Source organism: Podarcis erhardii (genome assembly GCF_964252035.2).
Source record: "Podarcis erhardii genome assembly, chromosome: 15".
Classification (NCBI taxonomy): domain Eukaryota; kingdom Metazoa; phylum Chordata; class Lepidosauria; order Squamata; family Lacertidae; genus Podarcis; species Podarcis erhardii.
Genome location: NC_138505.1, coordinates 4,258,375 through 4,401,060, shown reverse-complemented (window position 1 = coordinate 4,401,060; position 142,686 = coordinate 4,258,375). Strand labels below are relative to the sequence as shown.

Sequence of the window (142,686 nt, the reverse complement as noted above, 5' to 3'; positions counted from 1 at the left end):
CCTGGTGAGAACTAACTCCCAATGAATCAGTGATTATTATTATTAAAATGTTGTTCCAAGTCTTCTTTCTCTCCCAGTCTTCGCCTGGGAGGTTTTGCCTGCTGTTGAGCTTCTGTCGCCACCAGAGGGTGTAGTTGCTACAGAGCTGCTCCACCCTTGAATTTGGTGACTCTGATATTCTCATTTCCTCCCCGTCCTAACGGATTTCTGCAAAAGCGTGCATGGGTCCTAGCAAGATAAAGACTTGAGAGCATGTGGAGTTTTGAAACGGGGCCTCCTTGGACCGGGAGACCGGCAAAGATTCTGGTCATTCCCCCCCCCTCCCCAAACCGGCACCCAGTTCCACGCAGCTTGGCTGGCTAGCGCGAGCGACCTGAGAGCGCCTTTTGCTTTAAAAACAATCCCAGTGCGCTGCGCTTTCTTTTCCACAACCTTCCTCTGTATCGGCGGATCCGTTGCCGGGTGATCAGAGGAGGAATTGTGCGTTTGTGTGTTTGTTGCGGAACATTGTGATCCTGCCTAACGGACGTGGGTGGCGTGGGAAGCTTTGAGGTCTCATCCAGCTCTGGTCCTCAGCTTGGGCAAAAACAGCATTTATGGGCACCCTTGAAATAAAATTAATGGAGCATTCTGCCTGCCACCGAGGGCCACATTTTCTCCAGACTAGTCTCTTGGGGGCCACATGCTGGCATTGCAAGGGCCAGAATTGTCCTTGAGTGAAGCTGGAGCCAGCCCTGTTCCTGACCCAGATTTGGAGCCCACCGAGGCATTTATAAGTGAAGTGGAATTTATAAAGGAATTTATAAGTCTACTAGCAACTGTTAGGGACGCGGGTGGCTCTGTGGGTTAAACCACAGAGCCTAGGACTTGCCGATCAGAAGGTTGGCGGTTCGAATCCCCATGATGGTGTGAGCTCCCGTTGCTCGGTCCCTGCTCCTGCCAACCTAGCAGTTCGAAAGCACGTCAAAGTGCAAGTAGATAAACAGGTACCGCTCCGGCGGGAAGGTAAACGGCGTTTCCGTGCGCTGCTCTGGTTCGCCAGAAGCGGCTTAGTCCTGCTGGTCTCATGACCCGGAAGTTGTACGCCGGCTCCCTCGGCCAGTAAAGTGAGATGAGCGCCGCAACCCCAGAGTCAGCCACGACTGGACCTAATGGTCAGGGGTCCCTTTACCTTTAGCAACTGTTAACTGGGTTGGCTGAATAGAAATCCAGTCTCCAGGGGCAGTGTACCGCTCCCCTGAGACCAGATGCCAAGGGCAAGCAGGGAATGGCCAATTCCAGCTCCAAGTGCCCTGGATGTGGGCATTCAGAGGTAGACTGCTCCATAGCGTGGAGGCTCCCTTTAGGCCAACTAGATTGGGGAAGAGCCCGGGGTCCCTGTTTCCACTTTAGGGGCCTCCCCTGCTGGAGAGGAGAAGAGTCCTGTTGAATCAGGCTGTGGGCTGGTCTGCCTGGTCCAGTATCTCTGGTCAGCTGAAGACTTCTAGGAAGTCTGCAAGTGAGGCATGAAAGCAACAGTTTCTCTGAGCCGGTTGCCCCTGGTGCTTGGAGACAGACTGCCTCCATATGTAGAGTCTCTGAGCAATCTCCACCCTAAACCAAAATTTCCCCAGCGGTTTTCCCACAGGCCTGCGGTCAACCCACTTTGGGCTAGGTGGGTCTGATCCACAAGGGTAGGTAAAGGTAAAGGGACCCCTGACCATTGGGTCCAGTCGTGGCCGACTCTGGGGTTGCGGCGCTCATCTCGCTTTATTGGCCAAGGGAGCCGGCGTACAGCTACCAGGTCATGTGGCCAGCAGGACTAAGCTGCTTCTGGCGAACCAGAGCAGCGCACGGAAACGCCGTTTACCTTCCCGCCGGAGTGGTACCTATTTATCTACTTGCACTTTGACGTGCTTTCGAACTGCTCGGTTGGCAGGAGCAGGGATCGAGCAACGGGAGCTCACCCCGTCGCGGGGATTCAAACCGCTGACCTTCTGATCAGCAAGTCCTAGGCTCTGTAGTTTAACCCACAGCGCCACCTGCATCCGCAAGGGGCACAACTGCAAATCCTTCTCAACAGCAGAACGTACCCCCCTCTCTTTCTCTCTCTCTCATATTTCCCTTTCCCTTCAGGGTTTCGGGGAGCGAGCCGGGCTCTCCCCACACCACAGCCGCCTCCTCTCCCTCCTCCTACCAGAACGAGGCTTCTTCCCGCGCTGTCCTGGGCCCCGTGCCCCTCACCAAAATCGCCCGTGCCGACACCCTCCGCGACCAAGAGGACGAAATCTTCAAGCTCTGAGCGACACCACTTCCCTCCTTCCGCTGTCCGTGGGGCTCCGGTGACCGCAAGAGACCCTCCCCGTCCCTTTCCCCCCACCCCACTGGACCCACCGGGAAGGGGACTCTCCCGCTGCAAACAGCCAAGGAGCCGGGAATTGTTTTTGGAGGACGGACGACCCCCGTAGATGGGCGCTTCGGAAGGGGCCTCCGCGGCGTCAGCATCATCGACGACCCATTCCTGCCTCTTGGATTTTGAACAGACTCCTTGTGTGTCTTTGTCTCTGCGTATCTTCATTTCCTCCCTTCTCCTCCCATCATATTTATCACCTTAAGTGCTTTCTTGCCTGTCCTCAAAATCCAAGGATAACCTTCCCTTAATACCCCCCCTGTGGTATATATGGAGTGGCTAGCTGAACGGAAGCAAAGGGGGCGCTGTTGTGCTGGGGGAAACCTCTCCCTTGTTTTCCGGCGGTCAGTTTAGGGCTGGGGTGGCCGCCGTGGGATCCCCGGTGTGGCTGGCCATTGGGCAAGGGCTTGTTGGGTCTGTGCTCGACTTAACGGTGGGATCCCTGAGCCGTTCCAGCACACACACCCCTTCCACTTCCGGGACTCCATCTCCTCACCCCGCAGACTTCCGTTCCTCCTGTTGTACTGCCTCCCCTGTGATTAAAACAACTGGCAGTTTTTGCTGACTTCCAAGTTTGTCTCTGTGCCTGTCTGACTCTGTTTTTTGTCTGTGGCGGTCGCTGGCAACCTGGGAGCTGCACAGCATGCCCACGAGCAACACGCTGGGATTTTGTCCTTGGGGTTTTGCCTCTCCCCATAAATGAAATAAAAATAAAAATAAATTTTATTTATACCCCGCCCTCCCCGGCCAGAGCCAGGCTCAGGGCGGCTAACACCAATAAAATCACAGTAAGAACATAATAGGGGGGAAAGAGAGAGGGGGGGAAACCAATTTAAAATGCAGCCTCATTTTAAAGTAGCTGATAATTCATAAGGGGAGGGAAACATGGGTCAGACTGAATCCAAACCAAAGGCCAGGCGGAACAGCTCTGTCTTGCAGGCCCTGCAGAAAGATGTCAAGTCCCGCAGGGCCCTAGTCTCTTGTGACAGAGCGTTCCACCACGTCGGAGCCAGTGCTGAAAAGGCCCTGGCCCTAGTTGAAACCAATCTAATCTCCTTGAGGCTCAGGACCTCCAAAGTGTTGTTATTTGTGGACCTTAAGGTCCTCTGCGGGGCATACCAGGAGAGGCGGTCCCATAGGTACGTGGGTCCTAGTGTCCCATTGCTCCCCCCCCAATCTGGGGATGCAGTGGAGCAGGCTGTCTTTGGAAGAGGCCGCCTGCCGCACCTCAGCATGAGTCAATGCTCTGGGCTAGATTTCTTTCCCTCTTCAGTGGGGGGCACATAGAGGCCAAGGGGGGAGGATGTGCCATCCAGAGGGGCTTTTTTACAACAACAACTCTCATACTTTAAAAATAAAACCTTCAATATACAATATCCCAGGAGTGGGAGAGAGCATTCTTCAGGCTGGGATGTGTGCTGGGATTCCATGGACAGGGGCAGTCTACCTGATGTGCTGAGGCCCACATTGCCTCTGTGGGGGAATGGGTTAGCTAAACCCAGCTTTGAATGAATGAATGAATGAATGAATGAATATTTGCGTCAGCCATTGCCCGTAGCAATAACAATACGATATGCAAAGAATATAAATAAAAAGTCAATTATATAAACTTTACATTTCAGGGTATTGAATCAATAGTCAAATATTATTTGAAAGATGCAATATCTACTCTCAAGGCACTCATTGAAAGTGGCAAGGTGCCCATTCCGATGGCAATTACTCGACTTGTTCAGGCTTTGGCTAAGAAGGGAGATGTGGAGAGTATAGCCACTGTTGAGAAGATGATGGCAGACCTCGGTGGCTCTCTTAAATTGTCGCGTATGCTTTACATCAATAACACAGTGTTGGCTCACATCAAGAACAATAACCCTGATGTTGCTGTGGAATACATTGAGACCATGTTTACCTCTGGAGCACTGCTTGCTGACTCCCCAAGTACAAGCATCTCATTTGTATATAGAAAGTTGTTGGAAGACAAACTGGAGCCAGCTTTGGAAAAATTTAGTGCCATGGCTGAACGGTTGGCCCATCAGTTTGGAATTTATCGGCCTGCGACAGACCTTTTCCTTCGGTATATAAATGCGGGAAGAGCAGACGATGCCAGGCATCTTCTAGAGAGATGCAGTGCAATAGGTGAAAAAAAAAAAGATTCTGGTGGCTTTCCTTGCAAAGACAACCCAGCAAGCAGGACAGGTTCAGAAAATCAAGACATTGTTGGAGCTAATTCCTGACTTCCCAGATAGGAGGGTGGTTTGCTCTTACCTTATGAAATTCCATGCATTAGATGAGCATGTGGCTTCAGCAAAAGCTCTGTATGATGAAATGAAAGCTGAGAAATTGCACCCGGATGAGTTATTTCTGTTTGGCAGTTCTCCTTAAGAATGCGGGAGAGCCTGTTCCTTTCACTGAACCTCCTGAGAGCTTCCAGTTCTACACGGAAAAACTTAGGACAGAACGACAGGGACATTCTTCATCAGATGAAGATTAACCTTTTAATACTTCAGTTTCTGCTAGTAATATTGTGACTGTGAAATACTGTTTTTAAATGTATTATTGTCAGGGGCAAAAATAAAATTGAAAGTCGGAAAAAAAAAGAATCAATAGTCAAATAGTGGATCTTATTCTGATTGCTCCAGCTAAAAACCTTGTAGCCTTTGCTGTCACCTGCTCATCTTGATCTGCCAAGAGAAAGGACACTGTGGCAGTGGTTGGGTGACCTGGAATGGACAATAAAAGAGGGCTGATAATCTTATTCCTCAAGTCTTTATAAAGAGTGCAAGCCAGAAGGGCACGCGCCACCGATTCGGGGCTGCCATCTTCACAGGGACATGAGCGTTTTTCATGTGGAATCTGTTGGAATCGTCTCTCAAGCACAGCTGAGGGCAAAATGTTAAATCTTGCGAGAGTAAAAGCACATCTATATTTTAGAATTGCTAGGTTATGCAGCTAGGGTGCCAGAGAGTCAAAATGGGAAGGTGGAAAATAGTCATACCCTGGGCAAAATTTCCTTATTGTGGCCAAGTTGTTCTGACGCTCAATATCATTTAAAGGTAAAGGTACCCCTGACCATTAGGGACATGGCTGGTGCTGTGGTCTAAACCACAGAGCCTAGGGCTTGCCGATCAGAAGGTTGGTGGTTCGAATCCCCGTGATGGGGTGAGGTCCCGTTGCTTGGTCCCTGCTCCTGCCAACCTAGCAGTTCGAAAGCACGTCAAAGTGCAAGTAGATAAATAGGTACCGCTCTGGCAGGAAGGTAAACGACGTTTCTGTGCGCTGCTCCAGTTCGCCAGAAGCGGCTTAGTCATGCTGGCCACATGACCCGGAAGCTGTATGCCGGTTCCCTTGGCCAATAAAGCGAGATGAGCGCCACAACCCCAGAGTCGTCCGTGACTGGACTTAATGGTCAGGGGTCCCTTTACCTTTACCTTTACCCCTAACCATTAGGTCCAGTGGTGGACAACTCTGGGGTTGCACGCTCATCTTGCTCTATAGACTGAGGGAGCCGGCATTTGTCTGCAGACAGCTTCCGGGTCATGTGGCCAGCAGGACTAAGCCGCTTCTGGCGAACCAGAGCAGCACATGGAAACGCCATTTACCTTCCCGCCGGAACGGTACCTATTTATCTACTTGCACTTTGTCGTGCTTTTGAACTGCTAGGTTGGCAGGAGCAGGGACTGAGCAACGGGAGCTCACCCTGTCGCGGGGATTCGAACCGCCAACCTTCTGATCGGCAAGACCTAGGCTCTGTGGTTTAGACCACAGCGTCACCCGCGTCCCTTCAATATCATTTAGGCGCTGACAAATTAGACTGTTTGCTTTACTAAAACCCAAAGTGAGTAGCTGTTGTGGTGATAAACCACAAGAGTAAAGTTTTGGATAGACAATTTTAACCCAGGCTAGCCAAACCCAGCTTGACCTGATCTAGTAGGGTCCTTCACCACTTCAACTCTTTCTCCCACCCACAGGAAACATCCGTAAAGTGGAATCTGGGATTCCTCTGGCAATTCCTCCTTTCCTTTTTAATGATTTAGCCTGCAAGGGTTATTATAGCTTAATCAAGCCTCTGTGTTCAAGCACAATCTATCTTTGAATAGCAAATGTTGCTGCTGGTGGTGGAGGGGAAAAACAAGGGAAGTCTGTTTCCTTCCTGTCTTTCTTGTGGGATTCCCGGAAGCAGCTGGCGGGCTGCTGTGTGAAACAGGAAAACTGGTCTGCATGGCTTCTCCATTTGGCAGGACCCGGTGCAGTTCTTGTACACTTAAATCCTTGTGTAAGCACTGATTTGCTTGTTAAAGCTAGATGGAACCTCCATGGCTGTGTTCAGTCTACCTCCAAATGCCAGCTGCTTGCAAATCTAAAAAAAGTTAAGATTCTAGGCCTCATGCTCCTGAGTAAAAAGGATGAGAGAGAAAAGAGGCTTTTCTACCTTTTTCGTAATGCTGGGAGAGCCCGCCTAACGGAGCTGAATGTGGACGGATTTAGGACAGTCGAAAGAAAGCGTTTCTTGACATGGGAGGATAGTGAAACTATGGAACTGGGTGCCGCGGGAGGCAGTGAGGGCCAGCAACTTGAGTGGCTTTAAAAGAGCATCAGACGACGAAAAGGCGGTTGGAGGATGGATGGCAGCTAACAGATTGAGGTTGAATCCTGACAAGACAGAAGTACTATTCTTGGGGGACAGGGGGCGGGCGGGTGGGGGGGACTCCCTGGTCCTGAATGGGGTAGCTGTGCCCCAGAAGGACCAGGTGCACGGCCTGGAGTAGTTTTGGACTCACAGCTGTCCATGGAGGCGCAGATTAATTCTGTGTCCAGGGCAGCTGTTTACCAGCTCCATCTGGTACGCAGGATGAGACCCTCCCTGTCCGCAGACTATATTGCAAGAGTGATGCATGCTCTGGTTATCTCCCGCTTGGACTACTGCAATGCGCTCTACGTGGGGCTACCTTTGAAGGTGACTCGGAAACTGCAGTTAATCCAGAATGCGGCAGCTAGACTGGTGACTGGGAGTGGCGGCCGAGACCACATAACACCAGTCCTGAAAGACCTACATTGGCTCCCAGTATGTTTCTCAGCACAAATGTTGGTGCTGACCTTTAAAGCCCTAAATGGCCTCGGTCCAGTATATCTGAAGGAGCGTCTCCACCCCCATCATTCTGCCCGGACACTGAGATCCAGCGCCGAGGGCCTTCTGGTGGTTCCCTCCCTGCGAGAAGAGAGGTTACAGGGAACCAGGCAGAGGGCCTTCTTGGTGGTGGCGCCCGCCCTGTGGAACATCCTCCCACCAGATGTCAAAGAGAACAACAACTACCAGACTTTAGACGACATCCGAAGGCAGCCCTGTTTAGGGAAGCTTTTAATGTTTGAGGCATTACTGTATTTTAATATTTGGTTGGAAGCTGCCCAGAGTGGCTGGGGAAGCCCAGCCAGATGGGCGGGGAATGAATGAATGAATGAATGAATGAATGAATGAATGAATAAAAATTATGTATAGTTACCACTATATGGGCCACTGTGAGAATAGGATGCTTAAACAGCTACAGGGCTGTTTGGGTGTTCTTATGGAACCTCCAGATTCAGATGCAGTCTATCCAAATCTGGCATAGGCAAACTCAGCCCTCCAGATGTTTTGGGACTACAACTCCCATCATTCCTGACCACTGGTCCTGTTAGCTAGGGATAATAATAATAATAATAATAAATTTTATTTATATCCCGCCCTCCCCAGCCGAAGCCGGGCTCAGGGCGGCTAACAACACTAAAACAGTACAACATTATAAAACATTATAAAAATGGATTAAAATGAATTAAAATCAAAATTGATGGCAACCATAAACTAAAGTTTTGTAAATGATGGGAGTTGTAGTCCCAAAAACATCTGGAGGGCCGATTCCTTTGTTAGCAGGGGTAGTTGATTACCTCCCAAGGTGAGCTAATCCCAGCAGGACAGCTTACTCTATGGTTTTAACTGCTTCATGCAGGTCTCTCATGGTCTTCTCATGAGCATCTCTGCCCAAAGGTAACAAGTCAGTCAGTGGAGCCAGGATGGTGGGCTCCACAGTCCTTGTCAGCATTCAAGCTGAGCCTACTCTCACCTGCCCCGTATTAAAAAAAATAGTTGGCAACAAGCAACATTGGATAGGGAGTGGGCTGGGAAGGCGAGAAATTTGCTCTGGTTCATATTGCAATTGCACTTCTTGAAGCAAATTGTGACTATTATTCCAAATTCACACTTTTCTTAATTTCGTGGTGGGGTTCTCCAAGGAGGAGGGGTGGGGAACCTGGAGAGGAAAAAGGAGAATGTTGCTGCTGCTGTTTATTACCTGTCCTTTACCCCAAGGTGCCAGGGAGGATTGCAACGTTTAAATGCAATATTAACAGTTGAAAACAACTTACAATCGCAGAAATAGCGCGGGTCCTAAAAAAACCCCCAGACCTCTCCGGTCTCAAATAATGCAAAAGGTAGGCAAAGCGATGTACAGAAACGCCTTATATTGCAAAAACGGCTTGCAAAAATGTGTTTGCGAGACAGAATCCTGTGCATTGGGATAAACGCATGCCAAAAATGATAGAGAACTTCCACGAGGACTTTCCTTTTTTTAAAAAAATAATAATAATAATAATTGCAAGCGGCTGTTTAAATCTGAGGAGCCGAAGAAGGACCAATGAGAAAGCTACTGAAACAAAAACAGGCCGTTTCTCAACCTCCCTATCCTAGATGGCAGGACTGGGCCAGGTGGGTCTGCAAGGGGGCTCACGGTTTTGGCTGCCCCTTCTTCTTCTGCCCCGCCATGGCTGCCTGTCTTAAGGAAATGGGAACACCGTGCATTTGAAAAGAAAGCTTTATTTGTTTGGTTTTCAGTCTGTGCAATCCCTGAGTCGAAATCCCTGAGATCTGGAGCAAAACGCTTCCCAGATGGTCAAGGGAAGAAAGAGAGAGCAACCCGGGTTTTTTGGCTGCAAGCTGGTCTTCCTCTGGGGCAGCTGTCCAGGGTGCTGATCTTGCAGCGAGGAGTGGACTGTCGCCTGCAACTCACCAAGGCCGCAATACACTTAAAGCTCTGTGCCTGCCGCTTTAAACAGCCGTGGCTCCCCCCCCCCGAGAAATCCTGGGAACTATAGTTTGCTAAGGGTGCTAAGGGTTGTTAGGAGACCTCCCAACCCCGTCATAGAGCTACGATTCCCAGAGCGGTTTAGCAAACGATCCCTTTTCCTAGGGAACGCTTTCCCATCAACTGGCGCTTGAGCTCTATGGTTCCCATCAACCTCCTCAGATACCATCATGATCAACAGCCAGAGGGGGTGATAGAGACGTTGAAAGGATCTGTTACTTCAGAGGAGAAGCAAAAAATAATAGTTTAAAAATGGTGGCAAGGTCTCTCCCACCCCCCCACCCCCCGCACCAAACAGAACAAAGTAAACATCTGCAAACAGCATTTAAAGAATATAAAACACATTTCTTCTCATTGATGATGGACCAGGAAGGTTTGGGATGGAGCTGTAATAAGTCCGGTGTACGCAGCCAGAGGTGGTTTTGCAGTTTACTGCCCATCACTCTCCCCTCCAGATTTTTCGAAATTCGGTTTTCGTTCCCAAGTTTCTAGTCCTTGCCGGCTGCAGAGATGAGCTGCAGAGCATGCAGGCTTCCGAAGACATAGGAAGGGAGGCTGGGAGGGGCTGAGTTTCTGATAGGGCCACCCCGCAAACAAGGTCTGTGGGTGCAACCGGCCTGCCAAAGAGATCACAAGAAGCACCCCTCATCTCGTTTTCTCACCGCAGGGCGAAACCATTTATTCTTCTCCAGCTGGCCTGATCCAACAGGGCTCGTCTCATGGACCTGACGGAACCTCCAGGCCCAGAAGCAGTCTACCTGGACCCCTAGCTTCTTACAGGCATTTGACCACCATGAGAGTGGATGAGTCCTGTTACGTACTGAAGTTCTCACCCTGGGCCAGCAGGGGGATACTGTAGATAGTTATGCAAATGAAGGATCGAAAGTGACGTTCAGTGATTGGATAGTTTTAGAAGGTTGTTACAGTAACGTCGTAGTGGAGCTCTATATAAGCAGGCTGACTGAGCCCTTCAGTTCAGTTCTATCCTGGCCTGTGAATAAACAAGAGCTGTTTGAAGAGTCGCTGTGTTGTCGGATATGTTCACCCACAACTTAACAAGTCCCCTCTCGCTTGATCCAGCAGGGCTCTCTTCTTATGGAGCCCCCAGGTCCAGAGGCAGTCTATCTGAATCCCTAGGTCCTTGAAGGATTTGGCCAATGTTAAATTTCGTTTCTCCCCCTCCCCACCCCTCGTGTGCGTTCCTTCCCACCTATTTCCTCCTCCTTCTCCTCGGTGGGTCTCACAACTTCCCCTCGTCGATGAGACGGTTCATCCCCTCGCAGATCTTCTTCAGGCGTGGCTGGTAGGGTTCCCCAGGGCTGTACAGCTTGGCCAGGAGCTCTGTGTCGGCGAAGTGGTCGAAGACGTGGCGGATGCGCCCGTGAGACTTGGGCGTCAGGTGCTTCTCGACCAGCCGGAGTAGCAGGTCCCGGCAATCTCTCAACAGCTCGGCCAGGACGGCCTTCTCGAAGGTGAACTCCACCTCGTGGAAGCTGATGGCCGTCATGGCTCCTTGGTGGAGCTTCCTCTTGAACTCCTCCGCCAGGCCCAGTTCCTCGGGGCTGAAGCGGTTGTTGCGGTACAGGACGGAGATCTTGACCGCCACCTTGATGAGGTTCTTGATGACCTTTTGGGACTCGGTCCGGTTCTGCGTGTACTCCTTGGAGATCCGGTAGAGTTCGTCCAGGATCTCGCTGCTGGTGTCGTCAATGAACATATTGGCCATGGATTTGCTGGCCATCCGGCTGAGAATCTTCTTCTCGGCCTGCATGGCCAAGTTGCGGGAGCTGAACGCCTCCATCGTGGCTGCCTGGAAAAGGCAACAGAGAGGTTTTATAAGGCTGTCTAGACTCGCCCCAGGATAACCCCCCTCTCCCCAGGCCACTGTTAAGGATAATTACTTAATTTCCCGAAATGGGAATATTTACTTACGTTAAATTACTGTGTACTTTTAACATGGGGTTTCCCCCATCTCATGTGATATGCTGACTGTGAGTCACATGAGAACAGCATTCCGTTTCTGTTGTGACTGTTATTCCACTAACTGTCGTTTTTAACTGGCTTCTGTTTGTGTGTGAGAGGTAGAATGGCTGCTGAGAGAGACTTCTCAGGACAGTGTTGGGTCTATATGATCTGTCTGAACATTCTCCGTGTCGAACCAGAATTCGGAGGTGAGGAATATAAGAGTTATGTATGGGATAACCAGCTTGATATAACCAACATGCTTAAGTCTTAATTAATGCATGAAGGGGTTAAAACCATAGAGTAAGCTGTCCTGCCAGGCTTAGCTCACCTTGGGAGGTAATCAAGACATTGTTCCCTTCCAATCTACCTGACAAGCCCAGTGAGCTGGTTGCTCCAAGCTCAGACCGCATGGCTCTTACAAGCCATTCTTGTGTTCCTATACCAATAATTTAAGAACTTTCACCACTGTAATGAAGCCATGTTTTACTGCCTGTGCATTGTTTTCTGAATGCTGTATGGAAAAAGCACATGGATATGACCTTTAGAGAGTTTGTAAGTAAACCATTTTTAACTTACCAAACATGTTGCCTTTTTCTATGCTAGGGGAATATGCTATTCTGGAGCTCATTCATGAAAGCATATTTTAAAAGCCTCACAACCTATGTATCCACACTTATTTTGTGATTTTAAATCTCTGGAAGGGTTCTCTTACCAAAGAGTACTTACCCCAAACCTGGATCTTGGCTTCCATGGAATTCTGCTTTTATATAACTATTTTTCCCCCCTTGCCACCAACAAAATCAAGGGTGGGCATGCAGCCCCTGGGGTAATTTCATGGGGGTGGGGATAGCACTGAGGGAGAGGAGCAAAGCAGGAAAAGTGGGTGGTGGGTGACAGAAAGAGAGACAGAGACAGACAGACAGACAGACAAACAAACAGGGAGAAGTCTATAATACCGCCTACCAGTGGCTCTGACCTTGCCCACTGTCAGCATGCAGCCCCAGACAGATATTCCTTTTTGCTGCAGCAGCAAAAATAAATAAATTCCAATGCAATTCTAGGCTGCATCGACAGAAGTCTAGTGTCCAGATCAAGGGGAGTGATAATACTGCTATATTCTGCCTTGGTCAGATCCTACATGGAATTATGCGCCCAGTTCTGGGCACCACAATTTAAGAAGGATGTTGACAAGCTGGAGCATGTGCAGAGGAGGGCGACCAAGATGGTTAAGGATCTGAGATCCAAGCCTTATGAGGAATGGTTGAGGGAGCCGGGTGTGTTTGTCCTGGGGGGAAAGGAGACTGAGAGGAGATGTGATAGCCATCTTCAAATATCTGAAGGGCCGTGTCACGTGGAAGATTGAGCAAGCTTGTTTTTCTGCTGCTCTGGAAGAGAGGACCCAAATAAACGGCTTCAAGGTACAAGAAACAAGATTCCAGTGAAGCACTAGGAAGAACTTTTGGAGAGTAAGAGCTGATCGAGAGTGGTGGACTTTCCTTCCTTGGAGGTTTGCAAGCAAAGGTTGGATGGATGCTTTAGCTGAGATTCCTGCATTGCAGGGAGTTGGTCTAGACCAGTGTTTCCCAACCTTGGGCCTCCAGCTGTTTTTGAACTACAATTCCCACTATCCCTCACCACTGGTCTTGCTAGCTAAAGATGATGGGAGTTGTAGTCCAAAAACAGCTGGAGGCCCAAGGTTGGGAAACACTGGTCTAGATGACTGCCATGGTCCCTTCCAACTCTACAATTCTATGATTCTAGCTGTGATTCCTGCATTGCAGGGGGTTGGTTTAGATGACTCTTGAGTTCCCTTCTCACCCTACAATTCCATGATTCTATTAATGTGGCCCTCGACAGAAATATATATGTATATATATAATATCTATCTATCTGTCTATCTATCTATCTATCTATCTATCTATCTATCTATCTATCATCTATCTATCTTATCTATCTATCTATCTATCTATCTATCTATCTATCTATCTATCTATCATCTATCTATCTATCTATCTATCATCTATCTATCTTATCTATCTATCTATCTATCTATCTATCTATCTATCTATCTATCTATCTACAGTATCTATCTATCTATCTATCTATCTATCATCTATCTATCTATCTATCTATCTATCTATCTATCTATCTATCATCTATCTATCTAATCTATCTATCTATATCTATCTATCCTATCTATCTATCTATCTATCTATCTATCTATCTATCTATCTACACACACACACACACACACACACACACACAGTCATACCTCAGGTTACAGCCTCCTCAGGTTGTGTTTTTTTGGGTTACGCACCCGCCAAAACCCGGAAGTACCGGAACAGGTTACGTCTGGTTTTCGGCGGTCGCACATGCGCAGAAGTGCCGAATTGCAACCCGTGCGTGTGCAGACACGCCGCTGCGGGTTGCGAACATGCATCCCACACGGATCACGTTTGCAACCCGAACGCCCACTGTATATTCCGCACTCCTGCAATAAAGGAAAGGTGTATGCTTGTGTTTCTGTGAGAGGGGTGGGTTTGGAGAGAAAATATATTCTCATCCATCTATGGGACACTGGAAACAGCCAACATCTGCGGAACTGACCGCAGGAAGGTATCTTTGCGTGCTCAGATAAGGAACAAGGCGGTTGATGCTGGGCGTGAATGACGGACCCAAAATGCCGGCTGGGTTCAGAAGAAGAAGCTAAATCTGAGAGTCTCGGAGTGATGTGGCAAACCGGGGCAGTTCTGCATTTCTGCACACGACGTGCCTGTGGTTTTTGTTCGCTGTGAGGAAGTGGGCCTTAGATAAATCCTGCTTTAAGACGCCGCTGCTTTGGCAGAAACACAGACGGACACAGCTACCCCTCTGGGAACCGAACCTACCTTGACTCTTTTTAAAAAATTTAATTGCAATGATTTAATATCTGCTTGGCCTCTCCGTACCTCCTCAATCGGGTGAGATGTTCTGGGATGCCCAGCAAAGAACGTGGGGTTGTGGGAGTCTTCGTGCACCAACACCGCGACGGAACAGGCCTCTCCTTCCGCCTCTGTGAACCAGTGCACCGCCAAATCTCCAAATGTGGCTTGCAGTGCAAAGCTGATTTTTTCTGTCTCCTCTTCTTTTTAAAACCAGCGTCCGAGAGGGATCTGCCAGGCACCGTTAAAGCCCTGCCTTCTCACGATGCTTCGGAATATATTTTTAAAAGTCAGCGTTTCCTTCCCTTCTCTTCTCCTCGCCACCCCCACAGATGCACTGGGGTTTCCTGTTTTTATCCTTCTGTCACAAGCCAACAAGCTCAGCTCCTTCCTGAAGTCTGTTTCAGAGTTTCAAGGTGGCGGCTGAGCGGCACACAATGGAGCCCTCCTGACCTTTCACTCTGACCCTCTGCCCAATTACCGTATTTTTCACCCTATAAGACGCACCAGACCACAAGACGCACCTAGTTTTTGGAGGAGGAAAACAAGAAAAAAAATATTCTGAATCTCAGAAGCCAGAACAGCAAGAGGGATCGCTGCACAGTGAAAACAGCAATCCCTCTTGCTGATCTGGCTTCTGTGATAGCTGTGCAGCCTGGATTCGCACCATAAGACGCACACACATTTACCCTTACTTTTTAGGAGGGAAAAAGTGAGTCTTATAGAGCAAAAAATACGGTACTTTCTTTTTTTGGGATGAACATCTTGAGTGAGAGAATCATCAGCCCCGGGAAAAGGTGGAGTCGAGGTCCCTGTTTGCAAGGAAAACTTTTTGGTGGCTGGCATGACGAGAGCCTCCTGTCTTTAGTAGCGGGGAAATGTAGTCCCTTAAAATCTGCTCACGCCACACCCTGCAGTGCTTCTTGGATCCTTGAAGGGAGGACTGCGCTGCTCAGTGGTTAGAGCACCTGCTTTGCATGCAGAAGCTCAATCACCAGTGATATCTCTAAATGGGTCATTGGTTGGACTTTGTAGAATTGTAGAGCACCCAAGATAGATGGCCGTCCAGTGGCAGCTTCCGACACTGCTGTTTAAATCAGCTGCTTATATCAGGCCAATGAAGACTGGAACCTTATTTTATTTTTGAAGGAAAGCAGCAGAACTCAATGGTTAAAGTCCAGTGGTACCTCTACTTACATTCACCTCCGGTTACGTATCCTTCGGGATACATAAGCGGCAAACCTGGTGGTTCCCTCACTGCGAGAAGCCAAGTTACAGGGAACCAGGCAGAGGGCCTTCTCGGTGGTGGCACCTGCCCTGTGGAACGCCCTCCCACCAGATGGCAAAGAGATAAACAACTACCTGATATTCAGAAGACATCTGAAGGCAGCCCTGTTCAGGAAAGTTTTTAATATTTAATGCTGTACTGTTTTTAACACTTGATTGGGAGCCGCCCAGAGTGGCTTGGGAAACCCAGCCAGATGGGCGGGGTATAAATAATAAATAATAAATTATTATTATTATTATTATTATTATTATTATTATTATTGCTCTGCTTTGCAGGCAGGCGGTCCCAAAAGGCATATCCAGGTAAGAGGCCCCTGTCTAAAACCCTGGAGACCACCTGCCAGTAAGTGTGGGGAACACTCAGCTAGATGAACCCCACCAGCCTGACTCTGACTCTGACTCTGGCATCACACTCTCTTCTTCCTGTGTTCCAGATCCTTGTGTGGTTTGCAAAGGAAAAAAAAAAAAGACAAGTAGCAAAAAAGATTCTTGCAGCTACATCCTTGCCTCTTGCATATCCTGTCCCCTTTTAACAATTCCTCTGTTCCAGGAGGGAGGATGCTAATTAGCTGGCTGACTAGCCGCAGTTTAGCCTTGCCACTTAATGGCTTCCTGGCTCTGTGTAATAATGAATGAGTGTGTCTTAATTGCAGGGGACTGAAATAGACATCCTTGACGGTGTGTGGACCCAGGCTCAAGCCCTCAGAAGGCATACCTGGGAGGAGAGCCATTTCCTCTAGGTGTGCCATCCCCCCACTGTATCCTGGCCGGGTCTGGGTAGCTGAGCAGCAGGCAGAAATCCAACAGGTGCAGCCCTCGTACGTTCCTCTCGTTCTGTGAGGGCTGGGTCACTCAGCTAGAGTCACAGCAAGGCGACATAAAATGAGGGTCGCCATTCCCGGCTGTCTCCTCAACAGCGTACTCAGGTTAGTGGCAACAGAAGCAGAAACAGGCAAAACTGCGAGGCGAAACTGTTTTTCCACACTTCCACCATCTCAGCGAAAAGAAGAAAAGCGGAACTTGAAAGGCGTCGATGGGGAAACGCGAGCGAAGCTTTTGAAATTGGGAACAGCGTGGGGAGAGAAGGGGTTGGGGAGGGACTTTCCTGTCTCACAAGCGTGGAATTTAGGGTTTTTTGCGAGCGAATTTGGTTGGCGGGAGGCCCTAAAAGGCAACTTGTGGTTGACCTGTGGAACTTCCTTCCACATGACGGGGTGGCAACTGCCTTTCAAAGAAAGGGTTGCACAGATTCTTGGAGAGGCTTCGTCTGTCTAGAGGGATAGGCTACCTTTTTGAACATTTGATAGCAGGCACAAATTGTGGCAGGGAGCTTTCTCAGGGAGACACCTGGCTGTCCACAGTGTCAGGAAGCTGGGTGCAAAGCAAGATGGAACTATTTGGGTCTGATACGGCAAAGCGGTTCTTATAGGGCTGAGGCAAGCTGTCCTCACGTTGGAAAACTGTGGCCTACTCCCTTTGCCAAAGGTCCAAAAAATGGGGGAAAAAGCCTATCTGTGCCTCACCCATGCATCACCTTTGTGCAGCTGCATTTTCAAGTCTTGAGGACTAGCACCTTGCTGTACACTTTCCAAAGAAAGTAAGGCACTCAACCATGCACCCAGAACCACTCTCTCCATTGGGATAGCATTGTGGCCAAATGTCCACAGCCCTGGAAGATCCCCTTTGGCAAACGCTTTCTACATTCTGCCCACACGTCGTCTCAGCTTAAAGAACGATAACAACAACAACAACAACAACAACAACAACAACAACAACAACAACAACAAATTTTATTTATATCCTGCCCTCCCCAGCCAAAGCCGGGCTCAGGGCGGTTAACAACAATAAAACAGTACAAAACAGTACAAAAGTACAACACAACACAACACTCTAAAATCATTCATTATAAAATTAATTCAAATCAAGCCACTGGCAACCATTGGGCCAGAGCTCCGCGAAGATTGCTGAGGGAGGGAGTCAGGCTGTGCCCTGACCAAAGGCCTGGTGGAACAGCTCTGTCTTGCAGACCCTGCGGAAAGATGTCAAGTCCCGCAGGGCCCAAGTCCACCAGATCGGAGCCACAGCCGAAAAGGCCCTGACTCTAGTTGAGGCCAGCCTAACCTCTCTGTGGCCTGAGACCTTCAAGATGTTTTTGTTTGAAGACTGTAAGTTCCTCTGTGGGACATACCAGGAGAGGCGGTCCCGTAGGTACAAGGGTCCTAGGCCGTATAGGGCTTTAAAGGTTAAAACCAGACCTTAAACCTGATCCTGTAATCCACCGGGAGCCAGACTAGCTTCCCAGCAGTGCTGAGTTTCAACATTGCAGGGGGTTGGACTAGTGAACCCTTGGCGTCCCAACTCTACGATTCTGTCGCGCTTTTCATGGGCCTTTGGCGCATTAATTCCCATGTGCCCAGCCTCAAATGCCTGAGGTCTATTTACTCAGCATGGGGTGCCGATGCACTCTGCCCATGCCTAGGGGCACTGCGGTTCTCTCGGAAGACTTAGCCTGCCCTAAGCAAAAGCCCTGACTTAGAAGCTTAGCTTCTGGGGCTGAAGTTTTCCCTGATCTTAACCTGCGGACACACTTCCCAGTTTTTTGTTCTCTCGCCGCCCCGGTGACTCAACCCCGCTGACTTGTTGTGGCTCGCCCGGGAGCAGCACGAATGCTCAGCGTTTGTTGAAAACAGAAAAGAGACCGGCGGGCGTCTCCTTGCTCAAACAGACCTGCCTTCTCTGCCCCTTGCTCTGAAGCACCTCTGTTACTAAGCCCTCCCGGCAAAGCGCGCATCACTCACCGTGGGACCACGATGCTCTGCAGGTCATGCGAGCGGCCCCTCACCAGGCTTCGAGGAGCGAAAGGAGAAGCAGCCCGGACCCAGCAGGCAGGAGCGAGGCTGTCGGGTGGCCTCGGGGAGACTTCCTCGAGTGACAGGCCCGCCCTGCGTCAGCTGACGGATCTTGGCTTCATTCTTCAGAGGCGGAAAGCACAGCTGCCTCTTGAAAGGTGCCCAGGGAGCAGAGCGACTGGCCGGCCGCCTCAACCGTCTGCATATTTTGTGACCTGCGCCTCTGCTCTGTTAGCATCTGTAGCCTGGAGGCTTCCCCACCCTCTCCTGCTGGGAGGTTCGGCTCTAGACTTGACCAGACAAGGCCTAACCTGCATACCTGAGCGTTCGTGTGTGTTTCTCTGCATCACCGGTGCGCACGGGGATGCTGGTGCAGTGCTTTGGCGGCAGCGACATCTGATTAGGCAGAGCATTTGGTGCATTTATTTACTGTATTTTTCCGTGTATAATACTATCCCCCCCCCATTTTTTTAAAGTTTAAAATTGGGGCTTCGTCTTATACAGTGGTACCTCTGGATGTGAACGGGATCCATTCCGGAGCCCCGTTCGCATCCTGAAGCGAACACAACCCATGTCTCTGTGTGTGCGTGTCGCGATTTGCCACTTCTGCGCATGCGCATGACGTCATTTTGAGCATCTGCGCATGCGCGAGCGGCGAAACCCAGAAGTAACGCGCCCCGCTACTTCCGGGTCGCCGTGGAGAACAACCCAAAAATGCTTAACCTGAAGCTACTTCATCCCGATATATGACTGTACACGGAATGTTGCAATTAAATATATAAATAAATTTATTTCTTAATTGTGGGCTCAAAAAGTAGGGGTCGTCTTATACATGGGGGCATCTTATACACGAAAAAATATGGTATTTCATCACGTAGCGCAGCGGTTCTCAACTTGTGGGTCCCCAGATGTTGTTGGACGACAACTCCCATCATCCCTGACCACTGGTCATGCTGGCTAGGATTGATGGGAGTTGTAGTCCAACAACATCTGGGGACCCACAGTAGCGGAAAGAAGGAGACAATAAAACTGTGGGTCGGAAACAGCTAAAAACAAACACTCGAAAGCGTTTGCACGGATAAACTGAAAGCAGGCAAAATGCAGACATCAACAGGGTTGCGTTGTCTGAAGAAAAATGCTTTTAGCGGGTGCTGAAAAGGGGCCTGCCGGATGTGTCAATGGGCAGGGAGTTCCGAAGTGCTTTTATACGGCGCCCCGCCATATATTTCCCTGTTTTACGGCGTCTCATAAGGAAAAGGAAAGAGGAGGAAAGGGAGCAGGATCTCTGCCCTCAGGTAGTTGACAATCTATGCTGGACGTTGGAATGCGGCAGAGGGGAGGGGACAGGAAGAGGTGAAGGCCGAACATGGGCCAAGGGACAAGTCTCTGCCCGCAAGCTGCTTACACAATCTCAGTTTGACGGTAAGAAAGGGGTGGGTGAGAGAAAGGGTAGCACTTCAAGGGCTGAGCATGAATGAATAATATCTCTCTCTCTCTCTCTCTCTCTCTCTCTCTCTCTCTCTCTCAGAGTTTGGTTGCAGGAGGTTAACCAGGTTGGTGAAGATAATGCCCAATGACAGTAAGGAGGAGGCAGAAATCATATTCAGGCCCAGAAGCGCTATAGATTTACAGCACGATGATAGCCCTTTAAACAGCCAGGGCTTCCCCCAAAGCATTCTGGGAACTGTAGTTTGTTAAGGGCCCTATTTTATTTCCCAGGCCTACATTTCCCAGAGTTCCCTGGGAAGAGAGACTGGTTGTTGGAGCACTCTGGGAATTGTAGCTCTGTGAGGGGAATGTGTGTGTATGTGGGAGGGGGTTTACTAACAACTCTCAGCTGCGCTCTTAACAAACTACAATTCCCAGGATTCTTTGGGAATGACTGTTAATGTGGTGTGACCTCAGTTTGGAGTTAAGGCTGGAACTATTTCTACTTTCCAAAACAATGCAGAAATGCAACCAGCCTTTGAAATTTGCATTTTGAATTTTGCAGCGTAGTTACCCCAGCTAAGTAATGAGTTTTGCACTTTGAATTTTGCAACCAGCGAGGTCTCCAGGGGTAAAGAGGGAACTTAAATCCTTAAGTATGAATGAACCTTGTGTACAGAAATGCATTACGTCAGGGGAAATTGTGTTGGGTTCGGCCAAACCCTACATCCCAATGCGATTTGGGTCAGCCCAGGATTTGGCCAGAGCAGGTTGAGCTAGGCTAGGTTGGCCCAGGGTCACATCAGGGCTGCTCCAAAGTGCTGGATCCGGCCCCAAATTGGATTTTGTGTGTGTGTGTGTGTGTGTGTGTGTGTGTGTGATTGTGTGCACAGCCCTAGTTTTTAAGCAGTGTCTGGAGGACCGTTGGTCAAGGGTGTTGCAGTCTGCAGTCGCAACGATTTCTCTACTTCTTCATTTATTCATCGCCTCCTAAACCACCATCTCAAGGCAGTTTGCATATACCATAATTAAAAACCAGAAAAACAACAACAGGAAATGCATTTCAAGCACGACCGAAACCTTAACAAATGTGTCCCACCTTGTCTGGCTGGCGTGGGGTTTGATTCAGTAGCTGTTTCGCTTCACAGAAGCAGAAGCAGCGTGATTGATTGATTTAACGTTTTACTCTCTCCGAAGACGTCTTGTCCTCCCCTCCCGGAAATTGAAAGTTTCCGTCATGGACGAGTGAAAGGAGGGTGGCTGATTATTTTTCTGAGCACCGAGAATTGCAGATAAATCTTTTAAAGGGGATGGAAACGCTTTTTCCCACGCTGTGCTGAAGAGGAGACCTGTTGAACGGCGGCGGATGCTCGCCCCCAAATCACGGGGCAATTATACCCCCTTTCTTCTTCTGGCTGATCTTTGCTGATTGGGCAGAGAGCTTTGGGGTTTCTAAATAAGACTCCTTCTAATGTTTGACGTGCAAATGTGAGGCGGTGGTTGCGACTGCATAGAGGAAGCACCCAGCAAAACCGCAAGAAGCCGAGAGGAAGCCACGAGTGAGGGGCAGATAAGGGGAAGTTTTGCTGAGCGGAGACTTCATAAAGCGGCAGGCTATTTTGGTGGGGGCTGTGTTTGTTTAATCAGTCCATCGGAACTGCAGAAAATACAAAATATAGAAGGTGGGGCGTCTCAGCACAGGAGAGATCCATTGGCTGCTGTGCGAAACAATAATAATAATTAATAATAATTTTTTAATTTATATCCCGCCCTCCCCAGCCGAAGCCGAGCTCAGAGCGGCTAACAACAATAAAAGTAACACAGCATTCTAAAGCCAATTCATTCTAAAATCAATTCAGAATCAAATTGATGGCAACCATTGGGCTAGAGTTCTGTGAGGATTACAGAAGAAGTGAGGGGGTCAGACTGTGCCTTGGGCAAAGGCCTGGTGGAACAGCTCTGTCTTGCAAAAGATGTCAAGTCCCGCAGGGCCCTAGTCTCTTGGGACAGAGCGTTCCACCAGATTGGAGCCAGTACTGAAAAGGCCCTGACTCTAGTCGAGGCCAGCCTAACTTCCCTGTGGCCCGGGATCTCCAAGATGTTTTTGTTTGAAGACGGTAAGGTCCTCCGTGGGACGTACCAGGAGAGGCGCTCCCGGAGGTACAAGGGTCCTAGGCCGTATAGGGCTTGAAAGGTTAAAACCAGCACCTTGAACCTGATCCTGTACTCCACCGGGAGCCAGTGCAGCTGGCAGAGCACTGGGTGAATGTGATCCCGTGGCGAGGACCCCGTAAGGAGTCTCACCGTGGCATTCTGCAGCCGCTGGAGTTTCTGGATCAGTCTCAAGGGCAGCCCCGCGTAGAGTGAGTTACAAAGCAAAGACAGACCCCAGATTTCAGAAATGCGATGCGGAGTGTTCCACAAAACTGTTGAGTCAGATGCGGAAGTCATTTGACCCCCCCAAAAGCTCCCATCAGCCCTATTGGCTAGTGGTCAGGGGTAATGATAGGGACTGGGAGTTCAACAGCAGATGGAAGGCCGCAGGCTCCTCCAGGCCATTGTTAAAGGCTCTGCAGAGCCGAAAATGGAGGCCGCCTGCAGAAGAGGTTCCCCGTCGCACCCCTGCATGAACAACCCCTGCCCTCTCCTTTTTTCTGTTCAGATTCTGCTGCGCCCATTTGCACGGCTGGGTCCATGTGTTGCTGCAGATTGGTGCACCCTCAGGGGAGGGTGCCTGTCGCACCCCTGGCTGGCTGGCTGGCCCTTCTTGGCTTTCCACCCCGTGTACAAACAGGGAAGGGAAATGTGCCTCCTCCTCAGTGTGCACATCTATATATTATCATAGATCTAGGGTATTGGAGTTTGTTAGCGAATGTTAGAAATGAATAATCTTTGGGACAGGAAGCTGCAGAACTGCGCCAGACAGGAAATTCCTGGGTTAGCTTATGCAAACCAGAGTGGCCAGGCTAGCTAACTGCAGAGCCATTGAGAAATAATGGGGAGTCAGGTGCTGGGCCGTTGGCAATGCAAAAAGGCCCCCCCCCCATCTAAAGGCAGCCCTGTTTAGGGAAGTTTTTAATGAATGATGTTTTAATGTATTTTTAATCTTTTGTTGGAAGCCGCCCAGAGTGGCTGGGGAAACCCAGCCAGATGGGCAGGGTGTAAATAATAATAATAATAATAATAATAATAATAATAATAATAATAATAATTACAGTGGTACCTCGGGTTAAGTACTTAATTCGTTCCGGAGGTCCGTACTTAACCTGAAACTGTTCTTAACCTGAAGCACCACTTTAGCTAATGGGGCCTCCTGCTGCTGCTGTGCCGCCGGAGCACAATTTCTGTTCTCATCCTGAAGCAAAGTTCTTAACCTGAAGCACTATTTCTGGGTTAGCGGAGTCTGTAACCTGAAGCGTATGTAACCTGAAGCATATGTTACCTGAGCTACCACTGTATTATTATTATTATTATTATTATTATTATTATTATTATTATTTATATTGCTCCCGGGATGTCACAGGAAAATGTGTCCCTTTTGAAATCTAAAGGTGTTCTGGGAACAAGAAGGAGGAAGAAGCTAGAACCATCATGACTACTGGCTGAAGGAAACTGAACCGAGAGACTAGGGGGCATTTTGGGTCTCACAATCTCACCCTGAACAAAGCGCTTTCTTCAGGGGCGAGATCTTGCACAGCACCCACAAATGTGTTCTTTCGGGGCGCCGTGCATCTTTGGGGGACCATGATCTCATGCTGGTCCCAGTTTTTCTCACACGTCCCATTTCCAACCCCTGCGTTCTGGTCAGAGGGGATGCTATCCCTGGTCTGAGAGAAATGCTGCCGGCCCGTGTAGACAACCCAGGGCTAGATGGGCCAGTGGGGTGACTCAGTTTAAGGCAGCTTCCTATGTTCACGTAAGATGGCTGAGGGTGACAGGAACCGTCGAGTTTCAGGGCAGGATAAGCGGAAGCAAAGAGAGAAAGATACAAAGCAATAGCCTCATTCAACCACCTGGGGGAAAAACACGACCAAAAGAGTCAGGTTGAAACCCACCTAGCCTGTCCGGCAGCAACAAAGGCGCCTCGAAGGCAATATTGAAACTCTCAAAAGTTTCACTGGAATGCAGTTTGCCTTCACAGTCATCCTGGAATTCCTTTCACAGAAGAAGCTGTGGCATTAAGTCAGCTGCGGCAGTCACATCAAAGAGTCCTGTGGCGCCCTGGAGGCTGGCGCAATTTATTATGGAGCAAGTGCTTGAAACCGTTTCATCAGAGGTAGGAAGAAGGGACCCTGAACTGATGGCACCTCGAGATACAGTGGTACCTCGAGATACAGAGATACCCGAGATACAGTGGTACCTCGGGTTACATACGCTTCAGGTTACAGACTCCACTAACCCAGAAATAGTACCTCAGGTTAAGAACTTTGCTTCAGGATGAGAACAGAAATCGTGCTCCGGCAGCAGGAGGCCCCATTAGCTGAAGTGGTGCTTCAGGTTAAGAACAGTTTCAGGTTAAGAACAGACCTCCGGAACGAGTTAAGTTCTTAACCCGAGGTACCACTGTATATCTTTTTTCAAATAATTTTTCAAATTGGTTTTACACAATTTTATACATTTTAACTTTAACCGTTTCAAACCTTAAAGTAAAAGGTTCTTTTGAACCTTCAGACCTCCTCTCCCTCCCTCCGCGGGTTCCATATTTAAGATTAAATTTTCTGCCTCTTTTACCATTTATCCATCTGTTGTATATCCATAGTTACCGTGGTGAATTCCACATTACAAGTGTCATTGCATCCCTGCCAATGATTTTAACTGTTTACAGTGGTATTTTAAAGAAATTAAGAATTTACTCCTGCTTTTTAAAAATACTCGATCTTCCTGGTTTCGGATCTTCCCCGTCAGCTTCGCCATCTCTGCGAATTCCATCAGTTTTGTCTGCCATTCTTTTGTTGTTAAGCAGCATAAAATACAGTATAAAAACATGAATAACATGAATAAAATTCAAAGTTCAGAAATCAATTTAGGGGAAATCCATCTAATAAGCATTAGATAATCCCCAGGGCTAGCTGGCTGAATTAGTCTTACTTAGGCCAGCGAGGAGGCCAGGGGAGAGTTAGCTGTGGGGTCTCAGAGCGGGTAGTCTTCATAAAAGGGGAGAGGAAGGGAAGGGAAATAAAAGATCAAGCTGAATTCAAATTAAAGGCCAGGCAGAATTGCTCTGTCTTACAAGCCCAACAGAAGGAGGTTAAATCCTGCAGAGCCCTAGTCTCATGGGACAGAGCATTCCACCAGCTCGGAGCCATCACTGAGAAGGTCCTGGCCCTGGTGGAGGATAGTCTGACTTCCTTAGGGCCCAGGACCTCTAAACTATGGTTATTCATGGACCTTAAGGTCCTCTGCGGGGCAGACCAGGAGAGGCGGTCCCGTAAATACGAGGGCCCTAAGCCACAAAGGGCTTTAAAGGTCAAGACCAGCACCTTGAACCCGACCCTATACTCCACCGGGAGCCAATGCAACTGGTAAAGCACTGGGTGAATATGCTCCCATGGCAGGGACCCCGTGAGGAGCCTCGCTGAAGCATTCTGCACCCGCTGGAGTTTGTGGGACAGTTTCAAGGGCAGCCCCGCATAGAGCGAATTACAGTAGTACAGTAGATGTGCGGCTCTCCTTATTCAGACTCAGAGAATGGAGGGTTGCTGGGCATAAATGGAGGAGAGAGAGCAGAGGAAGAAGGGAGATGTGCAAAGGAACAGCCAAGGGCAACTGAGCAAAGGTGAGGCATTGGCAGCTGCAGGTGTCTTTCCGCAGGGCCTGTAAGGCAGAGTTGTTCCACCTGGCCTTTGGCTTGGAGCCAATTTGATTCCCTCCCTCCCTCTCTTTCTTCTTTTCCTTCTCCTCCTGCGATGAGGCTACATTTTAATAATGTTCCATTATTTTAATGTATTTTATTTTTGTTTTTAAGTTGTAATCATTCATCTTGTTTTTATTATTGGTTGTAAGCCGCTCTGAGCCCGGCCTTGGCTGGGGAGGCGGGGTGTAAATAAAAAAATATTATTATTATTATTATTATTATTATTATTATTATTATTATTATTAAAAGATGAGCACCTGAGACCATCTTTGCTTTGGATGCTCATCATTCCTGACTTCCTGCCCAGAAAAGAAAGCAAATCATATCCAGGTTTGTCATCTCAGTTTTCCGCTTGGAGCTTCCCTTTAGGATGGGGAATGTGGACGGTTCTCAGTTGGGTCCGTATTGTGAGTGACGCTGAAACTCTGCCTTCTCTTCAGAACATGAGGTCACCTGGAGCGTCCAAGGAGGCAGCAGAAGGGAATCTCAGAGAGGAAGAGGTTAAACCCGGATAACGTATGTTCCTGTTGGAGTTATGACAGTAATAGTAACAGTTCCATCCATGGGTGGCAATTGCTGCAGCAGAGAGGGGCTGATACTGGACATCTTGGAGGAAGCTTTGAAATCTGAAATGAGAGATTTTCACAGATAATTTCACAAATATGTGGATTCCTAAAGAAATAAGAGTTTGAATTAACGTTGTTTAATTGCTGTAGCCTGGCCTGGGACATTAGGGTGAATGAGGCATAATAAATTCAATAAGGATTTTGAAATAGGAAATGCTAAAAGATTCTTCCCTCCTCCCCGCCATTTTGACAAAGTCTCCTCTTTCTGCTCCCTGTCCCTTCCTGTCCCCTCTGATGAAATCCAACCTTCTTCTTCCATAAGAACATGAGAAGAGCCAGCTGGATCAGGCCCAAGACATCTCTTCCAGCCTGTGGTTTCCAGCGACTAATGTTCAGAAGCATTGCTGGCCCCAGTTGTGTAGGGAAAGCATAACATTGGTGACTGGTAGCCATCAATAGCCCTCTCCTCCTCCTCCTCCTCCTCCTCCTTTTAAAATTTTTCTAATCCTCTTTGAAAGCCATCCCAGTTGCTGTCTGTGCTGGTCCTGGGGGCTAACCGTGAGGCGAGGTCCGAGTCCATTTTGAGGTCGAGGTCGAGGTTGCAGTATGGAGGCTGTCCGTCAAAGTTGAAGCTGGGTCCAAGGCAGGGAGTCGGGTGGGGTCAGGAACTCTGGCAGAAGAGCAGGAACAGACTACCAACAATGTTGCTCCCGCAACCTGGGTCTGGGGCTGGCTGGCTTTTATCTGCCCCGAGGCATAGGGCGGCCCCAAACCTCAGGTGACTGGCCTCTCCTGGCCTGGAGGCGAGCAGTCCTCCTGCGGGAACTTAGTTCCCTCCGCCTCTCTGCCCTCAGCCTCTGCAGCTCAGGAGAGGCTGGAGGGTTACCGGACCCAGAGGCAACCTCAGCTACCTCTGAAGGGGCTGAGAGTGGAGCACCTGCAGGCAATGGGTCCTCCATCACCTCAGGAGCCAGAGCAGACTCGGCTGGTGCCTGCACCTAAGGACCCAGCACAGGTGAGGACCCTTCAGGCTCAGGCCTCAGCCCCGGCTCAGCTGGTTCTGGAGGCGGGGAATCCTGTGCAGGCTGGGATTCTTCAGGTTCAGCCTCTAGTCTGAATCCCAGGCCATCACATTGTCCTTCACTGCCTCCCATGGGAAAGACTTGCCCAGTTTGACTCTGTTCTGTGTGAATAAGTCCTTTCTGTCCAAATTTTCCAACATTCAGCTTCATTGGCTGTCCAGGAATTCTAGTGTTATGAGAGAGGAAGAAAAACCTTTCTCTGTTCAACTTCCTCATGCCCTGTCTGGTTTCATAAACTCCTATCATCATGACTGGGACGCGGGTGGCGCTGTGGGTAAAACCTCAGTGCCTAGGACTTGCTGATCGTAAGGTCGGCGGTTCTAATCCCCGCGGTGGGGTGAGCTCCCATCGTTTGGTCCCAGCTCCTGCCAACCTAGCAGTTCAAAAGCACTTCAAAGTGCAAGTAGATAAATAGGGACCGCTTTATGGCGGGAAGGTAAACGGCGTTTCCGTGTGCTGCGCTGGTGCTGGCTCGCCAGATGCAGCTTCGTCACGCTGGCCACGTGACCCAGAAGTGTCTTCGGACAGCGCTAGCTCCCGGCCTCTTGAGCGAGATGAGCACACAACCCCAGAGTCGGTCACGATTGGCCCTGACGGGCAGGGGTACCTTTACCTTTATCATCATGACTCTTACTCGCTTTCCCCCAAAACTAAAAACTCTCGAACACTGCAAACTCTCTTCATAGCTCCACCCCCCTGATAATTTTCCCTGCCCTTTTCCACTCTCCGATACATTATTTGAAGTGAGGCTAAAGGACCTTCCTTTCTAGCCTTATCTGATACTAGGAGCATCAGGGACACTGCAAGAGTTAAACGACAGCGGAGAAAAAGTTTTTTTGTGTGTGTGTGTGTGAAGCAATTGCTTGGACACAAAGGCACAGACCAGCTCATGCTTGTAGTCTGCCCACCCCTTTTTTAGCGTGCCAGCTTTTTATACATTTGCAGAATACAATACCACCTGATTTCTTCTAAAACCACCTGATTTCTGGGAAACCGAAAGGAATATAGTTAGATCCTATTACCATGTAACATATTGGCCTCCCTCCTTTCCGCAATCTCCCTTCTCCCTTCTATGGCTCCACCATACCAGGCAGCGCGAGTGCCTGAGTCTCCTTATCTCTTTACAACCTTGAATAATAAACATTTAAGCCTGTTCCATCAATGCCAGCCTTGTTCTCCTGACGGACCTCTCCTTTCTCAGAAAGGCCATTTTGGGGGGGTTTCTTATGGCCCTACAAGGCAACCCGATCTGTACCCAGCATTACATTCAGAAGACAGGGAGCTCCTTTTAATGCATGTGACCATCTAGCAGAGGGTCGTCCCTAGAGCAGGAATGGGGAACGCTTTGAATCTGAACTACAAATCTCAGCAGCTGCAGGAAGCAGAGGAGACGAGGGCTGTAGTTTGGCAATGTCTGGAGGGCCAGAGGTTCCCCACCTCTCTTCACCAGAAAGAAGGATTCCCTTTCCAGGGTTTCAGGGGAGCACCTGGCTCTGCCAGACCTGCCTCATGCAGGAAAGGGTCAGTGTGGCTGGAACAAGGCAGCCCTGCATAGAGTGAGCCTCAAAAATCCAGTTCAGATGCTACATGGGCAGCAGGTGTGACCATGGCCAGAGCAGCTTTCTCCAGAAAGACAGGGAACGGGGACACTAGGCAAGGTTTTGCAAAACCACTCAGGACCACGGCTGCTGACTATCTGTTTTTCCTGCGCTGGCTCCATAATAATAATAATAATAATAATAATAATAATAATAATAAATTATTTGTACCCCGCCCATCTGGCTGGGTTTCGCCAGCCACTTTGGGCGGCTTCTAACAAAGATTAAAAATACATTAAAATGTCACACATTAAAAATACAACTCTAGGTTTAAATTTGTGCAGATTTTCTGTTGAGCCCTAAACAATCCCAGTAGCACAACTCCTTGGATGTAGAGATTTGAGTTTCTCTTCCCAAAGCTGCTTCTTGTCTCTCAATTGACAGCTAATTGAGTCAAACCAAATTTCAAAATTATTTTGTTCCATAATCAAACAGTTCCTTCCTTCTCTCCTCTAAGAAGCAATTCAGTTAAAGACAACTTACCAAGTGATGGAGAAGCCAAGTGACAGGAGAGAGGAGATGTTTCAAGGCACTGGTGGAAAAGCCTTTTATACAGTTTCTCTCTGGACCTTTCGGGCAACAGTTTCGGATGGCGTCACTAATTTGGCTAAGTATACTCCACCTCAGTCCAGTCTAGACTTTACCAGAATGCTCCTGGCCACCCTCCCAGACCATGTAACCCAATTCTAAGATGTTATCTTTCATGTCAGGCGACGTCATGGCTCAGGAAACTGCTTTGCTTTTGGCTCAGCTTCATCTTGGAAGTTCTTTGTGTTCCTCTTTATGGGATTTGGGGTTCCTCCTTCTCCTCATGGCCTGTGACTGGACTGGCCAAGAGGGAGGGAGGGAGGGAGGGAGGGAGCAGTCTGAGGAGGACAATGAATGGAAGGCACCTGCCTCTCCAGCCGCATCTTCCTCACGTTGCCTTCCTCCCACCCGAGGCCCACCAACAATCACCCGTCCTGGGCACCAGGGAGACACGCTCCGCCACTGCTCTCGAGGCTTCGTAAACTCACAGCGGTAGTCTCGTAATCTGGGGGACCGGGTTTGCGTCTCCGCTCCTCCACATGCACCTGCTGGGTGACCTTGGGCCAGTCACACTTCTTTGAAGTCTCTCAGCCCCAGTCACCTGACAGAGTGCTTGTTGTGGGGAGGAAGGGAAAGGAGAATGTTAGCCGCTTAGAGACTCCTTAAAGGGAGTGAAAGGTGGGATATCAAATCCAAACTTTTCTCTTCTTCTTCTTCACAGGAACTGCCATGATGGCCACAGCATAAGTATCTACCTTCCTTTTGGGTCATATTATCACTTGAATGGGACGTGGGTGGTGCTATGGGTTAAAGCACAGAGCCTAGGGCTTGCTGATCAGAAGGTCGGTGGTTTGAATCCCCGCAACAGGGTGAGCTCCCGTTGCTCGGTCCCAGCTCCTGCCAACCTAGCAGTTTGAAAGCACATCAAAGTGCAAGCAGAAAAATAGGTACCACTCCAGCGGGAAGGTAAACAGCTTTTCTGTGCACTGCTCTGGCTCGCCAGAAGTGGCTTAGTGATGCTGGCCACATGACCTGGAAGTTGTACGCCGGGTCCCTCGGCCAGTAAAGCGAGATGAGCACCACAACTCCAGAGTCGGCCATGACTGGACCTTATGGTCAGGGGTCCCTTTACCTTTACCTATCCCTTGAATAGATCAGAACCTTAGTTCAAAGTTCATTGTGCCTCTATCATTGAGGTTCAGCTCAGGGGCGTCTTGCCCATAGAGGCAAGTGGCGCAGGGTGCCAGGGCACCAAGTTCTGGAGGGCGCCAGGGAAGAGGCAGAGGCTAGAAGTGGCCCCTCCCAGCATCGGCTTGCCGCCCTTGCCCGCCTCACTGAAGCAGCGCCATGCCCAGAACCTCTGCCTCTTCCCCACCGGAGGAGTTGCCCTCCAGCCGCTGCCCGCATCCTCCAGCCCCGCAAAGCTGCCGACAGTGCTGTAAAAAGGTTGGCAACTCTGAGAAAGGGGGGTGGGGTGTGCCGAAGGGATCTTTGTCCAAACAGGACAAATAGCTAAACCTGGCTTTACAAATGTGAGCCTGAGGAGTCAGGTAGTCTTGAATGAGATGAATCACATGCCTCACAGAATCCACGTAATGTAATCTACTGTGGTTGGAAGTGCCTGGCATTCATGAATCTCTTTGTAAGTGTGAACTTAAGTTGATGGGCTCCTGCTGCTTTGAACCAAAGGCCTTTGCAAAAGCAGGAAGGCCAAAGCCTTATTGCGCTGTTGGAGAAAATGTCTTGAGGGCTTTAAGTGGGAAGGTGGAATGTTCTGGAGCAGGCGGTTTGCCTTCAGGAGAGTCGGTGGAGAACATTCCTTACTTGGAGCCAATTAACTCCCTTTCATTTCAGGTAATTAAAAGGCTACAGACAGCCACCCTGTTGCAATTAGGAATTAGGACTAGAAGTTATGGCTTCTAACATGTCGTCATCATCAGGCCCAACAACAGCAGCACAACATTTTAGCACTTGTACCATTGCTTCTGTATGGAAGAAACAAATCTGGATAAAACAATCGGACAAGAAATGTACAGGGTAACCTTCGACAAATTAAAAGGCATCCTATTTATCAAAACCATTTCAAATCCAAAACAGAATGGGATAAAGGTACCCGCTTAAAAGGCTGTTTAGAAAAGGAGTGTTTGCACTAAAATGGCATATAGTTTCCCCCTTACAGAACTACAATTCCCAGCACCCTTATCAATCTAGAGTTATTTCGGGGGTGAAATCTGCTTGAAAGGTATAGTGTGCCTGTAACTGTCATGACTTCCCCTCCAAATGTGGCGCTTCAGACGCATGAAGGATTTTGGGACGAATCCCATTGAAAGGAGCACAAATTACATCCCAGAGGAAGCTGAGCCAAAATAAATCAAAGCAGCTGCTGGTGCCAAGGAGGAGCCTGGCATGAAAGATAACATCTCTGAAAACATTACATCAAGAGGTGTCTTAACGGCTAGGAATATTCTGGCCAAATTCTAGACCGAGCTGTGGTTGGGTATACTTAGCCAGATTACTACCCCCCGGCCAAACTATTAGCTTCCAGGGCCAAGAGGAACCATAGAGAAGGGGTCACCTCCTGGCTGGGCCCCTTGGACTCCTTTGCGCCCAGAAGGAATTTCACTCAAATTTGAGCTTGCACTTCTCATTAGACTCTGAGAAACGTGCAACTGGCTACACAAATGTAGCATATGTCCATAACCAACAGTCTGCTTGGACTGCTGCAATGCGCTCTACGTGGGGCTACCTTTGAAGGTGACCCAGAAACTACAGCTAATCGAGAATGCGGCAGCTAGACTGGTGACGGCTGCCGAGACCACATAACACTGGTCTTGAAAGACCTATATTAGCTCCCAGTACGTTTCCAAGCACAATTCAAAGTGTTGGTGCTGACCTTTAAAGCCCTAAACAGCCTCGGTCCAGTATACCTGAAGGAGCGTCTCCACCCCCATTGTTCTGCCTGGACACTGAAGTCCAGCACCGAGGGCCTTCTGGCGGTTCCCTCATTGCGAGAAGCAAAGCTATAGGGAACCAGGCAGAGTCAGGCTGGGTAGGTAAGGGGCTCAGGGTACAGCCTTCACAGTGGGAAAGGGCAGAGAGCGTAGAGCACTCTGGAGAGAAGCATTGGAGTCGAGGCCTTTGAGGAAGAGTTGCAGGACTCCATTGGAAGAGAATTGCAAGAGAACTCTTGCCTTGCGGACTTTGGTGCAGCAAGGCTTCGTAAGCAAAGAAACCGTCTGGGCTCAGAGAGGGAAAGCTGGTTGTAACATATTGTAAATAAATATGTGTGTGAAAGAAAGAAAGAAAGAAAGAAAGAAAGAAGGAAGGAAGGAAGGAAGGAAGGAAGGAAGGAAGGAAGGAAGGAAGGAAGGAAGATACAGCTGGGCACTTTTGTGGGTGGAAACAGATGAGGGTGAAGAATTGGGATCTCTTGTTCCCAACAGAGCAGAACTTGCAGGCTGGCTGTGTGTGTGTGTGTGTGTGTGTGTGTCCTGTTCTGGATCTGGTTGGCCTATGTTTGAAAGATCAGGTGTGCAGCATGGGAGCTCCATGGGGCCCATTCCCCCCCTTCTTCTGGGGCGCTCCATTCATGGCTGCTGTCCTGGGTTGCTTTGCAAAGCTTTGGCCCGTGTGGTGTAGTGGTTAAGAGCTGTAGTCTCGTAATCTGGTGAACGGGGTTCGCGTCTCGCCTCCTCCACCTGCAGCTGCTGGGTGACCTTGGGCCAGTCACACTTCTCTGAAGTCTCTCAGCCCCACTCACCTCACAGAGTGTTTGTTGTGGGGGAGGAAGGGAAAATAGATTGTTAGCTGCTTTGAGACTCCTTCAGGTAGTGCTAAAGCGGGATATCAAATCCAAACTCTTCTTCTTGGCTGGTGCTCCCGCTCAGAGCTCTGGTTCCCAGCACCCTTAGCAATCTGGAGGGCCAGTGTCTTTTGAGGGAGAAAATGTGATTCACCTGCAATTGCAATATCCAGTGTGTTCCTCCTAAAGGAGGATTGAGTCAAGAATATGCCCCAAATTCCTTTAAAAGGAATGCGAAGAACATTACCCAAGGTGAAGCCGAGTTAACAGAAAGCAAAGTGGTGCCTTGAGAGAAGGAGGAGGCGGACAGGACAGCTAATTTATTGGAACACATGACATTGCAGTCGGATGGAGTCTCAGTGGCGAGGAACGTTCAGCCCAAAAAGTGGAGGTGGCCCATACTTAGCCAAATTAGTGGTGCTGCACCAAAGTATTTGCTCCGATTGCAGAGAGAAACGGTATAAAAGGGCTCAGCGCGTAGGGCTTTTCCACCAGCGCTTTTGAAGATCTCCTCTCTTCGGCTGCTCAGCTTCTTCAGCTTTTGGTAAGTAAATTGATTCGTGATGCGGGTACTGCTGTGGTCTAAACCACAGAGCCTATGGCTTGCCGATCGGGAGGTTGGTAGTTCGAACCCCTGTGACGGGCTGAGCTCCCGTTGCTCGTTCCCTGCTCCTGCCAACCTAGCAGTTCGAAAGCACATCAAAGTGCAAGTAGATAAATAGGTACCGCTCTGGCAGGAAGGTCAATGGCGTTTCCGGGCGCTGCTCTGGTTCACCAGAAGCGGCTTAGTCATGCTGGCCACATGACCCGGAAAAACTGTCTGCGGACAGACGCCGGCTCCCTCGGTCGGTAAAGCGAGATGAGTGCCGCAACCCCAGAGTCATCCTCAACTGGACTCAACAGTCAGGGGTCCTTTTACCTTTAAATCGATTCATAGACCAGGGAAGGTAGGAAGTGATTGACCATGGGCAGTGCTTTTTTCCTGGGGGGAAGCAGGGGGACGCATACCCCTAAACATTTTGTGAATCTAAAGGGAGAAGAATTTTTTAGTTTCTTCTCTAACACGGTGAATCGTCACTTCCATTGCTGCCCCCGATGGTGGCCTTATTTCCTGTCACAGTGTTTCCTGAGTCTCAGACGGAATGAGAGTACCCTAAATATTTTTTACGATAGAAGCACAGACCTTGGGGCAGATATTTATTGGGGGTTTTCTTTTCAACATGCCTTCCTACTTAGTTCCACATAGAAATCAGATTTGGGAAGAGGTCTTCAAAGCTTTACATGTAATTCCCTGTGCCGCTGGCAGTGTTTTGGGTTCAGACAGAAATTTCACTTCCAAGAGGGCTTTTGACAAGTGGAGCTGGCACTTTGGTGAATGGAGTCTGATGAGAGTGAAGAATGAGGATCTCTTCCTCCTAAGAGATCAAAGCAGGTGTATGGCATGAGAGCATCCCTGGATCCCTTTTCCAGCCTTCTTCCAGTCACACTTGCCCTTTTTGGGGTGAGGCCGGTCTGGCAGAGAGAGATGCTCATCTCAAACTCTGAGAAGGGAATCCCATTCCTGGCTGAGCCCCGTGCCCTTGAGGTGTTTCCAGACTAAAACTCCCATCTCCCCTGGCATTTGGCCAGGCTGGCTGCCGGGGCTGCTGGGAGTTGTAGTTCCATAAGTTACGGAAGGCCAATGCCTCCCATCCATGCTGTTGGGTCAAGGCTCTTCTTGATGGTCTAACGGAAGAGGAAGCTTCTTGCAAGCCCAGCCTGAGAAGAACGCTGGATTTCAGCACAGACGGGGAGAGAAGGAGAAAAGGCACAGAGAGCTGGCCTCAGGGGTTTTTATACCAATAATAATAATAATAATAATAATAATAATACTTTTAAGTAACTACCTGTCCTTGCTTAAAATAATGCCCAACAGTCAAATACTTCTTCATCCGTTTGGCAATCTGAAGGCTAATGACTGATTTCCCTTTGTTCCCACATATTTGTGAACATATGTCTTGAAAATGATTTATTTCAGATTCCCCAACTTTCCTCCAAGATGTCCAGTGCCAACATTGGAGCAAGTCTTATGATTCCCATGCCACAACCCAGGATACTACGCCCTGGTTCGTCAACTCCATTTTTTACAGGTTTTCGGGCCCAGTTCTACTTCCCAATGTAAGAGGTTTTCGAGAGTGGACCCAACACCCTCAGATGTTTGTGGACTCTGCTTCATTGGAGATTTTTAAGCAGAGGCTGGATGGCTTTTCCGGGGTTGGACTGGAATTACCTTTGGGTAATTCCAACTCTACAATTCTATGATTCTACAATTCTATGATTCTGCAATTCTATGATTCTGCACCACAACAAATTGAAAATGTGTTTCTTAGGAGAAAGTGTGTATAAAAATGAATATATTAGTGAAAAACACACACAAGAATCACGCAAGATTTTAGCTAAGGTTTCTGTTATGTAATCAAGCCATCAATTCTATCACGTGGGGGCCCACCTTATCTAAATTATATAATTCGGTATTTGAACTATTGGTATTAATGTATTACAAATTGGTATTGTTGTAACAAACCTATTAATAGATTGTAATTGAAAACTAATAAAAATTATTATCAAAAAAGAAGAAGTAATACATACAGAAGTTTCTTGACTTTTGGTGATCTTGGCCGGACCATCGGCCTCTGGGTTGATTTCTGTTCCTTGTGCCTAAGGATTCACTTCTGGAATACTACAAGGGCTACTCATGTTTTGAGAAAAAATCCTATCCCTGACTTTACAAACCCTGCTGTAAAGAGTCCAAAATACTTATCCTAAAAGAAGGGCCCCAGTCTGAAAAGTGGAGTGGCAAACCTGGATAGAGGTTGTAATCTCAGGGGCCAAAAAGTCAGAGGTGCTCCTGCCTGGGACGTGTCCTGGTCCTCAGGTGGGTTTTGAAGCAGCCGGGTCCTGGCAAAGTGATGTCTTTGCCCCCAGAAGTGCTCAATGTCTTAGAGAACTGCCAAGGTGACTGCAGATCCCAGAAGAAGGTTGCAAGAGAGGTCATATTGCGCATTGAGGCTGCTGCTCAGGTGCAGAACAGACACAGGGAGCCCACCTGTCAAGCTCGCTGCTGCCCCCAAACCCACTCCCATCAACAAAACACATCTGTGATGCTGCACTGAAGCTTTAACAGTGGACTTCCTGTGAGTTTAATGGACTTCCTGGGCCTTGGTCTTTAGGGATATATCTGAAGGGGGGCGGGACACGGGTCATTCACACATCACAGGACACGGGTTTGGGGTGAGGCTTTGGGGATTTTGGCGACGGTGGACCAAGTTCCAGGAAGGCAGAAGACAAGACGCATCTGTGATGCTGCACTGTAGCTTTAATAGAGGAGGAGAAAGGAGGGAACCTTCTCTGTGGTCAGCAGTTGAAGCGGGAGAAGAAAAATAAATAGATCCCAGATCTGAGTAAAGAGCACATTCACTATTGAGGTGGTACAGATTGTGAGAAAACAAAATATCTCTAAAGAGAGGTGGTCAAGCACAAGGAAGGAAGGAAGGAAGGAAGGAAGGAAGGAAGGAAGGAAGGAAGGAAGGAAGGAAGGAAGACTGGTGGTTGGTTCTCCCCTTTTTTAAAAAAATATTTTCCACTATCAAACAGCTCTTACTGCCAGAATGTTTTTCCTGATGTTTAGTTGGAATCTCCTTTGTTGTAACTGGAATCAAATAATTGCAACAGTGAGGGAGGCTGTTTGTCCTATTTAGCTCTTTAATATCCTGAAATTAAAGAGAGCAATTGGACTATAATTCAGGGTTTGACCAAGGATTTTGGCATGAAGTAGTGAATGTTCTCCATCAACTCAGCAGAGCTGAAGGAACACAACCTGTTCTACAATATGCTGCCTTCTCTGCTTCAACCCTCAAGGCTTTTAAACACCTGAGTAAGGAATTTATGTTCCAGATTCTGCAGATGCCTTTGGCTCACAGCCTCAGTGTGCTTCCTGGGGACTCCAAAACTCACATAGAGCAATTCCAACCACAATAGATATTATCATTTTGATTCGGCAAGGCATTTAATTCATCTCAGTCAGGGAGACCCATACCCTCAGCCCCACCTTGATAAACCCAGATTTATCTAATCCACTTTTTTGGATTTTCTGCCACCCCCACCAGTTTCATTCCTTAGGAATGAGCTGAACCCCATTGCTAGAGACAAGATGAATTTTGAACTCTGGTTCTGCTCTATTAAATGGATAAAGGTAAAAGGTAAAGGGACTCCTGACCATTAGGTCCAGTCGTGACCGACTCTGGGGTTGCAGCACTCATCTTGCTTTATTGGCCGAGGGAGCTGGCGTACAGCTTCCGGGTTATGTGGCCAGCAGGACTAAGCCGCTTCTGGCGAACCAGAGCAGGGCACGGAAATGCCGTTTACCTTCTCGCCGGAGCGGTACCTAGTTATCTACTTGCTCTTTGACGTGCTTTCGAACTGCTACGTTGGCAGGAGCAGGGACCGAGCAACGGGAGCTCACCCCGTCACAGGGATTCGAACTGCCGACCTTCTGATTGGCAATCCCTAGGCTCTGTGGTTTAACCCACAGCGCCACCCGCGTCCCAGTATTAAATGGATAGCATGTACCAAAAAGATGGATACCTTTAACTGTGGCTTTCATGGCAATCCCTGAGAGTTTCTGAACTCTCTCTCTCTCTTTAATATGTAAACTTTAGTAAACAAGAAAATATCTTAAAATACACACAAAATAAACACACTGTACAAACATTCTATAAGAAAAAAGAACCTAATTACATATAGAATAAAAAATAGTAAAAGAAAAGAAACTTCCGACTAAACCCATTGTACTATTTTGCATTCAATTTTTTTTACACAGTTTCTTATTCATATTTTTCTATATCTTAGTTTAAACTTTTTCTAACACTTCCTCATATGCCAAGACTCATTTGATACTCACAGTGCTACATTTCCTTAATGATATACAGTGCCCAGAGTTCTGCGAAGGGGAAAAGGTGCTTCAGATGTGTTTTAAAGATGAAGTCCGCACATAGCAGCCATCATTTATGCTCCAAATATGATGTTTTGGATGCATGAAGGATCCTGGAGACACCCCAAATTTCATTAAAAGGAACATGAAGAACAGCTTCACCCAAGGTGAAGCTCAGCCAAAATAAAGCAAAACAGTGACCTCAGCCAAGGAGAAACCTGACATGCAAGGCAAGATTTTGGAACACAGAATGGGATAGATGGTGGAGGAACATTCTGGCAAAATCTAGAGTAAACTTAGGTGGGTGTATAGTTAGCTAAATGAGTGACGCCACGCCAAACTGTTTGCCTGAACTCTCGGGAGAAACTGTATAAAAGGGCTCGCCACGTACGACTTTTCCACCGGCGCCTTTTCCTCTCATCTGCCGCTTCCTCTCATCTGACTTTTCCTCTCATCTGCCGCTTAGATTCTCCCACTCTTGGTAAGTTCTGTGCAGGTGATTCCTTAATTTGACTTATTGTAACTGGATGTACATCTCTGGATTTTATTTTATCAGGTTTTAATTGACTTGCTGGATCTGTAATTGAATTGGTAATAGCTTTTAGTCAAACACAATCAATCAATGACTGGTAAGTTGTCTTCAACTGAATGACTTCTTAGAGCAGGGAAGGAACTGATTGTTTGACTACGGAGCAGAGACTGAGTTGGGATCTGTTCTGGGAAGAGACACTCAAATCACAAGATCCAGTGGGTTGTGCCCCTGGCATTTTTTAGGGCCCAACAGAAAAATCTACACAAATTTTGACTTTGGGGCATTTAGAAATCTGAAGCAGAGTGCGCTGAGAGCGAAGAATGAGGATCTCTTCCTCCTAAGAGATCAGAACTGGGAAGGGGAGATGTCTAGCTTCGGATTTGTTTGGACTGTGTTTCAAAGAGCAGGTGTGCAGTATTCAAGGATGCCTGGAACATGTCTTCTGCCTCTGGGATGCTTAGATTGTGGCCGTGGTCCTGAGTGGTTTTGCAAAGCCACTTCCGACATCAGGAGGAGGTGGTGTTGGGGGCTCACGCCCCCAACACTCGCACGGTGGCTGGCTTTCAGCCCTGCGTGACCAGGGGAATCCTCGGGCCGCGTCAGCCCTGGAGCCAGCCAATCAGCTGGCTCTGGGGGCGTGGCCTGGGTCATTTAAGGCTGGCGCAGCCCCAGGATCTCCCCTTTTCGGCCACACAGCTGATTCGGTTTCCCACGCACCCACCCTTTAGGTCTTCATTCTGACCTTGCTATGCACTTCGGTTGGTCGCCGTTGAGGGGCCTGGTAGGAATTTTTTCCACTTGGCGAATTGGCACCGGCCACTTGGTTTTTCGCCTACCTCGTAGCAAATCATCACAACGTCTTTGGTTCTGGCGGTTAGGCATTGGTAGGGGTATTATTATGTAGATGTGTTGGGGGGGAGGAGCGCCATCCAGTGGCGTCGCGTGGGTTGTCAGCACCCGGGGCAAGGCAAGTAATTTGCGCCCCCTAAGCCGTGGATTTGCGCCCCCTAACCCTACCCCTAACCCTAACCCCCAGATGCTGCGCCCGGTGCGGCCGGCCCCCCCTGCACCCCCCACGCTACGCCACTGGCGCCATCACCTCCCCCAAATATTTAAGGGTAGTCCGGTAAAGGATTCCGGGGGGGCGTTTATTCATCCGAAACCTATGGAGGCCAGGGCCTAAAGCGCGCCCCCAAGCGGTGACCCCGGGGGAGTTCCTAGTTGATGTGCATGCAGGACTCCTCCTGCTGGTGTTAACCCTTTCCGGTTTTCATGCTGACAGGCTGAAGCCGGATAGTCTGATAGGACCAATGCCTAAGCCAATACCACTCTTACCTGTAACCAATAAAGTTGTGGCCAATTTTTGCCCATTAACCTAAAATAATGGTGTCCTGTGTCTTTATTGCAAATGGTGGGAATCGCCAGGCAAAACCTTGCCTAGTGTCCCTGTTCCCTGTCTTTCTGGAGAAAGCTGCTCTGGCCATGGTCACACCTGCTGCCCATGTAGCATCTGAACTGGATTTTTGAGGCTCACTCTATGCAGGGCTGCCTTGTTCCAGCCACACTGACCCTTTCCTGCCTGAGGCAGGTCTGGCAGAGCCAGGTGCTCCCCTGAAACCCTGGAAAGGGAATCCTTCTTTCTGGTGAAGAGAGGTGGGGAACCTCTGGCCCTCCAGACATTGCCAAACTACAGCCCTCATCTCCTCTGCTTCCTGCAGCTGCTGAGATTTGTAGTTCAGATTCAAAGCGTTCCCCATTCCTGCTCGAGGGACGACCCTCCGCTAGATGAACCCATGGTCAGATGCATTAAAAGGAGCTCCCTGTCTTCTGAATGTAATGCTGGGTACAGATCTGGTCTCTTAACCTCAAAAAATATATTGGAGAGTGAAAAAGGGCAGCCCTAATGATCAAGGGATTGCAGCAGCAACTCTCATATAAAGAAAGTTTGCAGGGTTTGGGGGTCTTTTTAGTTGAGAAGAAAAATGAAGAAAGGTCAAAATGGTGGGGAGGGGAGGTAGAATCTTTCAGCATTTCCTATTTCAAAATCCTTATTGAATTCCTTATGCCTCATTCAGCCTAATGTCCCAGGCCAGGCTACAGCAATTATACAACGTTAATTCAAACTCTTCTTTCTTTAGGAATCCACATATTTCTGACAGTATCTATGAAAATGTCTCGTTTCAGATTTCAAAGTTTCCTCCAAGATGTCCATTGTCATCTGGGAACTGGAGATGCAATCGGCAGACATGGATCAACCTGTTATTATGACTTTCACCATTCCATCAGGAATATTCAATACACTGTTTCCTCGGGTTTCGTGCACCATTAGTTACGGAGATCAGTAATTAGACTGAAACTGTTCTTAACCTGAAGCACCACTTTAGCTAATGGGGCCTCCAGCTGCTGCCGCACTGCCGGAGCGCAATTTCTGTTCTCATCCTGAAGCCAAGTTCTCAACCTGAAGCACTATTTCTGGTTACAGATAGGTAGCCGTGTTGGTCTGCCATAGTCAAAACAAAACAAAACAAAAAATTCCTTCCAGTAGCACCTTAAAGACCAACTAAGTTAGTTCTTGGTATGAGCTTTCGTGTGCATGCACACTTCTTCAGATACACAGTGTATCTGAAGAAGTGTGCATGCACACGAAAGCTCATACCAAGAACTAACTTAGTTGGTCTTTAAGGTGCTACTGGAAGGAATTTTTTTTGTTTTCACTATTTCTGGGTTAGCGGAGTCTGTAACCTGAAGCCTATGTAACCCGAGGTACCACTGTATCCGGGTTTAACCTCATCCTCTCTGAGGATTCCCTTCTGCTGCCTCCTTGGACGCTCCAGGTGACCTCATGTTCTGAAGAGAAGGCAGAGTTGGCAGAGTTGGTAGATGAAGGGAATGCAGTGGATGTAGTCTACTTTGATTTCAGCAAGGCATTTGACAAGGTGCCCCATGATATTCTTGTAAAGAAGCTGGTAAAATGCGGACTTGACTATGCTATCACTCAGTGGATTTGTAACTGGCTGACTGACCGAACCCAAAGGGTGCTCATCAATGGTTCCTCTTCATCCTGGAGAAGAGTGACTAGTGGGGTGCCACAGGCTTCTGTCTTGGGCCCGGTCTTATTCAACATCTTTATCAACGACTTGGATGATGGACTCAAGGGCATCCTGATCAAATTTGCAGATGACACCAAACTGGGAGGGGTGGCTAACACCCCAGAGGACAGGATCACACTTCAAAACGACCTTGACAGATTAGAGAACTGGGCCAAAACAAACAAGATGAATTTTAACAGGGAGAAATGTAATTTATTGCACTTGGGCAAAAAAAATGAGAGGCACAAATACAAGATGGGTGACACCTGGCTTGAGAGCAGTACATGTGAAAAGGATCTAGGAGTCTTGGTTGACCACAAACTTGACATGAGCCAACAGTGTGACGTGGCAGCTAAAAAAGCCAATGCAATTCTGGGCTGCATCAATAGGAGTATAGCATCTAGATCAAGGGAAGTAATAGTGTCAATGTATTCTGCTCTGGTCAGACCTCACCTGGAGTACTGTGTCCAGTTCTGGGCACCACAGTTCAAGAAGGACACTGACAAACTGGAACGTGTCCAGAGGAGGGCAACCAAAATGGTCCAAGGCCTGGAAACGATGCCTTATGAGGAACGGCTAAAGGAGCTGGGCATGTTTAGCCTGGAGAAGAGGAGGTTAAGGGGTGATATGATAGCCATGTTCAAATATATAAAAGGATGTCACATAGAGGAGGGAGAAAGGTTGTTTTCTGCTGCTCCAGAGAAGCGGACGCGGAGCAATGGTTCCAAACTACAAGAAAAAAGATTCCACCTAAACATTAGGAGGAACTTCCTGACAGTGAGAGCTGTTCGACAGTGGAATTTGCTGCCAAGGAGTGTGGTGGAGTCTCCTTCTTTGGAGGTCTTTAAGCAGAGGCTTGACCACCATATGTCAGGAGTGCTCTGATGGTGTTTCCTGCTTGGCAGGGGGTTGGACTCGATGACCCTTGTGGTCTCTTCCAACTCTATGATTCTATGATTCTATGAGTTTCAGTGTCAGGGCATATGATTCTATGAGTTTCTTTTCAGGGCAGGAAGTCGGGAATGATGAGCATCCGGGATCCAAAGCGAATATGGTCTCAGGTGCTCATCTTTTCTGACACCTGCAGCTGCCAATGCCTCACCTTTGCTCAGTTGCCCTTGACTGATCCTTTGCACATCTCCCTTCTTCCTCTGCTGTCTCTCCTCCATTTATGCCCAGCAACCCTCCGTTCTCTGAATAAGGAGAGCCTCAGGATCTGCACATCTTCCAATGAGTTCCTAACTGGGAACTTTTTAGCCATGTGGGCCAGGACAAAAGGAAAGTCCTTCCTTCCTTCCTTCCTTCCTTCCTTCCTTCCTTCCTTCCTTCCTTCCTTCCTTGTGCTTGACCACCTCTCTTTAGAGATATTTTGTTTTCTCACAATCTGTACCACCTCTATAGTGAATGTGCTCTTTACTCAGAATGGGATCTATTTATTTTTCTTCTCCCGCTTCAACTGCTGACCACAGAGAAGGTTCCCTCCTTTCTTCTCCTCTATTAAAGCTTCATTGCAACATCACAGATGCGTCTTGTCTTCTGCCTTCCTGGATATTGGTCCACCGTCACCAAAACCCCCAAAGCCTCACCCCAAACCCGTGTCCTGTGATGTGTGAATGACCCGTGTCCTGACCCCTCATCAGTGATATCCCTAAAGACCAACAGCCAGGAAGTCCATTAAACACCCAGGAAGTCCACTGTTAAAGCTCCAGTGCAGCATCACAGATGCATCTTGTTGATGGGAGTGGGTTTGGGGGCGGCAGCGAGCTTGACAGGTGGGCTCCCTGTGTCTGTTCTGCACCTGAGCAGCAGCCTCAATGCGCAATATGGCCTCTCTTGCAACCTTCTTCTGGGATCTGCAGTCACCTTGGCAGTTCTCTAAGACATTGAGCACTTCTGGGGGCAAAGACATCACTTTGCCAGGACCCGGCTGCTTCAAAACCCACCTGAGGACCAGGACACGTCCCAGGCAGGAGCACCTCTGACTTTTTGGCCCCTGAGATCACAACCTCTATCCAGGTTTGCCACATCACTTTTCAGACTGGGGCCCTTCTTTTAGGATAAATATTTTGGACTCTTTACAGCAGGGTTTGTAAAGTCAGGGATAGGATTTTTTCTCAAAACATGAGTAGCCCTTGTAGTATTCCAGAAGTGAATCCTTAGCCACAAGGAACAGAAATCAACACAGAGGCCGATGGTCCGGCCAAGATCACCAAAAGTCAAGAAACTTCTGTATGTATTACTTCTTCTTTTTTGATAATAATTTTTATTAGTTTTCAATTACAATCCATTAATAGGTTTGTTACAACAATACCAATTTGTAATACATTAATACCAATAGTTCAAATACCGAATTATATAATTTAGATAAGGTGGGCCCCCACGTGATAGAATTGATGGCTTGATTACATAACAGAAACCTTAGCTAAAATCTTGCGTGATTCTTGTGTGTGTTTTTCACTAATATACTCATTTTTATACACACTTTCTCCTAAGAAACACATTTTCAATTTGTTGTGGTGCAGAATCATAGAATTACAGAATCATAGAATTGCAGAATCATAGAATTGTAGAGTCGGAATTACCCAAAGGTAATTCCAGTCCAACCCCGGAAAAGCCATCCAGCCTCTGCTTAAAAATCTCCAATGAAGCAGAGTCCACAAACGTCTGAGGGTGTTGGGTCCACTCTCGAAAACCTCTTACATTGGGAAGTAGAACTGGGCCCGAAAACCTGTAAAAAATGGAGTTGACGAACCAGGGCGTAGTATCCTGGGTTGTGGCATGGGAATCATAAGACTTGCTCCAATGTTGGCACTGGACATCTTGGAGGAAAGTTGGGGAATCTGAAATAAATCATTTTCAAGACATATGTTCACAAATATGTGGGAACAAAGGGAAATCAGTCATTAGCCTTCAGATTGCCAAACAGATGAAAATGTATTTGACTGTTGGGCATTATTTTAAGCAAGGACAGGTAGTAACTTAAAAGTATTATTATTATTATTATTGGTATAAAAATCCCTGAGGCCCGTTCTCTGTGCATGCTCTCCATCTTTCCCTGCTGAAATCCAGCGTTCTTCTCAGGCTGGGCTTGCAAGAAGCTTCCTCTTCCTTTAGAGCATCAAGAAGAGTGTTGACCCAACAGCAGGGAGGGGAAGCACTGGCCTTCCGTAACTTATGGAACTACAACTCCCAGCAGCCCCGGCAGCCAGCCTGGCCAAATGCCAGGGGAGATGGGAGTTTTAGTTTGGCAACTCCTCAAGGGCACGGGATTCAGCCAGGAATGGGATTCCCTTCCCAGAGTTTTAGGTGAGTCCCTCCCAGAGTTTGAGGTGAGCATCTCTCTCTGCCAGACCTGCCTCACCCCAAAAAGGCCAAGGCTGGAAAAAGGGATCTAGGGATGCTCTCGTGCCATTCACCTGCTCTTGCACACAGAATCCTAGCAGATCCAGGACAGGGAATCTCCCCCTTCCCTGCTCCGATCTCTTAGGAGGAAGAGATCCTCATTCTTCACCCTCATCAGACTCCCTTCACCAAAGTGCCAGCTCCAATTTTCAAAAGCCCTCTTAAGTGGGATTTCTGTCTGAGCCCAAAACACTGCCAGCAGCACAGGGAATTACATGTAAAGCTTTGAAGGCCTCTTCCCCAATCTGATTTCTATGTGGAACTAAGTAGGAAGGCATGTTGAGAAGAAAACCCCCAATAAATATCTGCCCCATGGTCTGTGCTTCTATTGTAAAAAATATTTAGGGTACTCTCATTCCGTCTGAGACTCAGGAAACACTGTGACAGGAAATAAGGCCACCATCGGGGGCAGCAATGGAAGTGACGATTCACCGTGTTAGAGAAGAAACTAAAAAATTCTTCTCCCTTTAGATTCACAAAATGTTTAGGGGTATGCGTCCCCCTGCTTCCCCCCAGGAAAAAAGCACTGCCCATGGTCAATCACTTCCTACCTTCCCTGGTCTATGAATCGATTTAAAGGTAAAAGGACCCCTGACTGTTGAGTCCAGTTGAGGATGACTCTGGGGTTGCGGCACTCATCTCGCTTTACCGACCGAGGGAGCCGGCGTCTGTCCGCAGACAGTTTTTCCGGGTCATGTGGCCAGCATGACTAAGCCGCTTCTGGTGAACCAGAGCAGCGCCCGGAAACGCCATTGACCTTCCTGCCAGAGCGGTACCTATTTATCTACTTGCACTTTGATGTGCTTTCGAACTGCTAGGTTGGCAGGAGCAGGGAACGAGCAACGGGAGCTCAGCCCGTCACAGGGGTTCGAACTACCAACCTCCCGATCGGCAAGCCATAGGCTCTGTGGTTTAGACCACAGCAGTACCCGCATCACGAATCAATTTACTTACCAAAAGCTGAAGAAGCTGAGCAGCCGAAGAGAGGAGATCTTCAAAAGCGCTGGTGGAAAAGCCCTACGCGCTGAGCCCTTTTATACCGTTTCTCTCTGCAATCGGAGCAAATACTTTGGTGCAGCACCACTAATTTGGCTAAGTATGGGCCACCTCCACTTTTTGGGCTGAACGTTCCTCGCCACTGAGACTCCATCCGACTGCAATGTCATGTGTTCCAATAAATTAGCTGTCCTGTCCGCCTCCTCCTTCTCTCAAGGCACCACTTTGCTTTCTGTTAACTCGGCTTCACCTTGGGTAATGTTCTTCGCATTCCTTTTAAAGGAATTTGGGGCATATTCTTGACTCAATCCTCCTTTAGGACCTATGGCTTGGCACCTACAAACACACTGGATGTTGCAATCGCAGGTGAAGCACATTTTCTCCCTCAAAGGACACTGGCCCTCCAGATTGCTAAGGGTGCTGGGAAGCAGAGCTCTGAGTGGGAGCACCGGCCAAGAAGAAGAAGAAGAGTTTGGAATTGATATTCCGCTTTAGCACTACGCGAAGGAGTCTCAAAGCGGCTAACAATCTCCTTTCCCTTCCTCCCCCACAACAAGCACTCTGTGAGGTGAGTGGGGCTGAGAGACTTCAGAGAAGTGTGACTAGCCCAAGGTCACCCAGCAGCTGCATGTGGAGGAGGGGAGATGCAAACCCGGTTCACCAGATTACAAGTCTACTGCTCTTAACCACTACACCACACTGGCCAAAGCTTTGCAAAGCAAGTCACACCAGCAGCCATGAATGGAGCACCCCAGAAGGGGAGGGGAATGGGCCCAAGGTGCTCCCATGCTGCACACCTGATCTTTCAAACATAGGCCAACCAGATCCAGAACAGGCCACACACACACACACAGCCAGCCTGCAAGTTCTGCTCTGTTGGGAGCAAGAGATCCCAATTCTTCACCCTCATCTGTTTCCACCCACAAAAGTGCCCAGCTGTATCTTCCTTCCTTCCTTCCTTCCTTCCTTCCTTCCTTCCTTCCTTCCTTCCTTCCTTCCTTCTTTCTTTCTTTCTTTCTTTCACACACGTATTTATTTACAATATGTTACAACCAGCTTTCCCTCTCTGAGCCTGGACGGTTTCTTTGCTTACGAAGCCCTTGCTGCGCCAAAGTCTGCAAGGCAAGAGTTCTCTTGCCATTCTCTTCCAATGGAGTCCTGCAACTCTTCCTCAAAGGCCTCAGCTCCAATGCTTCTCTCCAGAGTGCTCTACGCTCTCTGCCCTTGAATGCTGTACCCTGAGCCCCTTACCTTCCCAGCCTGACTGTGCCACTTCAGGCCAGCAACACTGCCAAGGCAGTCACAAAGTGCCTTGCAGCTGCATCGCGAGGAATCAGCTCTTGAATGGCTTTCTTAACGCGCACGGGTTTCCCCTGTGTACGTTTCCTTCAGCTCCTCTTTTGATCTTCAAAAGAGTCCCATGGGGTAGTCCACGTATCAAAGGGGCCTCCTGGCTTTGCAGGGGAGGGAAGACGCTGCAGTCCCTGACACAAACAAGAAATAATAATAATAATTTATTATTTGTACCCCACCCATCTGGCTGGGTTTCCCCAGGCACTCTGGGCGGCTTCCACAAAGACCAAAAATACACCAAGATGTCACACATTAAAAACTTCCCTGAACAGGGCTGCCTTCAGGTGTCTTCTGAATGTCAGGTAGTTGTTTATCTCTTTGACATCTGATGGGAGGGCGTTCCACAGGGCGGGAGCCACCCCCAAGAAGGCCCTCTGCCTGGTTCCTTGTAGCTTTGCTTCTCGCAATGAGGGAACGGCCAGAAGGCCCTCGGAGCTGGACCTCAGTGTCTGGGCAGAACGATGGGGGAGGAGACGCTCCTTCAGGTATACTGGACTGAGGCCGTTTAGGGCTTTTAAGGTCAGCACCAACACTTTGAATTGTGCTTGGAAACGTACTGGGAGCCAATGTAGGTCTTTCAAGACCGGTGTTATGTGGTCTCGGCAGCCGTCACCAGTCACCAGTCTAGCTGCCACATTCTGGATTAGTTGTAGCTTCCGGGTCACCTTCCAAGGTAGCCCCACGTAGAGCGCATTGCAGTAGTCCAAGAGGACTGTTGGTTCTGTACATATGATACATTAGTGTAACCAGCTGCACGTTTCTCAGAGTCTAATGAGAAGTGCAAGCTCAAATTTGAGTGAAATTCCTTCTGAGCACAAAGGAGTCCAAGGGGCACAGCTAGGAGGTGACCCCTTCTCTATGGTTCCTCTTGGCCCTGGAAGCTAATAGTTTGGCCGGGCGGTAGTAATCTGGCTAAGTATACCCAACCACAGCTTGGTCTAGAATTTGGCCAGAATATTCCTAGCCATTAAGACACCTCTTACCTCTTGATGTAATGTTTATTATTAATTATTATTTATTAATTATTAATGATGTAATGTTTATTATTATTAATGTTATCTTTCATGCCAGGCTCCTCCTTGGCAGAAGCAGCTGCTTTGATTTATTTTGGCTCAGCTTCCTCTGGGATGTAATTTGTGTTCCTTTCAATGGGATTCATCCCAAAATCCTTCATGCTTCCGAAGCGCCACATTTGGAGGGGAAGTCATCACAGTTACAGGAACACTGTACCTTTCAAGCAGATTTCACCCCCGAAAGAACTCTAGATTGATAAGGGTGCTGGGAATTGTAGTTCCATGAGGGGAAACTACATGCCGTTTTAGTGCAAACACTCCTTTTCTAAGCAGCCTTTTAAGCGGGTACCTTTATCCCATTCTTTTTTGGATTTGAAATGGTTTAGATAAATAGGATGCCTTTTAATTTGTCGAAGGTTGAAGTCCAACAGATACCCTGTACATTTCTTGTCCGATTGTTTTATCCAGATTTGTTTCTTCCATACAGAAGCAATGGTACAAGTGCTAAAATGTTGTGCTGCTGTTGTTGGGCCTGATGATGACGACATGTTAGAAGCCATAACTTCTAGTCCTAATTCCTAATTGCAACAGGGTGGCTGTCTGTAGCCTTTTAATTACCTGAAATGAAAGGGAGTTAATTGGCTCCAAGTAAGGAATGTTCTCCACCGACTCTCCTGAAGGCAAACCGCCTGCTCCAGAACATTCCACCTTCGCACTTAAAGCCCTCAAGACATTTTCTCCAACAGCGCAATAAGGCTTTGGCCTTCCTGCTTTTGCAAAGGCCTTTGGTTCAAAGCAGCAGGAGCCCATCAACTTAAGTTCACACTTACAAAGAGATTCATGAATGCCAGGCACTTCCAACCACAGTAGATTACACTACGTGGATTCTGTGAGGCATGTGATTCATCTCATTCAAGACTACCTGACTCCTCAGCCTCACATTTATAAAGCCAGGTTTAGCTATTTGTCCTGTTTGGATTTTCTGCCACCACCTCTCCAACTCACTCTGAATGCTTTCCAAACCTCCTAGAAGTTGGTAAAGAAGTCTTCGGCATGAGTTGAACCAGTCTTACATATATCCGGTGCGTGGTGCAAAGATCCCTCTGGCACGGCCCCTTTCCCAGAGTTGCCAACCTTTTTACGGTGCTTCTGGCAGCTTTGTGGGGCTGGAGGATGTGGGCAGCGGCTGGAGGGCAACTCCTCTGGTGGGGAAGAGGCAGAGGATCTGGACATGGCGCTGCTTCAGTGAGGCAGGCGAGGGCTGCGAGCTGATGCTGGGAGGGGCCACTTCTAGCCTCTGCCTCTTCCCTGGCGCCCTCCAGAACTTGGTGCCCTGGCACCCTGCGCCACTTGCCTCTATGGGCAAGACGCCCCTGAGCTGAACCTCAATGATAGAGGCACAATGAACGTTGAACTAAGATTCTGATCTATTCAAGGGATAGGTAAAGGTAAAGGGACCCCTGACCATTAGATCCAGTTGTGGCAGACTCTGGGGTTGCGGCGCTCATCTCGCTTTACTGGCTGACGGAGCCGGCGTACAGCTTCCGGGTCATGTGGCCAGCATGATTAAGCCGCTTCTGGCAAACCAGAGCAGTGCATGGAAACGCCGTTTACCTTCCTGCCAGAGTGGTACCTATTCATCTACTTGCACTTTGACGTGCTTTCGAACTGCTAGGTTGGCAGGAGAGGGACCGAGCAATGGGAGCTCACCCTGTGGCGGGGATTCAATCAGCCGACCTTCTGATTAGCAAGCCCCTGCTTGGCAGGGGGTTTGACTCGATGGCCCTTGTGGTCTCTTCCAACCCTATGATTCTATGATTCTATAAGCCCTAGGCTCTGTGGTTTAACCCACAGCGCAACCCGCGTCCCATTCAAGGGATAATATGTTCCAAAAGGAAGGTGGATACTTATGCTGTGGCCATCATGGCAGTTCCTGTGAGTTTACGAAGCCTCGAGAGCAGTGGCGGAGCGTGTCTCCCTGGTGCCCAGGACGGGTGATTGTTGGTGGGCCTCGGGTGGGAGGAAGGCAACGTGAGGAAGATGCGGCAGGAGAGGCAGGTGCCTTCCATTCATTGTCCTCCTCAGACTGCTCCCTCCCTCCCTCCCTCCCTCCCTCTTGGCCAGTCCAGTCACAGGCCATGAGGAGAAGGAGGAACCCCAAATCCCATAAAGAGGAACACAAAGAACTTCCAAGATGAAGCTGAGCCAAAAGCAAAGCAGTTTCTTGAGCCAAGATGTCGCCTGACATGAAAGATAACATCTTACAATTGGGTTACATGGTCTGGGAGGGTGGCCAGGAGCATTCTGGTAAAGTCTAGACTGGACTGAGGTGGAGTATACTTAGCCAAATTAGTGACGCCATCCGAAACTGTTGCCCAAAAAGTCCAGAGGGAAACCGTATAAAAGGCTTTTCCACCAGTGCCTTGAAACATCTCCTCTCTTCTGTCACTTGGCTTCTCCATCACTTGGTAAGTTGTCTTTAACTGAATTGCTTCTTAGAGGAGAGAAGGAAGGAAGTGTTTGATTATGGAACAAAATAATTTTGAAATTTAGTTTGACTCAATTAGCTGTCAATTGAGAGACAAGAAGCAGTTTTGGGAAGAAGAACTCAAATCTCTACATCCTAGGAGTTGTGCTACTGGGATTATTTAGGGCTCAACAGATAATCAGCACAAATTTTAACCTAGAGTTGTATTGGGGCTTTTAGAAATGTGAAACTGGGTACTTTCATGGCTGGAGGTCCAGCTCCAAGGGCCTTCTGGTGGTTCCCTCATTGCGAGAAGCAAAGCTACAGGGAACCAGGCAGAGGGCCTTCTCGGTAGTGGCACCCGCCCTGTGGAACACCCTCCCATCAGATGTCAAAGAGAGAAACAACTACCTAACATTTAGAAGACATCTGAAGGCAGCCCTGTTCAGGGAAGTTTTTAATGTGTGACATTTTAATCTATTTTTAATCTTTGTTGGAAGCCGCCCAGCCAGATGGGCGGGGTACAAATAATAAATTCTTCTTCTTCCTATTATTATTATGGAGCCAGCTCAGGAAAAAACAGATAGTCAGCAGCCGTGGTCCTGAGTGGTTTTGCAAAACCTTGCCTAGTGTCCCTGTTCCCTGTCTTTCTGGAGAAAGCTGCTCTGGTCATGGTCACACCTGCTGCCCATGTAGCATCTGAACTGGATTTTTGAGGCTCACTCTATGCAGGGCTGCCTTGTTCCAGCCACACTGACCCTTTCCTGCATGAGGCAGGTCTGGCAGAGCCAGGTGCTCCCCTGAAACCCTGGAAAGGGAATCCTTCTTTCTGGTGAAGAGAGGTGGGGAACCTCTGGCCCTCCAGACATTGCCAAACTACAGCCCTCGTCTCCTCTGCTTCCTGCAGCTGCTGAGATTTGTAGTTCAGATTCAAAGCGTTCCCCATTCCTGCTCGAGGGACAACACTCTGCTAGATGAACCCATGGTCAGGTGCATTAAAAGGAGCTCCCTGTCTTCTGAATGTAATGCTGGGTACAGATCGGGTCGCCTGACCTCAAAAAACATATTGGAGAGTGGAAAAGGGCAGCCCTAATGATCAAGGGATTGCAGAATGTTTGCAGTTTTGGGGAATCTTTAGTTGAGAAGGAAAGCGAAGAAGGGTCAAAATGGTGGGGAGGGGAGGTAGAATCTTTTAGCATTTCAAATTTCAAAATCCTTATTGAATTTATTATGCCTCATTCACCCTAATGTCCCAGGTAAGGCTACAGCAATTAAACAACGTTAATTCAAACTCTTATTCCCTTAAGAATCCACATATTTGTGAAAGTATCTATGAAAATGTCTCATTTCAGATTAAAAAGCTTCCTCCAAGATGTCCAGTATCAGCCCCTTTCTTCTGCAGCAATTGCCACCCATGGATGGAACTATTACTGTTTGTCTTGATATTGCTATTTATGTCATAACTCCAACAGGAAGATACGTTATGCAGGTTTAACCTCTTCCTCTCTGAGGATTCCCTTCTGCTGCCTCCTTGGACGCTCCAGGTGACCTCATGTTCTGAAGAGAAGGCAGAGTTTCAGTGTCACTCACAATACGGACCCAACTGAGAATCCTCCACATTCCCCATCCTAAAGGGAAGCTCCAAGCAGAAAACTGAGATGACAAACCTGGATATGATTTGCTTTCTTTTCAGGGCAGGAAGTTGGGAATGATGAGCATCTGGGATCCAAAGCAAAGATGGTCTCAGGTGCTCATCTTTTCTGACACCTGCAGCTGCCAATGCCTCACCTTTGCTCAGTTGCCCTTGACTGTTCCTTTGCACATCTCCCTTCTTCCTCTGCTCTCTCTCCTCCATTTATGCCCAGCAACCCTCCGTTCTCTGAATAAGGAGAGCCTCAGGATCTGCACATCTTCCAATGAGTTCCTAACTGGGAACTTTTTAGCCATGTGGGCCAGGACAAAAGGAAAGTCTGGGGAGAACCAACCACCCATCTTCCTTCCTTCCTTCCTTCCTTCCTTCCTTCCTTCCTTCCTTCCTTCCGCTTGACCACCTCTCTTTAGAGATATTTTGTTTTCTCACAATCTGTATCACCTCAATAGTGAATGTGCTCATTACTCGGAATGGGATCTATTTATTTTTCTTCTCCTGCAGAGAAGGTTCCCTCCTTTCTTCTCCTCTATTAAAGCTTCAGTGCAGCATCACAGATGTGTCTTGTCTTCTGCCTTCCTGGATATTGGTCCACTGTCGCCAAAACCCCCAAAGCCTTACCCCAAACCCGTGTCCTGTGATGTGTGAATGACCCGTGTCCTGACCCCCCATCAGTGATATCCCCAAAGATAAACTCCCAGGAAGTCCATGCCAAGCAGGCAGCGCTTGAGATGAAGGAGGAATTCCCAGCCACTCTTTGTGCCATTCCAGGCTCTGTAGTCCTGATGAGTTCAACCCAAGGAGTACTTTTAACCTCAACTAGGAATCAGGCAGAAGGTCATTTCAATTTGTATTTATGTAGCCTTATTAGACTTTACCGATTGGTGGGCTCTGCGTTGCTCCCAGACGGGAGGAAGGAAGTCAAATGACACCGAGGGTTGGTTCAGAGAAAGAGTTCTTTATTTCTGCTCTCCGGAGCAGCAGAAAGGCACTTGTGTGGTCAGTCCACAGCAAGTCCAAAGAAATGAGAAATTTCATACAGTATATATATCCTCCAGGCACCCTCTCCCCCTTCCCCAGGAATCCAGCCACGTCAGCTTGTACATGCGGGTTGACATCACAGATGTTCCTGCTCCGGCACTCTTAACCATAAAAGGGTTTTCCTTCCTGTACTCCTGACCATAAAGGGGTATTCCTGTTCCTACTCTTATCTTGGAGCAAGAGGTCACCAACTCCAAGAACACACACTGGCGCTGTTCCCAGACTAGGTCTGTGCGTCAGAGTGTGGTCAGGACGTAAGATAAGACCTAGACATGTCATCTACTGGTACAGTAAAGGCGATCCTTGCCGTCATGAACTGATAAAGGAGAGGGCTCTGAGCATGGCCGGGTGTTTATACATTGACTCAGAGCTCAAGTTAATGGATTTTAGCTAAGGAAAAATAGAGATTTTGGTGCCTGTTTCAAACTGCCTGCACAGTCAGTTTTGGGTTTGGGAAATCCATTCCTTCATTTAAAAGCGAATCTATCTAACTCACAGCCACTCTCTGGAATTTGCACTTATTTGAATCTGTGATGCAGTTCCCCATCCAAACATTATTTATTTAAAAAAGAGCATCTCTTAAGGGATAAGTGGGCACAACAATGAATTTATTAGTGCAGATTTGCAGACTAGTTGCACTGCAGAAGGCGTGCTGGGGAGACCACACATTATAAGGAATGCAAAAATAAAAAAAACAAAAACTCCTTTTACAATATATCAGTAAGCATGACCCACCCCCAGAGTACTGAGAGAGCTAGGTGCTGCTCTTTATATCCTATACCCAACAGCTTAATTAACATAACAGACCTGCTATACTGCTTCACAGCTGTAAAACTAGGTCACGTTATTTGCTCTGGCCATTAAAGGAATACACATCTTGTGGAACAATAATGAACCTTCGAATTTACAGAAACCATTCAACACAGATAGCATATAATAATGTATTGTACCTGGGGAATTTTGTATATTAGTCAAAATGTTTTTACTAGGAGAAATTTGCAAGTTTCACAAGGAGGTTTATAAAAATTGAAAACTGCTGCAGACCTGTAGGGAGCCGGATTTTCATTTTAAAAGAATGGGGAACAGAGAGAAGCAAAGCCGGCAGATTAAACTCAACCAGTTTTCCTGGGCCAAAAGTACAGCATATTCCCCTCATGTAATGCGCAGGATGGGAGTGGGTTTTGGGGCAGCAGCAAGATTGACAGGTGGGCTCCCTGTGTCTGTTCTGCTCCTGAGCAGCAGCCTCAATGCACAATATGGCCTCTCTTGCAACCTTCTTCTGGGATCTGCAGTCACCTTGGCAGTTCTCTAAGACATTGAGCACTTCTGGGGGCAAAGACATCACTTTGCCAGGACCCGGCTGCTTCAGAACCCACCTGAGGACCAGGACACGTCCCAGGCAGGAGCACCTCTGCCTGCATGGCTAAATTCCTGCTTTCTGGACCAAACTCAGGAATTGCATATATGCAGGGCTCACCTAAATATTGTTGCATGGCGTTCAAATCTCTAAGCGGCGCTGTGTTTCTTTTGGAAATGAGGGACAGTGGAGACTGCAGTGTCTTTGTGACATATGGTTTATTTGCACATATATACCACCTGAGCCGATGATGGAGGGGCCTACAGCACAGACATCCCAACAGGTTCTTCCTTCTCCCATAGCCACATCACCGCTAGATTCAAACATACTCCTAAGTGTGGCTCTGACCCTCTGTCCAGCTTGCTGCATTTTACAGACTGCAACCTTTTTGCAAAAAGTCAGTCCTCAAGTTCATCTCAAATTCTCCTTTGTCTTCAAAACTAACTCTGGGTTGAGGGAGAGGCCCCTCCCATTTTCCATTTGGCACAGAGGCCTCACTCTCTCTGACTTTCCTGAGGTACCAGCATTTTCTGTTCCTCTTTGGCTAATGGCTGAGTCCCTGGGTGATTTCCTGAACATGGGAAGCTGGTGTCAGAGACGTTCCCTTTCTGATAGATAGAGAGGAATCATCAGAAGGGGAAGGGGAAGGGGAAGAGCCAGAGCGTAGTAGGAACCTGATTCCTTTGCCCAATCAAAGTGAGGTAAGGGTATCTCACTCAGTTATGCAGCCTGACAGTTCTGAAAGTAAAACAGAGCTGAAAGAACAGGACGCAACAGAAGAGGAAGATGAGAAAGTAGGACCAGAGACTCCGAAAAGTTTGTGATTGAGTCATTTAGCAGAAAAGCACATGACAGGAAAAAGGAGGGAGAAGAGGTGGAGAATACAGTCATACCTCGGGTTACAGCCGCTTCCGGTTGCGTTTTTTTGGGTTGCGGACCACGGAAACCCGGAAGTACTGAAACGAGTAACTTCCAGGTTTCGGTGGTCGCACATGCGCAGAAGCGCTAAATCGAGCTTTGCGCATGCGCAGAAGCACCGAATCACAACCCGTGCATGCGCAGACATGAGTTACAAATGCTGTGAGTTGCGAACATGCATCCCGCACGGATCACGTTCGCAACCCGAGCATCCACTGTAACTTGCTTCACCCGGAAAAAGAAACTTGTTCCGTCAACTGACTCTGAGAGTGACGAATGAGTTAATGAAGCTCAGACCGCTGAACCCTGGAATTGCTGAATAAAACCGAAGTAATAAAACTTTCAGAGGCTGCGTGTTGTGTGGGAGAGACTACCAAACCTGACAGCTGGTTGGATCTGCATTTTTACACTGCTAAAGCCATTTCCCGTTCCCTGGGGTACCGACTAGGATTACCCAAAGATGGAAGAGTTTCCTGGATCGCATGAAGGGGAATGCATTGGGACGAGTTCTTGCCAACAGTGAAAGCAAGAGCCGCTTTGATTGGTCCTCCCAAGGCGTTGGTTGTGCAGCTGGGCAAGAATGATTTGGCCTTCCGAAAAGGCGTGGACTTGATTTGGAATATCCTTAAGGACTTTGATGAGCTGGCCTCCCTTTTCCCGGACATTGCATTCTTTCAGTCAGCCCTTTTGGAGAGGCGCGTATGGTGCAACAGTCATCGCCCAGCTGCTGTTAACAGGGCCAGGAAACTTGTGAACCGAGCGGTTGCTCGAATAGTGGTGGCGCTGAAGGGTCGGGTGATTGAGCCCTCCACCATAAAAGCCAGCGACGTGGTCCTATACTGAGAAGATGGCGTGCATCTTTCCAATCACAGAAACGATGTGTGGTTGGCCCATGTGATTGAGGGTATTAGGAATTGGTTGCAGGAGTGAGGGTATTGGTGGCGAGCGTTTGGCTTGAGTGGCGCTTAGGCATTGGAGTATTCGGTTGAAGGGGAGGGGAGGTAGTGGCCATCACCTACCCCTCCTAATTCAAGGGTATTCCGTTAAAGGAATCCGGGGGGGGGGGCGTGGTCTCCGTCCGAAGCCCCAGACGGGGGACTAGGGCCATGGCACAAGCCCTAGCGGTGCCCCTGCGGGAGTTCCTAGTTGATGTGCATCAGCAGGGCTCCCCCTACTGGTGGTTAACCCTTCCAAGACTCCTGCAGATGGGCAGCAGTCAGATATAGTCGTGTGGTTTCCAGCGCCTAAGCCAAACCCCCTCACATTCTGTAACCAATAAAGTTGTGGCCTTTTTCTTTTCTTTTCTCTTTTTTTTTTAATGGATATTTATTAGATTTTCCAATTTAATACAAAAAACAGAAATACAAAAATACAAAGATACAAAAGTACACAATCAAAAAAGAAAAAACAAAACAAAACAAAACAAATATAGTTTCCAAAACTTATTTCTATTACCTTGTTTCTCGAACCTCCTCTCACCTCCCCCTTTTGTATTCCAGTTCGAATCTTAATTCAGCAAATCCTTATTATAACTTATTTATAACTTATTTTAGCTTATTATTCCACTTTTACTTTACAGCTGGTAACCACTTAATTTCTGTCCAACAACATTTCTAACATTCTTTAATTTTGCAATATTTCTGCAAATAATCTTTAAATTTCCTCCAATCTTCTTCCGCCGACTCTTTTCCCTGGTCTCGGATTCTGCCGGTCATTTCTGCCAGTCCCATATAGTCGATCATCTTCATCTGCCATTCTTCCAGAGTGGGTAGATCTTGTGTCTTCCAATATTTCGCAATCAGTATTCTTGCTGCTGTTGTTGCATACATAAAGAAGGTTCTGTCCTTCTTTGGCACCAATTGGCCGACCATGCCCAGGAGAAAGGCCTCTGGTTTCTTCAAGAAAGTGTACTTAAGTACTTTTTTCAATTCATTATATATCATTTCCCAGAAGGCCTTAATCCTTGGGCAAGTCCACCAAAGGTGAAAGAATGTACCTTCAGTTTCTTTACACTTCCAACATTTATTATCAGGCAAATGATAGATTTTTGCAAGCTTGACTGGAGTTATGTACCACCTATAAATCATTTTCATAACATTCTCTCTTAAGGCATTACATGCCGTAAATTTCAAACCGGTGTTCCATAACTGTTCCCAGTCAGCAAACATAATGTTGTGTCCAACGTCTTGTGCCCATTTAATCATAACAGACTTCACAGTTTCATCCTGAGTGTTCCATTTCAACAGCAAGTTATACATCTTAGACAGATTATTAGTTTTAGGTTCTAACAATTCTGTTTCTAATTTCGATTTTTCCACCTGGAATCCGATTTTTTAAGTTGTGGCCTTTTTCTCCCATTAACCAAAAATACTGTTTCATGTGTCTTTATTCCACTTCCCGGGAGAGTTTGGGACGTTGCCACGCAAACCCAGTGTGCATTTCAGAGGGTAGTGTGTTTCAATTCTGATATCATTTTGGAAAATCTGAGTTTCATAGATTCACCTTGAAATGCAAGCTAAATCGATCCACCCTGTAATGGTTCTAGGGGTTGCTCGTGTGTAAATCGGCGCCACACCTGGCTGGGTTGCCTGAGTGAACCCTTTCTGTCTGGACAGCCACTCACCCGTGGCTATCTCAATCGCTGGCAGAATCCGTCAGTGGGCATTTCTTGAACTTCTTCCAGCAAAGAAGCTCTTTGACGCCTAGTCTCCGCCTACTCTCCCTGTGCGGAAGCCTTCTGCGCAGGGAGGGTGTGGGCAGCGGAGGACCCGTTCTCTCCCCGCTGGTCTCCGGCGAGGAGTCATGGAGCCCCCTCGCTGATTCCCCCATCTGCCCCCCTTCTCCACTGGTGCTACGCTGATTTCCTTCCCCAGAAGATGGGCTGCCTCTCCCCATCCCGGGATGCTCTCTGGAATCCCTCTGGAGCCCTCTCTCTCCCTCTGGCCCTGATGGCAGTTCCCTGACACACCCCTTCATCCCTGGCAAGGGCAAAAAGTATTAGCAGAAGAGTCCTCTCTCTCTTGATTTCATCAGGACTGGACACACTGGAACTTTGAGACTGGCCGGGGCATTTCACGAAATGAGGAGCAAGACATAGGAAGCTTTGAGAAAATACGCAAGAGGCCTCTGTGATGCTGCAGTGAAGCTTTAATGGAGAGGAAGGAAGGAGGGAACATTCTCTGGGATCAACAGTTCAGGTAGGAGAAGAGATACAAGTACATTCCAAACCAAGGAAGGGGAAAGTCCACATTCAAAGGGGGGGGGGGATATGCGGGGAAACCAATGAACCCATAAATGGAGGTGGTTGTATTGGAAAAGTGGAAGGCTGGAAGCTTCTCCCCAGACCTTCCCTTTAGCCCAGCTGGCTAAAAAGGCAGACCTTGAGGGTCCCCTAATTCTGACTCAGCAAACAGACGAAGGCTTGGCATCAGCACAGGGAACATGCACAGGCAGCAGAGGAAGAATGACCGAGTCATGTGTTGCAGAGGAAAGTTTCAGCCTGGCAGCCCTGGACATCAGAAAAGATGGATTTGGATCATGGGTGCTGAGCATTTCTGACTTTTTGGCCCCTGAGATCACAATCTCTGTCCAGGTTTCCCACATTACATTTCAGATTGGGGCGCTTCTTTTAGGATAAATATTTTGGACTCTTTACAGTAGGGTCTGCAAAATCAGGTATAGGATTTTTTCTCAAAACATGAGTAGTCCTTGTAGTTTTCCAGAAGTGAATCTTTAGCCACAAGGAACAGAAATCAGCGCAGAGGCTGATGGTCTGGTCAAGGTCACTGAAACAGGAAAAACTTCTGTATATACTTCTAGATATACTTTTTTTGGGGGGGGGTGATTACCTAACAGAAACATTAGCTAAAACCTTGCATGATTCTTGTATGCTCTTTTCACCAATATACTCATTTTTATACACACTTTCTCCTAAGAAACACATTTTTAAATCATTGCGGTGCAGAATCATAGAATTGGAGAATCATAGAATTGTAGAGTTGGAATTACCCCAAGGGTTATCCACTCCAACCCTGGAAAAGCAGGAATCTCAACTATGACAGGGTCCATTCAACCTCTGCTTAAAATTCTCCAATGAAAGAGAGTCCACAAACTCCTGAGGGTGTTTGGTCCACTGTCGAAAACCTCTTACACTGGGATGTGGAACTGGGGCCAAAAACCTCTAAAAAGTGGACTTGGCCAAAAAGAGCGTAGTATCCTGGGTTGTGGCATGGGAATCGTAAGACTTGCTCCAACGTTGGCACTGGATATCTTGGAGGAATGTTGGGGAATCTGAAATAAATAATTTTCAAGACATATGTTCACAAATATGTGGAAACAGAGGGAAATTAGTCATTAGCCTTCAGATTGCCAAACAGATGAAAATGTATTTAACTGTTGGGCATTACTTTAAGCAAGAGCTGGTAATCTCCCCAATACTTAAAAGTATTATTATTATTGGTATTAAAGCCCAGCTCTCTGTGCCTGTTCTCATTCTCTCCCTGTCTGTGCTGAAATCCAGCGTTCTTCTCAGGCTGGGCTTGCCAGAAGTTTCCTCTTCCTTTAGACCATCAAGAAGAGTGTTGACCCACAAACACTTCCTACCTTCCCTGCTCTGCAAATTAATTTATTTAAAAGGAACTTACCAAAAGGTGAAGAAGCTGAGCAGCCAAAGAGGAGATCTTCAAAAGCACTGGTGGAAAAGCCCTATGCGCTGAGCCCTTTTATACAGTTTCTCTCTGCTCTTGGAGCAAATACTTTGGTGCAGCATCACTAATTTGGCTAAGTATACTCCACCTCCACGTTTTTGCCAGACTGCCCCTAGCCACTGGGACTCCATCCGACTCTAAGGTTATGTGTTCCAAGACGTTATTGGTCATTCCAGCCTCCTGCTTTGCTTTCTTTTGACTCGGCTTCAATTTGCACCTACGAACAACCTGGATGTTGCAATCGCAGGTGAAGCACATATTCTGCCTGAAAAGACTCTGGTCCCTATAGATGGCTAAAGGTGCTGGGAATCATAGCTCTGTGAGGGGTGAGCTACATTTCCCAGAATTCTTTGGAGGACAATGTTCCATGATTCCTGGAACTGTCAACGTTTGAGGCCTTTAGGCTGTTACAATGACCCTGTAATTGTTTGTAGCAGAGATTATTGGTGAGCAGGCCTTTGAGTAGATAGAGAGGGAAGGACTTTCTTTAAATGAGAGGGGCCTGGATTACTTCTTGTCACTGTAATCCTGGCTGCTTGGACACCTCAGCTCACTTGTGTCACCTTCCTCTTGTCAGACTTTCACAGGGGACATTCTCTGAACAACTCAGCCCCTGGCTCCCTTCTTCTGATCTTCCCCAAATGAGTATAAATAACTAATGGGGTCTCCAAATCCTGGTCTGTTTCCTCCAGTTTTTCCTGGTCTCTTCCTCCCTGCACCATCCTCATTGACTTCCTTTATTCCCACAGGCTCCTCTCAGCTGACTCTGTCCCCAAGTACCTGGAACTTCCAGCCAATCAGGGTCTGCGGTCACAAAGAGCAATGAAGATCCACGGACCTGATTCTTGCCCTGCTTAATCAATTCTCAATGCATTCCTCTCTCCCTGCATTCACAGGACCTCTCACCAAGGACTTCTCCTGTACACAATCGCATGCAATAGTACCGGTGGTCACACAACATTTTGCCCTCACAATGCTGCCGTTCCCAACACCCCTAAGAGTCTACAGTGCCCAGAGTTCGATGAAGGGGAAAAGAAGTCGTCTGTATGTAAGTTATGCTCCACAGATGATGCTTCTGTAGCCTGAAGGAGTCAAGAGGACACCCTGAACTCCATTAAAAGGAACACAGAGAACATCATCCGAGGTGAAGCTGAGCCCAAATTAAGCAAAGCAGCTTCCCGAGCCAAGGTGTAACCTGACCTGCAAGATACCTTTTGGAACATAGTATGGGAAGGTTCAACATTGTCCTGGTCTTGTGGTAACTGCTTAGGAATGCTTGTCCCTTCAACCTGTCAATTTTAGATATTCCAGTTTCTCGCTGTTTCCAAATGTGAATTCAGCTCCCTTCGTGTCTGCAGCAGTTTGTTATTTATTTATTTTTTAAGCCTTGTGAAAATTCATAAGCATCAGTGAAAAATTCTCCCAATTCCCCACATTTCAGCATGGAATTTTGCAACCAAAGTCCACTGATCTAATCCACATTTGTATGTTAAGCTAATTCACTAATCTCTTTATTTTATGCACTCTTTCATCTTAACGTATGGGGTTTTTTTCTTTCTTTCAAAATATTGCTTGCTTGGGGAACAGCATCCCACCTTCATACAAGTGTGTATTTTGAAGGGTGACATATTTGGGCTATTATGTCAATTTGCAAATTGTGAATTGGATAGATTCACCTTTAAATGCAAACTCAACTCAACAGCCCTAACTCTATTTCAGGCAGGAGAAGCTAATAGGGGTCAGCACAGAGGGGTGTCGGACAGGATCAGACACATATCAAGGAGACATATTTGTGATTGCCAGTTGCCCTTCATGAAATGTGAGCTGAGAACCAGTAAAGCAGGAGAAAAACACGCAAGAGGCCTCTGTGATGCTGCAGTGAAGCTTTAATGGCTAGCAAGGAAGGAGGGAACATTCTCTGGGATCAACAGGTCAAGCAGGAGAAGAGATTCAACATTAAGAGATTAAAGGAAAGCAAAACACTCATAAAAGTGTTCACAGGCGGCCAAAAAGGCCCCAGGCAAAAGCCTCTCGGTGGAAGATGTGCAGATCTTCTGCCAATTCTGACTCAGTGAACTGAGACTTGCTTGGCATAAATGGAGGATACACTCAGCACAGGATGAAGGAAGATTTGCAAGGGGAAAGAATGTGTTACAGAGCAAAGATGACATGTTGGCAGCCATGGGTAGTTTTGCGTAGTGGGCACTCAGCATTTCGGACTTCCTGGCCCTCAAGAGCACAAACCATACGCAGGTTTCCTGACTCAGTTGTCAGTTTGGGGCTTTACATTAGGATCAGAAAAGCAGACGATTCTCAATTGGGCGCATCTGGTGAGTGACATGCATTCTGTTCAAAACATGAGACCATCCAAAGTATCAAAGGAAGCAGCAGAAGTGAATCCTCAACGACGGAATTGTGGCCGCTTGATACTGAATCTGAATTTGTTTATTATAGCTATAATATCCTCTGTTCGGGGGGGTTCCTCTGGCATCTCCGAAGAGGGAGTTAAATTATTGATACTGGACATCTTGCAAGAATCTTGGATACTCTGAAATGATACGTTTTCAAGGATACTTTCAGAAACATGTGAAAACAGGGGAAATCAGACATCATCTCTCAGATAACTAGAGAAATATTTGTCAGACAGGGAGGAGGCAGTTCCCCTTACTTTTCAGCTTTTACATTGAGATTCCTTTATAATGACTTAAAGAATGCATATCCAGGAAGGAGACAGTTCAGATAGCGAGAGATATAAAAGATTAATTTAATATTGATTTTTAATTGTTGCGGCCAGGCCTGGGACAGTAAGTTGAATGACGGTAAAACATTAAAACAGTGATTTTAAAATGGAACAGTCTCAATGATTCCCATCCCTATTTGACAGGTTGTGTCTCCCTGACCCTTCTCCCTCTCCCTCTGAAATTTGAGAGACATTGCCAGTGGCTCAGGGAATTGCATGTAAAGACCTGAAGGTATCTTCCCAAATTTGATTTCCACGTGAAACTAAGCAGGAAGGCATGTTGAAAAAAAAAACCCCAGTAATTAACTGCCCCATAGTCAATCCGTTGCTATATTCTTTGCTCTAGTAATCAATTTACTTAAAAGGAGCTTACCAAAAGCTGAAGAAGCTGAGCAGCCGAAGAGAGGAGATCTTCTAAAGCGCTGGTGGAAAAGCCCTACGCGCTGAGCCCTTTTATACAGTTTCTCTCTGCAATTGGAGCAAATACTTTGGTGCAGCACCACTCATTTGGCAAAGTATGGGCCACCTCCACTTTTTGGCCAGACTGTCCCTAGCCATTGGCACTCCATCCGACTGCAATGTAATGTTTTCCAAGAAGTTGTTGGTCTTGTCCGCCTCCTGCTTGGCTTTCTTTTGACTCGGCTTCAATTTGGGTGATGTTCATTGTGTTCCTTTTAATGTAATTTGGGGCATTTACTTGACTCAGCCCTGCTTACGCCTTTGCACCTATGAACACACTCGTTGTCGCAATTGCATATGAAGCCCATTTTCTGCCTCAGAGGACTCTGTACCTATAGATGGCTATGGGTGCTGGGAATCATAGCTCTGCGAGGGGTAAGCTACATCTCCCAGATTTCTTTGGGAGGAAAAGGTTCTGTGATTTCCGCCATGAGCTATGATTAGCCAAATTAGTGGTGCTGAAGCAAGATATTTGCTCCAGGTGCAGAGAGAGGCTGCATAAAAGGCCTCAGCACATAGGGCTTTTCCACCAGCACTTTTGAAGGTCTCTCTTCTTCCCCTCAACTTCTTCAGCTTTTGGTAAGCTACTTTTAAGTAAATGGATTGCTAGAGCAAAGAAGTTTGCAACTGATTGTCTATGGGGCAGTTATTTGGACAGAAAGAACTTCTTCACACAGAACAGAGTCACACTGTGCTAGTCTCTCCCATGTTCACACAACATTTTGCCCTCACAATGCTGCCGTTCCCAACACCCCGAAGAGCCTACAGTGCCCAGAGTTGTATGAAGGGGAAAAGATGCTTCAGATGTGTTTAAAAGAAGTTGTCTGTATGTAGGTTATGCTCCACAGATGATGCTTCTGAAGCCTGAAGGAGTCAAGAAAACACCCTGAAGTCCATTAAAAGGAACACAGAGAACATCATCCAAGGTGAAGCTGAGCCCAATTTAAGCAAAGCAGCTTCCCAAGCCAAGGTGTAACCTGACCTGCAAGATACCTTTCGGAACATAGTATGGGAAGGTTGAACATTGTCCTGGTCTTGTGTAACAGCTTAGGAATGCTTGTCCCTTCAACCTGTCAATGTCAGACATCCCAGTTTCTCACTGTTTCCAAATGTGAATTCAGCTACCTTTGTGTCTGCAGCAGTTTGTTATTTATTTATTTAGCCTTGTGAAAATTCATAAGCGGCAATGCAAAATTCTCCCAATTCCCCACATTTCAGCATGGAATTTTGCAATCAAAGTCTAATCTAATCCACATTTGTATGTTAAGCTAATTCACTAATCTCTTCATTTTATGCACTCTTTCATCTTAACGTATGGGGTTTTTTCTTTCTTTCAAAATATTGCTTGCTTGGGGAACAGCATCACACCTTCATACAAGTGCGTATTTCGAAGGGTGACATGTTTTGGCTATTATGTCAATTTGCAAATTGTGAATTGGAAAAATTCTCTTTTAAATGCAAACTCAACTCAACCCCCCTAACCCCATTCCTGGCAAGGGTAAAAAGTACTCTCAGAAGAGTCCTCTTTCTGCTGACCTCATCACGACTGGACACCTTGGAACTGCAGAAACAGCTTCCAAGGAGTAGCTGGGAATCCCTCCTTCCAAATGAGCAGTGCCTGTCTTGGCAGGGACTTTCAGGCAGGAGAAGCTAATAGGGGGTCAGCACAGAGGGGTGTCGGAAAGGATCAGACACATATCAAGGAGACATATTTGTGATTGCCAGTTGCCCTTCATGAAAGGTGAGCTGAGAACCAGTAAAGCAGGAGAAAAACTCGCAAGAGGCCTCTGTGATGCTGCAGTGAAGCTTTAATGGCTAGCAAGGAAGGAGGGAACATTCTCTGGGATCAGCAGGTCAAGCAGGAGAAGAGATTCAACATTAAGAGATTAAAGGAAAGCAAAACACTCATAAAAGTGTTCACAGGCGACCAAAAAGGCCCCAGGCCAGAACCTCTCGGTGGAAGATGTGCAGATCTTCTGCCAATTCTGACTCAGTGACCTGAGACTTGCTTGGCATAAATGGAGGATACACTCAGCAGAGGAAGATTTGCAAGGGGAAAGAATGTGTCACAGAGCAAAGATGACATGTTGGCAGCCGTGGGTAGTTTGCATAATGGGCGCTCAGCATTTCGGACTTCCTGGCCCTCAAGAGCACAAACCATACGCAGGTTTCTTGACTCAGGTGTCAGTTTGGGGCTTTACATTGCGAAGGGTATAACGTTATGCAACGTTACCATATTCGTCAACAACTCGTAAGTGAAGAAGTAGCTGCATCATCGCATAGTCATCATCATCATAATCGTCACTTGCAAGACTCATGGATAATCTGAAATGATACATTTTCAATGATACTTTCAAAAACACGTGAAAATGGGGGAAATCAGACATTATCTCTCAGATAACCAAAGAAATGCAAGATCAATTTAATATTAGTTTTTAAATTGTTGCAACCAGGCCTGGGACAGTAACGTGAATGATGTAAAACATTAAAATGCTGACCCCCTCCCCCTTTTGACAAGTTGTGTCTCTCTGACCCTTCTCCCTCTCCCTCTGAAATTTGAGAGACTTCTCTCACGCTCTGACCCTGCAGGATCCTTCCTCTTCTGGGGTCAGACTGTTGGTCCCCCTAACTGAGTGTTGTTTCTACAGCAGGGATGGGGAGGGTTAGCCTTCCAGAGCTTGTGGAACTACAACTCCCAGCAGCCCTAGCAGCCAACATTGGCCAAGGCCAGAGGGGGTGGGAGTTGTTTTACATCTGGAGGACCACAGGTTCCCCAGCCCTGCTAAGCTGTGAGTGGGACGGACGTCCCAGGAGTTCAGCTGAGCTTCTTTCCCCATCGGACCTGCCTCACCCAAGAAAAGACAAGTGGAGCAAAGGAGCCCTGCCTAAAGTGCTCCTCAGTCCCCCCCCCCTTTGAGATGCAACATGGGCATATCCTGTGACAATGGCGCAGCACCTTTCTCAGAAGAAGAGGAGGATGGGGCACTGGCCTGAGATTTCCAGGGGAAGGAAAATGGGTCCAGGGATCTTCGCATTACACAGAGCTGCTCTTTCCAACAAAGCACAACCGGATCCTGAACAGGACATCTTTCCCTTGCCAGTTCTGATCTCTTAGGAGGAAGAGACCCCACCCCCTTTTCACCCTCATCGAACTCCATCCCAGAGAGGGCCCAGCTCCACATTAAAGAAGTCCTATTAGAAGTGGGATTTCTGTTTGAGCCCAAAACAATGCCAGTAGCACAGGGAATTGCATGTGAAGACCTGAAGGTCTCTTCCCCGATCTGATTTCCATGTGAAGCTAAGCAGGAAGGCATCTTGGAAAAAAAAACCCCAGTACATAACTGCCCCATAGTCAATCCGTTGCTATATTCTTTGCTCTAGTAATCAATTTACTTAAAAGGAGCTTACCAAAAGCTGAAGAAGCTGAGCAGCCGAAGAGAGGAGATCTTCTAAAGCGCTGGTGGAAAAGCCCTACGCGCTGAGCCCTTTTATACAGTTTCTCTCTGCACCTGGAGCAAATACTTTGGTGCAACACCACTAATTTGGCTAATTAATTCTACAAGCTACGATATGTGTTCCAAGTGCAGAGAGAAACTGTCTGCCTCTGAGTTGTCACCTCCTGCATACCCCTGTTGTAAAACTAGACCATCTTCCTCTTCCTTCTCCCTGGAAGGGTCAAGATGGGGAGGCCGTCTCTACCACTCCTCCCCCTCCTCTGCCCACCCCCTGATGCTTCAATGGATGCTCACGATGTCCTCATGTTCTGCAGAGAAGGCAGAGTTTCAATATCACTCACAATACGGACCCTATTGAGAATCGCCCACATTCCCCGTCCCTTTACTGTTTTCTTGCCCATCTTCCTCTGCTATCTCTCCTCCATTTATGCCCAGCAACCCTCAGTTCTCTGAGTCTGAATAAGGAGAACCTCAGGATCTGCACATCTTCCAGTGAGTTCCTAACTGAGAACTTCTTAGCCAGCTGGGCCGGGACAAAAGGGAGGTCTAGAGAAAACCAACTTCCTTCCTTCCTTCCTTCCTTCCTTCCTTCCTTCCTTCCTTCCTCCCTTCCTCCCTTCCTCCCTTCCTCCCTTCCTCCCTTCCTCCCTTCCTCCCTTCCTCCCTTCCTCCCTCCCTCCCTCCCTCCCTCCCTTCCTTCCTTCCTTCCTTCCTTCCTTGTGCTTGTCCAATACGAACCCCTCTCTTTATAGATATTTTGTTTTCTCATAATCGGCATCATCTCAATAGTAAATGTGCTCTTTACTCGGAATGGGATCTTTTTATTTTTCTTCTCCCACTTAAACTGCTCATCACAGAGAAGGTTCACTCATTTCTGCTTCTCTATTAAAGCTTCAGTGCAGCATCACAGATGTGTCTTGTTCACTTTTCTTCTGCCTTCCTGGATCTTGGTCCACCGCTGCCAAAATCCCGAAACCCATGTCCTGTGTGGTGTCAGTTACTCATGTCCTGCACCCATCAGTGACATCCCCAAAGATAAACTCCCTGGAAGTCCATGCGAAGCACACAAGGTTTCCAAATCCTGGTCTGTTTCCTCCAGTTTTTCCTGGTCTCTTCCTCCCTGCACCTTCCTCATTGACTTCCTTTATTCCCACAGACTCCTCTCAGCTGACTCTGCCCCCAAGTACCTGGAACTTCCAGCCAATCAGGGTCTGTGGTCACAAAGAGCAATGAAGATCCACAGACCTGATTCTGGCCCTGCTTAATCGATTCTCAGTGCATTCCTCTCTCCCTGCATTCACAGGACCTCTCACCAAGGACTTCTACTCCACACAATCACACACAATAGTACTGGTGAAAACAAAACAAATTCCTTCCAGTAGCACCTTAAAGACCAACTAAGTCAGTTCTTGGTATGAGCTTTCGTGTGCATGCACACTTCTTCAGATACACTTCTTCTGTGTATCTGAAGAAGTGTGCATGCACACGAAAGCTCATACCAAGAACTGACTTAGTTGGTCTTTAAGGTGCTACTGGAAGGAATTTGTTTTGTTTTGACTATGGCAGACCAACACGGCTACCTATCTGTAAATAGTACTGGTGGTCACACAGCATTTGGCCCTCACAATGCTGCCGTTCCCAACACCCCGAAGAGTCTACAGTGCCCAGAGTTGTATGAAGGGGAAAAGATGCTTCAGATGTGTTTTAAAGAAGTCGTCTGTATGTAGGTTATGCTCCACAGATGATGCTTCTGAAGCCTGAAGGAGTCAAGAGAACACCCTGAACTCCATTAAAAGGAAACAAATTCCTTCCAGTAGCACCTTAAAGACCAACTAAGTCAGTTCTAGGTATGAGCTTTCGTGTGCATGCACACTTCTTCAGATACACTGAAACAGAAGTTTCCAGACCCTTCTATACAGTGAGAAGGTGGGGAGGGGTATTACTCAGAAGGGTGGTGGGAATGGGTGATTGGCAGATAGCTGTGATGAGCCTGTTGACGACTCTTAACGACTGCAATAGGTCTTACAGGAAAAAGCAAGGGGTGAAAAGGTGAAAAATGGCTTTGTCATGTATAATGAGATAAGAATCCAAGGTCTTTGTTCAGACCAGGTTTCTACATGGTTTTAAGTTTGGTGATAAGTTGTAATTCAGCAGCTTCTCTTTCCAGTCTATTTCTGAAATTCCTTTGTAGTAAAACAGCTACTTTGAGATCTTGTATAGAATGTCCTGGGAGATTGAAGTGTTCTCCTACTGGTTTCTCTGTCTTGTGATTCCTGATGTCCGATTTATGTCCGTTTATTCTTTGGCGTAAGGTCTGGCCTGTTTGTCCAATATAGAGAGCTGAAGGACACTGTTGGCATTTTATGGCATACACAATGTTAGACGATGAGCAATTAAATAGTCCCGAGATGGTATGTGTGATGTTGTTGGGGCCAGTAATGGTGTTGTCCGGGTGTATGTGGCAGCAAAGTTGGCATCTGGGTTTATTGCAGGCTCTGGTGCCAGTGTCCGTGTTAGGTCTGGTTGTAGTATTATTGTGGGTTAGGAGTTGTTTAAGACTGGGTGGCTGTCTGTAGGCAATGAAAGGTCTTCCTCCCAGAGCTTGAGAAAGAGAACTGTCATTGTCCAGGAGAGGTTGTAGATCTCTGATGATGCGTTGTACTGTTTTAACTTGGGAGCTGTATGTGATGACTAGAGGTGTTCTGTTATTTTCTTTTTTGGGTCTGTCTTGTAGAAAGTTCTCTCTGGGTATCAGTCTGGCTCTGTTGATCTGTTGTCTAACTTCATCTGTTGGGTATTTTAGTTCTAAAAAGGTTTGCTGTAGATCTCTTAGGTGAGAGTCTCTGTCTGTAGAATTGGAACAGATGCGGCTGTAACGTAGTGCCTGGCTATATACAATGGACTGTTTGGTATGTTTGGGATGGTAGCTAGAGGCATGTAGATATGTTTGTCGGATATGACAAAGCCATTTTATACATGACAAAGCCATTTTTCACCTTTTCACCCCTTGCTTTTTCCTGTAAGACCTATTGCAGTCGTTAAGAGTCGTCAACAGGCTCATCACAGCTATCTGCCAATCACCCATTCCCACCACCCTTCTGAGTAATACCCCTCCCCACCTTCTCACTATATAGAAGGGTCTGGAAACTTCTGTTTCAGTGTATCTGAAGAAGTGTGCATGCACACGAAAGCTCATACCAAGAACTGACTTAGTTGGTCTTTAAGGTGCTACTGGAAGGAATTTGTTTTGTTTTGACTATGGCAGACCAACACGGCTACCTATCTGTATCCATTAAAAGGAACACAGAGAACATCATCCAAGGTGAAGCTGAGCCCAAATTAAGCAAAGCAGCTTCCCGAGCCAAGGTGTAACCTGACCTGCAAGATACCTTTTGGAACATAGTATGTGGAAAAGACCCTGATGTTGGGAAAGATGGAGGGCACAAGGAGAAGGGGACGACCGAGGACAAGATGGTTGGACAGTGTTCTCGAAGCTACAAACATGAGTCTGACCAAACTGCGGGAGGCAGTGGAAGACAGGAGTGCCTGGCGTGCTCTGGTCCAGAGGGTCACGAAGAGTCGGACACGACTAAACGACTAAACAACAACAACAATGTGGAGGTTGAATATTGTCCTGGTCTTGTGGTAACAGCTTAGGAATGCTTGTCCCTTCAACCTGTCAATTTTAGATATCCCAGTTTCTCACTGCTCCGAGATTGAAGTGGCATGCAACAATATTTAAGTGAGCCCTGCATATACACAATTCCTTTGTCTGGTCCAGAAAGCAGGAATTTAGCCATACAGGCAGAAGTGCTCCTGTCTGGGATGTTTCCTGGTCCTCAGGTGGGTTTCGAAGCTGAGAGGATTCCATGGGAATAATGGAAGTTGTCGAGGAAGGTGGGATGATTAGGAAAAATAAAAAAGCCGTGGGGAAAACTGAGACCAGGATTTGGAGACTCTGTGTGTTCTTCATACTTGCTTGGGGAAGATCAGTGCAAGGGAGCTGAGTTGGTTTGAGAGGGGTGCCCTGTGCGGAGTTCTGGCAAGAGGAAGGCGACATATGGTGGCTGATGCGTCCAAGCAGCCAGGAGTACAATGACAAGAAATAACCCAGGCCCCTCTGAATTAAACAAAGTCCTTCCTTCTGTCTCCACTCACAGGACTGCTCCCAATTATTTGGGCTACAGATGCTTGCGGGGTCATTGTAACAGCATAAGGCCTCGAATGTTTTTTCAGTAACATTTTCATTGAATTTTTTTTAATGCATTGAACACTAAACCTCTATCTCATCTATACAAAAATACAAACACAATCATACAGGAAAAAGAAAAAGAAACACTAACTAAAAAGGGCTCTTTATGTCCTCTTCCTCCTCATCCTCATTTTTAATTTGTGTACCGCCTTTCTATCTTACAACACTGAAGGCGGTTTACAAGCTGAAGAAACAAAAAATGTACATCTCATAACAATCTAATGCAATGCAAAAATGCGATAATAAAACATAACTTTAAAATAGGCAACCTCCATCAAAAAAGGAACATTCAACAACCATTAGAATAGTATAAAATAATAATATCAACATATAAAAGTTAAACAGAAATCCACTCAACAGTTATAATAATATCTAAACAATAATCTAAACAATAATCTAAACAACGGCAGGACACAGTACATAAAACAATACAATACGCATTGAGAAGCAGAGACTAGAGGGTAGAGCAAGGCAGGTGGAAGGGGGCCTTGCCTGATGGAGTCTCCCCCCTCATGTCCTACATGTCATACCATTTATCCCCACAGGCAGAAGCTCTCACCTGGCTGCTTGCCTGTTCTCCCACCTGGAGAGATCCTTCCTAGCTTGCTGGCCCTGCAAAGACCCTCCACTCCCAAACCGTCTCCTTCCTGGATGGGCATTCTTTAAGTCGTCATAAAGGAATCTCAATCTAAAAGCTGAAAAGAAAGAGGAACTCCCTCCTCCCTGTCTGACAATTATTTCTTTGGTTATGTGAGAGAGATATTGGGCACTTGAAACATGCCACAGAGTGCGTGCAGAGTAGACCACACAGATGGAATCACCGAAGAGACGCAGAGAGATCTTTGCAAGGTTTAATAACAAAAACTCCTCAAACATACATCTTAAAAAGGTAAAGGGACCCCTGAGCATTAGGTCCAGTCGTGACCGACTCTGGGGTTGCGGCGCTCATCTCGCTTTACTGGCCAAGGGAGCCGGCGTACAGCTTGCGGGTCATGTGGCCAGCATGACTAAGCTGCTTCTGGTGAACCAGAGCAGCGCACGGAAACGCCGTTTACCTTCCCACCGGAGCGGTACCTATTGATCTACTTGCACTTTGACGTGCTTTCGAACTGCTAGGTTGGCAGGAGCAGGGACCGAGCAACGGGAGCTCAGCCCGTCATTGCGGGGATTCGAACCGCCGACCTTCCGATCGGCAAGCCCTAGGCTCTGTGGTTTAATCTACAGCGCCACCCGCATCCCCTAATAATACATCTTACATAGTGGTTATAATCATCACCCATCCACCCACCAGGGAGCAGATTAAGGTACATATAGCACATTATATACCATTCACAACTGCTGGCACAGCTATTTACAGTGACTTATCAGCACCTGCTACACAGCTGTAAGAACTAGGTCAGAATATGCACCAGGGATTTTAAAGTGGTACACATTGTGTGGAACAAAATTGAACCCTAACATTTACAAAAAACCATTCAACAAGATAATGTCTGATTTCCCCCGTTTTCACGTGTTTCTGAAAGTATCCTTGAAAATGTATCATTACATAAAAGGTAAAGGTACCCCTGCCCGTACGGGCCAGTCTTGCCAGACTCTGGGGTTGTGCGTTGATCTCACTCTAGAGGCCGGAAGCCAGCGCTGTCCGCAGACACTTCCGGGTCACGTGGCCAGCATGACGAAGCTGCTCCAGCGAACCGGCACCAGAGCAGCACACACAAACGCCGTTTACTTTCCCACTATACAGCGGTACCTATTTATCTACTTGCACTTAAGGGTGCTTTCGAACTGCTACGTGGGCAGGACCTGAGACCGAATAACGGGAGCTCACCCCGCCGCGGGGATTCGAACTGCCGACCATGTGATTGGCAAGTCCTAGGTGCTGAGGTTTTATCCACAGCGCCACCCGCGTCCCTATCATTACATATCATCAGTAATTTGGCTAAGTATACCCCACCTCAGTTAACTCTAGATTATACCAAAATGTTCCATCTTCCCACAACATCGAACCTTCCCATACTATGTTCCGAAAGGTATCTTGCAGGTCAGGTTACACCTTGGCTCAGGAAGCTGCTTTGCTTAATTTGGGCTCAGCTTCACCTTGGATGATGTTCTCTGTGTTCCTTTTAATGGAATTCAGGGTGTTTTCTTGACTCCTTCAGGCTTCAGAAGCATCATCTGTGGAGCATAACCTACATACAGACAACTTCTTTAAAACACATCTGAAGCATCTTTTCCCCTTCATAGAACTCTGGGCACTGTGGACTCTTCGGGGTGTTGGGAACGGCAGCATTGTGAGGGCAAAATGTCGTGTGACCATGGGAGAGACTGGCACAGTGTGACTCTGTTCTGAGTGAAGAAGTCCTTTCTGTCCAAATAACTGCCCCATAGACAATCAGTTGCAAACTTCTTTGCTCTAGTAATCAATTTCCTTAAAAGGCGCTTACCAAATGCTGAAGAAGTTGAGGGGAAGAAGGGAGACCTTCAAAAGCGCTGGTGGAAAAGCCCTATGTGCTGAGGCCTTTTATGCAGGCTCTCCCTGCACCTGGAGCAAATATCTTGCTTCAGCACCACTAATTTGGCTAATCATAGCTCATGGCGGAAATCACAGAACCTTTTCCTCCCAAAGAAATCTGGGAGATGTAGCTTACCCCTCGCAGAGCTATGATTCCCAGCACCCATAGCCATCTATAGGTACAGAGTCCTCTGAGGCACAAAATGGGCTTCATATGCGATTGTGACAACGAGTGTGTTCATAGGTGCAAAGGCGTAAGCAGGGCTGAGTCAAGTAAATGCCCCAAATTACATTTAAAAGGAACACAATGAACATCACCCAAATTGAAGCCGAGTCAAAAGAAAGCCAAGCAGGAGGCGGACCAGACCAACAACTTCTTGGAAAACATTACATTGCAGTCGGATGGAGTTCCAATGGCTAGGGACAGTCTGGCCAAAAAGTGGAGGTGGCCCATACTTTGCCAAAAGAGTGGTGCTGCACCAAAGTATTTGCTCCAATTGCAGAGAGAAACTGTATAAAAGGGCTCAGTGTGTAGGGCTTTTCCACCAGCGCTTTTCAAGATCGCTTCTCTTCGGCTGCTCAGCTTCTTCAGCTTTTGGTAAGCTCCTTTTAAGTAAATTGGTTACTAGAGTAAAGAATATAGCAACAGATTGACTATGGGGCAGTTATGTACTGGGTTGTTTTTTTCAACATGCCTTCCTGCTTATCTTCACATGGAAATCAGATTTGGGAAGAGATCTTCAGGTCTTTACATGCAATTCCCTGTGCCAATGGCATTGTTTTGGGCTCAAACAGAAATCCCACTTCTAATAGGACTTCTGAAATGTGGAGCTGGGCCCTCTCTGGGATGGAGTTAGAAGAGGGTGAAAAGGGGGGTCTGTTCCTCCTAAGAGATCAGAACTGGCAAGGGGAAGATGTCCTGTTCTGGATCTGGTTGTGCTTTGTTTGAAAGAGCAGCTCTGTGTAATGGGAAGATCCCTGGACCCATTTTCCTTCCCCTGGAAATCTCAGGCCAGTGCCCCATCCTCCTCTTCTTCTGAGAAAGGTGCTGTGCCACTGTCACAGGATATGTCCTCTCAACAGAAGGACTGATGAGCACTTTAGGCAGGGCTCCTTTGCTCCACTTGTCTTTTCTTGGGTGAGGCAGGTCCGATGGGGAAAGAGGCTCAGCTGAACTCCTGGGACGTCCATCCCACTCACAGCTTAGCAGGGCTGGGGAACCTGTGGTCCTCCAGATGTAAAACAACTCCCACCCCCTCTGGCCTTGGCCAATGTGGCTGCTAGGGCTGCTGGGAGTTGTAGTTCCACAAGCTCTGGAAGGCTACCCGTCCCCATCCCTGCTGTAGAAACAACACTCAGCTAGGGGGACCAACAGTCTGACCCCAGAAGAGGAAGGATCCTGCAGGGCCAGAGCGGGAGAGAAGTCTCTCAAATTTCAGAGGGAGAGGGAGAAGGGTCAGGGAGACACAACCTGTCAAATAGGGATGGGAATCATTGAGACTGTTCCATTTTAAAATCACTGTTTTAATGTTTTACCGTCATTCAACTTACTGTCCCAGGCCTGGCCGCAACAATTAAAAATCAATATTAAATTAATCTTTTATATCTCTCGCTATCTGAACTGCCTCCTTCCTGGATATGCATTCTTTAAGTCATTATAAAGGAATCTCAATGTAAAAGCTGAAAAGTAAGGGGAACTGCCTTCTCCCTGTCTGACAAATATTTCTCTGGTTATCTGAGAGATAATGTCTGATTTCCCCTGTTTTCACATGTTTCTGAAAGTATCCTTGAAAACGTATCATTTCAGAGTATCCAAGATTCTTGCAAGATGTCCAGTATCAATAATTTAACTCCCTCTTCGGAGATGCCAGTGGAACACCCCCGAATAGAGGATATTATAGCTATAATAAACAAATTCAGATTCAGTATCAAGCGGCCACAATTCCGTCGTTGAGGATTCACTTCTGCTGCTTCCTTTGATACTTTGGATGGTCTCATGTTTTGAACAGAATGCATGTCACTCACCAGATGCGCCCAATTGAGAATCGTCTGCTTTCTGATCCTAATGTAAAGCCCCAAACTGACAACTGAGTCAAGAAACCTGCGTATGGTTTGTGCTCTTGAGGGCCAGGAAGTCCGAAATGCTGAGCGCCCATTATGCAAACTACCCACGGCTGCCAACATGTCATCTTTGCTCTGTGACACATTCTTTCCCCTTGCAAATCTTCCTCTGCTGAGTGTATCCTCCATTTATGCCAAGCAAGTCTCAGGTCACTGAGTCAGAATTGGCAGAAGATCTGCACATCTTCCACCGAGAGGTTCTGGCCTGGGGCCTTTTTGGTCGCCTGTGAACACTTTTATGAGTGTTTTGCTTTCCTTTAATCTCTTAATGTTGAATCTCTTCTCCTGCTTGACCTGTTGATCCCAGAGAATGTTCCCTCCTTCCTTGCTAGCCATTAAAGCTTCACTGCAGCATCACAGAGGCCTCTTGCGTGTTTTTCTCCTGCTTTACTGGTTCTCAGCTCACCTTTCATGAAGGGCAACTGGCAATCACAAATATGTCTCCTTGATATGTGTCTGATCCTGTCCGACACCCCTCTGTGCTGACCCCCTATTAGCTTCTCCTGCCTGAAAGTCCCTGCCAAGACAGGCACTGCTCATTTGGAAGGAGGGATTCCCAGCTACTCCTTGGAAGCTGTTTCTGCAGTTCCAAGGTGTCCAGTCGTGATGAGGTCAGCAGAAAGAGGACTCTTCTGAGAGTACTTTTTACCCTTGCCAGGAATGGGGTTAGGGGGGTTGAGTTGAGTTTGCATTTAAAAGAGAATCTTTCCAATTCACAATTTGCAAATTGACATAATAGCCAAAACATGTCACCCTTCAAAATAGGCACTTGTATGAAGGTGTGATGCTGTTCCCCAAGCAAGCAATATTTTGAAAGAAAGAAAAAACCCCATACGTTAAGATGAAAGAGTGCATAAAATGAAGAGATTAGTGAATTAGCTTAACATACAAATGTGGATTAGATTAGACTTTGATTGCAAAATTCCATGCTGAAATGTGGGGAATTGGGAGAATTTTGCATTGCCGCTTATGAATTTTCACAAGGCTAAATAAATAAATAACAAACTGCTGCAGACACAAAGGTAGCTGAATTCACATTTGGAAACAGTGAGAAACTGGGATGTCTGACATTGACAGGTTGAAGGGACAAGCATTCCTAAGCTGTTACCACAAGACCAGGACAATGTTCAACCTTCCCATACTATGTTCCGAAAGCTATCTTGCAGGTCAGGTTACAGCTTGGCTCGGGAACCTGCTTAGCTTAATTTAGGCTCAGCTTCACCTTGGATGATGTTCTCTGTGTTCCTTTGAATGGAGTTCAGGGTGTTCTCTTGACTCCTTCAGGCTTCAGTAGCATCATCTCCTTCTCTCTCTCAAAGGCCTGCTCACCAATAATCTCTGCTCCAAACGTTTGCAGGGTCATTGTAACAGCATAAAGGCCTTGAACACTGACAGTTCCAGGAATCACGGAACATTGTCCTCCCCAAGAATTCTGGGAAATGTAGATCATGCCTCATAGAGCTATGATTCACAGCACCCTTAGCCATCTATAGGGACCAGTGTCTTTTGAGGCAGAATATGTGCTTCACCTGCAAACTCCTACCACAACCCCATACTGTATGCTGTCACCTGAGTCCTTTTGTACTCAAATTTACCTGCCATATCTGCCCAGTAACACAGATAAGAAAGTCACCAGATTTAGCCAGCTGGGGCATGAGTCAGCATTACCAACTTATGTGGAATTAACCCAAAAAACACTTTCCCTAATGCTGCCCTCCTTTAGTTTTTTGCCACCCCCACCCCCAGTTTACTCTGAATGCTTTCCAAACCTCCTAGTAGTTGGTGTAAGAAGCATGAGCTAGACACCAGAACGAGAGACAAAATGAACTTTGAATTAATGTTTCGATCAATTAAAGGGACAAGAATACATTTTGGAGGTAAGGACATACTTTAAGAATCTGGTTGACCTGCTGAAGAGGAACAACATACCTTTTAGGTGGGAATTTCCACAAGGTTTGTCTTTTAACTTCAAAGGAAAGAAAGTCAAAATAAGAACAGTGCAAGATAAAGAACAATTCCTGGACAGAAACGAGGAGGACCTTTTGAAAGGAGTGTTAGAATCAACGTCGGAAACAGATCTTGGAAACCTGACTTTTGGACTCAAGTCACCAACGGAAGAAGACCAGCCGCAGGGAGCGACTGGAGGCAACTAAATAACAATGTCTCTGCAATTTCTAACTTGGAACTGTAATGGACTGAACCTTCCCAGAAAAAGGCGTGAGGTTTTTCATATTTTGAAAAGAGAACAATTGGATCTGATATGCTTACAAGAAACCCACGTGACAAGGGCACACAGAAGATTGCTTATAAACAAAAGATTAGGACAGGAATTTATTTCGTCGGACAAAGTTAAAAAAAGAGGAGTGGTGATCTACGTAAAGGAGAAATTGATCCCCAAATTGATCTTTAAGGATGAACATGGAAGGATTTTGGCAATTGAGATACAAATCCAAGGAGAAAATTTTTTGATAGTTGGCATTTATGCACCAAACGAAGGGAAGGCAGAATTTTATAAGAAATTGCATGAGACATTAATGGACTATCTGGATTATAAGGTGATTTTGTTGGGAGATATGAACGGCGTCGTCTCTACTAACATGGACAAAGCACAAAGACAGGTGGTCTCTAAAGAGGGGAGACTACCTAAGACCTTTTTTGAAATGACTGAAAATATGGACTTGATTGACATCTGGAGAACAAGAAACCCTCTTGAAAGAGAGGGAACATTCTTTTCAGAGGCACAGATGACATGGACAAGAATAGATCAAATTTGGATTACCAGTGGAATGGCTCCAAGGATAAAAAAGTGGAAATCTGCCCAAAAACATGCTCCGACCATAACGCAGTGAAGATGGAAATGAAACTGACAACAGCTGGCTCCTTCAGATGGAGAATGAATGACACCCTATTTAGAGATGCTGAGATTTACAAAAAGGCCCAAAAAACTTTGAAGGACTATTTTGAGATAAATCTGAGGACAGAGGTGGAGAAAAGAGTGATTTGGGACGCAAGTAAGGCTGTGATGCGAGGCTTCCTTATACAACAGAATTCTTTAAAGAGAAGGAAACAAAATGAGAAGAAGGACAAGATTTTGGAAAAAATAAAAGAAGGAGAAAAGAAACTGAGGTCTAAACCAAAGTCTCATGAAATTTTGAGAGAAATCAAGTTTTATCAGATGCAGTATATGGAATTGATGAATCAGGAGATAGAATGGAAAATCAAGCAAATGAGACAGAGGACATTTGAATCAGCGGACAAATGTGGGAAACTTTTAGCATGGCAATTGAAGAAAAGACAGAAACTGAACACAGTCACAAGCTTGGAAGTGGATGGAAAAAACATTTTTAAACCAAACGAGATTAGCAATTGTTTTCAGAGTTATTTCAGAAGGTTATATGCACAAGGGCCTGAAAATGAAGGAGTTATAGAGGACTTTCTTAAGAAATATGGATTACAAAAATTTTTGCAGCAAAGTATGTTGATTTTAAATGAGAAAATAACAGATAAAGAAATAGAGGGTGCCATTCAAAATATGCAATTAGGGAAATCTCCAGGGCCAGATGGACTAACCTCCAGATACTATAAAACATTGAAGGACTGGTTAATACAGCCGTTTAAGGAGGTTTGTAACGAAATACTAGAGGGGGAAAAGGCACCTGAATCGTGGAAAGAAGCTTTTATCACACTTATACCAAAGACTGAAATTGAAAAAAATCAGATTAAGAACTACCGCCCTATATCATTACTAAATGTGGATTACAAAATATTTGCTGATATTTTGGCAAAAAGACTGAAGAGAGTGTTAGTGGAGGAGATTCATAAAGACCAGGCAGGCTTTCTCCCAGGAAGACATTTATCAGAGATCGTAAGGAATATAATTGACATCATGGAGCTGTTAACTGTAAATATTAACACAAAAGCGGTGTTGATTTTTGTGGACGCGGAGAAAGCCTTTGACAATATTTCTTGGAACTTTATGAAAAAGAATCTCCATGGGATGGGGGTAGGCCAAAAGTTTGAAAATGGTATAGGTGCAATATATTCTGAACAAAAGGCAAAGCTAATTGTAAATAATGTGGTAACTGATGAACTTTCCATAGAAAAAGGGACACGGCAAGGGTGCCCAATATCCCCATTACTTTTTATATCTGTCCTGGAGGTTTTGCTGAATATGATTAGGGGGGACCAGCTGGTAAAAGGAGTTCAGGTCGGAGCCAGACAGTACAAACTGAAGGCATTTGCAGATGACTTAGTATTGACTTTGCAAGAGCCGGACACTAGTACAAAGAGAGTCTTAGAATTAATTCAAATTTTTGGTCAGGTGGCAGGATTTAAGTTGAATAAACAAAAAACTAAAGTTTTGGAAAAAAATTTAACAAATGTTGAAAGAGAGAGTTTTCAAAATGAAACTGGATTAACGGTGGCAAAGAAAGTAAAATATTTGGGGATTAATATGACATCCAAAAATGTGAATTTATTTAAAGACAACTATGATAAATGTTGGACAGAGGTAAAGAAAGATCTAGAAATATGGTCGAACTTGAAGCTTTCCTTGTTAGGCCGAATTGCAGTGATCAAAATGAATGTATTGCCTAGAATGTTATTTTTGTTTGAGACACTACAAATTGTGGATAAACTAGATTGCTTCAAGAAGTGGCAGAAAGATATATCTAAATTTGTCTGGCAGGGCAAAAAGCCCAGAATAAAATTTAAGATACTTACTGATGCAAAAGAAAGAGGGGGGTTTGCCCTGCCGGATTTAAGATTGTACTATGAATCAGCAGCTTTCTGCTGGTTGAAAGATTGGCTACTTCTTGAGAATGCAGACACATTGGATTTGGAAGGATTTGACAATAGGTTTGGTTGGCATGCATATATATGGTATGACAAGCTTAAAGTTCACAAGGGTTTTAAAAACCATATTGTTAGAAAAGCATTATATAATGTTTGGATTCGATATAAGGATTTGCTGGAAAATAAAACTCCTAGGTGGCTATCACCTATGGAAGCCAAGGAGGTGAAGAAACTTAACATGGAATCTAAATGGCCAAAATATCTTGAAATTTTAGAACAAGAAAGTGGTAAATTTAAATTACAGAGCTATGAGAAAATAAAGTCTAAAGTACGAGATTGGCTCCATTATTATCAAATAATGGAGACTTTTAAACAAGACAGGAAAATTGGTTTCCAGGTGGAGAAATCGAAACTAGAGACAGAATTGTTAGAACCCAATACTAAGAATTTATCAAGAATGTATAACCTATTGCTGAAGTGGAATACAATAGACGAAACTGTTAAGCCAGCTATGATTAAATGGGCACAGGACATAGGTCATGACATTATGTTCGCGGACTGGGAACAGTTATGGACCACCGGTATCAAATTTACGGCATGTAATGCCTTAAAAGAAAATATTATGAAAATGATTTATAGGTGGTACATGACCCCAGTCAAGCTCGCGAAGATTTACCATCTGCCCAATAATAAATGTTGGAAATGTAATGAAGCCGAAGGTACCTTCTTTCACCTTTGGTGGACCTGCCCAAGGATTAAGGCCTTCTGGGAAATGATTTATAATGAAATTAAGAAGGTACTTAAATGTACTTTTCAAAAGAAACCGGAGGCATTTCTCCTGGGCATGGTCGGCCAATTGGTTTCAAAGAGGGATAAGATTTTCTTTATGTACGCCACTACAGCAGCAAGGATCCTTCTAGCAAAGTATTGGAAGACACAAGAATTACCCACACTGGAAGAATGGCAGACGAAAGTGATTGACTTTATGGGACTGCCAGAAATGACCGGCAGAATCCACGACCAAGAGAAAGAGACAGTGGAGGAAGATTGGAAGAAGTTTAAAGTATATATATCTTAAGAACTGTTGTAAAATAGAGGAGTGATAAAATGTCAAGGGGAAGGAAGATGCAGAATTGCAGCTAAAACTGTTTGATGATTTAAGGTGAAATTGAGAATGACAATGAGTTTAAATTTAAAATTTAATTGGCAAAAAGGGTTGTTGAAAAACTGCAAAATAAGGATACAAAAAGGGTGAGGTACGGGGAAGCCCGAGAAACGAGGCGTATGAAAATGAGGTTAAGAAATGATATTTTTTGGGTGTGTTTGTATTTGTTGATGTTTGTGTGTTGTTCTGTTTAGTGTTAAAAATTGGAAAATTAATAAAAAATTATATATATATTAAAAAAAACAATTAAAGGGACAAGATGTACAGGAAGGAATGTGGATATTTATACTAGGGTCTTCATGGTACCTGATTAGAGTTTCTGAAGCCTCAGGAGACACTGTTGCTGAAACCAGTCACTAAGTGTGTTCACCCTCTGGCCACGTTGTGTGGCGAGTTCCCACCTCCCCCACGGAAATAAAGACACAGGACACCAGTATTTTAGGTTAATGGGCAAAATTAGGCCACAACTTTATTGATTACAGGAATTGAGCGGTATTGGCTTAGGCATTGGTCCTATCGACTAACTGGCTTCAGCCTGATTGCTAGAAGACCAGCAAGGGTTAACCACCAGTAGGGGGAGTCCTGCTGATGTACATCAACTAGGAGCTCCCCGGGGTCACCGCTCGGGGGTGTGCCTTAGGCCCTCACCTCCATAGGCTTCAGACAGGGACACGCTCCCCGGAATCCTTTACCAGACTACACTTCGATATGGGGGCAGATGATGGTGCTTCCTCCCCCCCACTCATCTGCATAACAATACCCTTACCAATGCCTAACTGCCAATGTCGTGCCGAGGAAGTTGTTACGATTTGCTACGAGGTAGGCGAAAAACCAAATGGCTGGTGCCAATTTGCCAAGTTGAAAAAATTCCTACCAGGCCCCTTAATGGCGACCAAGCGAGGTCCATAGCAAGGTCAAGGAACAAAAACCTTAAAGGGCGGGAGGCTGGGAAACCGGAGCAGCTGGGGCGCTGGAGCAGAGAAAGAGGGAAATCCTCAGGCGCGCCGGCCCTAAATTGGCTGGCAAGGGACATGACGTGCCTGAGGATTCCCTGCTCTCGCGGGGACTGCAAGCCAGCCCCTGCACATGTGGCGGGAGGGCATGAAGCCCGCAACCCCACCTCCTCTCCACCTCGGAAGTGGCTTTCCCTAAATCCCTGCGTTGGCCAGATAGTCCTGCACCCACTCTCACCCAGACCAGTGTGGATGAATTGACTTGATCCAGGCTCCTCCCAATTAAATAAGTTTTCTCTCTCACCTCCCAAGACTGCTCAAGAAGGACTTCTGCTACGCATGCTTGCAGGGTATTTTAACAGTACAAGGCCTCAAATGTTCACAGTATATTTTCCCATCGAAGGATTTTGGGAAATGCAGTTTACCCCTCACAGAGCAAGATTCCCAGCTGTCTGACAGAGCCCATCGTTTTTAAAGGGGGAAAACTGTACTGTGAATGTGCTCGAAAGGTATGATGGGTGTACCTCTGTGGCCAGGATAACATATGCTCCAAACATTACACTAAAGGAGCATGAATGATTCAGGAAACACCCCAAGTCCCATTAAGAGGAACATGATGAATATCCAAGATGAAGTTGCGGAAAAACAATGCTAAACAGCTTCCTGATCAAACGGGTGGCTGATATGAAAGTTAATTTATTGGAACATGTTACATTTAGTCCCCCTAGTGGTACAGCAAGAAAGCTGCTAGCACATTAAGTTCCTAGACGTTAGTGCATGGGTAGGCAAACTAAGGCCCGGGGGCCGGATCTGGCCCAATCGCCTTCTATATCCGGCCCGTGGATGGTCCAAGAATCAGCCTGCTTTTACATGAGTGGAATGTGTCCTTTTATTTTACATGCATCTCTGGGTTATTTGTGGGGCCTGCCTGGTGTTTTTACATGAGTAGAATGTGTGCTTTTATTTGAAATGCACCTCTGGGTTGTTTGTGGGGCATAGGAATTTGTTCATTTTTTTCCCTTCAAAATATAGTCCGGCCACCCACAAGGTCTGAGGGACAGTGAACTGCTGAAAAAGTTTGCTGACCTCTGCATTAGCACATAGAATCATGGGATTGTAGACTTGGAAGGGACCCCCAAAGCCATCTAGTCCAGCCCCCCAGGGAATCTCAACACATAGTCCCCCATCCAATCTGAAACCATACAGGACCCAGCTTAGCTTTGCAAAGTAATTAATTGGTTGGGGACCTGCATCACAAATTCATAAAAGGTAAAGGACCCCTGACAGTTAAGTCCAGTTGCAAACGACTCTGGGGTTGCAGCGCTCATCTAGCTTTCAGACCGAGGGAGCTGGCGTTTGTCCACAGACAGTTTTTCCGGGCCATGTGGCCAGCATGACTAAGCCGGAGCAGTACCTATTTATCTACTTGCACTTTTGGGGGTGCTTTCGAACTGCTAGGTTGGCAGGAGCAGGGACCGAGCAACGGGAGCTCACCCCGTCATGGGGATTCAAACCGCCGACCTCCTGATTGGCAAGCCCTAGGCTCAGTGGTTTAGACCACAGCGCCACCCGCATCCCCACAAATTCATACAAATGTGCAATTCGAACGCTGGTGTTTTTCAGTTCTCATACCATTTTTGGAAACTGAATCTGAATCTGTTGAATGGTCTCTTTAAATTTGAAGGTTCATTATTGTTTCACAAGATGTGTATGTCTTTAAGGGCCAGAGCAAATAACGTGACCTAGTTTTACAGCTGTGAAGCAGTGTAGCAGGTGGTAATTAAGCTGTTGGGTCTGTGCTTTGAAGAAAATATGTTGGCATGGGGTCACTAATTTGACTACCTTTACCCCACCTAGATTCACTTGATGTTCCAAGCAATTCAGATGCAACTTGACTCCAATGTTATGTGTTTGGATGAATTACTGTCATGTCAGCATCCTCCTTTGCTTAGCAAGCCATTTTGGGGTGGTTTTTTTGCTTGGCTTCCCTTTGCATGATGTCCTTCATGTTCCTTCTAATGGAATTTGGTGAGTTTTATTGTCTCCCTGAATATGAATAATGGTAATAATTATTTTAATTTTGTTTTTTTCTACCCCATCCTCTGATTGGGTCGCCTCAGTCACTCTGGGCAGCTTCCAGCATATACAGAAACATAATAGAACATCAAGGGATGTGGGTGGCACTGTGGGTTAAACCACAGAGCCTAGGACTTGCCGATCAGAAGCTCGGTGGTTTGAATCCCCGCGACGGGGTGAGCTCCTGTTGCTCGGTCCCTGCTCCTGCCAACCTAGGAGTTTGAAAGCACATCAAGTGCAAGTGGATAAATAGGTACCGCTCCGGCAGGAAGGTAAATGGCGTTTCTGTTCGCTGCTCTGGTTCGCCAGAAGCAGCTTAGTCATCTGGCCACATGACCCGGAAGCTGCGCACCGGCTCCCTTGACCAATAAAGTGAGATGAGCACCACAACCCCAGAGTCGGCCACGACTGGACCTAATGGTCAGGGGTCCCTTTACCTTAAGAGAACATCAAACATTAAAAACATTCCTATAGCCTTCAGATATCTTCTAAATTCAGACAGTTCTGTATTTCCTTGACATCTGATGGGAGGGCGTTCCACAGGGCGGGAATATAATAATAATAATTTCTTAATATCCCATCCATCTTGCTGGGTTTCCCCAGCCACTCTGGGCGGCTTACAATATATATAAAAACACAACAAAGCCTGAACTTTAAATAAAAAGCACCCTTAACAGACTAGAATGTGGGGGGAGAGCACCCATTTCTGATTCACGAGGTGCCAAAATGTCTGGGACTGGCCCGAGGGGATCACCATGTGCAGATTTTCTGCCAGTACCTTCTGGCATCTTCTTCAGTTCTTTTGCTAACTTATCTTTCACTTACTCTCTTCTTAGGGTAGGGAATGAAGGAATCACTTGGTTCTGAAGCAGATACAGTATTTATTTGAGATTTTATTCAGCATGATTTGATGTCTATCGACAGATAAAATTCAGATTGGTGGAAAGAGACGTTCAAATCTCCACGAGCAACTGGGCGTGCCACTGGAATTGTTTAGGGCTCAAATAAAATTTCACACAAATGGGAACTTAGACTTCCAATTAGACTCTTAGAGATGCGAAGGTGGCCACCTTCGTGGGTTATTTTCCGTTTTTGTTTTCCAATTGATTTTGTTAAAGTTTGAAAGAAAATACATGTGTACTACCTTGAGCTTCTTGGAGTGATATAAACCTGGTTTATAAACCAGGCTAGGTGGGAGCTATTTTGCCTGACCTGAGCTGTGAAATTACTAACCATGGTATTATCCAGGGTCCTGAAAGAGATGACATAAAAATACAGTGGTGCCCCGCAAGACGAATGCCTCGCAAGACGGAAAACCCGCAAGACGAAAGGGTTTTCCATTTTTCGAGGCGCTTTGCAAGACGAATTTCCCTATGGGCTTGCTTTGCAAGAAGAAAGCCCATAGGGAAATCTCTGGGGACCTCTTTTAAATGCTGGCGGTGGGGAGCAAAGCCTTCCCCCCCCTCCGGCCTTCAGAAGAGGTCCAGGAAGGCCGGCGGGGGCCGAAAGGCTTTGCTCCCCACCGCCAGCATTTTAAAAGCGGTCTGGGATAGCAGGGAAGCGCTTCCCGCTATCCCGGACGGCTTTTGAAGGCAGGCGGGGGGGAGCAAAGACTTTCGCCCCCTGCCGGTCCCTGCCGGTCCTGGACCTCTTCTGAAGGCTGGCGGGGGGCGAACGTCTTTGCTCCCCCCCCGCCTGCCTTCCCAGGGGCTTTAAAATTGCCCCGGGACAGCGGAGAAGTCCGCTGTCCGGGGCGATCTTAAAATGCTGGTGGGTGGCAGCGCTGCCGCCCGCCAGCATTTTAAAATCCCCGGGACAGCGGAGAAGTCCTCTGCTGTCCCAGGGTTTTTTAAAATGCTGGGGGTGGGAAGAAAAGCCCTTGTCCCCCCCCCCAGCCTTCAGAAGAGGTCGGGGGACAGACTGTCCCCGGACCTGGTCTGAAGGCGGTTTCCATAGGAACGCATTGATTGATTTTCAATGCATTCCTATGGGAAACCGTGCTTCGCAAGACGAAAAACTCGCAAGACAAAAAACTTGCGGAACGAATTAATTTCGTCTTGCGAGGCACCACTGTACAGTCTTTACTTCAGTCTACATTAATTTCTTCTTTATTGAGAGTCTGTCATTGTTGCTTGGTTGAAGGAATGGATGACATTAGAGAATTCACATATTCTAGACCAGCGGTTCTCAACCTGTGGGTCCCCACTGCGGAACTCCCTCCCACAGGAGACATCGATGGACACCAATTTGTATGGCTTTGAAAGGCGATGAGGCAGTTTCATGGAGGATAATAAGGCTATCAATGGCTCCTGGCCATGGAGCTTTCTCTCTCCCTCCTCCGCATTCTGCCTCTGGGTACCCGCTGCTGAGAAATGCAGGTAAGCCTTTGCTTGGATGGAGGGAAGGTTGTAGCCTCTGCCTGCCCCTCCTCATTAAGGGTGTCCTCTTTAAGGGATCTGTGTGGATCCTGTCCAATGCCTGTCCCCCCCCCCACAGTGCTACAATTCCCAGGGCCCTTAAACATCTACAGTGCCTAATAATAATAATAATAATAATAATAATAATAATAATAATTCATTCATAGCCCACCCATCAGGCTGGGTTTCCCCAGCCACTCTGAGTGGCGTCCAACAAAAGATTAAAATACAATAATTCGTCAAATATTAAAACCTTCCCTAAACAGAATTCTGTGAAGGGGGAAAAGTGCTTTAAATGTGTTTCAACAATGAAGTTTGTCTGTAGCCGTGATGCTCCACATATGATGCTTCAGAAGCATGAAGGCTTCAGAAAAACCCCAAATCCCATAAAGAGAAACACAAAGAACTTCCAAAATGAAGCTGAGCCAAGACATTGCCTGACATGAAAGGTTACATCTTACAACATAGTAAAATTGGGTTAAATGGTCTGGGAGGGTGGCCAGGGGCATTCTGGTAAAGTCGAGACTTGTCTGAGGTGGGGTATACTTAGCCAAATTAGTGATGCCATGCAAACAGTTGCCTTAAAAATCCAGAGAGAAACCGTATTGTCAGAGTCACCCGTGGTCCCAGCTCACAAGAGACCAAAGTCCAGTCCGGCTTATGTACAAAAGTTTTTATTGAAGAACATTCTTAGCTTCACAGCCTAGCTCCGTGACTCTACGTCTGTTACGCTTAGACCGCTGAAGTCCCCTCTGAGTCAGTCCCGCCTCTACACCAGTTTAAGAGGCTTGTACTGGTCCACCTCTTCCTCTCTTTCCTTTTCCGCAGGGTCTTTCTGCCCCCCTGTGTTCTCTCCCTTCGGGACTCCCCAGAGGCTGAATCCTCGGGCGCCTCCTCCCCCCTCCTTCGGGCTTTGGGACCAGGCTCCTCCCCAGGACTCTCTTCACTTCCGCGCGCCTCCCATTTTGAACTTGGCGCGCGTACGTTGCTCCTGACCTTCCCTTCGACAGTTACACTGCCCTCGATACTACTTTCCTCCCCTTCCGGCAGGACGTTTTGCCCTGATCTCCTTCCCCTCTCTGCTTCCTGTTCTGCTCCTTCTGACACACTGGTCACTCCACCCCCCTCACTCCGTTCCAGCGGAGCAGCCGGTCCCGATCTCCAACTCCCACTGGGGGTTCCCCCTTCGTTTCCCTGCTCCTGACTGCTTCCCCCTCTAGCTCCCCTTGGCTTGACCAGAGGGGCTCCCTTTTGGGAGTCCTCCGATTCACTGGACGGACTCATGGACAATCTTGGGTCATTGTCATCCTCTTCCTCGTCACTCTGGAATCCTTCCCCCTCACTCTCTGTCTCTCTCCCTGAACCCCTGACATCCATCCCCCCCTCGAAGCCCCCCCTTCCCCCCTCCCGGCCCTCGGAGGCAGGTCGTGGGAGCCGCAGCTCCTCGGAGGTAGATGCAGGATACAGTTCGTTTGCTTCAATGTCCTCTGCTAGCAGCTCGGTGTATGTGTGTTCGAATGCGGGTTCTTCACCCAAGGTGTTCTCGGCTCCCTCTTCCATTGCTACTTCGTCTGGTGCTGCCTGCCAAGGCCCCGTCAGCCATTTCTTGCGCCAGTCGTCCTCTGGTTGCTCGTCCCACCAGTAAGAGGGTTCTGTGTCTACCCCCGAACACGATCCCCTGGGCGGGCTTGAGTCTGGCGTTCTCTCCTCGGCGGAAGAAAAGCCCCTGAAAGTACTGTCTGAAAGTGTGGGCGTAAAGAGCCAGTCATCAAAGTACTCGGCTGGCATGGGTCTATGCGGGAAAAGTGCATGGAACTCGTCTTTCAGAAGAGGTTCGTCTAAAGCGTAGTCCGGCACCCAAATATTGGCACTGGCCAGGGTACCCTCTCTGGCTAGAAAGTATTCTACTCCCTCTACCCCCCATCTCGAGTCCAGGATCTCAGTGACCTCGTTGAGTGGTTCGGCCCTGGGCGCCCCCTCCCTCTCGGGTGACTGAGTGCGTGCGTGCGGTACTGTTTCAGACTCCTGAAACCTGTGCGGGGTCTTGTAGGGAGTGAGCACCGACCTATGAAAGACCGGGTGCACTCTGGAACCTTCGGGGAGGGCCAGTCGAAAAGCTATAGGGTTGATCCTAGCCTCCACCTGGTATGGCCCTAGCTGCCTGTGTCCCAGCTTCTTCTTAGCCAACGACCTGGCTGGCATCGCTTGGGCCGCTAACCATACCCAGTCCCCCACCTGGATGTCCTCTCCCACTCTCCTGTTTTTGTCTGCCTGCACCTTATATGCTTGTTTGGCTAGCTCCAAATGTCTCCGCAGCTCCTCGTGCACCTCTTGCAGTTCTGCTGCGAACTGGTCGGCTTCTTGCGTCACCCCCTCTCCCGGTGTTACGAACCCCGGGAAGGTTCTGGGATGACGACCATTGTTCGCGAAGAACGGCGTCACCCCCGTCGACGCGTGCTTCGTGTTGTTGTAGGCAAACTCCGCCATCGGCAGGTAGTCCACCCACGCCGCCGGGCGCTGATTTGCGTAACATCTTAGGTACTGCTGCATGATCGCGTTGACTCTCTCTGCTTGGCCGTTGGTCTGCGGATGCCTTGCCGACGTTAGGTTGATCTTGACATGCAGGATACCTAGAAGCTTCCGCCAAAAAGTAGAAACAAATTGGCACCCCCTGTCAGACAGGATGGATTGTGGCAGCCCATGCACCTTGAACACGTGATTGATGAAGAGTTTGGCGGTCTGTTCCGCCGTCGCCACCTTCGCGCAAGGAATGAAGTGCGCCATCTTGGTGAACAGGTCCACCACCACCAGCACCGCCGTCTTGCCTCTGGAGCTGGGCAGGTAAGTGACGAAGTCCAGCGCCACCCTCTCCCACGGTTGCTGTGGCGTCTCCAGCGGTTCCAGTAACCCCGCTGGCTTCTGGTGCACTGGCTTGGACCTCTGACAAGTGTCACACCTGGCGACGTAATCCGCTATCTCTCCCCGCATCTGGGGCCACCAAAAGTCCCTGGCCACCAGTTCTATTGTCTTCTCCTTGCCGAAGTGGCCCGCACTGGGGGCGTCGTGCAACTGCTGCAGAACCCTCGCGCGGAGCTCTTCACCCGGTACGTAGAGGGCACCTTTGTGAGTTAACAGCCCGTCGCGTAATTGGAACTCATCGTCCCTCTGCGAACCCCTGCGCAGCGCCTCCATCTTGGATTGTGCAAATCGATCCACTTGCAACGCACGTCGCACCGCGTCCAGGTCGACTGCGATGGTAGCGCACGTCCACGCCTGCGGTGCGAAAATGTGCTTGGCTGCCACTGGCGCTGCTTCCTCGAGATATTGCGGTTTCCTGGAGAGCGCGTCGGCTATAACGTTGGAATTTCCCGGGATGTATTCTATCCTGAAGTCGAAATCCGCGAAGAATTCAGCCCAGCGCATGTGTCTTTGGCTCTGGAGCTTCGCCGTGCGCCAATACTCTAAGTTCTTGTGATCCGTACGGACCTGCACCGTGTGCTTGGCTCCTATGAGGAAGTGTCGCCACGCTTTGAAGGCAGCGTGAATGGCCAACAGCTCCCTGTCCCATATGGTGTAGTTTTGCTCCGCCTTGCTGAGCTTTCGGGAGTAAAAGGCACCGGGTCTCCAATTTCCTTGCGAATCTTCTTGCAGGAGCACGGCTCCCACCGCTCTGTCTGAGGCGTCGGTCTCTACTCGCATGGGTCTGCCCGGATTCACGTGCAGCAGCTGCTCCTCGGAAGCGAAGAGGCTTTTAAGCTTCCTAAAAGAGCGCTCCGCCTGTTCCGTCCAAGCGAACTTCTTCTTCTTGGAACTGAGAGTGTCCGTGATTGCTGCCGTCTCCTTTGCAAAACCCCTGATGAATTTGCGGTAGAAATTGGCGAACCTGACAAATCTCTGGACCTCCTTCCGATTGCGTGGGCTCTTCCAGTCCAACACGGCGCGGACCTTGACACTGTCCATGGCCAGCCCCTTGTCAGACAGCTTGTAGCCGAGGAAATCCACCTCCGTCACATCAAACTGGCATTTCTCTAACTTGGCGTAGAGCCTGTGTTCTCGCAGTCTCTGCAGGACCTCCTTCACGTCTCTTTCATGAGCTTCCTGCGATTCCGAAAAGATCAGGATGTCGTCGAGGAAACACACACACTTCTTGTAGAGGAGCCCTGCCAGCACGTGATGCATAAAGGCTTGGAAGACGTGAGATCCATTTTGGAGACCAAACGGCATAACTCTGTATTCATACGTGCCCAGAGGCGTGAACATGGCCGTCTTCCACTCATCGCCCTCCCGGATACGGATGAGGTTATACGCTCCACGCAGATCCAACTTGGTGAAGATCTTCCCCTTCCGCACGGTCGCTAGGAGGTCATCAATCTTGGGCATGGGGAAGGCCTTGGGCTTGGTCATGGAATTTACGGCCCTGTAATCCACAATGAGTCTTTTCTGGGGCGTGTCCTTCTTCTTTACAAAAAACACAGGACTGCCCCCCACTGCTTTGGACTCCCGGATGAATCCACGCTTCAAATTATGCTCTATGAACTCCCTGAGTTCTTGCATCTCGTCCTCAGACATGGAATACAGCTTCGCAGTCGGCAGCTGCGCCCCCGGCAACAGGTCGATCGCGCAATCGTAAGGTCTGTGGGGCGGCAGCTGGTCAGCTTCCTTCTCGCAGAAAACCTCCAGGAAACTCTCGTACTTGCGAGGAACTGCCTGCGCCATGCCAAGTTGCAGCTGCTGCTCCGCCCCCTCCTCCTGGCTGGACTGGATACAATATTGAGCACAGTACGATGAGCAAAAGGTGATCTGCCGTTGGTACCACGCTATCGCAGGACTGTGTCTCTCCAGCCAACTCATGCCTAGTACTATAGGCATGTCCGATAGGCGGGTGACATTGAAGCTGATGACTTCTCTATGATGTCCAATCCGCATCTCCATGGGAGGCGTCTGTTGCACAACTTGTCCTCCCAGCAATTTCCTGCCATCAACCGTGACTACGTTTAGAGGCGTTGTCGCGGGCAGAAGCGCTATGTGATGCTGCTTGACGAAATGCACCCCCACAAAGTCCGCGTTGCTCCCAGAATCGATCGTGATGGGGACTTCCAGGGTGGTTCCGTTCGGCAACTGGAGTGTTGCAGTGAGCTGCACCGTTGGCTTGGGTGGTAAAGGGTCTGTACGTTGCAAAGGCACTGGGGACTGCTCTACAGATTCGCCTGGCTGAGCCCCAGCAGCTCTGCTTCCAGCCAGGCACTGTCGTTTCCCTGAGGTTGCTCTTCTTGCATCACTTCTGCTGCCACTGTTGCTAAGGCTGCAGTGTGCTTCTGGGGCCTCTGGGGGCACTCTTTCACCATGTGCTGTGCACTGTCACAGATGTAACATTTCCTGTTCCCTCTAGGAGGCTTCGCCTTTACTGCACCGGATGCTGGGACTCTGGCTGTTGCTTGAGCCTTAGCACCACCAATTTCCATCGGTTCCTCCCCCTGCCGCGCCAGAGGCGAGGGATGTGCCTGACTGAAGTCTCTGGGGAGAAAAGGAGGCGTCCTTGCCGGTGCATGCGCCTGACGTCCCTCCTCATTGTGCCAAGGACGTTCTTCGTGCCGTACCTCAATCGCAAGAGCCCTCTGCACGACGTCCTCCAGGGTCTGAGGTCTGTCTCCCCTGGCAAGTTCGTCTTTTATGGGGCCGCCGAGACCCTCCCAGAACAAATCTCTCACTGGTTTGCAGTCCTTCTCCCAGCCTAATACAGTCAGTAAGGCGAAAAATCGTGAATGATACTGACGCACAGTGGCTCTGCCTTGCCGCAGCCCGTGCATTTCCCTGCACGCAAGATCAAGATCCACGGTTGACTGGAAACAAGCATCCATCGCTTTAATAAATTCATCAGAATCGCGGCGGGCAGGGCCGTCTTCGCGCCACAAATTGCGCAACCAAGCTCTTGCCTCCCCATGCAAATGAGACACAATAAACCCCACTTTCTCCTCTTCATCTTTAAAGTCATTACGAAGCAAATGCAGTGCATACAAGACGTCTGCTCTGAAACTTGGGTAGTGCTTTAGGTTCCCATCGAAGTGGGTGACTAGACTGCCCCCCCGCCTTCCAAGTCCAATTCCCTCCGATCTGGACCCTGGGAACCCCTCCTTGCTAGCACGCTCCCACCTTATTTGCAGGTCCTGGCAGCGCTTCTCCGCTTCATCACTCTTCTTCTGAGATGCAATGACTGCAGCGGTGAGTTCTGTAACTGCGTTGCGCAGCGTTGTTAGCTGCTCCTCCGCACTCATGGCCGCTACCGTTCGTGAGCTTTGCAAAAAAAAATTTTGCGTTCTGTGGGAGGGGACTTACTGTCAGAGTCACCCGTGGTCCCAGCTCACAAGAGACCAAAGTCCAGTCCGGCTTATGTACAAAAGTTTTTATTGAAGAACATTCTTAGCTTCACAGCCTAACTCCGTGACTCTACGTCTGTTACGCTTAGACCGCTGAAGTCCCCTCTGAGTCAGTCCCGCCTCTACACCAGTTTAAGAGGCTTGTACTGGTCCACCTCTTCCTCTCTTTCCTTTTCCGCAGGGTCTTTCTGCCCCCCTGTGTTCTTTCCCTTCGGGACTCCCCAGAGGCTGAATCCTCTGGCGCCTCCTCCCCCCTCCTTCGGGCTTTGGGACCAGGCTCCTCCCCAGGACTCTCTTCATTTCCGAGCGCCTCCCATTTTGAACTTGGCGCGCGTACGTTGCTCCTGACCTTCCCTTTGACAGTTACACTGCCCTCGATACTACTTTCCTCCCCTCCGGCAGGACGTTTTGCCCTGATCTCCTTCCCCTCTCTGCTTCCTGTTCCGCTCCTTCTGACACACTGGTCACTCCACCCCCCTCACTCCGTTCCAGCGGAGCAGCCGGTCCCGATCTCCAACTCCCACTGGGGGTTCCCCCTTCGTTTCCCTGCTCCTGACTGCTTCCCCCTCTAGCTCCCCTTGGCTTGACCAGAGGGGCTCCCTTTTGGGAGTCCTCCGATTCACTGGACGGACTCATGGACAATCTTGGGTCATTGTCATCCTCTTCCTCGTCACTCTGGAATCCTTCCCCCTCACTCTCTGTCTCTCTCCCTGAACCCCTGACACGTATAAAAGGCTTTTCCACCAGTGCCTTGAAACATCTCCTCTCTCCTGTCACTTGGCTTCTCCATCACTTGGTAAGTTGTCTTTAACTGAATTGCTTCTTAGAGGAGAGAAGGAAGGAACTCTTTGATTATGGAACAAAATAATTTTGAAATTTGGTTTGACTCAATTAGCTGTCAATTGAGAGACAAGAAGCAGTTTTGGGAAGAAGAACTCAAATCTCTACATCCTAGGAGTTGTGCTACTGGGATTGTTTAGGGCTCAACAGAAAATTTTAACCTAGAGTTGTATTGGGGCTTTTAGAAATGCGAAACTGGGTACTTTTGTGGTTGGAGCCAGCTAGGAAAAGAAGATAGCAGCCATGGTCCTGAGTGGTTTTGCAAAACCTTGCCTAGTGTCCCTGTTCCCTGTCTTTCTGGAGAAAGCTGCTCTGGCCATGGTCACACCTGCTGCCCATGTAGCATCTGAACTGGATTTTTGAGGCTCACTCTATGCAGGGCTGCCTTGTTCCAGCCACACTGACCCTTTCCTGCATGAGGCAGGTCTGGCAGAGCCAGGTGCTCCCCTGAAACCCTGGAAAGGGAATCCTTCTTTCTGGTGAAGAGAGGTGGGGAACCTCTGGCCCTCCAGACATTGCCAAACTACAGCCCTCGTCTCCTCTGCTTCCTGCAGCTGCTGAGATTTGTAGTTCAGATTCAAAGCGTTCCCCATTCCTGCTCGAGGGACAACACTCTGCTAGATGAACCCATGGTCAGGTGCATTAAAAGGAGCTCCCTGTCTTCTGAATGTCATGCTGAATATGGGAAGGGGTATTGCGGGCTACCAGCCACCATGGTTATGCTTTCCCCTCCACAATTGGAGGCAGCAATATTTCTCTTTTGTCTGATCCAGCCAGCTCATCTTAGGTTCTTTGTAAAATTGTTGTTTAACCTGTCACCCATCCCTTTCCCTTGCGTCCCAGGGCAGGCTACAACATTAAAAACTTATTTCTTTGGGAATCCACATTTTTCTGAAAGTATCCTTGAAAATGTTCTCATTTCAGGTTCTCCAAGACTCCTCCAAGATGTCCACTGTCAGCATGGGATTCACCCCTATGGTGCTGATGATGCCAGGCTTGGGACCAATTTCCCTTCCTGTACTTTTGCGAATATTAGTCCTTGACGTCATGATGTTTTGAGGATTTGCTTCTGCTGCTTAATTGGATATCGCAGATGTTCTCATGTTTAGAAGAGAATGCATCTGGTGGTGTGCGTGTCAACTGTCCATAGCTTCTGTTCAGTTATGAACCTGCTCCCTCGCTCGTGTATCCTGGAATCGAATCGACTTCTGAGCTTGCGCTAATAGCCTGAATAAAGATGCTTTTCTTCCTTCCTTCCTCTTTATTAAAAAAGCGTTTATTAATTTTCCAATAAGAACGTCCAATTAACATATCAAATCCAATCCAATAAAGATAAAAACCTAAAATAAAAAGTCCAATTGTCTTCCAAATTGTAATCTTTTTTTCTTTTTGACTTCCCACGGTCTGAATTCCAAAGCATTTTCCACATCGTCATAGTCCTGTCTCTTGTCGCCATTGTTTTCACAATTCCATATTGTCAGGGAACTGACATCAGAGCGAGAGGCGGAGGCATGGCTCCAGAGCGATGCTGGAGAGGGGACCAGCAGGGGGAAGGAATTCAGCATAACACCAGTAGAGAAGAGAGGGAGATGGAGGAATTGGAGACAGGTCTCCAAGACCCTTCACCAGAGACTAGCGGGGAGAGCGCTGACACGCCACTGCCGTCCCCTTACTTGCGCAGATGAGTTCCGCGCAGGGAAAGTAGGAGGAGACTTGGCGTCAAACAGCTCTTACATTGGAAGAGGTTCAAGAAACACCCACTGACGGATTCTGCAAGTGACTGACCGGCCACGGAGTGTGAGCTGTCAGCCAAAGCATGGTTGGCCAGGCAATCTAACTAAAACTGAAGGCAACTTACGCACAAGTGACCCCCTTACAACCATTACACATATCACGATTTTATCCTCCTTTCTTCTTTTCAAGCAAGAGTCGGGGCGTGTTTTGGGATGGGAGCCCAACGACAGCCTTGCCTCCAATCCTCCCTGGAGACGCTGCTGGTTTGCAAGACATGTGCTCTGCCAATGGAGTTGGATGCTCCTACTCAACTGGGCTGGTTTCCCTTGTTCATTAGTCGGTGCGCTCATTAGCGCTTCTGAGGCATGAGATACACCTTTAAAAGCAATAGTAATGATACAGAACAGCTCAGTCTCTGGCTGGCAGCTCGGCCCCTTTCATTACAGAGGGTGCCTTGCCAAGGAAGCATTTCCTCAGCTGTTTGTTTCTGAGGGCAAATTATGTTGTTCTCTAAAAATGGGGTCGGTATGAAAAGTCTCCTGAAAGCAGACAGTTCAAAAAAGGGGGGGGAAACCCCCCCGTCCTGGGAAATACTGCTGGCCTCACACTCTGAGGCTGATCAGTTACTTCTTAATTGTCAACTCATGGTTTGGGGATTAAATAGGGTTGCCGTATTCCCAAAAGTGAAAATCTGGACAGAGCTGTTGAGCTGCTTTCTTTGTGGGGAGTTTCAAAGTGGTTGAGGTGTTTCTTGTTTGTTTTGTTTGAACATCTGGAAACGCTCTGGGGGCTTGTTCATTAGCCATATTCCCAAAAGTGAAAATGATGGATTGTAATAAAAAAATTAATAAAGCTGGAAGGGACAAGGGTTATCAAGCGAATGGCTGCTACTTGAAATCTTCCATTTTTCCTCCCCCCCCTTTTTTTTAACCTCAGGAAGGTCGCCACCATCGGCAACATGGCTGCCCCAGCCTCCTTTTTACCCCCTCAGTGCCTCAGAGCAGACACCTAGGAGAAGACTGGCTCTTCTATTCTTCTAGCAGATTAGAACCCAAGAGATTAAATAAAACATATACAGTTTGCTGTTGTGGTTGTTTTCTGAGGCGTGGAGAACAACAGCAGCAAAAATTAAAGAAGGGTCCATAGTGGTGGTGGCATTTATCAAACAAATGGCTCCCACTTCAAATCCTCCTGCAAAAAAAATACAGCCTCTTCTGTTTTCCCTCTTCCCCCCCATTTTTTTACCTCAGGAATGTCAGCCCACAAAAGTGTGGCTGCTCCAGCCTACATTTCCCCCCTCAGTCCTTCAGAGGAGCCATAAGAGAGAGGGAAAATGATGGCTCCCCTCAGCCTGAAATGAGCCACTTCCCCTCACAAGGGCTGAAATGGCCTCAGATGTGCAGTGAAGAAGTCACAAAGAGTCCTATCGTGATGCTAAGGACCCTCTGCCTCCCTTTGGCTGTGGGGCTCAAGATGGCGGCTGGAATCCATTACTGTATAAAGGAAAGGCTCTGGGCCTCAGTCGTTTGCCACGGGGAACAGAGAGATGTTCCCTAAGAGGCTGGTGTCTCTCCTTGTGTGGAAGTCAGAGAACTCCTCTAAAGGCCCATACATACCCTCCAACATTTCTCCAATGAAAATAGGGACATCCTATTCCATTATTATTATTATTATTATTATTATGCCTCTCCCATCTGACTGGGTTGCCCCAGCAGTTCTTGCTGGCTTCCAACATATATAAACATTCGACTTTAAAAAACCTCCCTATACAGTACAGAGCTGCCTTTAGATGTCTCCTAAATGTTGCACAGTTCCTTATCTTCCTGGCTCAGGGGTTGCATAACTCCATACCCATGAGCCACAAGATATGGGCGTAAGAGATGCATTGAAGAAGGCACAGAGAGTCCCATAGTCATGGGAAGAGCCTTTTGCCTCTGTGGGAAGCAGAAGCGGCCCTTTTTCTTTGGGCTCAAGATGGCCGCTGGAATCCACTGTAAAGGAAAGGCTCTGGGCCTCGGCTCTTTCCTAAAAGGCTCTTGTCTCTCCTTCAGCGGAAAACAGAGAACTGCTCTGAAGCCCCACAGCAACATTACACGGAAAGGACTAGTGGCTCCAAGCCGTTGCTCTCCCGAGGAAAATGGCCGCCTGCTTCTCCCTCTGCAGATAGTTTTATTGCAGCATCAGCAGAACGTCTTTACTGCAGAGTGGTCTTAAATTACATGCCGCTGACCACAAGCTGTTCTATTTTCTATGCCCCTAAACCAGGCATAGGCAAACTCGGCCCTACAGATGTTTTGGGACTACAACTCCCATCATCCCTAGCTCACAGGACCAGTGGTCAGGGATGATGGGAGTTGTAGTCCCAAAACATCTGGAGAGCCGAGTTTGCCTATGCCTGCCCTAACCGCTGACTGTTCCTTCATATAAGGCCAAGTCAGTTTCTTATCTGATAAAGACAGGTGCTTAACCAACAGGTATATGGATATGTTCATGTTCACAGCCGCTAGCTACATCCTGTGTACCTTGCAGTGTGTACCTTGCACAGTTCTTGTGGTTTATTTTATCACCCTAAGCGATCAGCTTCGCTTCTACGCTCAGTAGCCTAGCAGGCATATATATGTTTGTTTGTTTTATGAGAGGCAAATAAAGAATAAAAAGAGAATCAATAATTGCTAATGTTAAGGTAAAGAATTGCTTAGAAGCATCTTGTGCAAACATGGCCAAGCTATGGATTACTGAAATGTGTGTGCTCAAATAGATGTTTAAATAAAACATAAACAACGAACAGGCAACAATATATTATTTCTCACATCTTCTGAGAAGCAGGACCTGAGCGCGACTGCAATGCTCTTCCCAGAGGCATAATGCAGAGGAGGAGAAGGCAGACTCCATGGCCAGTAGCCATTGATAGCCTTATTATCCTCCACGAAACTGCCTCATCGCCTTTCAAAGTCATCCAAGTTGGCAGCCATCGCTGTCTCCTGTGGAAGGGAGTTCCGCAGTTTAATTATGTATTATGAATTCTTTTTTTCCTCTTTTCTCTGGAGGCGTCTGCCTTTGGGGGGATTCCAGTAACACAGGGTGGTGGCTGTCTCGATTAAGAACTGGGGCGGCATTCCAGTGGGATGAGAAAATGCCATTTCGCCCCGCGCCGATTTCCATAATGGTAAAACAGCAGCTCCTGGGTATGAGGAGCAGAGCGCTGCCCTTCCTCTTCATCCTGTTCTCTTTTTGTAAAAAAAAAAAATAATATTTATTAGTTTTAAACACTAGAAAAAAGAAATAAAAAATAAAAACAAACAAACAATAGTTTGCCATGTCGAAGTAGATTCCTGTATCAATTTCTGAATAGTTTCTGTATTGATGTTCACTTTTTGTCCCCAATTATCAATTTTGGTAGTTACCACATCCACCTTCTTGTTAAGCTGTTCCAGTGAGTTACTTATCTTACTTAATGCGACCGCTAAGGCCTCTTCTATTGACATTCTTAACCGATTCAAGGTCAGTCCCAGAGTCTCACAGCTTTTTATCTTGCAGCTGGAAATTCCCCCAGATCAGCTCTTGTAACAGTTTCAAAAGCTTCCTCTAGAGGGAAACAGTTTCTATTTGTATTAGTCCTTTTAGACACAGTTCAACCAATAAAGTTAGTTTCAATTTTCAGTTACTTTTACTCCTTTTTAAACGCAGACAATGTATTTCTCTTATTTAACTAACTGTCAGTGAACGTTCTAGTCACGGTCAATGAGCATTCCAAAAGACGTCAGTCTTACTAGCAGCCCGTTTCCAGGTTCGGAGCAGTGGTGCTTTAACTTCCATCACACTCTCCTGCAAGTATATACAATCCAAAACTTCCCCTCTCTTCTCCTGCTTCCAAGGGGGATTTAATATTTTTTACTGATGGAAATTTAGTCCTTTACAGTAGGCTTTCCAAGACTTTAGCTTGCAGCCTCTTTGCTTCAGTCTATTTACAAAAGGGGAAGGTGGACGTCCTGTTTTGAACCTCCCCGTTTCGGTGCCAAATTAAGATGTTTAAAAATCCAATTCTTCACTCTACTCACGGGTAGTTGCTTTAAGATCAAATTGTCCACAGGAAAAAGTCAGCGCTCCCCGGCAACAGCTATGCGGCTTTGCTCCGTGGAAAAAGCAATCAATTCGAACCACCGCGCCACTCACCCCACGTCGCTCCGGATCCCCGAAACCGGGTTTCCCCGCGAGTAGGGGAGGTGCAAAAGGTGCCAGCCGAATCCCACATTCACAGGCTTCACCCGCCTGTGATTTTTTGTGGGTCTCTGACTTCGCCGTGGCGGCCAGGCCCGGATTTCCACGAAGCAAATTCCTCCCGATCAGAGGAATTCCGCCATTACCGGAGGCGCCAACCCGGAAGTCCTCTTCACCCTGTTCTCATCTCGGCGCAGTCGAGAGATGAGAAAGAGATGCATTGAAGAAGGCACAGAGAATCCCAAAGTCATGGGAAGAGCCTTTTGCTCTTGTGGGAAGCGGAAGCGGCCCTTTTACTGTGGGGCTGAAGATGGCCACTGAAATCCACTATAGAGGAAATGCTCTGGGCCTCAGCCATTTGCCAAAGGGACAAAATTGGGAAAGGAGTATGGCAAGGCTGTATATTGTCTCCCTGCATATTTAACTTATATGCAGAATTCATCATGCGAAAGGCTGGGCTGGATGAATCCCTAGCCGGAATTAAGATTGCTGGAAGAAAGATCAACAACCTGAGATATGCAGATGACACAACCTTGATGGCAGAAAGTGAGGAGGAATTAAAGAACCTTTTATTGAGGGTGAAAGAGGAGAGCGCAAAATATGGTCTGAAGCTCAACATCAAAAAAACGAAGATCATGGCCACTGCGCCCATCACCTCCTGGCAAATAGAAGGGGAAGAAATGGAGGCAGTGAGAGATTTTACTTTCTTGGGCTCCATGATCACTGCAGATGGTGACAGGAGTCATGAAATTAAAAGACGCCTGCTTCTTGGGAGAAAGGTGATGGCAAACCTAGACAGCGTCTTAAAAAGCAGAGACATCACCTTGCTGACCAAGTTCCGTATAGTTAAAGCTCTGGTTTTCCCAGTAGTGATGTATAGAAGTGAGCTGGACCATAAAGAAGGCTGATCGCCAAAGAATGGATGCTTTTGAATTCTGGTGCTGGAGGAGACTCTTGAGAGTCCCATGGACTGCAAGAAGATCAAATCTATCAATTCTGAAGGAAATCAGGTCTGAGTGCTCACTGGAAGGACAGATCCTGAAGCTGAGGCTCCAAGACTTTGGCCACCTCATGAGAAGAGAAGACTCCCTGGAAAAGACCCTGATGCTGGGAAAGATGGAGGGCACAAGGAGAAGGGGAGGACGGAGGACGAGATGGTGGGACAGTGTTATCAAAGCTACCAGCCTGAGTCTGACCAAACTGCGGGAGGCCGTGGAAGACAGGAGGGCCTGGCGTGCTCTGGTCCAGGGGGTCACGAAGAGGCGGACAAGGGCCTTTTGCCCTTGTGGGAAGCGGAAGCGGCCCTTTTGCTGTGGGGCTGAAGATGGCCACTCAAATCCACTATAAAGGAAATGCTCTGGGCCTCAGCCATTTGCCAAAGGGACTAGAGAGCTGTTTCCTCAAAGACTCTTATCTCTCCTTCAGTGGAAAACAGAGAACCGCACTGAAGCCCCACAGCAATGTTACGTGGTGAGGACTAGTGACTCCAAACCGTTGCTCTCCCAAGGAAAATGGCCGCCTGCTTCTTCCTCTCGCACAAGGGTTGGTGTGTGGAAAAGGACTGCGCCGAGATGAGAACAGGGTGAAGAGGAAGGGCAGAGCTCTGCTCCTCATACCCAGGAGTTGCTGTTTACCATTATGGAAATCGGTGTGGGGCAAAACAGCATTTTCTCATCCCACTGGAATGCCGCCCCGATTCTTAATCAAGACAACCACCACCCTGTGTTACCGGAATTCCCCTCCAGAGAAAAGAGCAAACAATTTTCACAATACATAATTAAACTGCGGAACTCCCTCCCACAGGAGACAGATTAAAGATCTAGAGTGCCTAACAACAACAACAACAACAACAATTATTATTATTATTATTATTATTATTATTATTATTATTATTATTTTATACCCCACCCATCAGGCTGGGTTAACCCAGCCACTCTGAGTGATTTCCAACAAAAGATTATACTTAGCCAAATTAGTGACGCCATGCCAAACTGTGGCCTTAAAAATCCAGAGAGAAACCGTATAAAAGGCTTTTCCACCAGTGCCTTGAAACATCTCCTCTCTCCTGTCACTTGGCTTCTCCATCACTTGGTAAGTTGTCTTTAACTGAATTTCTTCTTAGAGGAAAGAGGGAAGGAACTGTTTGATTATGGAACAAAATAATTTTGAAATTTGGTTTGACTCAATTAGCTGTCAATTGAGAGACAAGAAGCAGTTTTGGGAAGAAGAACTCAAATCTCTACATCCTAGGAGTTGTGCTACTGGGAATGTTTAGGGCTCAACAGAAAATTTTAACCTAGAGTTGTATTGGGGCTTTTAGAAATGCGAAACTGGGTACTTTTGTGGTTGGAGCCAGCTAGGAAAAGCAGATAGCAGCCGTGGTCCTGAGTGGTTTTGCAAAACCTTGCCTAGTGTCCCTGTTCCCTGTCTTTCTGGAGAAAGCTGCTCTGGCCATGGTCACACCTGCTGCCCATGTAGCATCTGAACTGGATTTTTGAGGCTCACTCTATGCAGGGCTGCCTTGTTCCAGCCACACTGACCCTTTCCTGCCTGAGGCAGGTCTGGCAGAGCCAGGTGCTCCCCTGAAACCCTGGAAAGGGAATCCTTCTTTCTGGTGAAGAGAGGTGGGGAACCTCTGGCCCTCCAGACATTGCCAAACTACAGCCCTCGTCTCCTCTGCTTCCTGCAGCTGCTGAGATTTGTAGTTCAGATTCAAAGCGTTCCCCATTCCTGCTCGAGGGACAACACTCTGCTAGATGAACCCATGGTCAGGTGCATTAAAAGGAGCTCCCTGTCTTCTGAATGTAATGCTGAATGTGGGAAGGTGGCTTGGAACATCCAGTAAAATCTAGAGTAAATTGAGGTGCGGCATACTTAGCTGAATTAGTGGCACCACGCCAAATTGTTTGCTTGAACTCTCGCGAGAAACCGTATAAAAGGGCCCACAATGTCTGGCTTTTCCACCAGCTTTCCACCAGTTTCAGCACTTTCCGGAGATAGCTGCTCTGGCCATTGTCACCTTTGCCCATTTTGCATTTCAACTGGACTGCTGATGCTCATTCTGGGTGGGGATGCCTTGTTCCAGCCACACTGACCCTTTCTTGGATGAAAGGGCAAGTCCTATATGAAGAAAGGGAGCAGCGTTTGGAACTGTTCAGTTTAGAAAAAAGGTGAGTACGAGGTACATGATGGAAGTTTATAAAACTAGGCAGGGCAGGGAGAAGCTGAATAGATGGACTAGAATTCCTGGACGTTGGAAGATTTGGAAAATGAAAGTAGTACTTCTTCACGCACAGTGGAACTCGTTCCCACATGAGGTGGTGAGGGCAAGCAATTTGGGTAGCTTTCAGAGGTTTGGACAAATTCATGCAAGAGAGGGGTATTGCTGGCTACCAGCCACCATGGTTATGCTTTCCCCTCCACAATTGGAGGCAGCAATATTTCTCTTTTGTCTGATCCAGCCAGCTCTTCTTAGGTTCTTTTTAAAATTGTTGTTTAACCTGTCACCCATCCCTTTCCCTTGTGTCCCAGGGCAGGCTACAACATTAAACACTTATTTGGATAGGAATCCACATCTTTCTGAAAGTATCCTTGGAAATGTTCTCATTTCAGGTTCTCCAAGACTCCTCCAAGATGTCCACTGTCAGCATGAGATTCACCCCTATGGGGCTGATGATGTCAGTCAGGGGACCAATTTTCCTTCCTTTTCGTTTTGTAGTATTGGCTGATGACGTCATGATGTTTTGAGGATTTGCTTCTGCTGCTTAATTGGATATCCCAGATGTTCTCATGTTTAGAAGAGAATGCTGTTTTAATGTCACTCAGAATATGGACCCTAGAATAGCCCACGTTCCCCACCCTAAAATAACAATCCTGGAGATGGTTTGTCATCTCGGAGGCCAGCCAGGTCCCTGCGATGACAGGGTTGCCATCTTTTCCGACATCCGTAGCCGCCCACACCTCATCTTTGCTCTGTCCCACGTTACTATTCCTTACCCATTTTCCTTCCAGCTCTGCTGACTGTGTATCTTTCCTCCATTTGCGCCAGCCAAGCAACCCTCAAGAGCTGCACCTCTTCCACTGAGGATTCCCGTCTGGGGCCCTTTTTAGCCAGCTGGGCCAGGGCAAAGGGAAGGATGAGATGCATTCCCAATGCAACCGTGAGATGAATCTTTACAGAGATCCTGGGAAGGCAGCTCAGTCTGCAGGACTGTAGGAGGGTCTATTGATTGGGGAGAAGGAGTTTGACCAGAATGAGGGATCAGAAAGGGGTGGCAGGCAGGACGCAGGCTTGTCACGGAGAAACAGGCGCCCCCTTTGCAGCTGGAATCAGACAAAGCTGCCCAGATGCACAGACAGCAGAAAAATTGTTTTGCGGGTATCATCCTTAAAAACCTGCCGGTGTGCATGTCAACTGTCGGGACATTTCCATAGCTTCTGTTCAGTTATGAACCTGCTCCCTCGCTCGTGTATCCTGGAATCGACTTCTGAGCTTGCGCTAATAGCCTGAATAAAGATGCTTTTCTTCCTTCCTTCCTCTTTTTTAAAAAAGCATTTATTAATTTTCCAATAAGAACATCCAATTAACATATCAAATCCAATCCAATAAAGATAAAAAACTAAAATAAAAAAGTCCAATTGTCTTCCAGATTGTAATCTTTATTTTTTTGACTTCCCACGGTCTGAATTCCAAAGCGTTTTCCACATCGTCATAGTCCTGCCTCTTGTCGCCAGTGTTTTCACAATTCCATATCACGATTTTATCCGCCTTTCTTCCTTTCAAGCAAGAGTCGGGGCGTGTTTTGGGATGGGAGCCCAACGACAGCCTTGCCTCCAATCCTCCCTGGAGACGCTGCTGGTTTGCCAGACATGTGCTCTGCCAATGGAGTTGGATGCTCCTACTCAACTGGGCTGGTTTCCCTTGTTCATTAGTCGGTGCGCTCATTAGCGCTTCTGAGGCATGAGATACACCTTTAAAAGCAATAGTAATGATACAGAACAGCTCAGTCTCTGGCTGGCAGCTCAGCCCCTTTCATTACAGAGGGTGCCTTGCCAAGGAAGCATTTCCTCAGCTGTTTGTTTCTGAGGGCAAATTATGTTGTTCTCTAAAAATGGGGTCGGTATGAAAAGTCTCCTGAAAGCAGACAGTTCAAAAAAAGGGGGGAAACCCCACGTCCTGGGAAATACTGCTGGCCTCACACTCTGAGGCTGATCAGTTACTTCTTAATTATCAACTCATGGTTTGGGGATTAATTAGGGTTGCCGTATTCCCAAAAGTGAAAATCTGGACAGAGCTGTTGAGCTGCTTTCTTTGTGGGGAGTTTCAAAGTGGTTGAGGTGTTTCTTGTTTGTTTTGTTTGAACATCTGGAAAAGCTCTGGGGGCTTTATTATTCTTATTAAACTTGCCATACGTCTAGATTTCCCTGGACATTCAGCAAGAATCTGCCCAGACGACATTTTGCTTAGTGATTCCCGGACGTATGGCAGCCCTAGAATAAGAAGGCAGCAAAAATGGATTTTGTGGTCATGAAAACACATATGCTTTGAGCCTGGAAGGATAAATACCTACTGACTTAATATTAATTTATTCCTTTCATGAGATTACTCTACTGCTGGATTGTAATAAAAAAATTAATAAAGCCAGAGGGGACAAGGGTTATCAAGTGAATGGCTGCTACTTGAAATCTTCCATTTTTCCTCCCTCCTTTTTTTACCTCAGGAAGGTCGCCACCATCGGCAACATGGCTGCCCCAGCCTCCTTTTTACCCCCTCAGTGCCTCAGAGCAGACACCTAGGAGAAGACTGGCTCTTCTATTCTTCTAGCAGATTAGAACCCAAGAGATTAAATAAAACATATACAGTTTGCTGTTGTGGTTGTTTTCTGAGGCATGGAGAACAACAGCAGCAAAAATTAAAGAAGGGTCCATAGTGGTGGTGGCATTTATCAAACAAATGGCTCCCACTTCAAATCCTCCTGCAAAAAAAATAGAGCCTCTTCTGTTTTCCCTCTTCCCCCCCCCATTTTTTTACCTCAGGAATGTCAGCCCACAAAAGTGTGGCTGCTCCAGCCTACATTTCCCCCCTCAGTCCTTCAGAGGAGCCATAAGAGAGAGGGAAAATGATGGCTCCCCTCAGCCTGAAATGAGCCACTTCCCCTCACAAGGGCTGAAATGGCCTCAGATGTGCAGTGAAGAAGTCACAAAGAGTCCTATCGTGGTGCTAAGGACCCTCTGCCTCCCTTTGGCTGTGGGGCTCAAGATGGCGGCTGGAATCCATTACTGTATAAAGGAAAGGCTCTGGGCCTCAGTCGTTTGCCACGGGGAACAGAGAGATGTTCCCTAAGAGGCTGGTGTCTCTCCTTGTGTGGAAGTCAGAGAACTCCTCTAAAGGCCCATACATACCCTCCAACATTTCTCCAATGAAAATAGGGACATCCTATTCCATTATTATTATTATTATTATTATGCCTCTCCCATCTGACTGGGTTGCCCCAGCAGTTCTGGCTGGCTTCCAACATATATAAACATTCGACTTTAAAAAACCTCCCTATACAGTACAGAGCTGCTTTCAGATGTCTCCTAAATGTTGCACAGTTCCTTATCTTCCTGGCTCAGGGGTTGCATAACTCCATACCCATGAGCCACAAGATATGGGCATAAGAGATGCATTGAAGAAGGCACAGAGAGTCCCATAGTCTTGGGAAGAGCCTTTTGCCTCTTTGGGAAGCGGAAGCGGCCCTTTTGCTGTGGGCCTCAAGATGGCCGCTGGAATCCACTGAAAAGGAAAGGCTCTGGGCCTCAGCCGTTTGCCACAGGGACTAGAGAGCTGTTTCCTAAAAGGCTCTTGTCTCTCCTTCAGCGGAAAACAGAGAACTGCTCTGAAGCCCCACAGCAACATTACACGGAAAGGACTAGTGGCTCCAAGCCTTTGCTCTCCCGAGGAAAATGGCCGCCTGCTTCTCCCTCTGCAGATAGTTTTATTGCAGTATCAGCAGAACGTCTTTACTGCAGAGTGGTCTTAAATTACATGCCGCTGACCACAAGCTGTTCTATTTTCTATGCCCCTAAACCAGGCATAGGCAAACTTGGTCCTACAGATGTTTTGGGACTACAACTCCCATCATCCCTAGCTCACAGGACCAGTGGTCAGGGATGATGGGAGTTGTAGTCCCAAAACATCTGGAGAGCCGAGTTTGCCTATGCCTGCCCTAACCGCTGACTGTTCCTTCATATAAGGCCAAGTCAGTTTCTTATCTGATAAAGACAGGTGCTTAACCAACAGGTATATGGATATGTTCATGTTCCCAGCCGCTAGCTACATCCTGTGTACCTTGCAGTGTGTACCTTGCACAGCTCTTGTGGTTTGTTTTAGCACCCTAAGCGATCAGCTTCGCTTCTATGCTCAGTAGCCTAGCAGGCATATATATGTTTGTTTGTTTGTTTTATGAGAGGCAAATAAAAAATAAAAAGAGAATCAATAATTGCTAATGTTAAGGTAAAGAATTGCTTAGAAGCATCTTGTGCAAACATGGCCAAGCTATGGATTACTGAAATGTGTGTGCTCAAATAGATGTTTAAATAAAACATAAACAACGAACAGGCAACAATATATTATTTCTCACATCTTCTGAGAAGCAGGACCTGAGCGCGACTGCAATGCTCTTCCCAGAGGCAGAATGCAGAGGAGGAGAAGGCAGGCTCCATGGCCAGTAGCCATTGATAGCCTTATTATCCTCCACGAAACTGCCTCATCGCCTTTCAAAGTCATCCAAGTTGGCAGCCATGGCTGTCTCCTGTGGAAGGGAGTTCCGCAGTTTAATTATGTATTATGAATTCTTTTTTTCCTCTTTTCTCTGGAGGCGTCTGCCTTTGGGGGGATTCCAGTAACACAGGGTGGTGGCTGTCTCGATTAAGAACTGGGGCGGCATTCCAGTGGGATGAGAAAATGCCATTTCGCCCCGCGCCGATTTCCATAATGGTAAAACAGCAGCTCCTGGGTATGAGGAGCAGAGCGCTGCCCTTCCTCTTCACCCTGTTCTCTTTTTTAAAAATAATAATAATAATATTTATTAGTTTTAAACACTAGAAAAAAGAAATAAAAAATAAAAACAAACAAACAATAGTTTGCCATGTCGAAGTAGATTCCTGTATCAATTTCTGAATAGTTTCTGTATTGATGTTCACTTTTTGTCCCCAATTATCAATTTTGGTAGTTACCACATCCACCTTCTTGTTAAGCTGTTCCAGTGAGTTACTTATCTTACTTAATGCGACCGCTAAGGCCTCTTCTATTGACATTCTTAACCGATTCAAGGTCAGTCCCAGAGTCTCACAGCTTTTTATCTTGCAGCTGGAAATTCCCCCAGATCAGCTCTTGTAACAGTTTCAAAAGCTTCCTCTAGAGGGAAACAGTTTCTATTTGTATTAGTCCTTTTAGACACAGTTCAACCAATAAAGTTAGTTTCAATTTTCAGTTACTTTTACTCCTTTTTAAACGCAGACAATGTATTTCTCTTATTTAACTAACTGTCAGTGAACGTTCTAGTCACGGTCAATGAGCATTCCAAAAGACGTCAGTCTTACTAGCAGCCCGTTTCCAGGTTCGGAGCAGTGGTGCTTTAACTTCCATCACACTCTCCTGCAAGTATATACAATCCAAAACTTCCCCTCTCTTCTCCTGCTTCCAAGGGGGATTTAATATTTTTTACTGATGGAAATTTAGTCCTTTACAGTAGGCTTTCCAAGACTTTAGCTTGCAGCCTCTTTGCTTCAGTCTATTTACAAAAGGGGAAGGTGGACGTCCTGTTTTGAACCTCCCCGTTTCGGTGCCAAATTAAGATGTTTAAAAATCCAATTCTTCACTCTACTCACGGGTAGTTGCTTTAAGATCAAATTGTCCACAGGAAAAAGTCAGCGCTCCCCGGCAACAGCTATGCGGCTTTGCTCCGTGGAAAAAGCAATCAATTCGAACCACCGCGCCACTCACCCCACGTCGCTCCGGATCCCCGAAACCGGGTTTCCCCGCGAGTAGGGGAGGTGCAAAAGGTGCCAGCCGAATCCCACATTCACAGGCTTCACCCGCCTGTGATTTTTTGTGGGTCTCTGACTTCGCCGTGGCGGCCAGGCCCGGATTTCCACGAAGCAAATTCCTCCCGATCAGAGGAATTCCGCCATTACCGGAGGCGCCAACCCGGAAGTCCTCTTCACCCTGTTCTCATCTCGGCGCAGTCGAGAGATGAGAAAGAGATGCATTGAAGAAGGCACAGAGAATCCCAAAGTCATGGGAAGAGCCTTTTGCTCTTGTGGGAAGCGGAAGCGGCCCTTTTACTGTGGGGCTGAAGATGGCCACTGAAATCCACTATAGAGGAAATGCTCTGGGCCTCAGCCATTTGCCAAAGGGACAAAATTGGGAAAGGAGTATGGCAAGGCTGTATATTGTCTCCCTGCATATTTAACTTATATGCAGAATTCATCATGCGAAAGGCTGGGCTGGATGAATCCCTAGCCGGAATTAAGATTGCTGGAAGAAAGATCAACAACCTGAGATATGCAGATGACACAACCTTGATGGCAGAAAGTGAGGAGGAATTAAAGAACCTTTTATTGAGGGTGAAAGAGGAGAGCGCAAAATATGGTCTGAAGCTCAACATCAAAAAAACGAAGATCATGGCCACTGCGCCCATCACCTCCTGGCAAATAGAAGGGGAAGAAATGGAGGCAGTGAGAGATTTTACTTTCTTGGGCTCCATGATCACTGCAGATGGTGACAGGAGTCATGAAATTAAAAGACGCCTGCTTCTTGGGAGAAAGGTGATGGCAAACCTAGACAGCGTCTTAAAAAGCAGAGACATCACCTTGCTGACCAAGTTCCGTATAGTTAAAGCTCTGGTTTTCCCAGTAGTGATGTATAGAAGTGAGCTGGACCATAAAGAAGGCTGATCGCCAAAGAATGGATGCTTTTGAATTCTGGTGCTGGAGGAGACTCTTGAGAGTCCCATGGACTGCAAGAAGATCAAATCTATCAATTCTGAAGGAAATCAGGTCTGAGTGCTCACTGGAAGGACAGATCCTGAAGCTGAGGCTCCAAGACTTTGGCCACCTCATGAGAAGAGAAGACTCCCTGGAAAAGACCCTGATGCTGGGAAAGATGGAGGGCACAAGGAGAAGGGGAGGACGGAGGACGAGATGGTGGGACAGTGTTATCAAAGCTACCAGCCTGAGTCTGACCAAACTGCGGGAGGCCGTGGAAGACAGGAGGGCCTGGCGTGCTCTGGTCCAGGGGGTCACGAAGAGGCGGACAAGGGCCTTTTGCCCTTGTGGGAAGCGGAAGCGGCCCTTTTGCTGTGGGGCTGAAGATGGCCACTCAAATCCACTATAAAGGAAATGCTCTGGGCCTCAGCCATTTGCCAAAGGGACTAGAGAGCTGTTTCCTCAAAGACTCTTATCTCTCCTTCAGTGGAAAACAGAGAACCGCACTGAAGCCCCACAGCAATGTTACGTGGTGAGGACTAGTGACTCCAAACCGTTGCTCTCCCAAGGAAAATGGCCGCCTGCTTCTTCCTCTCGCACAAGGGTTGGTGTGTGGAAAAGGACTGCGCCGAGATGAGAACAGGGTGAAGAGGAAGGGCAGAGCTCTGCTCCTCATACCCAGGAGTTGCTGTTTACCATTATGGAAATCGGTGTGGGGCAAAACAGCATTTTCTCATCCCACTGGAATGCCGCCCCGATTCTTAATCAAGACAACCACCACCCTGTGTTACCGGAATTCCCCTCCAGAGAAAAGAGCAAACAATTTTCACAATACATAATTAAACTGCGGAACTCCCTCCCACAGGAGACAGATTAAAGATCTAGAGTGCCTAACAACAACAACAACAACAATTATTATTATTATTATTATTATTATTATTATTATTATTATTATTATTATTTTATACCCCACCCATCAGGCTGGGTTAACCCAGCCACTCTGAGTGATTTCCAACAAAAGATTATACTTAGCCAAATTAGTGACGCCATGCCAAACTGTGGCCTTAAAAATCCAGAGAGAAACCGTATAAAAGGCTTTTCCACCAGTGCCTTGAAACATCTCCTCTCTCCTGTCACTTGGCTTCTCCATCACTTGGTAAGTTGTCTTTAACTGAATTTCTTCTTAGAGGAAAGAGGGAAGGAACTGTTTGATTATGGAACAAAATAATTTTGAAATTTGGTTTGACTCAATTAGCTGTCAATTGAGAGACAAGAAGCAGTTTTGGGAAGAAGAACTCAAATCTCTACATCCTAGGAGTTGTGCTACTGGGAATGTTTAGGGCTCAACAGAAAATTTTAACCTAGAGTTGTATTGGGGCTTTTAGAAATGCGAAACTGGGTACTTTTGTGGTTGGAGCCAGCTAGGAAAAGCAGATAGCAGCCGTGGTCCTGAGTGGTTTTGCAAAACCTTGCCTAGTGTCCCTGTTCCCTGTCTTTCTGGAGAAAGCTGCTCTGGCCATGGTCACACCTGCTGCCCATGTAGCATCTGAACTGGATTTTTGAGGCTCACTCTATGCAGGGCTGCCTTGTTCCAGCCACACTGACCCTTTCCTGCCTGAGGCAGGTCTGGCAGAGCCAGGTGCTCCCCTGAAACCCTGGAAAGGGAATCCTTCTTTCTGGTGAAGAGAGGTGGGGAACCTCTGGCCCTCCAGACATTGCCAAACTACAGCCCTCGTCTCCTCTGCTTCCTGCAGCTGCTGAGATTTGTAGTTCAGATTCAAAGCGTTCCCCATTCCTGCTCGAGGGACAACACTCTGCTAGATGAACCCATGGTCAGGTGCATTAAAAGGAGCTCCCTGTCTTCTGAATGTAATGCTGAATGTGGGAAGGTGGCTTGGAACATCCAGTAAAATCTAGAGTAAATTGAGGTGCGGCATACTTAGCTGAATTAGTGGCACCACGCCAAATTGTTTGCTTGAACTCTCGCGAGAAACCGTATAAAAGGGCCCACAATGTCTGGCTTTTCCACCAGCTTTCCACCAGTTTCAGCACTTTCCGGAGATAGCTGCTCTGGCCATTGTCACCTTTGCCCATTTTGCATTTCAACTGGACTGCTGATGCTCATTCTGGGTGGGGATGCCTTGTTCCAGCCACACTGACCCTTTCTTGGATGAAAGGGCAAGTCCTATATGAAGAAAGGGAGCAGCGTTTGGAACTGTTCAGTTTAGAAAAAAGGTGAGTACGAGGTACATGATGGAAGTTTATAAAACTAGGCAGGGCAGGGAGAAGCTGAATAGATGGACTAGAATTCCTGGACGTTGGAAGATTTGGAAAATGAAAGTAGTACTTCTTCACGCACAGTGGAACTCGTTCCCACATGAGGTGGTGAGGGCAAGCAATTTGGGTAGCTTTCAGAGGTTTGGACAAATTCATGCAAGAGAGGGGTATTGCTGGCTACCAGCCACCATGGTTATGCTTTCCCCTCCACAATTGGAGGCAGCAATATTTCTCTTTTGTCTGATCCAGCCAGCTCTTCTTAGGTTCTTTTTAAAATTGTTGTTTAACCTGTCACCCATCCCTTTCCCTTGTGTCCCAGGGCAGGCTACAACATTAAACACTTATTTGGATAGGAATCCACATCTTTCTGAAAGTATCCTTGGAAATGTTCTCATTTCAGGTTCTCCAAGACTCCTCCAAGATGTCCACTGTCAGCATGAGATTCACCCCTATGGGGCTGATGATGTCAGTCAGGGGACCAATTTTCCTTCCTTTTCGTTTTGTAGTATTGGCTGATGACGTCATGATGTTTTGAGGATTTGCTTCTGCTGCTTAATTGGATATCCCAGATGTTCTCATGTTTAGAAGAGAATGCTGTTTTAATGTCACTCAGAATATGGACCCTAGAATAGCCCACGTTCCCCACCCTAAAATAACAATCCTGGAGATGGTTTGTCATCTCGGAGGCCAGCCAGGTCCCTGCGATGACAGGGTTGCCATCTTTTCCGACATCCGTAGCCGCCCACACCTCATCTTTGCTCTGTCCCACGTTACTATTCCTTACCCATTTTCCTTCCAGCTCTGCTGACTGTGTATCTTTCCTCCATTTGCGCCAGCCAAGCAACCCTCAAGAGCTGCACCTCTTCCACTGAGGATTCCCGTCTGGGGCCCTTTTTAGCCAGCTGGGCCAGGGCAAAGGGAAGGATGAGATGCATTCCCAATGCAACCGTGAGATGAATCTTTACAGAGATCCTGGGAAGGCAGCTCAGTCTGCAGGACTGTAGGAGGGTCTATTGATTGGGGAGAAGGAGTTTGACCAGAATGAGGGATCAGAAAGGGGTGGCAGGCAGGACGCAGGCTTGTCACGGAGAAACAGGCGCCCCCTTTGCAGCTGGAATCAGACAAAGCTGCCCAGATGCACAGACAGCAGAAAAATTGTTTTGCGGGTATCATCCTTAAAAACCTGCCGGTGTGCATGTCAACTGTCGGGACATTTCCATAGCTTCTGTTCAGTTATGAACCTGCTCCCTCGCTCGTGTATCCTGGAATCGACTTCTGAGCTTGCGCTAATAGCCTGAATAAAGATGCTTTTCTTCCTTCCTTCCTCTTTTTTAAAAAAGCATTTATTAATTTTCCAATAAGAACATCCAATTAACATATCAAATCCAATCCAATAAAGATAAAAAACTAAAATAAAAAAGTCCAATTGTCTTCCAGATTGTAATCTTTATTTTTTTGACTTCCCACGGTCTGAATTCCAAAGCGTTTTCCACATCGTCATAGTCCTGCCTCTTGTCGCCAGTGTTTTCACAATTCCATATCACGATTTTATCCGCCTTTCTTCCTTTCAAGCAAGAGTCGGGGCGTGTTTTGGGATGGGAGCCCAACGACAGCCTTGCCTCCAATCCTCCCTGGAGACGCTGCTGGTTTGCCAGACATGTGCTCTGCCAATGGAGTTGAATGCTCCTACTCAACTGGGCTGGTTTCCCTTGTTCATTAGTCGGTGCGCTCATTAGCGCTTCTGAGGCATGAGATACACCTTTAAAAGCAATAGTAATGATACAGAACAGCTCAGTCTCTGGCTGGCAGCTCAGCCCCTTTCATTACAGAGGGTGCCTTGCCAAGGAAGCATTTCCTCAGCTGTTTGTTTCTGAGGGCAAATTATGTTGTTCTCTAAAAATGGGGTCAGTATGGAAAGTGTCTCCTGAAAGCAGGCAGTTCAAAAAAAGGGGGGAAACCCCACGTCCTGGGAAATACTGCTGGCCTCACACTCTGAGGCTGATCAGTTACTTCTTAATTATCAACTCATGGTTTGGGGATTAATTAGGGTTGCCGTATTCCCAAAAGTGAAAATCTGGACAGAGCTGTTGAGCTGCTTTCTTTGTGGGGAGTTTCAAAGTGGTTGAGGTGTTTCTTGTTTGTTTTGTTTGAACATCTGGAAAAGCTCTGGGGGCTTTATTATTCTTATTAAACTTGCCATACGTCTAGATTTCCCCGGACATTCAGCGAGAATCTGCCCAGACGACATTTTGCTTAGTGATTCCCGGACGTATGGCAGCCCTAGAATAAGAAGGCAGCAAAAATGGATTTTGTGGTCATGAAAACACATATGCTTTGAGCCTGGAAGGATAAATACCTACTGACTTAATATTAATTTATTCCTTTCATGAGATTACTCTACTGCTGGATTGTAATAAAAAAATTAATAAAGCCAGAGGGGACAAGGGTTATCAAGTGAATGGCTGCTACTTGAAATCTTCCATTTTTCCTCCCTCCTTTTTTTACCTCAGGAAGGTCGCCACCATCGGCAACATGGCTGCCCCAGCCTCCTTTTTACCCCCTCAGTGCCTCAGAGCAGACACCTAGGAGAAGACTGGCTCTTCTATTCTTCTAGCAGATTAGAACCCAAGAGATTAAATAAAACATATACAGTTTGCTGTTGTGGTTGTTTTCTGAGGCATGGAGAACAACAGCAGCAAAAATTAAAGAAGGGTCCATAGTGGTGGTGGCATTTATCAAACAAATGGCTCCCACTTCAAATCCTCCTGCAAAAAAAATAGAGCCTCTTCTGTTTTCCCTCTTCCCCCCATTTTTTTACCTCAGGAATGTCAGCCCACAAAAGTGTGGCTGCTCCAGCCTACATTTCCCCCCTCAGTCCTTCAGAGGAGCCATAAGAGAGAGGGAAAATGATGGCTCCCCCCAGCCTGAAATGAGCCACTTCCCCTCACAAGGGCTGAAATGGCCTCAGATGTGCAGTGAAGAAGTCACAAAGAGTCCTATCGTGGTGCTAAGGACCCTCTGCCTCCCTTTGGCTGTGGGGCTCAAGATGGCGGCTGGAATCCATTACTGTATAAAGGAAAGGCTCTGGGCCTCAGTCGTTTGCCACGGGGAACAGAGAGATGTTCCCTAAGAGGCTGGTGTCTCTCCTTGTGTGGAAGTCAGAGAACTCCTCTAAAGGCCCATACATACCCTCCAACATTTCTCCAATGAAAATAGGGACATCCTATTCCATTATTATTATTATTATTATTATGCCTCTCCCATCTGACTGGGTTGCCCCAGCAGTTCTGGCTGGCTTCCAACATATATAAACATTCGACTTTAAAAAACCTCCCTATACAGTACAGAGCTGCTTTCAGATGTCTCCTAAATGTTGCACAGTTCCTTATCTTCCTGGCTCAGGGGTTGCATAACTCCATACCCATGAGCCACAAGATATGGGCATAAGAGATGCATTGAAGAAGGCACAGAGAGTCCCATAGTCTTGGGAAGAGCCTTTTGCCTCTTTGGGAAGCGGAAGCGGCCCTTTTGCTGTGGGCCTCAAGATGGCCGCTGGAATCCACTGAAAAGGAAAGGCTCTGGGCCTCAGCCGTTTGCCACAGGGACTAGAGAGCTGTTTCCTAAAAGGCTCTTGTCTCTCCTTCAGCGGAAAACAGAGAACTGCTCTGAAGCCCCACAGCAACATTACACGGAAAGGACTAGTGGCTCCAAGCCGTTGCTCTCCCGAGGAAAATGGCCGCCTGCTTCTCCCTCTGCAGATAGTTTTATTGCAGCATCAGCAGAACGTCTTTACTGCAGAGTGGTCTTAAATTACATGCCGCTGACCACAAGCTGTTCTATTTTCTATGCCCCTAAACCAGGCATAGGCAAACTTGGTCCTACAGATGTTTTGGGACTACAACTCCCATCATCCCTAGCTCACAGGACCAGTGGTCAGGGATGATGGGAGTTGCAGTCCCAAAACATCTGCAGAGCCGAGTTTGCCTATGCCTGCCCTAACCGCTGACTGTTCCTTCATGTAAGGCCAAGTCAGTTTCTTATCTGATAAAGACAGGTGCTTAACCAACAGGTATATGGATATGTTCATGTTCCCAGCCGCTAGCTACATCCTGTGTACCTTGCAACGTGTACCTTGCAAAGTTCTTGTGGTTTATTTTATCACCCTAAGCGATCAGCTTCGCTTCTACGCTCAGTAGCCTAGCAGGCATATATATGTTTGTTTGTTTGTTTCATGAGAGGCAAATAAAGAATAAAAAGAGAATCAATAATTGCTAATGTTAAGGTAAAGAATTGCTTAGAAGCATCTTGTGCAAACATGGCCAAGCTATGGATTACTGAAATGTGTGTGCTCAAATAGATGTTTAAATAAAACATAAACAACGAACAGGCAACAATATATTATTTCTCACATCTTCTGAGAAGCAGGACCTGAGCGCGACTGCAATGCTCTTCCCAGAGGCATAATGCAGAGGAGGAGAAGGCAGGCTCCATGGCCAGTAGCCATTGATAGCCTTATTATCCTCCACGAAACTGCCTCATCGCCTTTCAAAGTCATCCAAGTTGGCAGCCATGGCTGTCTCCTGTGGAAGGGAGTTCCGCAGTTTAATTATGTATTATGAATTCTTTTTTTCCTCTTTTCTCTGGAGGCGTCTGCCTTTGGGGGGATTCCAGTAACACAGGGTGGTGGCTGTCTTGATTAAGAACTGGGGCGGCATTCCAGTGGGATGAGAAAATGCCATTTCGCCCCGCGCCGATTTCCATAATGGTAAAACAGCAGCTCCTGGGTATGAGGAGCAGAGCGCTGCCCTTCCTCTTCACCCTGTTCTCTTTTTTTAAAAAAAAAATAATAATATTTATTAGTTTTAAACACTAGAAAAAAGAAATAAAAAATAAAAACAAGCAAACAATAGTTTGCCATGTCGAAGTAGATTCCTGTATCAATTTCTGAATAGTTTCTGTATTGATGTTCACTTTTTGTCCCCAATTATCAATTTTGGTAGTTACCACATCCACCTTCTTGTTAAGCTGTTCCAGTGAGTTACTTATCTTACTTAATGCGACCGCTAAGGCCTCTTCTATTGACATTCTTAACCGATTCAAGGTCAGTCCCAGAGTCTCACAGCTTTTTATCTTGCAGCTGGAAATTCCCCCAGATCAGCTCTTGTAACAGTTTCAAAAGCTTCCTCTAGAGGGAAACAGTTTCTATTTGTATTAGTCCTTTTAGACACAGTTCAACCAATAAAGTTAGTTTCAATTTTCAGTTACTTTTACTCCTTTTTAAACGCAGACAATGTATTTCTCTTATTTAACTAACTGTCAGTGAACGTTCTAGTCACGGTCAATGAGCATTCCAAAAGACGTCAGTCTTACTAGCAGCCCCTTTCCAGGTTCGGAGCAGTGGTGCTTTAACTTCCATCACACTCTCCTGCAAGTATATACAATCCAAAACTTCCCCTCTCTTCTCCTGCTTCCAAGGGGGATTTAATATTTTTTACTGATGGAAATTTAGTCCTTTACAGTAGGCTTTCCAAGACTTTAGCTTGCAGCCTCTTTGCTTCAGTCTATTTACAAAAGGGGAAGGTGGACGTCCTGTTTTGAACCTCCCCGTTTCGGTGCCAAATTAAGATGTTTAAAAATCCAATTCTTCACTCTACTCACGGGTAGTTGCTTTAAGATCAAATTGTCCACAGGAAAAAGTCAGCGCTCCCCGGCAACAGCTATGCGGCTTTGCTCCGTGGAAAAAGCAATCAATTCGAACCACCGCGCCACTCACCCCACGTCGCTCCGGATCCCCGAAACCGGGTTTCCCCGCGAGTAGGGGAGGTGCAAAAGGTGCCAGCCGAATCCCACATTCACAGGCTTCACCCGCCTGTGATTTTTTGTGGGTCTCTGACTTCGCTGTGGCGGCCAGGCCCGGATTTCCACGAAGCAAATTCCTCCCGATCAGAGGAATTCCGCCATTACCGGAGGCGCCAACCCGGAAGTCCTCTTCACCCTGTTCTCATCTCGGCGCAGTCGAGAGATGAGAAAGAGATGCATTGAAGAAGGCACAGAGAATCCCAAAGTCATGGGAAGAGCCTTTTGCTCTTGTGGGAAGCGGAAGCGGCCCTTTTACTGTGGGGCTGAAGATGGCCACTGAAATCCACTATAGAGGAAATGCTCTGGGCCTCAGCCATTTGCCAAAGGGACAAAATTGGGAAAGGAGTATGGCAAGGCTGTATATTGTCTCCCTGCATATTTAACTTATATGCAGAATTCATCATGCGAAAGGCTGGGCTGGATGAATCCCTAGCCGGAATTAAGATTGCTGGAAGAAAGATCAACAACCTGAGATATGCAGATGACACAACCTTGATGGCAGAAAGTGAGGAGGAATTAAAGAACCTTTTATTGAGGGTGAAAGAGGAGAGCGCAAAATATGGTCTGAAGCTCAACATCAAAAAAACGAAGATCATGGCCACTGCGCCCATCACCTCCTGGCAAATAGAAGGGGAAGAAATGGAGGCAGTGAGAGATTTTACTTTCTTGGGCTCCATGATCACTGCAGATGGTGACAGGAGTCATGAAATTAAAAGACGCCTGCTTCTTGGGAGAAAGGTGATGGCAAACCTAGACAGCGTCTTAAAAAGCAGAGACATCACCTTGCTGACCAAGTTCCGTATAGTTAAAGCTCTGGTTTTCCCAGTAGTGATGTATAGAAGTGAGCTGGACCATAAAGAAGGCTGATCGCCAAAGAATGGATGCTTTTGAATTCTGGTGCTGGAGGAGACTCTTGAGAGTCCCATGGACTGCAAGAAGATCAAATCTATCAATTCTGAAGGAAATCAGGTCTGAGTGCTCACTGGAAGGACAGATCCTGAAGCTGAGGCTCCAAGACTTTGGCCACCTCATGAGAAGAGAAGACTCCCTGGAAAAGACCCTGATGCTGGGAAAGATGGAGGGCACAAGGAGAAGGGGATGACGGAGGACGAGATGGTGGGACAGTGTTATCAAAGCTACCAGCCTGAGTCTGACCAAACTGCGGGAGGCCGTGGAAGACAGGAGGGCCTGGCGTGCTCTGGTCCAGGGGGTCACGAAGAGGCGGACAAGGGCCTTTTGCCCTTGTGGGAAGCGGAAGCGGCCCTTTTGCTGTGGGGCTGAAGATGGCCACTCAAATCCACTATAAAGGAAATGCTCTGGGCCTCAGCCATTTGCCAAAGGGACTAGAGAGCTGTTTCCTCAAAGACTCTTATCTCTCCTTCAGTGGAAAACAGAGAACCGCACTGAAGCCCCACAGCAATGTTACGTGGTGAGGACTAGTGACTCCAAACCGTTGCTCTCCCAAGGAAAATGGCCGCCTGCTTCTTCCTCTCGCACAAGGGTTGGTGTGTGGAAAAGGACTGCGCCGAGATGAGAACAGGGTGAAGAGGAAGGGCAGAGCTCTGCTCCTCATACCCAGGAGTTGCTGTTTACCATTATGGAAATCGGTGTGGGGCAAAACAGCATTTTCTCATCCCACTGGAATGCCGCCCCGATTCTTAATCAAGACAACCACCACCCTGTGTTACCGGAATTCCCCTCCAGAGAAAAGAGCAAACAATTTTCACAATACATAATTAAACTGCGGAACTCCCTCCCACAGGAGACAGATTAAAGATCTAGAGTGCCTAACAACAACAACAACAACAACAACAACAACAACAACAATTATTATTATTATTATTATTATTATTATTATTATTATTATTATTATTATTTTATACCCCACCCATCAGGCTGGGTTAACCCAGCCACTCTGAGTGACTTCCAACAAAAGATTATACTTAGCCAAATTAGTGACGCCATGCCAAACTGTTGCCCGAAAGGTCCAGAGAGAAACTGTATAAAAGGCTTTTCCACCAGTGCCTTGAAACATCTCCTCTCTCCTGTCACTTGGCTTCTCCATCACTTGGTAAGTTGTCTTTAACTGAATTTCTTCTTAGAGGAAAGAGGGAAGGAACTGTTTGATTATGGAACAAAATAATTTTGAAATTTGGTTTGACTCAATTAGCTGTCAATTGAGAGACAAGAAGCAGTTTTGGGAAGAAGAACTCAAATCTCTACATCCTAGGAGTTGTGCTACTGGGATTGTTTAGGGCTCAACAGAAAATTTTAACCTAGAGTTGTATTGGGGCTTTTAGAAATGCGAAACTGGGTACTTTTGTGGTTGGAGCCAGCTAGGAAAAGAAGATAGCAGCCGTGGTCCTGAGTGGTTTTGCAAAACCTTGCCTAGTGTCCCTGTTCCCTGTCTTTCTGGAGAAAGCTGCTCTGGCCATGGTCACACCTGCTGCCCATGTAGCATCTGAACTGGATTTTTGAGGCTCACTCTATGCAGGGCTGCCTTGTTCCAGCCACACTGACCCTTTCCTGCCTGAGGCAGGTCTGGCAGAGCCAGGTGCTCCCCTGAAACCCTGGAAAGGGAATCCTTCTTTCTGGTGAAGAGAGGTGGGGAACCTCTGGCCCTCCAGACATTGCCAAACTACAGCCCTCGTCTCCTCTGCTTCCTGCAGCTGCTGAGATTTGTAGTTCAGATTCAAAGCGTTCCCCATTCCTGCTCGAGGGACAACACTCTGCTAGATGAACCCATGGTCAGATGCATTAAAAGGAGCTCCCTGTCTTCTGAATGTAATGCTGAATGTGGGAAGGTGGCTTGGAACATCCAGTAAAATCTAGAGTAAATTGAGGTGCGGCATACTTAGCTGAATTAGTGGCACCACGCCAAATTGTTTGCTTGAACTCTCAGGAGAAACCGTATAAAAGGGCCCACAATGTCTGGCTTTTCCACCAGCTTTCCACCAGTTTCAGCACTTTCTGGAGAAAGCTGCTCTGGCCATTGTCACCTTTGCCCATTTTGCATTTCAACTGGACTGCTGATGCTCATTCTGGGTGGGGATGCCTTGTTCCAGCCACACTGACCCTTTCTTGGATGAAGGGGCAAGTCCCGTATGAAGAAAGGGAGCAGCGTTTGGAACTGTTCAGTTTAGAAAAAAGGTGAGTACGAGGTACATGATGGAAGTTTATAAAACTAGGCAGGGCAGGGAGAAGCTGAATAGATGGACTAGAATTCCTGGACGTTGGAAGATTTGGAAAATGAAAGTAGTACTTCTTCACGCACAGTGGAACTCGTTCCCACATGAGGTGGTGAGGGCAAGCAATTTGGGTAGCTTTCAAAGAGGTTTGGACAAATTCATGCAAGAGAGGGGTATTGCTGGCTACCAGCCGCCATGGTTATGCTTTCCCCTCCACAATTGGAGGCAGCAATATTTCTCTTTTGTCTGATCCAGCCAGCTCTTCTTAGGTTCTTTTTAAAATTGTTGTTTAACCTGTCACCCATCCCTTTCCCTTGTGTCCCAGGGCAGGCTACAACATTAAACACTTATTTGGATAGGAATCCACATCTTTCTGAAAGTATCCTTGGAAATGTTCTCATTTCAGGTTCTCCAAGACTCCTCCAAGATGCCCACTGTCAGCATGAGATTCACCCCTATGGGGCTGATGATGTCAGTCAGGGGACCAATTTTCCTTCCTTTTCGTTTTGTAGTATTGGCTGATGACGTCATGATGTTTTGAGGATTTGCTTCTGCTGCTTAATTGGATATCCCAGATGTTCTCATGTTTAGAAGAGAATGCTGCTTTAATGTCACTCAGAATATGGACCCTAGAATAGCCCACGTTCCCCACCCTAAAATAACAATCCTGGAGATGGTTTGTCATCTCGGAGGCCAGCCAGGTCCCTGCGATGACAGGGTTGCCATCTTTTCCGACATCCGTAGCCGCCCACACCTCATCTTTGCTCTGTCCCACGTTACTATTCCTTACCCATTTTCCTTCCAGCTCTGCTGACTGTGTATCTTTCCTCCATTTGCGCCAGCCAAGCAACCCTCAAGAGCTGCACCTCTTCCACTGAGGATTCCCGTCTGGGGCCCTTTTTAGCCAGCTGGGCCAGGGCAAAGGGAAGGATGAGATGCATTCCCAATGCAACCGTGAGATGAATCTTTACAGAGATCCTGGGAAGGCAGCTCAGTCTGCAGGACTGTAGGAGGGTCTATTGATTGGGGAGAAGGAGTTTGACCAGAATGAGGGATCAGAAAGGGGTGGCAGGCAGGACGCAGGCTTGTCACGGAGAAACAGGCGCCCCCTTTGCAGCTGGAATCAGACAAAGCTGCCCAGATGCACAGACAGCAGAAAAATTGTTTTGCGGGTATCATCCTTAAAAACCTGCCGGTGTGCATGTCAACTGTCGGGACATTTCCATAGCTTCTGTTCAGTTATGAACCTGCTCCCTCGCTCGTGTATCCTGGAATCGACTTCTGAGCTTGCGCTAATAGCCTGAATAAAGATGCTTTTCTTCCTTCCTTCCTCTTTTTTAAAAAAGCATTTATTAATTTTCCAATAAGAACATCCAATTAACATATCAAATCCAATCCAATAAAGATAAAAAACTAAAATAAAAAAGTCCAATTGTCTTCCAGATTGTAATCTTTATTTTTTTGACTTCCCACGGTCTGAATTCCAAAGCGTTTTCCACATCGTCATAGTCCTGCCTCTTGTCGCCAGTGTTTTCACAATTCCATATCACGATTTTATCCGCCTTTCTTCCTTTCAAGCAAGAGTCGGGGCGTGTTTTGGGATGGGAGCCCAACGACAGCCTTGCCTCCAATCCTCCCTGGAGACGCTGCTGGTTTGCCAGACATGTGCTCTGCCAATGGAGTTGAATGCTCCTACTCAACTGGGCTGGTTTCCCTTGTTCATTAGTCGGTGCGCTCATTAGCGCTTCTGAGGCATGAGATACACCTTTAAAAGCAATAGTAATGATACAGAACAGCTCAGTCTCTGGCTGGCAGCTCAGCCCCTTTCATTACAGAGGGTGCCTTGCCAAGGAAGCATTTCCTCAGCTGTTTGTTTCTGAGGGCAAATTATGTTGTTCTCTAAAAATGGGGTCAGTATGGAAAGTGTCTCCTGAAAGCAGACAGTTCAAAAAAAGGGGGGAAACCCCCCTGTCCTGGGAAATACTGCTGGCCTCACACTCTGAGGCTGATCAGTTACTTCTTAATTATCAACTCATGGTTTGGGGATTAATTAGGGTTGCCGTATTCCCAAAAGTGAAAATCTGGACAGAGCTGTTGAGCTGCTTTCTTTGTGGGGAGTTTCAAAGTGGTTGAGGTGTTTCTTGTTTGTTTTGTTTGAACATCTGGAAAAGCTCTGGGGGCTTTATTATTCTTATTAAACTTGCCATACGTCTAGATTTCCCCGGACATTCAGCAAGAATCTGCCCAGACGACATTTTGCTTAGTGATTCCCGGACGTATGGCAGCCCTAGAATAAGAAGGCAGCAAAAATGGATTTTGTGGTCATGAAAACACATATGCTTTGAGCCTGGAAGGATAAATACCTACTGACTTAATATTAATTTATTCCTTTCATGAGATTACTCTACTGCTGGATTGTAATAAAAAAATTAATAAAGCCAGAGGGGACAAGGGTTATCAAGTGAATGGCTGCTACTTGAAATCTTCCATTTTTCCTCCCTCCTTTTTTTACCTCAGGAAGGTCGCCACCATCGGCAACATGGCTGCCCCAGCCTCCTTTTTACCCCCTCAGTGCCTCAGAGCAGACACCTAGGAGAAGACTGGCTCTTCTATTCTTCTAGCAGATTAGAATCCAAGAGATTAAATAAAACATATACAGTTTGCTGTTGTGGTTGTTTTCTGAGGCGTGGAGAACAACAGCAGCAAAAATTAAAGAAGGGTCCATAGTGGTGGTGGCATTTATCAAACAAATGGCTCCCACTTCAAATCCTCCTGCAAAAAAAATAGAGCCTCTTCTGTTTTCCCTCTTCCCCCCATTTTTTTACCTCAGGAATGTCAGCCCACAAAAGTGTGGCTGCTCCAGCCTACATTTCCCCCCTCAGTCCTTCAGAGGAGCCATAAGAGAGAGGGAAAATGATGGCTCCCCTCAGCCTGAAATGAGCCACTTCCCCTCACAAGGGCTGAAATGGCCTCAGATGTGCAGTGAAGAAGTCACAAAGAGTCCTATCGTGGTGCTAAGGACCCTCTGCCTCCCTTTGGCTGTGGGGCTCAAGATGGCGGCTGGAATCCATTACTGTATAAAGGAAAGGCTCTGGGCCTCAGTCGTTTGCCACGGGGAACGGAGAGATGTTCCCTAAGAGGCTGGTGTCTCTCCTTGTGTGGAAGTCAGAGAACTCCTCTAAAGGCCCATACATACCCTCCAACATTTCTCCACTGAAAATAGGGACATCCTATTCCATTATTATTATTATTATGCCTCTCCCATCTGACTGGGTTGCCCCAGCAGTTCTTGCTGGCTTCCAACATATATAAACATTCGACTTTAAAAAACCTCCCTATACAGTACAGAGCTGCCTTTAGATGTCTCCTAAATGTTGCACAGTTCCTTATCTTCCTGGCTCAGGGGTTGCATAACTCCATACCCATGAGCCACAAGATATGGGCATAAGAGATGCATTGAAGAAGGCACAGAGAGTCCCATAGTCATGGGAAGAGCCTTTTGCCTCTGTGGGAAGCGGAAGCGGCCCTTTTGCTGTGGGCCTCAAGATGGCCGCTGGAATCCACTGTAAAGGAAAGGCTCTGGGCCTCAGCCGTTTGCCACAGGGACCAGAGAGCTGTTTCCTAAAAGGCTCTTGTCTCTCCTTCAGCGGAAAACAGAACCGCTCTGAAGCCCCACAGCAATGTTACATGGAAAGGACTAGTGGCTCCAAGCCTTTGCTCTCCCGAGGAAAATGGCCGCCTGCTTCTCACTCAGCAGATAGTTTTATTGCAGCATCAGCAGAACGTCTTTATTGCAGAGTGGTCTTAAATTACGTATCGCTGACCACAAGATTTCTAATTTCTATGCCCCTAAACCAGGAATAGTGGTTCCAAGCCGTTGCTCTCCTGAGGAAAATGGCCGCCTGCATCTCCCTCAGCAGATAGTTTTATTGCGTCCTCCTCTTCTCCAGGCTAAACATGCCCAGCTCCCTTCGCCGTTCCTCATAAGGCATCGTTTCCAGGCTTTTGACCATTTTGGTTGCCCTCCTCTGGACACGTTCCAGTTTGTCCGTGTCCTTCTTGAACTGTGGTGCCCAGAACTGAACACAGTACTCCAGGTGAGGTCTGACCAGAGCAGAATACAGTGGCACTATTACTTCCCTTGATCTAGATGCTAGACTCCTATTGATGCAGCCCAGAATTGCATTGACTTTTTTAGCTGCCGCGTCACACTGTTGGCTCATGTCAAGTTTGTGGTCAACCAAGACTCCTAGATCCTTTTCACATGTACTGCTCTCAAGCCAGGTGTCACCCATCTTGTATTTGTGCCTCTCATTTTTTTTGCCCAAGTGCAATACTTTACATTTCTCCCTGTTAAAATTCATCCTGTTTGTTTTGGCCCAGTTCTATAATCTGTCAAAGTCGTTTTGAAGTGTGATCCTGTCCTCTGGGGTGTTAGCCACCCCTCCCAGTTTGGTGTCATCTGCAAATTTGATCAGGATTTGATCAGTCTATCATCCAAGTCGTTGATAAAGATGTTGAATAAGACCGGGCCCAAGACAGAACCCTGTGGCACCCCACTAGTCACTCTTCTCCAGGATGAAGAGGAACCATTGATGAGCACCCTTTAGGTTCGGTCAGTCAGCCAGTTACAAATCCACTGAGTGGTAGCATAGTCAAGTCCGCATTTTACCAGCTTCTTTACAAGAATATCATGGGGCACCTTGTCAAATGCCTTGCTGAAATCAAGGTAGGCTACATCCACTGCGTTCCCTTCATCTACCAGGCTTGTAATTCTGTCAAAAAACGAGATCAGGTTAGTCTGACATGACTTATTTTTCAGAAATCCATGCTGACTATTGGTGATCACAGCATTCCTTTCTAGGTGCTCACAGACTGTTTGCTTAATGATCTGCTCCAGAATCTTCCCTGGTATTGATGTCAGACTGACTGGGCGGTAATTATTTGGGTCCTCTCTTTCCCCCTTTTTGAAAATAGGGACAACATTTGCCCTCCTCCAGTCTGCCGGGACTTCGCCTGTTCTCCAGGAATTCTCAAAGATGACTGCCAGTGGTTCTGAGATCACATCTGCCAGTTCTTTTAATACTCTTGGATGCAGTTCATCTGGCCCTGGAGACTTGAATACATCTAAACTAGCCAAGTATTCTTGTACTATCTCCTTAGTTATTCTGGGCTGTGTTTCCTCTGCTGAATCATTTGCTCCAAATTCTTCAGGTCGGGCATTGTTTTCTTTATCGGAGAAGACTGAGGCAAAGAAGGCATTGAGGAGTTCAGCCCTTTCTGTATCCCCTGTTTGCATTTCACCATCTTCTCCTCTGAGTGACCCCACTGTTTCTTTTTTCTTCCTTTTGCTACGAACATACCCATAAAAGCCTTTTTTGTTGCTTTTAACCTCTCTAGCAAACCTGAGTTCATTCTGTGCTTTAGCTTTTCTGACTTTTTGTCTACACGTGCTGGCTATTTGTTTGAATTCCTCTTTGGTGGTTTCCCCCCTTTTCCATTTTTTGTACACATCCTTTTTTAATCTTAACTCAGTTAAAAGTTCTTTAGATAGCCACCCTGGCTTCTTTAGGCACCTTCCATGTTTCCGTCTCATTGGTATTGCCTGAAGTTGTGCTTTTACTATCTCCCTCTTAACAAACTCCCAGCCATCATGAACTCCCTTTCCTTTTAGTATTACTGTCCATGGGATCTCACCCAGCACTTCCCTAAGTTTTATGAAGTCAGCTTTCTTAAAGTCAAGAAATTGAGTCCTAGTATGCTTGGCTGCTCCTTTCCGCTGTATAGTAAACTTCAGAAGAGCATGATCACTCGCGCCTAATGATCCTTCCACTTCCACCCCACTAACCAGGTCATCAACATTGGTTAGGACCAGATCTAAAATGGCTGTTCCTCTTGTTGCTTCTCCCACTTTCTGGACAATGAAGTTGTCTGCAAGGCCAGTGAGGAATCTGTTTGACCTTATGCTCTTGGCTGAGTTTGACATCCAGCAAATATCCGGGTAATTGAAGTCCCCCATTACTACTATCTCCCTTCCTTTTGCATGCTTGGCCATCTGTTCCAGGAAGGCATCATCTATGTCCTCCGTTTGGCTTGGGGATCTATAGTAAACTCCCACAATGAGGTCCCTGTTATTCTTCTCTCCCTTAATTTTGACCCAAATGCTTTCACTTTGGCTTTGAGGTTCTAAATCTTGGATCTCTTCACAGGTATACACATCCCTGACATATACCGCCACTCCTCCTCCTTACTTGTCTGGTCTGTTTCTCTGAGGAGCAGAATAGTTGCCACACACAGGAAGAACGAGGATATCGTTTGAGTGCCCCACCTGTGGTTTTATAAACCATTTAATGTGCAGTAGGGAAGTTGTTAATATTGCACTTGTTGTATAAGCGATTGTTATTTTGACCAGAGTGTAACTGAAATTGGTAAGATTTTTGGAATGCAGAAATAAAGTAAATCATCAAACCATCAATTCTAGGACTCGGGGGGGGGGGGCATTTAAATTATATAATTTGGTACCTGAAGGATTGGTATTAGTAATTGTATTCTAATTTGGCATTGTTATAATGAGGCTATTATTGGATTATTACAGTGCTTAAAGTGTTTAGGGGTACTCTCGTTGTCCTACTCATATTGAAATACTGCTCCTCAATGAGGCCAAACGTAGATTAACATAATGTTTAGGGGTATGTGTACCCCTGCATCCCCTCAGGAAAAAAAAAAGCACTGGGTTATTGTAATTGAAAACTAATAAAAATTATTATCAAAAAAAGAAATGGTGCTGTGGGTCCACCAGAACTTTCCCCCATTGTTCTCTGCTTCACTCTGCCCAATGGCAGGGTCGGCTCTGGGAGTTGTCTCTTTAGGGTATGAGGAGCAGAGCTCTGCCCTTCCTTTCCCCCCTGTTCTCATCTCAGCGCAGTCCTTTGCCACACACTTAAAAAGCAGAGACATCACCTTGCCAACAAAGGTCCGTATAGTTAAAGCTATGGCTTTCCCAGTAGCGATGTATGGAAGTGAGAGCTGGACCATAAAGAAGGCTGATTGCCGAAGAATGGATGTTTTTGAATTCTGGTGCTGGAGGAGACTCTTGAGAGTCCCATGGACTGCAAGAAGATCCAACCTCTCCATTCTGAAGGAAATGAGCCCTGAGTGCTCACTGGAAGGACAGATCCTGAAGCTGAGGCTCCAAGACTTTGGCCACCTCATGAGAAGAGAAGACTCCCTGGAAAAGACCCTGATGTTGGGAAAGATGGAGGGCACAAGGAGAAGGGGATGACAGAGGACAAAATGGTGGGACAGTGTTCTCAAAGCTATCAGCATGAGTTTGACCAAACTGCAGGAGGCAGTGGAAGACAGGAGTGCCTGGTGTGCTCTGGTCCAGGCAGTCACGAAGAGTCGGACACGACTAAACAACAACCCTTTTGCGAGAGGGAGAAGCAGGCGGCCATTTTCCTCAGGAGAGCAGCGGCTTGGAGCCATTAGTCCTCTCCATGCAACATTGCTGTGGAGCTTCAGAGCAGTTTGTTTTCCACTGAAGGAGAGACAAGAGCCTCTTATGGAGGTGACAAGGAAACAGCTCTCTAGTCCCTGTGGCAAACGACTGAGGCCCAGAGCCTTTCCTTTATACAGTAAAGGATTCCAGTCGCCATCTTGAGCTCCACAGCCAAACAATTTTTCTGCTGTCTGTGCATCTGGGCAGCTTTGTCTGATTCCAGCTGCAAAGGGGGCGCCTGTTTCTCCGTGACAAGCCTGCGTCCTGCCTGCCACCCCTTTCTGATCCCTCATTCTGGTCAAACTCCTTCTCCCCAATCAATAGACCCTCCTACAGTCCTGCAGACTGAGCTGCCTTCCCAGGATCTCTGTAAAGATTCATCTCACGGTTGCATTGGGAATGCATCTCATCCTTCCCTTTGCCCTGGCCCAGCTGGCTAAAAAGGGCCCCAGACGGGAATCCTCAGTGGAAGAGGTGCAGCTCTTGAGGGTTGCTTGGCTGGCGCAAATGGAGGAAAGATACACAGTCAGCAGAGCTGGAAGGAAAATGGGTAAGGAATAGTAACGTGGGACAGAGCAAAGATGAGGTGTGGGCGGCTACGGATGTCGGAAAAGATGGCAACCCTGTCATCGCAGGGACCTGGCTGGCCTCCGAGATGACAAACCATCTCCAGGATTGTTATTTTAGGGTGGGGAACGTGGGCTATTCTAGGGTCCATATTCTGAGTGACATTAAAGCAGCATTCTCTTCTAAACATGAGAACATCTGGGATATCCAATTAAGCAGCAGAAGCAAATCCTCAAAACATCATGACGTCATCAGCCAATACTACAAAACGAAAAGGAAGGAAAATTGGTCCCCTGACTGACATCATCAGCCCCATAGGGGTGAATCTCATGCTGACAGTGGACATCTTGGAGGAGTCTTGGAGAACCTGAAATGAGAACATTTCCAAGGATACTTTCAGAAAGATGTGGATTCCTATCCAAATAAGTGTTTAATGTTGTAGCCTGCCCTGGGACACAAGGGAAAGGGATGGGTGACAGGTTAAACAACAATTTTACAAAGAACCTAAGAAGAGCTGGCTGGATCAGACAAAAGAGAAATATTGCTGCCTCCAATTGTGGAGGGGAAAGCATAACCATGGCGGCTGGTAGCCAGCAATACCCCTCTCTTGCATGAATTTGTCCAAACCTCTTTGAAAGCTACCCAAATTGCTTGCCCTCACCACCTCATGTGGGAACGAGTTCCACTGTGCGTGAAGAAGTACTACTTTCATTTTCCAAATCTTCCAACGTCCAGGAATTCTAGTCCATCTATTCAGCTTCTCCCTGCCCTGCCTAGTTTTATAAACTTCCATCATGTGCCTCGTACCCTTTCTTCATACGGGACTTGCCCCTTCATCCAAGAAATAATAATAATAATAATAATAAATTTTATTTATATCCCGCCCTCCCCAGCCGAAGCCGGGCTCAGGGCGGCTAACAACACTAAAACAGTACAACATTATAAAACATTATAAAAATGTATTAAAATCAAAATTGATGGCAACCATAAACTAAAGTTTTGTAAAGATTGCCAAAGGAGGGAGTCAGGCTGCGCCCTGACCAAAGGCCAGGTGGAACAGCTCTGTCTTGCAGGCCCTGCGGAAAGATGTCAAGTCCTGCAGGGCCCTTGTCTCTTGTGACAGAGCGTTCCACCAGGTTGGAACCGCAGCCGAAAAAGCCCTGGCTCTAGTTGAGGCCAGCCTAACCTCTCTGTGGCTTGGGACCTTCAAGGTGTTTTTATTTGAAGATCGTAAATTCCTCTGTGGGGCATACCAGGAGAGGCGGTCCCGTAGGTACGAGGGCCCTAGGCCGTATAGGGCTTTGAAGGTTAAAACCAGCACCTTAAACCTGATCCTGTACTCCACCGGGAGCCAGTGCAGCTGGTATAGTACCGGATGAATGTGATCTCGCAGCGAAGACCCCATAAGGAGTCTCGCTGCGGCATTCTGCACCCGCTGGAGTTTCTGGGTCAGTCTCAAGGGCAGCCCCACGTAGAGCGAGTTACAATAATCCAGTCTGGAGGTGACCGTCGCATGGATCACAGTGGCTAGGTCAGGGCGAGAGAGATAAGGGGCCAACTGCTTAGCTTGGCGGAGATGAAAGAATGCCGCCTTTGTTATAGCTGCAATCTGCGCCTCCATGGAGAGGGAGGTATCGAAGATTACACCCAAACTCTTAACGGACGGTGCTGGCACTAATTGCACCCCCGCAAGAGATGGGAGTTGCCCCCTCAGCCCCATGTCGTCCCGTCCCAGCCAGAGGACCTCTGTCTTCGAAGGATTTAACTTCAACCGGCTCCCACGTAACCATCCAGCCACAGCCTCCAAGCATCTGATCAGTGTGTCTGGGGCCGAGTCCGGGTGGCCATCCATCAACAGATAGAGTTGGGTGTCATCAGCATACTGATGGCAGCCCAGCCCAAAACTCCGGACAAGCTGGGCGAGGGGGCGCATAAAGATGTTAAAAAGCATCGGGGAGAGTATTGCACCCTGGGGCACACCACACACCAAGGAGTGGCAGGATGACAATTCCCCCCCAAGCGCCACCCTCTGTCCCCAACCAGAGAGAAACGAGTGCAGCCATTGAAGGACTGTGCCCTGGATCCCCACGTCGGCAAGGCGGTGGTCCAGGAGTTCGTGATCGACCATGTCGAAGGCTGCTGACAGGTCTAGAAGAATCAGCAGCCCCGACCCGCCTCGATCCAGCTGCCTGCGGAGATCGTCTGTTAGGGCGACCAGAGCCGTCTCGGTCCCATGACCAGCGCGGAAGCCGGACTGGAATGGATCCAGAGCCGATGTTTCATCCAGAAACCTACCAAGCTGTTCAGCAACCGCTCTCTCAATCACCTTACCCAGGAATGGAAGATTCGAAACCGGGCGGTAATTGGATAGATCTAAGGGATCTAATGTTGTTTTCTTTAAGAGCGGGCGCACCACTGCCTCCTTCAGTTCCCCTGGGAATGTCCCGGTGCCAAGGGACAGATTGATGATATCCCCCAGGGGGGCCCGCACCTCGTCTGGACACGCTCTAATCAGCCAGGACGGGCACGGGTCGAGAGGACAGGTGGTGGGCTTTCCAGCTCGGAGGAGTCTGTCCACATCGGCTGGGGATATCCAGTCAAAGTGGTCCAATACTGAACCCGAGGACAGTCGAGGGGCCTCCAGTTCCTTTATTGTATCCAAATTGGAAGGGAGGTCATGGCGGAGCAACAAGACCTTCTCCGCAAAAAAGCTCGCAAATGCCTCACAGCTGTGTGTCAAATTGTTATTTAAATTTGGCTGTCCTTCGAGGGACGTTAAAGACCGAATTATACTAAATAATTGCGCCGGGCGAGAGCTAGCGGATGCAATGGAGGCCGAGAAGTAAGACTTCTGTGATGGCCTGGGATTCCGATTCAGAGGATGAACCAGAGGAATCCCAGCCTGCACAGGAGTCCCCGCCTCCAGGGCCGGCTGAACTGGGGCAAGGCCTAGATGCTGAAGAGCCTGCACCTGTGGCAGAGCACCGGGAGCTGGCCCCAGGTGAAACCCTTCTGGCCCCAGAGGGGCTTGAGGACTCAGTGGCTACAGGTGAGCCTCCTCCAGGGCCCAGTAACCCTTCGGCCTCTCCTGATCTGCAGAGGCTTAGGGCAGAGAGGCGAAGGGAACTGGTTGCTCCCAGGAGGAGTGCTCGCCTTAAGGCCAGAGGAGGCGGGGCTCCTGGGGGCCGGGACCGCCCCTGGCCTTAGAAGAGGATAAAAGCCCAGTCAGCCCGGCCCCAGGTTGCGGGAGCAACGTCGTTGTTGGCTTTGGACCTTCCTGTGTTCCTGATCCCTGCTCGGCCTCCTGTTCCTGACCATCCGGTGCTCCTGTTCCCTGCTCGGCCTCCTGTTCCTGACCATCCGGTGTTCCTGTACCCTGCTCGGCCTCCTGTTCCAGCGTTCCTGTTCCCCGCCCGGCTCTCCGCCTCGGACCTCGCCCCTCTTCGTGTGGACTCAGACTACGCTCACGGTACCTCTCCCCCGGGTCCAGCACAGTTTGCTCCTGCCACACCCGCACTCCCCCTTCGTTGGGGTGCGTTCGGGAAGAGTCAGAGGCCATGGCTGACCAGGCGGCTGCGCTGGTGGCTTTGGCCCAGAAGAACCAGGCCTTGACTCACACCGTGCAGCAGCTCAGCGACGCGGTTACGGCACTTCAGCAGCGCTTGGAAGCCCTACCGGCTCCTGGGGCCGACGCCCCGGCTCCTGGCAAGTACCCAGTGGCTTTGCCCGAGAAATTTGATGGGGCCCCGGCCAGCTTTCCCATGTTCCTCGCCCAAGCCAAGCTGTATATTCAGGGGCGAGCCCGGAACTTCCCTGACGACCGCACCAAGGTGCACTTTTTGATTAGTTTGTTAAAGGACCAGGCGGCCAAGTGGGCGTTGCCGCTACTCAGGCAAGACTCCCCCTTGCTGGCAGACTATACGGGGTTTTGCAATCTTTTGGAGGCCGCGTTCGGCAACCCCCAGAAAGGGAGTCAAGCCAACCGGGCGATTCGGCGGTTGAAACAGGGCAAGTCCACGGTGGCCGCATATACCACGGAGTTTCGGCTGTTGGCACAGGACTTGACCTGGAACGACTCGGCACTGCGGGACCAGTATCTCGAAGGGCTTTCGGACGAGATACTGGACCAGCTGGCCACAATGGAACGCCCCACCACGCTAGACACTCTCATTCAACGGAGTCTACAGATAGACGACCGGCTGGAGGATCGTCGCCTGGCCTGGGGCCGCCGACACCTCCAGTTCTCGGCACCAGTTTCTTCCGGCAGCCCCACGGTCACAACTGAGTTATCGGAGGAGCCTCTGCAGCTTGGGGCAGTGCGGCCACGCCTTTCCCCCGCAGAGAAGGTGCGGCGACGGGAGGGGAATCTATGTCTCTACTGTGGCGGAAGTGGACACTACGCTCGGTCCTGCCCTGAGAAACGCCAGCCGCAGGGAAACCGCCAAACCCCAGTAGCTGATGGCCCTAGCTACTGGGGGTCCCAAACAGCGCAGAACGGGCCCGCACCAATGGACTTGCAACATCTTATGGTTCCGGTACGTTTATACCCTCCAGGTGGGCCCTGGATTCTTACCCATGCTTTGGTGGATTCAGGAGCAACCCGTTCTTATATGGACGCTGCTTTTGCTGTCCATCATCAGGTGCCACTTTGGAACAAGCCAGAACCGGTCCAGGTGGAAGCAATTGACGGACGGCTTCTACGTTCAGGAGCCGTTACTCAGGAGACCCAGCCCCTGGTCCTGTGTCTCCAGCAGCACCGGGAGTTGCGAACTTTGGACATTGCCTCTATGCCCCGGTTCCCCCTGGTGCTCGGGATGGACTGGCTGGAAGCTCACAACGTTCAGATTGACTGGGTAAAACAGACTGTGCACTTCCCAGACCCATGTTCCCATGCTCAATCCGAGACGCTGGCGGCCGCGCCCACGGAGAAGGCAGCACCCACGCTCCCAGCCGTGTACCAGGACTACCAGGATGTGTTCGAGGAACGGGGGGCAGACCAGCTGCCGCCGCATCGGCCTTTTGACTGCGGCATAGACCTCCAGCCCGGAGCGCCCTTACCAGTGAGTCGCTTATATTCTCTAACAGAGCCAGAGCGCGAGGCTTTGCAAGACTTCTTGCGCAAGAACCTGGAGCTTGGGTTCATTAGGCCTTCCACCTTGCCTACCGCGGCACCAGTGCTCTTTGTTAAGAAGAAATGTGGGGAACTCCACCCTTGCCATGATTACCGAGCCCTGAACAAAATTACCATCCCAGACCGGTACCCCTTGCCCCTTATCTCGGAGTTGCTGGAGCGGGTGCAAGGGGCACAGGTGTTCACCAAGCTGCACCTCCGGGGGGCCTACAACTTGATTCGGATCCGAGCCGGGGATGAGTGGAAGACAGCGTTTGGGACCCGGTACGGGCAGTTCGAATACTTGGTTATGCCTTTCGGTTTGTGCAACGCGCCTGCTGTGTTCCAACGCTACATCAACCACGTGTTCCAGGACTTGTTAGACAAGTACGTGGTGGTGTACTTGGATGACATACTGGTTTACTCCCCTGACCCAGCTCGCCATGAGGGACATGTCCGGACCGTGCTGCAGCGCTTGCGTGAGCACCGTTTGTACGCCAAGCTCAGCAAGTGCGAGTTCCATCAGCGGACTGTGGACTTCCTTGGACACCGGCTCTCTCCAGATGGGGTGCAGATGGACCCTGGGAAGGTGGCAGCGGTTCGAGAATGGGCGGCACGCCAGAACCGCAAGGACCTACAGCGTTTCCTGGGGTTCGCCAACTACTACCGGACCTTCATCGCAGATTATGCTCATCGCACCACCCCGTTGACCCGGCTACTGCGCCCAAAGACGCCGTTTTCCTGGGACAAGGAGGCATAGGAGGCGTTTCAGGGGTTGAAGGCCTGCTTCCAGAGGGTGCCAATCTTACAACATCCTGACCCCTCTCGACCCTTTGTGGTGGAGACCGACGCCTCCAGTACGGCTCTCGGTGCCGTCTTGTCTCAACAGAGTGGACCTGAAGCGCCACTCTTACCCTGTGCCTTCTATTCCCGCCAGCTCCTACCAGCGGAGCGTAACTATACTGTGTGGGAGCAGGAACTACTGGCCATCAAGGTGGCCTTTGAGGTCTGGCGCCACCATCTTGAGGGGGCACGACATCCGGTGGAGGTGAGAACCGACCACCGGAACCTGGAGTACCTCCAGACCACCCGCAAGCTGAACCAAAGACAGATCCGGTGGGCGTTGTTCTTTTCCCAGTTCCAGTTCCGGATCCGCTACATCCCTAGCTCTCAGAACCAGAAGGCGGATGCCCTGTCCCGGAAACCTGAAGACAACGCAGACACGGTACAGCAAGCAGATCCCACCACGATCCTACCTCCAGCTGCATTCCTGGCCACCCAGGAGGCGGAGCCACTGCAGGCTCGGGTGCGGGAACAGCAGCGGGTCGACGCTTGGGCCCATGAACGACTCCGGGAGCTGGCTGAAGGGTCCAGCCCACAGTATCCGGGGCTGGTCCTGCATCAGGGCCTTCTGCTGCACCACGGTCGTCTGTACATCCCGCCAGGGCCACTGCGGCTGGAGGTTCTCCGGATGGCCCATGATGCCCCAGCAGCGGGGCACTTTGGACGGTATCGGACCACCCATCTGGTAAGTCGCGAGTTTTGGTGGCCCCGCCTGAAGGCTGACGTGGCTCGCTAAGTTGCTGGTTGTGATGTCTGCCGGCGCGCCAAGGGCCCTACCGGGCGACCCCCCGGCCTACTTCAGCCATTGCCAGTTCCACCACGCCCTTGGCGCACGGTTTCGTTGGACTTTGTAGTGGACTTACCCCCGTCTCGTGGCTGTACCTGCCTTCTAGTTTTCTCCGACCATTTCACCAAGATGGTGCACTGCACCCCCTGCCCATCTGTACTCACAGCCAAGGAAACCGCTCAGCTGTACCTTCAGCATGTTTTCCGCCTGCATGGCCTACCTGAGCGTGTGGTGTCCGACCGGGGCGTTCAGTTCACATCCCGGTTCTGGCGAGCATTACACCAGACCCTCGGGACAGAGGTCTGCCTCTCGTCAGCCTACCACCCACAGACCGATGGCCAGACGGAACGGGCGAACGCGGTGCTGGAGCAGTACCTCCGGTGTTACTGCAGCTACCAGCAGGATGACTGGGTCGACCACCTGGCATTGGCGGAGTTCGCCTACAACAACGCGGTGAATGCGTCCACCCAGCAGACCCCGTTCCAGGCCAGTTACGGTTATCATCCACGGCTGTTTCCAGAGGTGCTGCCGGCATCCGCGGTCCCGGCAGTGACGGAGTGGCTTCAAGAGCTCCAGTCCCAGCAACAGCTTTTGGTGGAGCACCTGCACCAGGCCAAGGAAGCATATAAAGCCCAGGCCGACCGCCACCGCCAGGTGGGGCCAGAACTTCGCGTTGGTGACCTGGTTTGGCTCTCCACTCGCCACCTCCACCCCTCTCGACCTTCGCGGAAGTTGGACGCCCGCTTCACCGGCCCGTTTCCTATCATGGACCAAGTCTCTCCTGTGGCATTCCGTCTCCGGTTGCCCACAACCCTGAAGGTTCACCCGGTCTTCCACAGGTCCCTTCTGAGTCTGGTGGCCCCACCCGACGAGTTCCACCCGAACCGTCCCCGACCGCAGCCAGTGTTGGTTCAGGGAGAGCCTGAGTACGAGGTGGAACGCATCCTGGACTCCCGATACCGCAGGGGAAAGCTGCAGTATCTCATTGACTGGAAGGGGTACGGACCGGAGGACCGTTCCTGGGAACCAGCGGCCAACGTCCACGCACCTGCCTGCCTCCGAGAGTTCCATGCGACATACCCCGGCAAGCCGGGTCCGGACCCTCGGTTGCGGGGGGGGGGCCTGGGAGGGGGGATGGTGTGATGGCCTGGGATTCCGATTCAGAGGATGAACCAGAGGAATCCCAGCCTGCACAGGAGTCCCCGCCTCCAGGGCCGGCTGAACTGGGGCAAGGCCTAGATGCTGAAGAGCCTGCACCTGTGGCAGAGCACCGGGAGCTGGCCCCAGGTGAAACCCTTCTGGCCCCAGAGGGGCTTGAGGACTCAGTGGCTACAGGTGAGCCTCCTCCAGGGCCCAGTAACCCTTCGGCCTCTCCTGATCTGCAGAGGCTTAGGGCAGAGAGGCGAAGGGAACTGGTTGCTCCCAGGAGGAGTGCTCGCCTTAAGGCCAGAGGAGGCGGGGCTCCTGGGGGCCGGGACCGCCCCTGGCCTTAGAAGAGGATAAAAGCCCAGTCAGCCCGGCCCCAGGTTGCGGGAGCAACGTCGTTGTTGGCTTTGGACCTTCCTGTGTTCCTGATCCCTGCTCGGCCTCCTGTTCCTGACCATCCGGTGCTCCTGTTCCCTGCTCGGCCTCCTGTTCCTGACCATCCGGTGTTCCTGTACCCTGCTCGGCCTCCTGTTCCAGCGTTCCTGTTCCCCGCCCGGCTCTCCGCCTCGGACCTCGCCCCTCTTCGTGTGGACTCAGACTACGCTCACGGTACCTCTCCCCCGGGTCCAGCACAACTTCTTAGCGGCCTTCACTGCCATCTCATAGGTTTTCATAAAAACCCTATAAGGTGTTCTTGAGGCTCCATCACGGGCGCCCCGCCATACTCGCTCTAGCCATCTGAGGTCCCGCTTTATTTTCCGGAGCTCCTCGGTAAACCAGGGAGCCCAGTTTCTGCGGGGTCGCAGAGGGCGCTTAGGTGCGATCTCATTGATGGCTGCCAGGAGCTGGGTATTCCAGGCCTCAACAAGCTCAGTCAATGAGTCGCCAGGGGGAGAAAGGTCCCGCAAGGCTTGACGGAATCTATCAGGGTCCATCAGCCTCTGCGGGCGAGCCCAAATTGGCTCGCCACCCAAGCAGGGTGGGGGTGGGACGTCAATCCTGGCTTTCAGGGCATAGTGATCAGACCATGGCACCTTCATCGAAGGAAACATGATCACATCTATACCGATGCCAAAGATCAAATCCAGCGTGTGGCCTGCTTGATGTGTGGGGCCCGAAACAAACTGGGAGAGCCCTAGTGTCGCCATGGAAGACACCAGGTCCAGAGCCTGCGAGGAGGGAGTGGCATCAGCATGGATGTTGAAGTCCCCCAATACCATAGGTTAGGGAACTCCAAGGCCCAGCCGGCCACCACCTCCAGCAGACCTGACAGGGTGGCTGCTGGTGGCTGCTGGTGCGCTAGGTGGCCGATACACCAGCCAGACAGCCAAGCTCACCTCGGAGCCCCACACTAGGCCAACACATTCAATGCCGGGGATCGATGGCAATGGTAGAGCCCTGAAAGAACAATCTTCCCGGATTAATAACGCCACCCCTCCCCCCCGGCCCACTGTCCGCGACTGGTGGAGGACGGAGAAACCCGGGGGCGCCATCTCTCGTAAGGTAACAGTATCCCCTTCGCGCACCCAGGTCTCAGTCACACACGCCAGGTCAACCCCCTGCGAGGTGAAGAAATCTCGCAGGGTGGCGGTTTTGTTGCCTATAGACCTGGCATTGCACAACACCAGTGACGGAGGTGAGTAATCCTTGCTCACCCTACCCTCGTCTCTCGGGATGGGGCGCAGATTGGAAGGGGTACGAGCATATCCGTATCTCGATCCCCTTCGCCTATGACATCTGCCCCCACCGCCATACCTCCCTCGCCCCTCCACAGTAGGAATCCCAAGCCTCAGGCTCACCTCCATTTACAGAATATAAAAGCAAACAAACAAAAACAATTACACGAAAACAAAACCAATCCCCACCCCACTCCACAACCACCCCACCCCAACCCAAAATAAACCAAAACAAAATGAAAATACATGGATAAAAACCACCGCTTATGGTGGTACAACAAAGCAAAAATAAAATAAAATAAAATAAAATAAAAACAGTTTAAAACATATAAAAACACTTCAAACAAAAAGGGTCAGTGTGGCTGGAACAAGGCATCCCCACCCAGAATGAGCATCAGCAGTCCAGTTGAAATGCAAAATGGGCAAAGGTGACAATGGCCAGAGCAGCTTTCTCCGGAAAGAGCTGAAACTGGTGGAAAGCTGGTGGAAAAGCCAGACATTGTGGGCCCTTTTATACGGTTTCTCGCGAGAGTTCAAGCAAACAATTTGTCGTGGTGCCAATAATTTGGCTAAGTATGCCGCACCTCAATTTACTCTAGATTTTACTGGATGTTCCAAGCCACCTTCCCACATTCAGCATGACATTCAGAAGACAGGGAGCTCCTTTTAATGCACCTGACCATGGGTTCATCTAGCAGAGTGTTGTCCCTCGAGCAGGAATGGGGAACGCTTTGAATCTGAACTACAAATCTCAGCAGCTGCAGGAAGCAGAGGAGACGAGGGCTGTAGTTTGGCAATGTCTGGAGGGCCAGAGGTTCCCCACCTCTCTTCACCAGAAAGAAGGATTCCCTTTCCAGGGTTTCAGGGGAGCACCTGGCTCTGCCAGACCTGCCTCATGCAGGAAAGGGTCAGTGTGGCTGGAACAAGGCAGCCCTGCATAGAGTGACCCTCAAAAATCCAGTTCAGATGCTACATGGGCAGCAGGTGTGACCATGGCCAGAGCAGCTTTCTCCAGAAAGACAGGGAACAGGGACACTAGGCAAGGTTTTGCAAAACCACTCAGGACCACGGCTGCTATCTTCTTTTCCTAGCTGGCTCCAACCACGAAAGTACCCAGTTTCGCATTTCTAAAAGCCCCAATACAACTCTAGGTTAAAATTTTCTGTTGAGCCCTAAACAATCCGAGTAGCACAACTCCTTGGACGTAGAGATTTGAGTTCTTCTTCCCATAACTGCTTCATGTCTCTCAATTGACAGCTAATTGAGTCAAACCAAATTTCAAAAAGATCTCTGTTCCATAACCAAACATTTCCTTCCTTCTCTCCTCTAAGAAGTGATTCAATTAAAGACTACTTACCAAGTGATGGAGAAGCCAAGTGACAGGAGAGAGGAGATGTTTCAAGGCACTGGTGGAAAAGCCTTTTATACGGTTTCTCTCTGGATTTTTAAGGCCACAGTTTGGCATGGCGTCACTAATTTGGCTAAGTATACCCCACCTCAATCAAGTCTAGACTTTACCAGAATGCCCCTGGCCACCCTCCCAGACCATGTAACCCAATCTTACTATGTTGTAAGATGTTATCTTTCATGTCAGGCGACTTTTTGGCTCAGGAAACTGCTTTGCTTTGTTTTGGCTTAGCTTAATCTTGGAAGTTCTTTGTGTTTCTCTTTATGGGATTGGGGGTTTTTCTTAAGCCTTCATGCTTCTGAAGCATCATATGTGGAGCATCACGGCTACAGACAAACTTCATTGTTGAAACACATTTAAAGCACTTTTCCCCCTTCACAGAATTCTGTTTAGGGAAGGTTTTAATATTTGATGAATTATTGTATTTTAATCTTTTGTTGGAAGCCGCTCAGATTGGCTGGGGAAACCCAGCCTAATGGGTGGGGTATGTATAAATAAATAAATAAATAAATATTATTAGGAACTGTAGATCTTTAAGGGCCCTGGGAATTGTAGCACTGTGAGGGGGGGGGACAGGCATTGGACAGGATCCACTTCCGGGTTAGCGCCTCTGGCAATGGCGGAGCTCCTCCGATCGGGAGGAACTTGCTCCGTGGAAAGTAGGGTTTGAACCGCCACGGCGAAGGCGGAGACCCACTGAAATCACAGGCGGAAGAAGCTTGTGAACCTGGGATTCGGCTGGCACCTTTTGCACCTCCCCTACTCGCGGGGAAACCCTGTTTGGGGATCCAGAGCGACGTGGGGTGAGCGGTGCGGTGCTTTGAATCGACTGGTTCTTTCACGGAGTGAATCCGCATTGCTGTTGCCGGAGAGCGCTGACTTTTTCCTGTGGACAATTGGACTTTAAACAACAACCCGTGAGTAGAACGGAAAATTGGATCTTTAAATACCTTAATTTGGCATTGAAACGGGAAGGCTTTAAACAGGAGGTCCGCCTTCCTCTTTTGTAAATAGATTGGAGCAAAGACGTTACAAGCTAAAGTCTCGGAAAGCCTTTGGCAAAGGATTAAATTTCCATCGGTCAAAATTATCAAACCCCCCTTGGAAGCAGGAGAAGAGGGGGGAAATTTTGGACCTAGCAAGCCTGCAGGAGAAAGTGAAAAATCAAATTACCACTGCTCTGAACCTGGAAACGGGCTGCCAAAAAAAGGGGGGGGGACGTTTTGGGAGAGTTCATTGACTGTGAACAGAACGTATTTGACAGCTAGCTGAATAAGAGAAAGATACTGTTTCCATTGTCCCCTTCTGCGTTTAAAAAGGAGGAAAGTAACTGAAAGTTGAAACTAACTTTATTGCTTGAGTTGTGCTTGAAAGGTTTG

At 47.9% G+C, this 142,686-nt stretch overlaps 2 protein-coding genes and 4 long non-coding RNA genes across 9 annotated transcripts in view; 3 read left to right on the top strand and 3 right to left on the bottom strand.

Annotated features, from left to right (window-relative positions):
- LYSMD1 (LysM domain containing 1) overlaps nt 1–2,961 on the top strand; it is a 10,626-nt gene extending 7,665 nt beyond the window's left edge. Inside the window, exon 3 of the mRNA XM_081841409.1 lies at nt 2,116–2,961. Coding sequence (XP_081697535.1) covers nt 2,116–2,281 — 166 coding nt within the window. The 3' untranslated portion in view covers nt 2,282–2,961. The remainder of the gene's footprint in view (nt 1–2,115) is intronic.
- Nucleotides 2,962–8,689: 5,728 nt separating this feature from the next.
- On the bottom strand, nt 8,690–18,851 carry TNFAIP8L2 (TNF alpha induced protein 8 like 2). Of its 3 annotated transcripts, none has more exons than XM_081841428.1 (2): nt 18,470–18,851; nt 8,690–11,308 (listed from the first exon to the last, which is right to left on the bottom strand). In XM_081841428.1, exon 2 carries the CDS (start codon nt 11,297–11,299, stop codon nt 10,739–10,741), a length of 561 nt encoding a protein of 186 aa, XP_081697554.1. In that variant the 5' UTR covers nt 11,300–11,308; nt 18,470–18,851; the 3' UTR covers nt 8,690–10,738. The 3 variants fall into 3 exon arrangements, with proteins under 3 accessions (XP_081697554.1, XP_081697555.1, XP_081697556.1); XM_081841429.1 differs by lacking the exon at nt 18,470–18,851 and adding an exon at nt 14,412–14,924; XM_081841430.1 differs by lacking the exon at nt 18,470–18,851 and adding an exon at nt 11,431–12,211.
- Nucleotides 18,852–31,210: 12,359 nt separating this feature from the next.
- Nucleotides 31,211–68,772, top strand: LOC309330206. The gene is made up of 2 exons (XR_014151376.1): nt 31,211–31,430; nt 68,680–68,772. It is a non-coding gene; the product is annotated as an uncharacterized lncRNA (long non-coding RNA).
- On the bottom strand, nt 44,524–97,996 carry LOC309330154. Of its 2 annotated transcripts, XR_014151319.1 has the most exons (4): nt 97,693–97,996; nt 47,460–47,850; nt 46,325–46,419; nt 44,524–44,808 (listed from the first exon to the last, which is right to left on the bottom strand). It is a non-coding gene; the product is annotated as an uncharacterized lncRNA (long non-coding RNA). The 2 variants fall into 2 exon arrangements; XR_014151320.1 differs by lacking the exon at nt 97,693–97,996 and having other exon boundaries at nt 47,460–47,896.
- On the top strand, nt 60,464–61,711 carry LOC309330191. The gene is made up of 2 exons (XR_014151360.1): nt 60,464–61,116; nt 61,619–61,711. It is a non-coding gene; the product is annotated as an uncharacterized lncRNA (long non-coding RNA).
- Nucleotides 62,738–64,515, bottom strand: LOC309330149. Its single transcript, XR_014151314.1, has 2 exons — nt 63,983–64,515; nt 62,738–63,417 (listed from the first exon to the last, which is right to left on the bottom strand). It is a non-coding gene; the product is annotated as an uncharacterized lncRNA (long non-coding RNA).
- Nucleotides 97,997–142,686: the final 44,690 nt, after the last annotated feature.

Excerpts from the sequence above, each read along its gene's own strand:
- TNFAIP8L2 (XM_081841428.1), bottom strand. The coding sequence starts at position 11,299 with ATGGAGGCGTTCAGCTCCCGCAACTTGGCCATGCAGGCCGAGAAGAAG.